Raw genomic sequence first — 144,179 nt, 5'->3', positions numbered from 1 at the left:
CCACGGACATAGGGGGCTCCATAGACACATAAGGAGAAACAAAATTTCTCTTTAATTTGACTTTCTTATGGTCAATCTTCTCTTGTATAACCTTTAGGGAAGCTCAATTTTATAGGACTATCTCTTGGCTTTGATTGTACATTTCCTCAATTTTACCTTTTATGATCTACTGATTTTCTTTTTAAATCCAAAACCATCCTATCCTTGATCTTCTGGAATACCTATTCTAAGATCTTTCCTTTCACCTTCTCCCAATTTTCTAGCTTCTTGGGCATATTTTTCACTACTTTTCATACATGTTCATCCTATAAGTTCATGACCCATTTGTTTTCTCTAGCCGGCCTATGCCACAACCTCGAGTCCATTAATTTTATTGATAACCACATCAAACTATGAAAGAGGCCATTTTTATAACCAATTCTTATCATTCCACATTCTTTTCCATCTTTAAGACAGTAGCCTCCAAATTAATAGGACTCTTTTCACGGTTAGGATTCTCCTTGTTAGGGAGAAGAGGAGTAGCCTCCTCAAAAGCCTTATGGGACCATCCATATTCCAAATCATTGGAAGAATCAAAATCCTAAACCTCATCATCATCATATGGCTCTAGTATCTCCACCATATTAGAAGGTGGAGTAGAAGGCTTCTTGTTCTCTTCTCTTAAGGGATTAAAATAAGTAGTTACGAACTTTTATTTAGAAGAGGAACTAATAATAGAGTTAATTTTAGCCATGTGGGCCCTACAAATATCAATCACCTAATTTGGGTTTGACAAAGGGTTAGGAATATTTGGTATGGACCCACTGTGAGGGGTTAAGGCAAGGTGAAAATTATACAGCCTAAGATTCAAACTATGGTGATGAGGTAGAGAGATTTTGGCCTTATCCCTAGCCACAAATAGAGTAAAAGAAGAGAAAACCCAGTATGAAAAGTTCTTCTAGATACCATACCTTAGGTGGTTTAGAATAGGAAAATATAGGTTGGAAATCTTTTGAAGCATCCTTCCAAAGAAAACTATTTTATTAATAGTAGGGTCACATCCTTCCACTTCTTAAGGGGGCTCCTCCTGATTGTATCCACTTTGCAATCTCAACATGCCTTCATTTTCCTTGAAGAATCATTTTAATTCCTCTTTATAAGATCCCTTCAACTTCATAGTGAAGTTAATATCATCCTGCAAAAGCCCAGTAATGGCAACAATGAAGTTTCGGGTGACTTTTAAGGCAACCTTCCCAATCTTCACCTCCCTTTTTTTGCCAAGCCTGAACAAATTTCTTTGAAAGCTCTAGGTCAAAACCCTGTATACCCTCAACATAGCTATCAAGATTACCTTTAACTACCTTCTACCAAAGCTTCAACTTTCTTTTAAATTCTATTTAGGTATCAAGTTCTATTTGAATTAGGTCCCTCCCCATATCAAACACAAAGAGATGTGGAGAATAAACTAGGTAGGAAATGAAAAGACCAACTACTTCAAAATTAAATCACTTTTGAGGAAGGATGATAGTGACATTGCTATTTGAGAAAGACATCTATAACCGTTGTAGAAAATTACTAGCCAAAAGGATGAGTAAAAAGGTGATAAAGGCAATTTTTGAATTATGTTGCATCATTAACCTTTTTTCCCTCAAATATTTCCACATGAACCAAACTTGGTAACTCACAGATATTCATCTAGATTTTTAAATCCTTGGAAAATGGTCCTATATATGCTAGCGTATTCATAACTTTTTTTCCTTCCCTTCTTGTTCAACAAAGGCTAATGTGACTTATTCTTTGAATGAGGGACCTACACTTTGCCACCATGTCTTCAAATTTCTAGTCCGATGTCACATCATTGTTAAGGAAGAGAATTGTATTCTTTGAATCACCTTCTATAATGATATAACTATACTTCATTTCTTTAATAATGATTAAAACATAGTAAATGGTTGCCACTTCCACAAAAATTGACGTCTGTATGCCCAAGTTGACCATGTAAGCTAGCACAAAATTACCACTACGGTAGTGAACCACAACACTCACACCCACCCATCCTTGGTTCCCTTTGGATGATTCATTGAAGTTTAACTTCAACCAACCAATTTTTTTTTAAGATAAACAGGATTTATAGGGATCCGAAACCCAAATCCAAAAAAATAGAAAAATTTACCAATAGCTAACCAAAGAGTAGCCAACAACCAAATGACAACAAAAAAATGGGAGACACCCCTCAGAGCTCGACATGAAAGATAGAGAAACAAGGGCAAAACTACAAAAAATTAGTCAAAAGACTAACCAAGCGCTTTCACAAGCTCAAAATTTTTCAGGATTTTTTTTTTCAAAATTTCTTTGAGCTCCTCCACAATGAAACTTGTAGCACTTTTCTCCTGTCTCCTTCTCCCAGTCCTACTCCATGGTAACTTCAAACAACTAATTGTTATAAATTCATATATTTCTTATTTTAAATGCCAAACAGGGAACTTTAAAGTAAAAACAAAAAAAGAGTTAAGCCCCCCTTGTAAGAAAATACCTACTAAAAACTATTGCTATAGTTGATGTTAATTCCTTTGATGTTTTTATTATCAAAGCCTTGTATTTTGAACATTCCCAATACCTTGCAACTTTAAACCCTTTCAATAAAAAAATTGATTTGATACATCTATGGATGAAATTGTAGGTCAAACCCATCACACATACACAAAGATAATTATCATCAAGGTAATTTATTCAAAACTTTGTGAAATGGTATTTATCTACAATTACCTTGCTTTCCTTCACTAAACCACACCATATGCCATGTGTAATAAAGTTATTTTTTCTTACAAAGTTATCAAAAATATATGTTGTATATAAAGAATTAGTTGTGCCTTGTAGCCTCAAAAATAATCTTCCAATAGATTTCAAAAGTCTATAGATCAATCCTCACATGCAAAATGTCAAAATCCATCCAAATATAGCTTGTGCTTTGCAAGAAAATTACTAACTATCAAATTACAGGTCTAAGATGTTCATGATCAATTGGCTCAAATGTCTATGATTCAATCTACTATAGTAGTCTTTATATGCTAATACCTTTTAATATTATTTTCATGCTTTGAGATTGAAATGAAAACCTTAATGGAAGAAAAAGAGTCTCATCGATACAACAATAATAAAAAAGATCAACCTACAACTAATAAAATTCAATGACCCCGATAGAGGTGTTTGCACACCATAAGGTGTAACCCTTATATACATGCATAAAAGTGCATAAGAATCCCTCATTGCCTCTACATGCAAGATCATTTCTCTTCTTCTTTTTGCAAAATATTTTTACACAAAATAAAAAATATATAATTCCACAAATAATGCAAATAAAAAATATATTTTTAATGTAAAATCTGCAAAAACAACTAATCTAAAAACAAAAAAATTAGGATGTAATACCATATCAAAACCAAGATCATACAAGCAACCTTACCTCTACAAATAGGACAAATTTAGGGATAAGACTGACAACTAAGATAAGAGTCCCTATTAACTTAAGAAACTATGTGAAATATTAAAATAAAACCCCCTTAAGTGTAACATGGTGAGGCTCCACAATCAATCTAAAGAGAAAGATGGGTCCTACAAATAAGGCCTAATTAGGTAACCATTTACAAAATGAACTCTCATTAACTAGGGAAAGGAAGAAAACCTAGTGAAAAAATCTTCCACGAAAAGAGATAGAAGGAAAATTAAGTGTGTTAAAAAAAAAAATCACTTAAAAAATAAAACTCTTAAAATACTTACAAGATCATCCCCATATGTGCCTCCACAAAGAAGATAAAGGATGTCAACATTGACTATCACATGATGAAAGTTGAAGTATTTTCCTCTTTAACAAATGATGTATCTCCCTTTTACAATATAGAGCCCTTGAGTTGTTAAACTAGATTGAATTCCAACACAAGTGGAATTAATGAACGAATTGGGATGAATGTCTCTAGAAAATTCATATATTCCTTAAATTTGATGTTGAATTATGAATATTCTATACAAGATTCAAGAAAAATAATCATGGAAGTATTAGGTTTGTATGGAAGCATTACGTTTTTTTGGATGTAATTGAAGATGTGTCAAGAAAGTATCTTGAAGTGACAGAGAGATAAAAATATGATCAAAACCAAGCAAATATGCAACTTGATGTGAGATTTTATTAGATGAAAGAAATATATCCTCAAGATTTCTAGCATAATCAAGAAGGGGAGATTCAGTAAATAAATATTGAATGTATGATAGTATGATATCTCATCAATCAGGAGGATATGAATGAACCTACTGAAGATAATTAAATGGATTATTTAGAGAAGCAAATAACTTGATCAAAATGGTAAGTGGATTTGGCTAAATAGCTTCCAAGATTGGAGGTGTAGAGGGAGATGATGAAAGAGGATATGTCCTTATGTCATCAAAACATAAAGAAATTTTCTCTTTAAAATATTCCTAATAGATGATCATCATCAAGGGATGCCAATATGTCTATAGTATGATCATCTAATAATGGAGGTTCACTGAGGTCTTCATATATTTTCAATAGAGTAGTTTAGAGAGTGTGACAGAGCTGAATGTTTGATGTGACTCATGATGTGTTGTAACCAACACTTAGACTTGTTAATTCTAAGACTTGATTGTTTCTACTTCCCCAAGAAGATTTTTTCCAACATGTACTTGGTTCAAGAATAAGCCCATACAAATATGGAAATCAATGAATCCATTGGTAGTTTTATAGTATTCCATTATGCAAGGAAATATTTCTTCCTTATATAAAATTGATTATAGAATAATAAATTGTTACCCTCATTAGTCCTAGATAATTACCCCCTTTTGTAACTTTATTTTAGTTTGCTTAGTATAGAATGCTAGTGCATTATCTTTTTCAAGAAAAATACATAAAACATTGCACTTTATAATTGAGTGTATGAATAAGAGTAAACCCCTAATTTTTTATTGCTAACAATTTTAATTCTTTTGACAATATTGTCTTTATTACACTTCAAATATTTTTAGGAAATGCCTACAAAAGAGAGAATATGTTGAAATGAAAAAAGACTCTAGTATGGAAATACCAATTAGGAATTGTCTACATATAGGAATCAATGTGGCCAACTTGAGAATAATGATAAGATTAACTTGAAAGTCTATAACCCATGCTACAGTGTCATAGACCTTGAAATCTAACCACCTGACCCCTTCAAAACACACGCCATGCAAAGATACATTGAACTAAGAAAAAAATAACCTTTATCATAAATGATCTCTCTCACGGTACCAAATAATCATATTTTCATCAATTAATAGTTCAAATGCATTATACATTGCAAGGTAAGAAATTTCTCAAGTCAAAAATATCTTTAGCACTAGCTTCCCTTTGCAAAAGTTACATAGCCTTCATACCTTTCAAGCCTCAAATAAAGGAATTAACATATATGGCAGATTAAAATCCCTCCTAATATGTATGACAGTAACAAAAAAAGAAAGAAAATTGTTGTTTTAAGCAATGTAGTCATAAAAATAGTGAATAAAAGGAAAGAGAAAGGGTTAACCAACAAACAATGAGTCGTGCCTCTTCTATCTTCCAAGATTTGTGACATTCCTACACAAAGAAACAAAAACTAATCATGAATCACACCATGATGTCATAGGCGTATTTTGATTTAAAAATAATAATCAATCTTCTTATGTTATGGCTAGAAAGAATAACAAATTTTTGAATATAGTAACAAATCAAAATTTAGCTTTTGTCATTTTTGGTTTTTAGTTGTGTGTAATACTTTTCATCATCAATGTTTTAGATCATACTGCATGATCCATCATCAATATGAAGTGAATAGTTAGAGAGAATAATAATCAATGGATTATTCTAATCTCTAACTATTCGCTTCACCATTATGATGGATCGTGCAATACTTATGATAAAAAATATTGATGATAAAAAGTGTCACACACAGCTCAAAACTAGAAATGAGAAAAACTTAAATTATGAATTGTGGAAACAACATGAGTTCAAGTCAACAATTAAGGCTAGAAGAAAATTGCCTAAACAAAAATGTTCCTCTCAAGATCACTAGAAGAAATCAACAACCTTTTAGAATTTAAAATTGCACTTGAAAGTTATTAATTTGTTAATTATTTGGTTTAAAACAAGCTAGACATGCATGTATAGCAACAAAACAATGTTTTGGCGTAGCATCTAAAGATAAAATACTAAAAAAATATTTAAAATGTCTTTAATCCTTTTTGTTTGTCCAAACATTTCTAATCATGTTCACAACATCATACAAGGAATGAATAAAGGTAAGTTTTAGTGCCTAGATCAAAGGATTTTGACATAGTTGTAGTGGCCTATCTTCATACAAGAAAAATAGTAACTTAATTACAAGTAATGTTATATGAATACTAGTCCAAATAAAAATTACAAAAAATACATAGAATTGAAGTCTTCTAAAATGAACTAGAGTAATTTATTAGCTAGAGGATGTAAAAATATATAGTAGAGTGCACTGCCACCTAGAATAGTACTATTTTGTACATAAGAAACCAATATCACATAAAGATAATAACAACTAGTAGAAATATATAGAAAGAACATTCTAGGTAGAATATTCTACACTAATATAAAGGTAAACAAAAAATATTATACAAATAAGTTCTTAGTGAAGGGCACATTAGAAAAAGGATTAGAAATAACAACCAAGGTAATTGACCAATTTTTTTCCCTTGTGAATATATGATAATCAATATTTAAAATAATTTTATAGGCACTAGGTAAGCTTGGTATTTGGTGAGTACTATAATTTTACTAATGGTACCCCAAGGGGTAGGGGAAGATAAATTAATTTTCTATATGCTTGGAGAGCTATCAATTTTTTATTCAATGGGTTATGAAAATCCTATTTGAAGGTGTCAAAAGTTTCAGCACCAATATAAGCCTCACACAAATAAAAATTGCTTCTTCTTTCTTGAGATATGGAGGTTCATAACTAATTTTTGGGTCATGGATGATTATGAAAATATTTTTGAGGCTAATGATATTTTTATAACATCCTCCAACTCTAACAAATTAACACATAACAACTTTGAACCTCAACCTTCTTGATGTCAATGAACATTGTTTTGTTTTCAATATATTTAGAGAAGCCAAAATTTCTAACCTCGTTGACCTTAAAATAGTTTTGAGAATCTTGTAAACTTTGACAATATTTTTCTCCCGACCAAACACTAGCTAGATAGAGTTAGATTTCAACATTTCTTTCAAGGGTAACCTAAGCCAACTAAGCAACTGTGGGGGTGGCATTATAAGAGACAAAAATGGTAATCTTATTCTTTCCTACATGGCCAATTAGGTGGTCTAGAATTCTAATTTCATTGAGGTGGTGGAAATTTTTTCTAGTACATTGCTTCATAAGTGTAGCATCCTAAAATTGCACCACTTGCAGTTATGACTGCATTTAGGCCCCTCACCTTAGCGGACCTCCTCCCAGTGCTTGATCAAGACCTGTTTATGCCTCCCCCATGCAACCAAGCTTCATCTTTTCACTTTTCACCTTCCATAGCCCCTTGTTCCTAGCTCAAATTGGGGTAGGACCAGGGCACCATGCCCTGGTCCTCCCTAATTGGGATTCATTTTGACCCCTACGCCTTATCACAAATTTGAGTAGGAAGTTAATTCCTCATATCAGCCTATGTCATAAAATTGATAAGTTTGAGAATAGTCAAGTATATAAGGAGGTTTTCCCCTCTCATTTTGATATACAAGAATAAGAAGACATTTACATAAAATCATAAGGCAAAAATAAGAGAAGGAAAGGAGACTACATTCAAGCACTCTTCATCAAGCATTCCTCAAGGCTGTATATTCTTCATTCATCAATTGTGAATCATTATTACATCATTTATTTATAAGAATGTGTGTGTATTAGGGTTTTGTCATGTTAATACCATTTCATATAACATATGTGATTACATCTAAGAAGCAAAGCATCATCATCATCTATTACAGATATGAAGGTATACCTTTCCATCATTTATTCCAAGAATCTGTAGTTTTTAATTAAAGGTTGGTTCCAAACCAAGGTTTCACCTAGGAAAACCCCTATCTAAACCCCTTTCTCCTTCTTTATGTGTGTAGGAAATAGGTGTGTAGTTGTACCTCTAGAATTAAGCTTTATTTACATAGATAGAAAAACCCTTTTTGATGTGCAGAAAGTTCAAAGGACCAAGAGGGTGGGCATCCTAGTCCGAACACACAGTCCCTGCTACTTTTGGCAAATTTCACAGAGTAGCTCCAAATCATTTTATACTTCTCAAATCTAGGTGCATGATGAAATCCCGAATTTGTAGTTCACTGTTTCTTTTTATTTTGTCTTCAATATCAACACTTTACTTATTCAACTTACAAAAGAGGGTCAAACACATTCCAAACACAATCAATCTACTTAGTATTAATTCCTTGTATCATTTAGGACTGGATCTAGTAGATTCGTCCCCTCTTTTGAATGTAAAGTCCTCCAAGTGAAAATCGTCTTACTGATTTCCCCCTTCCATGTGGTAAATTTGCAAAGCCTAAATTTTCCACTTTACATTTCGGTGAACCCAACTCTTTACACCCTTAATTCTGATTTGCATTCTCAGATTTGATTTTTTATGTGATTTAAAATTCAATTTTTCATTTATAAGTTTGATTCCCTTACAAATTTTGAAAATTTAGAGGTTAATCTCATTTAAACCCTAATTTTTAATTTCAAAATTGAACTTGTGAATTGTTTAATTTGGATCAATTGTTTCAGATCTGAGTAATTTTTTAAATTCATAATTCAAAATTTCATCTAAAAGACATATTCCACAATTAAATTTAAAAATTTAATGGTTAATTTCAAAAAACCTAATTTTAAAATTAAAAGGTTCTTTTTAAAAGGCCCTAATTTTAAATTTAATTTTCTTGTCGATAAATTTAAATTTAAATTTTAAAATTAAGAGTTTATTTAACAAAGCCCTAATTTTAAATTTAAATTGGGTAAATTCAAATATTCTAGTGGGTAAGTTTAAATTTAAACTAAGAGGTTATTTTCAAGGCCCTAATTATAAATTTAAATTTCCTAGGAAGTTCCATAATTTTAAAAAAAATGAATAATCATTTATCTAAAATTTTGAATTATTCAAATTCCAATTTCCAAATTTCAACTTTCAAATTCTCATTTTCAAATTTCTTCTTAAAAAAAAATCAAATTTGTGAAGCTCATCAATTTACATAAATTAAGTGGTTTTATTTATAAAATCCTAATTTATTTCAAATAATTTTCTTGGACTTGAATTTCAATATCCATCATGGTAATTAATGGATTTGATCTATTTTCTATTTCACATATGATTACATTTCTATTTACCTACATTCATTATAATCATGTGTTGGATAGTGGCTTCTTTCACTACATGTTAATTCTTTTCATTCATATCACTTGGACATATTGCATTCTTCAGATTTCAATGTTGATTCCTTTTCATAAATTAGATCTTAAAGATTTCATTTTTCATGTATGTTGTGCTATGGTGATATTTTTTAGGAAAATGCATCTCATACGTAGATCACTTAAAATCTTTTGTAGATCCTAATCCTAGAGAGGACAATGAGAAACCTAATACTTGTACCTCCACTAGGATATCTAATGTGAATGAAGAAATAGATAATACTCCTATCAATGATCTCTCTAATGGAGAGAAAGTATTGAGGAGAAACATGGCCCCATCTTCTTTTCATACACATAACCTTGCGCAAGGGGGGCAAGGTCAAAATAGTTGTGATTTTTATCTCTCTAGATCCTCGTTATTCTCCTAGAGCCTGTCTTAAACATCAAAAAAATTGTAGAGAAGATGATTTCATGCATTTCATTCATGATCTCTCTCCCCATATAACATTAACTAAAGATGATGCCATAGATGATAAGTATCTTCCTTCTTAATCAACCAAAAAGGATATGCATGATGAAAGAAAGGAAAACCCTCCTCTACAAGATATTCCATCTTCATCTAATAATCCTTTCATTCCTTCTAAACATCCTTACACTACAAACATCAAATAAATTTATTATAATGTTCCGTCGCCTTCTCAATTAAGGGATTCCTATAGAAGTGGCTTAAACATAATATCAAAACAAGGTTTTAGAGGATAAGGACTTGAAAAATTTGAACCCTCCTACACAAATCACCACAAATGGCCTAGGAAATGATAATAAATATCTTATGAATGACCTCCTTAGGATTCAAGAACTCAAAAAACATCTTGCAAGATAGCAAGCCTTTAGTGCTCACAAAAGAGCTTCTTCTTCAAAAACTCCTTTTTGTTCATTTCATCAAACTAATGATCACCATGCTGATGATTGTCCCAATTTTCAAAATTCAATAAAATAACCTTTTAATAGTGGTAATGTTAAAATCAATGATGGCAATCCTTCTTCTTCTAATAAGAACTCATGTCCTCAATCTCAAAATAATAAGCCTACAACTATTAATGATCAAGAAACATTGGCCACTAGAATGTTTTGTAGATTTAAGTATGATAATAATATTGCTTTTCCTTTTATTATACCTAATTACAATTATAAGCATGAGAAAGGTGATGCACGTTGTCTTTTTCATAATTGTTATTCTCATTCTTTTGGAAAGTGTAAAGAATTTAAGGAATTTGTTCAAAACCAATAGGAGCACATGTTTGTTCCTTGGTTATGATCAATTACATGTTTAAGATGGCACATTTCTTATGAATAACCTCTCTTTAGAAGATGTTTAATATTACTCCTTGTCATCTTGCTTGGGGGGCAAGGATGGATTTTTTTCCTTTGTCTCTTTCTATCTAATGTATCACTATCCCCTTTAGGGGCTGCATTTTTCATGTGTTGATATCCTTTTTGCAATGGTATGTCTCTTATAATTAATCCCTTAGAGGAATATGCGATCTTTCTTTATTTCTCTCTCTCTTTGAAGATTACCACTTCTTTTGAGATGCATTTTACATATACTAATGTCTTTTCTTGCATTAGATATTCATTCATGTGAGAATATTGTGCATTTCCCTATGCCTAATCTCTCCTTAGAATATTGTGTAATTTTTCTCATTGTCCTTACCCTTGGGGGAAATGATTTATTTCTCTCTCTCCTCTCTAAGGATCTACTTTTACTTTGTGGAGTGTTGTTTGTTCAGGATTTGTTGTCATTTCTTGTGTGAAGTTATTGTTTGCTCAAGGATTGTTTCTTATACAAGAGGTATGATTCCTTGGCTACAACCTCCTCTTCACTTGGCAATGTACATCTACCATAAACTTACCCCAAACTTTGGTTCTCTTCATCAAGAATCCCTTTCATCTAGCAATAGGAGGAAGGTATGAATTCTTGTTCTCCTCTTATTTTGGTAAAAGATGTTATGTTTGTTCAAGATATCTCCTTTTGGAGGTATATTTCTTTCAAGAAAATATCTCTTCTCCTCCAAGGATCCCTTTACACTTGTTGCGAAATATCTTTTTTTCAGCTATCTTATCCTTTCTTGAAGAGTATTCCCTCTCTAGCTTAGGATTTATGACATTGTCTCTTCAAGGATATCTCCTTGGTGTTGAAGGTAAGTTATCCTTATTTATTTCTTCTCTAAGATATCAAAATTGGGTTATGTTGACATCTTAAGGGGGGGCACCCATATCGCTCCTTTGTACCATATTGTACTATAACTCTTGCATATCATTTTTGCATGTCTTGAACGGGGTGTTCATTCTTGGAACCAAAGTTAAAACCCTTAGAGAGAGATGTTTCACACACAAAACCAAATACAACATTTGATGTATGTCCTAGACAGGGTTACACATCACCGAAACCAGATCTTAAATGGGATGGCCGCGAAACTAGGCATGTATCTGCCACTTGGCATTTACACATTTTTCACACACACAATTGCCCCTTGGAATTTTCCTTTACATTATATTTCTTAAACATTTTTAAGAACACTCAAAAATAGAGAAAAGACTCTTACACGGGGTGTTATACACTTGAAACTAGACATCACTTGCACACACGCATGAGGATGAGTGGAACTAGCTAAAAACAATTAGACTATTATTACTCTCCTCCCCACATGGATCACCTAGATAAAAAAATCTGGTGGTGAGTTGTCCATTTCCTTTTCTCAGCATTGACCATCTAGATAAAAACATATACGGGTGAGCAGTTCATTCCCTTTCTCATCATTCTTCTCATGGATCACCTGGATAAACACATCTAGAGTGTATTCATGTTCTCTCTTCTTCCTCTCATGAACTCATAGTTTTGTTATTGATAGTTCATGGATGATGCTTTCTTTTCTCTTTTATGTGATAATTTGTGTTCATGGGATGGCATTTTCTGAGAATGATATTAGTTGTTGAGACATTTTGATATTGAGGTCTCTTCGGCTAGTTGACTTGAGGTCTTTAGCTTTTGTTGTGTATCTTTTTGTGCCTTTTGCATTTGTTTGTCCTTTTGTCTTTGTTTTTCTTTTTTTGTGTTTGTCTTGTTTTATTTGTCCTTGCATATGTTTTAGTGAGTTATGATGCTAAGATTGGGGGCTTAGTACCTTGAAATTAGTGATATCATACTCTTTGTGGTTTTTCTCTACATTCCTCATCTTATTCTACTTTTCCATGAGTATTTTTGAAAGCTCATACTCCCACTAAAGTGGGGGTAAATGTAGCATCCTAAAATTGCACCCCTTGCAATTTTGACCACATTTGGGGCCCTCACCTTAGCGTGTCTCTGCCCCATGCTTGATAAAGACCTGCTTATGCCTCCCTAATGCAACCAAGCTTCATATTTGTACTTTTATCCTTGCATAGCCCCTTGTTATTGGCCCAAATTGGGCTAGGACAAGGGTGCTATACCCTAGTCCTCCCTAGTTGGGACTCATTTTTGGCCCCTAGGCCCTATCCCAAATTTGAGTGGGAAGCCAATTCCTCATATCAGCCTATGTCAAAAAATTGATAAGTTTGAGAATAGGTAAGTATATAATGAGGTCTTCCCCTCTCATTTTATATACAAGCATAAGAAGACGTTTACATACAATCATAAGGCAAAAATAGGAGAAGGTAACAAGACTATATTCAAGCATTCTTCATCAAGCATTCCTCAAGGATACATATTCTTCATTCATCAATTGTGGAGCATTATTACATCATTCATTTATGATCATGTGTGTGTGTGTTAGGATTTTGTCATGTTCATGTCATTTCATAAAACATATGTGATTACATCTAAGAAACAAAACATCGTCGCCATCCATTGCAGATCCGAAGGTATACCTTTCCATCATTTATTTCAAGCATTTCCACTATTTCATTCAAGGTTGATTCCAAACCAAGGTTTGACTTAGGTAAACCCCTATTCCCAACCCCTTTCTCCTTCTTTTTGTGTGCATAAAATGGATGTGCAGCTATACCTCTAGAATTAAGCTTAATTTGCAAAGACAAAAAAACCCTTTTCAACGCGTGGAAAGTTCAGAGGACCAAGAGGGTGGGCGTCCTGGTCCGAATACATGGTCCCTGCTACTTTTGGTAGATTTAGTAGAGAAGATCCAAATAATTTCATACTTCTCAAATCTAGGTGCATGACGAAATCTTGAATCTATAGCTCATTGTTTCCACTTATTTTGTCTTTAATATTAGCACTTTACTTATTCAACTTACAAAAGAGGGTAAAACACATTCAAAACACAATGAATCTACTTATTATTTAGTCCTTGTATCATTTAGGATCTGATCTAGTAGATTCATCCCCTCTTTTGAATGTAAAGTCCTCCAAGTGAAAATCAGCTTAGTGATTTTCCTAGTCCATGTGGTGAAATTGCTAAGCCCAAATTTTGCACTTTACACTAAGGACAATTTTTTTCAAAGAATCATAATTAAATGGGACTCTTGAAATGTAATAATGATGCTTCATGGTGAAGCATCCCCATGCTAGTCCATGAAAGATCTAATTTTTAAATCCCACTACATCCTTTCTACCATTGAACAAGTCAAATTAACTCATACCCCTAAGGAGTGGAACAAGTTGGATGATAGGTTGGCAACCTACTTCTTACACTAGCTCTTTGAAAATATAGACTTTTATGTACGATTTAATAGATGGTGTTCATGTCGTGATCTAGGATGATCCAAGGACATTTATGGTTTAAAGATTTGAGGGCTACCATTTTAACTATGGCCTTTTCTAGTGTTTATTGACATCATTATATGATTGGAAATATGCCTATTATTTTATGGAATAGGACTGTTATCTCCATTACTTGTCCTCTTTTTCTTTTAGGCTTGGTTTATCCTATTTTGGTCACTTTCGAGTTACCTAGTTTTTCCATCCCTTGGCCTACCATGTGGGAGATTTAATTCAGACTAATCCTAATAATTGCATCTCCCTGAAAAAGTATGGGGTCCTTTGGCCTATACTGGAGAGGACTAATTTTACCTCCTACATTTCTTTTTTGAAAGGACATTAGCCCTTTCTCTTCTATCACTATTCTCATTCCTCAAATGAGGGTAGGTTTTATATTATGGGGATCTCTTTAACTATTCCCAAAGAGCTCATTATTGCTTCCATTGGCTCTTAGTTTAAGGTGTGACATTCCCTATAAATCCCAAAGGGGTTACAAGGAGTACTTCAAGATATTTTTCGTGGGTAATGAGAGAATGTCTCTGCAGAAAGATGTTTTTAATAGAGAAGACCTCCAAAGTGAATAGAAGGATGTTGCTTTCATATTGATGAAGTATGTTACACTAGATGAAAGGTTAAAAAGGTTCTCTTATCAAATTTTTACTATGCCAACTCAATTTAGGCATGGTGAACTTTCTATTCTAGATATTCGTCTCTATCTCAATTGATTTCTATGAATACGTCAAAGAATATATGACAACTTTAGCAAGGGTTAATCCTTAGAATTATTATCATTTATTTTGTCTCCTGGTAGTGGCCCTCAATTAAATCCTACTATCCCTCATTTGAACCATACCCTATTTGTAGAGTTATCAAATTCTCTAGAGACTAAAGGTAGAGGTCCCTCTGCATCTATTATGGTTACTCCCCCCTCTAAACCACTAGCTACTCCTAGAAATCCCTAGTGTACTACCAAAATGAATAACATTGAGTCTCATATTCAATCACAAAAATACAAGAATATGGTTCATCTTTTGAACAAAGAGCTCAAATTTGATGATTCTTCTTCTTCAAAGACTACTAACCCTGAATGGCCCCCGAAAGACTCCCTCCCTAATGTGGCCAAGCATGCTCCTAAGGCTTCATCACCAACCTTGGGTTCCCCTCAATCCTTTATTATTTCTTCCTATAGTGAATTAATTTTTATAGAGGTGGTAGATAAATTCAATAAAATTTGCATCACCTACAACAATAAAAATGAGATCATTTTTACGGATTTTGCCCCACCTTCACACTACTAAGAGGAACAATAATAGATTGGAGGCTCTAATTGAGGTGAATGGAAGGGGCCAATATTTCTTATTAGAAGATAATGATACAAGACTTTGGGATACTTTAATTATCAAGCTGAGAGACTCATTAGATGGGATACTCTGGATGTGGAGGTTAAGGCCCTAAGCACTATGGTGTTCTTAGAGGAAGAAAAGAATAATATGGTGAAGGCTATATGTGCTATCTAGGGGAATCAAGATGCGTTGAAATAAAATTTGAAATAGAACATGATTTTAAAAAAGGATATGACAAACAAGATGTTAGCTTCCATGTATGTCCTCTAGGAAGATCTTTAACGTAAACATACAAAGAAGAAGAGGTCCTCAAAGGTTGCTAATGCTGGTGATATCTTGGAGTTGTTTGGTAAAATTGTTAGTGTTAATTTTAATTACCCCATTGTTACTCTTGTAAAGGATAATATTAAGAGACTCTAATTTTGTGAAAAGCTGAAGGAGCTTAGCTAGGAACAGTGGTCTAGTAAAGCCCCCAATTTGTAGATTGTTTGTTTGTCTCTTTCGGGTTGTTTTTTGGTTTTGGTAGATTTTGGTCTAGTTTCATTTTGTGTTTTTCTTTTGTCTAGTTCTATATTTTGTTGTGTTTTTTAGTCCTCAATATCGGTGAGCTTCTCAAATCTCAGGAGACCCCTTTTTTCTATCATTCATTTGTTATGTAAGGTTTCACACCCTCTCCCGTTATCTAAACAAATATTGACAAAATTATTAGATCCTTGTCAAAATTTGATCTAGGTTTCAAAAAGCCTAATGTTTATCGCTTCCTATAATTTTTGGCATTTTTAATGTCTTAGGAACCACTACAAGCCTCTTAAATGCCTTACTTAGGCAAAGAAATCTCTCCATTGTTTATCATTTTTGTGTTGGCATTTGGAATTGACTATTAAACTAGTTTTAGAAAGAATTTTTGGCTTTGACAAAGTTGTGGGAACCTTTTCAGGAGCTAACACAAGTTTCAAAACCTTGAGAAATTATAGACAACATAAAACTTAGTTGCCTTCCCTTCAATGGTTATTGACAGAAATAATCAACTATCAAATTATTTTCTTGAGCCTATGGATTTTCTAAAATCAAATGAAACTATCGATAATAAAATAGTTACACAATGAAGCAACATAGTAGTAAGAGGCTTTTGTTTTCCTATAAATTGATTAAAATCAATGGGAAATTAAGTGGGGCATGAAATGGCAATATTTGGTGATATCTTGGGGCTATTTTCTAAACATAGATCTAGGATCCCTATAAATATAGTTGGTATGGATTCATAATGGACTTACCAATAACAAGGCATAAATAGACTCACAATGAAATTAGAAAATGCTACAAGAATATAAGAAAATGAAAAAAAAATATGTGTAGAGTGCATGTGGAGGAAAATAAGACAACCAAAATCATACATTTTGATAATAAGAATTTAGGGGGTGCAATGATTTTTTTTTTTAAATAACAACTAAGATAATATGTACATGGATTAGTAACTAACCTCAAAAATAAGGTTTGAGTTGTATCTCATCCATTAGAATAAGATCTTTTTCATTTATCTATGAAAGCAAGAAATTATTATCTTGTTTATACTTGCTTATGATATATGGACTGCTCCACAGGAAATATAATATTGTATTCCTTTACCCTTGTCTTAGTCTTCATCCCATTTCAATATGAAAGCACATTCATTGAAAAATCTATCAGTTCTCATTCTATAATAATTCATTTTGAAGTTCGTTACTAATAATCTTAAGGCATTTCATATAATGTTCCATTCTTTGCTTGAATCCCATCAAGTCAACCGCTCTCACTACTATTCCATCACTCTCTAGCATCTCCAACCATCATGAAATTTCAAGAGTAGATAAACCTTTTTACATAGGGATTATTTTTTCTCTCTTAGGCAGACAACATAAAAGGGCATTTACTAGTGGTTCTCTTTGGCATGATCTTATCAACCTAGAATCATCCTTTAGGTTATTGTTCTAGTAGAATTGGCCAATCTATTTCCTTGGGGGTAATAATTTGACAAGGTTGTCAAATAAATACCATATTTCAATACCCATTCATTTATGTGGGTTCCTACATATGCCTATACATTATAAAACAAATTAATGTAAAATGACCACCAAATTTCATGATTATTCGGTCCAAGAAGTCACAAACAAAAGCTTCAATATCTTCCTTAAGTGTAACTACCCTTTTTCACCTTTTGACGTAATCCATGTATATGAACTCCCATATATCTCTTGCATGGAATCATACTTCAACCTCACACATAATCTATGTTTCATGATACTTTTCCCTCTTAGATTGGACACATTCCTCTGACGTATATGTTATATGTGTATTTGCATTCATTCATATTCAAATTTAATATATTTTAAAATCAGTTTGTTTACATTACAAATAGTTATCTCTCATAAATGCAATTTTATATATTTGTGATTTTGTATCATCCAATATATTATTCAAAGTATACTTTACTGTTGGGGTAACCATTGCACCTCTTTTTGATACAAGTGCTAATATATATAAATGTCTCTAAAATATATGTTGGTTATAAGATCATCTAAAGGAAGACTATTCATTGTAGGAACATGTAATACAGAATTGCTTAAGCCTTATATCATAAAGATGCTGCATCGGATGAAAGAAAAAGTTAGTGTTAAGTTTAAATCTTCAACAATACAAAAATAAATTTCTCACAATACTTTATTTATTTATTTAAGTTTAAAATATAAACACGACATGAAATAGTTCTGATATTTCCACTTTGAAAATACAGAACAATTTGTGCGGGTCACTAAATACGACGTCCTTTTAAAAAAATGCCTTTTTCAATTTGAAGTTGCAGTACAAATACAGATGATATGAGAAGCAGTCAACATCAATTGATTCTTCTACAGTTCGTTCGAATCTCTCCTTGCGTTCCAGTAAGAGGTTTGATGTTTCCCATCCTCACCATTGCAGCCGCAAAATCTGTGAAAAATGCTTCCTGATCAGTGTTGTATGTTGTCACCTGAGCATCTGGAAAACATCCATTAAATAATTCCTGATCCGAGTGGAAATGAACTTTTCCCAAATCTCAATTTTTTCTAATAATTGTTGTCAAAACCATCAGCTATGGAGGAGTCCAGGGGTGCAATGTTGTTGTCACCAGCACCACTGTTGACGGGACAAATGTTTTGCAAAGAAGCTGCAAATCCGTTGTCTCTGTTGGATTCATAGTAGATTCTTGACCGATGGTATGAGCTCCTACAGGTAGACATTAAGTTTAAATTAGATTCTTCAATTAACCAATCAGTAGCGCTCGCTTCTCAATGAAAATAGATTGTAGTAAATTTGCTTACCTGAAAGAGCAACCATATCCTGAGCAGAAAGTCTTTGAGCTTGGAATGCTGAGATTAGAGAGGTAAGGCTCGAAGTGGGCCCTGGAAGGTTGTTGTTTGCATCACTCAGACTAGCACTCCTCGAATCTCGCCTTCCAAGCATTATAGTCCAGCTTGGAACTCCCAACTAGTAATTACAAACACAAATTTAGAATGTCTATATGTAAGTAAATAGGGAACGACTTATAGGTAAAAGTCCCGAATAATAATTTGACTTATAGGTAAATGTCTCTCCTGTGAAAGTCGCGGTGTCGTCTAGAAGAACAGATCCATCGCAACCCTGAAAGCCACATTCAAATCCAAAACGAACACCATGTAAACATAATCTCTATGATCCAGCGCTTGCTTTATCGCGGCTTTGACTATAGGCAATGCCTGGGGACACGTCCCATTGTAAAAGTTTGGAGTAAGTTGAGCATAGACCCTGTTAGGTCGCGGAGACAACTGAGAGGAGGTGAATCAGTTGTCAAATAAATTCAAACCAAAAACAACTTATCCAAACTTAATGCTTAATACTGGTAAACCAAACTTTATGTTAGACAGTTTATTAGTTAATTACAGTACCGGTAAAGATTAATGTATGAAACATAAAGCCAATAATATCCACAACACATAACACCAATATTTGTACGTGGAAACCCTGTAAAGGGAAAAACCACGGTGGAAAACCTTACCCACAATCAGATAATACTACTGCAGATAGTATGTGTATACAATAGGGGGTCTGCACATGGAGAAAGACCAAGTTCCTAGAGCTCAATGCTCAATCACAAATAGGAGTCACACTGACTACAATTGGATGGTTAAATCCAATAATGATATACTGCTCAAAGTAGCATCTTCATATGCTGGATTCAGTACCGGTGTAGTTCTGATATGCCTTCACAAAAACCTTCCTTCAACCTTCAAATGATGTCTGCGTGTATAGCTCTACTTATTCTTGCATATACCGAATTACAATCCTTTTCACATTCACATTTTGATCTTATAAATAAGATCTTATATTTATACCGAAGCCTAGGACCAAAATGTATAGGTCGGTTTTACAAAAGATATTACAATAAAAATAATTTACAAGTAAAACAATAACCGATGCAATATCCGATTCAACATGTCAGCTTAATGCATTTACAACATTAATAAATCATCTCCATAGCGTGTCGTGCTGATCTGGAATAGATAAGTCTGTCGGTGCTTATCCTGAACCTATTTGCCAGTAACAACAAATATGCAAACTCGAATATACCAATGAACAAATCTCCAAGACAAAGTGTCCAAACGATGTCTTCGGCATAATCAAGTATTTTCCATGTCAATCCAAGTGTCTGTGAACAATATATCTTGTCGGTGAATAAGATATAAGTGACTGTGCATAAGTCACTTGCTTGCCGGTGAACATTGTCAATTCTCCAAGTATTAACCAGAGTTAATAAGTTTTGATATCAATGACAAAACCATATCAACATATCCAAAATACCAACAATCTCCCCCTTTGGCATTGATGGCAATACAAGATGGAAAAACCATCAAAGTGCCAAAACAAAAATGCCAAATATCAGAAACCAACAATCTCCCAAAAAGAGATCATCACCAAAAATCAAACTTCAGATATAGAGAGCAATCAATCTCTCCCAAAATAACAATTTCTCCCCCTAGGAGTAACATGTGTTTTCTTTGTGTTTTTCCATATCAATCTCTCCCCCTTTGATATCAAATGCCAAAGCAATACAAAAACCAGATTCAAATACAAAATACCAACTTATTCAGTATACCAACTACTCCCCCTGAGAAGTAGCTCTCCTCATCAAAGCCAGAATAAAATATTTCTCTGTTAATTCTATCGGTTGATGACAAACATCAACTATCTAAGTTTCTACCAGTGGGGGTATGACCCCAAGCTGATCTCTAAGATATTCAAAAGTCAAAGGCTTAGTGAAAATATCTGCAATCTGTTCTTTAATATTCACATAAACCAATTTTACTTCTTTTGCTTCAACATTCTCTTTCAGAAAATTCAGTTTGATAGAAACATGTTTAGCTTTAGAATGTAGTACCGGATTCTTAGATATATCAATTGCTAATGTATTATCACAATAGATAGTTATAGGTTCCTTTCATTTTACCTTTATGTCCTTCAACATTTTCTTAAGCCATAATATTTGTGTACAGTTAGTTGTTGCTGCAACATATTCTGATTCAGCTGTTGATAAAGATGTGCAACTTTGTTTCTTACTCAACCAAGAAATTAATCTACTTCCAAGAAAAAATGCTCCGCCGGTGGTGGTTTTTCTGTCATCCACATCTCTTGGCCAATTTGCATTTGTGTATACACATAATTCAAAGTTTTCATCTCTAGGATATTATAAGCCAAGATTTGTAGTTCCTTGTAAGTATCAGAAAATCCTTTTTACTGTTGATTCATGATTTTCTTTAGGATTACTCTGAAATCTTGAAACAATATATACTGCATTCATAATATCAGGTCTTGTTTGTGTCAAATATAGGAAACCTCCTATCATAGATTTGTACCTAGTCAGATTAACAGGTGTAGATTCATTCCTTAGTGATAATTTGTCATTTGTAGTCATAGGTGTGCTTACCGGTTTAGAGTTTTCCATCCCAAATTTCTTTAGTAACTCCTTCAAGTACTTAGATTGACTCAAGAATGTACCTTTATCAGTTTGTGAAATCTGCAATCCTAAAAAGAATTTTATCTCTCCAATCATAGACATTTCAAATTCTTGTTGCATTTTAATAGAAAAGTCTTTACATAATCCATCTTCTCCTCCAAAGATTATATTGTCAACAAAAACTTCTATAACCAAGATGTCATCATTAGTCACTTTATAGTATAAATTGTTGTCAACATTACCGTTAGAAAAACCAATCTTCAAAAGATATTTATCCAATCTTGCATATCAAGCTCTTGGAGCTTGCTTCAACCCATACAAAGTTTTCCTTAACCTGCAAACCATATCTTTGTTATCTATCAAATAAAATCCATCACGTTGCTCAATGTAAACTTCTTCTTTAAGATCTCCATTTAGAAATACACATTTAATATCTATATGATATACTTTGTAGTTCTTGTGTGCTGCAAAAGCCAAGAATAATCAGACTACCTTAATTCTAGCTACCGGTGCAAAGGTTTCATTGTAATCAATTCCTTCTTTCTATGAATATCCCTTACACACTAGTCTTTCTTTATTTATGATTACCTTACCATATTCATTGAGTTTGTTTCTAAATACCCATTGTGTTCCAATTACATTTTTGTCTTTAGGCCGGGGAACTAATGTCCATGTGTTATTCTTTTCAATTTGTTCTAGTTCTTCTTCCATAGCTTTAATCCAATGTTTATCTTCACATGCCTCATTAATTGATGATGGTTCAATTTGAGAAATAACACATACCTCTTCATTTTCCAGTCGTCCTCTTGTCATAACTCTTTGATACTTGTTCCCAATTATCTGATCTTCAGAGTGATTCAGTCTTACATACTGGGGTGTCTTCGTTTGCTATTGTTCTTAAATTACAGTGGAATTTTTAGATGATACCGATGTAACTGGATCTTCATTCTGTACTGGTGTGTGTTCATTTATCAGTATCTTTGTTGCCAGTTCAGAGTCTATATACCTTGAAGTTCCACTAAACTGTTCATCAATCTTCACATTTGTACTCTCAACAATTTTCTACAATCTCTTGTTAAAACATCTATATGCCTTGCTCTTAGATGAATAACCAAGAAATATTCCTTCATCACTTCTAGGATCAAATTTGTCAATATACTCATCTCTCCTAATATAGCATTTACTTCCAAATATTCTGAAATATTTAAGAGTAGGAGTAATACCAAACCATAGTTCATGAGCTGTCTTACTAGTTTCTCCTTTGATGTGAACTTTGTTGAATGTATAAACCGATGTACTCACTACCTCTCTCCAATATGCATGTGGTAGATTTTTTTCAGATAACATACTTCTAGCTACATCCAAGATAGTTCTATTTTTCTTTTCTACAACTCCATTTTGTTGTGGTGTCTGGGGTGCTGATAGCTATTTTCTGATTCCATTTACTTCATAGAATGTATTAAATTCCTTAGATGTAAATTCTCCTCCTTGATCTGAGCTCAAAAATTTGATTTTCTTACCAGTTTCATTTTCTACCATCACCTTGAATAGTTTGAATTTTTCAAGTGATTCTGATTTTTCTCTGAGAAAAGTAACCCAACACATTCTAGAATAGTCATCAATGATTAGCATGAAATATCTATCACCTTGTAAGCTTTTAGTTCTAGCTAGACCACATAAATCAATATGAATTAAGTCAAGAGCATTATTGGATTTTTCTAGAATACTTTAAAAAGATGCTCTAACTTGTTTTCCAAATTGACATTCCTTACATACCGGATTGTGAGGCTTAACAATCTTAGGTAAATCTCTAACTGCCTTAGTAGTACTGATTTTCACAGTGCAATCAAAATTTACATGACAGAGTCTCTTATGCCATAGCCAACTTTCATCAATATGTGCAATCAAGCATGTCTTTTCATTGTTATTTAAATGAAAGATGTTACCTCTAGTTTGATTATCGGTTGCAATTTCCAAACCAATTCTGTTCATGATTTTGCATTTCTCATTCTTGAATTGTAACTGAAATCCTTTCTCAACTATTTGACTAACACTCAATATATTATGCTTTAAACCTTCAACATAGTAAACATTGTCAGTATTATGCTTACCATCAAGAGATATAGTACCTTTATCTTTGATCAAACAAGCTTTATCATCTCCAAATCTTAGTAGACCTCCATTATATTCCTGAAAAGTCAAGAATTTACTTTTATCACCAGTCATATGATGTGAACATCATGAATCAATGATCTATTCATCCTTAACTTCAATTTTAGCTTCCAGGGCCTGCTCTAACAGTTGAAAAGTAGGTGCTGGTTGATCTTCTATTATAGAAACAAAAACCCATCCATTTTTTTGTCGGATCCTCATCAGAATCATCAGTGACTCCTTCATCAGCAAGATAACAAGACTTGTCTTTATTCTTCTTAAATCTCTATCTCTGATATTCAGGGTTAGGCTTGTATGTTCTTCTAGCTTTTTCTCTCAATCTTGCATGTTTATCAGGGCATCTTGAAGCCATATGACCAATCTTATTATAGTTAAAACATTTAAAGGGTGCTTTACCTTCATACTTATTTCCAACTGGACCTTTATGCATTTTCCTTGCAAATAGTGCTTCAAGTTCTTCAAGTTCTTCATTTTCTCTCCTGCTTTCTTCAAGTTCTATTGCATAAAAGGCTTTCCAATCATACTTGTCAAATGCTGGTGTAGATGATGTTGATTCCTTAAAAGCTAAATCTATCTTTATAGTAGCAACATGACCAAATTCCTCAATTTCAAAAGCTAAAAGTTTTCCAATCAATGTATCCCTAGTTACTAATGTATTAGACATTGTTCTTAACTCATTTATAACAGTAACTTTCATTTTGTATGCTGGTGGCAATCCTCTTAAAACTTTTGAAACAATTTCATCTTCACTTAAGGTTCCTCCACAACATTTAATACCCAAAACAATTTCATTTACTCTTTCCATAAAAGCAGAAATCCTTTCATCTTCTTCCATTTTCATATTTTCATACCTGACTCGGAAGCTTTCAAGTTTTGCAATTTTGACAGTGGAATATCCTTCATTCAATGTTTCCAAATGGTCCCAAATATCTTTATCAATAGAACTATATGATAATCCCATGATTTGTTGATCTGATAATGCGCTCAGAAGTGTTTCTCTTGCTTTACAATCATTTTCTTCATCTTTAGCTAAGGTAGGTGGATTAGACAGATTCTGAGTAGGAGCAGTATAGCCATTCTTTGTAACTTCCTAGATGTCCTTTCCAATGCAATTTAGATGTGTCTCCATCATGATCTTCCATATGCCATAGTTGGTTCCATCAAGTTTAGGATTGTCCTTCCTAAAATAATTTCAAGACATTGGATCTCTTCAAGCTGTTAAACTTTTGCAAAAAGAGAACTAGGCTTTGATACAAATTGTTAGGTCCCAGAGACAACTAAGAGGGGGGGTGAATCAGTACTCAAATAAATTCAAACCAAAAATAACTTATCCAAACTTAATTCTTAATACCAATAAACCAAACTTTATGCCTATAGACAGTTTATCAGTTAATTAGAGTACCAATAAAGATTAATGCATGAAACATAAAGACAATGACATCCACAACACATCACACCAATATTTGTACGTGGAGGTCCTATAAGGGGAAAACCCATGGTGGGAAACCTTACCCATAATTAGATGATACTACTGCAGATAGTATGTGTATACAATAGGGGGTTTGCACATGCAGAATTGCCATGCACCTAGAGCTCACTGTTCAATCACAAATAGGAGTCACACTGACTACAATTGGATGGTTAAATCCAATAATGATGTACTGCTCAAAATAGCATCTTCATATGTTGGATTCAATACCAGTGTAGTTCTGATATGCCTTTACAAAAACCTTCCTTCAACCTTCAAATGATGTCTGCATGTATAGCTCTGTTTATTCTTGCATATACTGAATTACAATTCTTTTCACATTCACATTTTGATCTTACAAATAAGATCTTATATTTATACTGAAGCCTAGGACCAAAATGTATAGGTCGGCTTTACAAAAGATATTAAAATAAAAAAAAATTATAATTAAAACAATAACTGATGCAATATCCAATTCAACATATCGGCTTAATGCATTTACAGCATTAATAAATCATCTCCATAGCATATCATGCTGATCTAGAATAGATAAGCCTGTCGGTGCTTATCCTAAACCTATTTGCCGGTAACAGCAAATATGCAAACTCGAATATACAAATGAACAAATCTCCAAGACAAAGTGTCCAAATGATGTCTTCGACATAACCAAGTATTTTCCATGTCATTCCAAGTGTCGGTGAACAATATATCCTACCGGTGACTATGCATAAGTCACTTGCTTGCCGGTGAACATTGTCAATTCTCCAAGTGTTTACCAGAGTTGATAAGTGTTGACATCAATGACAAAACCATATCAACATATTCAAAATACCAACAGAAACAACTCTTGTTTTCTAACAAGCTGTTTTTATTTTCAATATCAGGAAAAATGAAAGGATCTTTTAAAATATGCCACACGTGATTGCAATAATGATGTAGAGATTTGGATAAGGGAGCAAAGTGAATACGAGGTGTTTTATATACCGCAATATAAGTGCTACATCATGATAAAACAAACACATTGATGAGGCTTCGATGGATTTCTGCATGGTGCAGGCGGTGAATGTTGATTTTGTTTTGTAAATGATTTTGTGTATGTTAGATATTGTATGTTACTACTATTCATAGCTTTAAGCGAGTTTTTGCAAATTGTCATTAATAGGGAGAAACCCAAAAGGAGGACGGATTTAAAGCTACTTGTTAAAAGACTCCTTCAAATGAGGGAGGAAAGCTTTTGGTTTTCAATTATAGACCCACTTTCAATGTTCACAAGCTTTGGTCAAACCCAAAGCTTCCTCCTTGAGCTCTTCCCATCATTTGTTCATACACTTGCTCAACTCAACTACCATGCTAGGTCTAAACCCCCAAATGTTTAAACTGGAGTTTTGAAGGCTTCACAAGGTTTCCAAGGTTGTTTTGGACTGATTTCAAAAGGTTTTACAAGGTCACATTAACTTACTCCAATCAGATTCTTAATTTTCTTCAAAATAGGGCTACAAGGAATAAGCCCTTTTTAGCCTTCCTGAAACACTATTTTGTTCATTACTCACTCCCATCTTGGAATATCTGAAAAAGGTGAATATTTTTTAGTACCCTTTTGGCCAAAGTCATGAATTAGTGCCAAGAGAGGTCTTGAGGAGGTCAATCTATGACTATTCGATTTTGTAGCCTCAAAACAAGGGTTTTTATGGGGTTTTGGTAACTTAGAGTTTGGCAAATCACTTCACGGCCTTGTACCTTGTCTCCTTTCTCAACACACACCTCTGAAACAAAATTTCAATGTCTACCCTTCCACTAACAATCAAGCATTATGCCAAACAGTTGGCAAACAAATTGAAAATGAACAAGAACCTCTATCAAAACACTGTTTTTTTCTGATTTTCACTATTTTGGGCTGCATACCATAGGGTTAGAACTTTAAAAACCACCTGCACTTTAGTGTCATCAATCCTTAAACAATCTGAAATTAAAAAATGAGCCAAGATCCCAAGCATAACAAGCTTCAAAAGTAATTTGACACCGACATTACTTAATTCTTCAAAAACAGGGAACTCGCTGTCTTGACATACTTCCTCAAACTTTTAAAGTAAAATGGCCTCTCTTGGAGCTCCAACTTGTTTCAAAACCTTCATAGGGAAGGTGCAGACCATTATACCACATTGTAGAATCAAATAGACTTTGAGAACGTCATTTTGGCTTCTTATTTCAATCTACTAAACAAATTATTCACTTAACTTGTCTAGTATTCACTCAAAACCTTCATGTAAGCACAACTCTAGAATAAAATGGAATATTTATAAAATATATACAAGCATACAAGCTTGGAAGAATCCATTGGAGGGTTCCCAGACCTGGATCAACCAAGTTGATGCATTTTGGAACTCCAAACCCTTGATAGGGCAGCAAACAGTCAAAACTGAAACAATTTATTTAAACCACCTTACAAATGCAAATCCAATGAAAAAATTACATGGAAGGATGTTTAGAATATAAATTTCCACTTTACAAAAGGTACAGTATGGATTGCACTCAAAAAGAAGAAAAAACAAGGTAAAACCCAGAATTTTGATATTTTCTCATTAGCAAAACTTAGTCTTTACATTCTCCAACCTTGTCCAAGGCCAAGGAAGGTCTTTTTATAGTGAGACCAAGTAGTTATCAAGCCTTTTATGGACTTTAAGCTTTTGTAACTCCCTTTTCCAAGAAAAATGCAAAAATGACAACTTTTGTTGCTCACATGACAACTTTTTTTTTGCTCAAAAGTGCATTTTTGACAACCTTACTAATTCAATACTTCTAACCACCTAAGAAATGTTTAAAAACATATAAAAAACATGTTCCAATGCTCAAGAAAGCATTACAAGACCTTTTTGGCAATTTTGCACTATTTAGCCAAAAAATGTCAACTCACAGCCTGAAAGGCACAATTTGATCTCTTGAGCCCAAAATGAGATCAAAACCACTAAACCTGACCAAAAATAATATAAAACAACACAATTAACCTAACACAAGACTTTACAAACATTAAACCATTAAATACTCAAAAATGGGAGTTTTGCTCAACTAGGTGCTCCTGCACCATACTCCCCAAAATTGAAAAAATTCCAAGTCCTCTAGGAAATGATACCTGCAAAACAAATGATACCTGCATATCCTATAGGCTTCATCTTGACCTTTGGCATGTAAGCTTATGCTTCATCAAGGATGGCCAAATGAAAAGCTCCTTCCTTCATCTTCACTTGAGGCCTTGCTTCCAAAACCAACATCCACCACCACTGCTTCTGCTCTTAAGATGTAGACCACACCAGCCATGTCCATGTCAGCAAACTCTCATTCCAAAAACAACTCCATGGTGGCATGAGAGAAAAGCCAACAACTTTCATCTCCAAGGTAGGAGTACTGCTCAATCTTGTGTACCAATCCTCGTGCTTGGTGTCTGGCATCAATACCCCAGGAGAAAACATTTCTCCCGTAAAGGTCATGACACCCTAATAAAGACAAATAGCAATCTGATAGTTTTCATGCAAGTAGACCTCTATAGCAACATAATGATCAGCAACAACTAGCTCTGTATCATGCCTGTCAATAGGCTTCTCGAGTGCATGTGACCCTTGTACCATTGCTTCTTCTTGTCCAATATGCTCAACAACTCCATCATCAGGATAAAGACTATGTGCTTCAACCAATTTGGTCTCTACCCCTTGCTCATCCTCAAGAACCTTTGCTATATAAGGTTCCTCTGCAACTCTTCGCTGCTCATTCTTCACTTCAGCATGCATTTGCTGCTCCAAGTGACTGAATGGACTGTCTACCTCTTGAACTTCACGTTATATGGTACTGGGGGTCACTTCTACCGTTAAACCTCCATTGTGTACTGCTTCACCATCTTTTTCTTCAACATCTTCCTCCTGGTGATTCTTATGCTCAGGAAAATCTACTCTCTCAAGCAACCCTAGACCTCTTGTCATATGCCATGTAGGATCATCTTCTTCCCTCATAGAGTTCAAGGTAAAATTTATGCCACCTTGAGTAAATTAATAAACATTCCTATAAGCATCATACATAGTGCAATTGTCATATTGCCATGCTCTTCCAAAGATCAAATGGCAATCTCTCAAGGGCATAATATCACATTCCACCATCTCATAGTAAGAACCAATATTGAAATGAACAACAGACTTCTCTAAGACATCAACCCACTGATCATCACTCAAACCAAATGCTCTGTAAGGTGACTCATGAGGTATCCTTGGTAGATTCAACTTTTCCACCATTTCTAAGGAGACTACGTTGTCAAGAGAACCACTGTCAACTACAACCTTACATACTTTACCCTTGCATTTGCACTTGGTTCTGAAAATGACTTGTCTTGGATCATATCTACTCTCCATGCTGTTAGGAACTTCTTTCTTCAACTCTCACAACTCACAACTCACTGCAAGGACCTACTTCCTTGCTCTGATACCAATCTGATAGGGAGAAACCCAAAAGGAGGACCAATTTAAAGCTACTTGTTAAGAGACTCCTTCAAATGAGAAAGGAAAGGTTTTGGTTTTTAGTTATAGACCCACTTTCAATGTTCACAAGCTTTGCTCAAACCCAAAACTTCCTCCTTGAGCTCTTCCCATCATATGTTCATACACTTGCTCAACTCAACTACCATGCTAGGTCTAAACACCCAAATGTTTAAACTGGAGTTCTGAAGGCTTCACAAGGTTCCCAAGGTTGTTTTGGACTGATTTCAAAAGGTTTTACAAGGTCACCTAAACTTACTCCAATCAGGTTCTTAATTTTCTTCAAAACAGGGCTACAAGGAATAAGCCCTTTTTAGCCTTCCTGAAACACTATTTTGCTCATTACTCACTCCCATCTTAGAATATCTAAAAAAGGTGAATATTTTTTAGTACCCTTTTGGCCAAAGTCATGAATTAGTACCAAGAGAGGTCTTGAGGAGGTCAATCTATGACTATCCTATTTTGTAGCCTCAAAACAAGGGTTTTTATGGGGTTTTGGTAACTTAGAGTTTGGCAAATCACTCCTTGGCCTTGTACCTTGTCTCCTTTCTCAACACACACCTCTGAAACAACATTTCAATTTCTTCCCTGCCACTAACAATCAAGCATTATGCCAAACATTTGGCTAACAAATTAAAAATGAACAAGAACCTCTATCAAAACACTGTTTTTTTTCTAATTTTCACTGTTTTGGGCTGCATACCATAGGGTTAGATCTTCAAAAACCACCTGCAATTTAGTGTCATCAATCCTTAAACAATCTGAAATTAACAAATGAACCAAGATCCCAAGCATAACAAGCTTCAAAATTACTTTGACACCAACATTACTTAATTCTTCAAAAACAGGGAACTCGCTGTCCTGACATACTTCCTCAAACTTTTTAAAGTAAAACGACCTCTCTTGGAGCTCCAACTTGTTTCAAAACCTTCATAGGGAAGGTAGAGACCATTATACCATGTTGTACACTCAAATAGACTTTGAGAACAACATTTTGGCATCTTATTTCAATCTACTAGACAAATTATTCACTTAACTTGTCTAGTATTCACTCAAAACCTTTTTGTAAGCACAACTCTGGAATAAAATGGAATATTTATACACTATATACAAGCATACTATCTTGGAAGAATCCATTTTAGGGTTCCCAGACCTGGATCAACCAAGTTGATGCATTTTGGAACTCCAAACCCTTGACAGGGTAGCAAACAGTCAAAACTGAAATAGTTTATTTAAACCACCTTACAAATGCAAATCCAATGAAAAAATTACATGGAAGGATAGTTAAAATCTACTTTTCAACTTTAAAAAAGGTACAGTATGGATTTGTACAGGTACGATACAGATTGCACTCAAAAAGAAGAAAAAACAAGGTAAAACCCAGAATTTTGTTATTTTCTCATTAGCAAAACTTAGTCTTTACATTCTCCAACCTTGTCCAAGGCCAAGGAAGGTCTTTTTATAGTGATACCAAGTAGTTATCAAGTCTTTTATGGACTTTAAGCTTTTATAACTCCCTTTTCCAAGAAAAATGCAAAAATGACAACTTTTTTTTTGCTCAAAAGTGTGTTTTTGACAACCTTACTAATTCAATACTTCTAACCACCTAAGAAATTTTTAAAAACATATAAAAAACATGTTCCAATGCTCAAGAAAGCATTAGAAGACCTTTTTGGCATTTTTCCACTATTTAGCCAAAAATTGTCAACTCACAGCTTGAAAGGCACAATTTGATCTCTTGAGCCCAAAATGAGATCAAAACCACTAAACCTAACCAAAAACAACATAAAACAACACAATTAACCTAACACAAGACTTTACAAACATTAAAGCATTAAATACTCAAAAATGGGAGTTTTGCTCAACTAGGTGCTCCTGCACCATACTCCCCAATACTGAAACAGTTCCAAGTCCTCTGGGAAATGATACTTGCAAAACAAATGATACCTGCAAATCATATAGGCTTCATCTTGACCTTTGGCATGTAATTGTCTTCTGCTTCATCAGGCATGGCCAAATGAAAAGCTCCTTCCTTCATCTTCACCCGAGGCCTTGCTTCCAAAACCAACATCCACAACTGCTGCTGCTAATCATAAGATGTAGACCACACCAGCCATGCAAATGTCAGCAAAATCTCATTCCAAAAACAACTCCATGGTGCCATGAGAGAAAAGCCAACAACTTTCATCTCCAAGGTAGGAGTACTGCTCAATCTTGTGTACCAATCCTGGTGTTTGGTGTCTGGCATCAATACCCCAGGAGAAAACATTTCTCCCATAAAGGTCATGACACCCTCATAAAGACAAATACCAATCTGATAGTGTTCATGCATCTAGACCTCTGTAGCAACATAATGATCAACAACAACTATCTTTGTATCATGCCTGTCAATAGGCTTCTCAAGTGCATGTGACCCTTGTACCATTGCTTCTGCTTGTCCAATTTGTTCAACAACTCCATCATCAGGATAAAGACTATGTGCCTCAACCAATTTGGTCTCTACCCCTTTCTCATCCTCAAGAACGTTTGCTATATAAGGTTCCTCTGCAACTCTTCGCTGCTCATTCTTCACTTCAGCATGCATTTGCTGCTCCAAGTCACTGAATGGACTATCTACCTCTTCAACTTCACCTTATACGGTATTGGGGGTCACTTCTACTGCTAAACCTCCATTGTGTAATGCTTCACCATCTGATTCTTCAACATCTTCCTCCTGGTGATTCTTATGCTCAGGAAAATCTACTCTCTCAAGCAACCCTAGACCTCTTGTCATATGCCATGTACGATCATCTTCTTCCATCATAGAGTTCAAGGTAAAATTTATGCCACCCTGAGTAAATTGATAAACATTCTTATAAGCATCATACATAGTGCAATTGCCATATTGCCATGCTCTTCCCAATATCAAATGGCAATCTCTCAAGGGCATAATATCACATTCCACCATCTCATAGTAAGATTCAATATTGAAATGAACAACACACTTCTCTAAGACATCAACCCACTGATCATCACTCAAACCAAATGCTCTGTAAGGTGACTCATGAGGTATCCTTGGTAGATTCAACTTTTCCACCATTTCTAAGGAGACTACGTTGTCAAGAGAACCACTGTCAACTACAACCTTACATAGTTTACCCTTGCATTTGCACTTGGTTCTGAAAATGGCTTGTCTTGGATCATATCTACTCTCCATGTTGTTAGGAACTTCTTTCTTCAACTCTCACAACTCACAACTCACTGCAAGGATCTACTTCCTTGCTCTGATACCAATTTGATAGGGAGAAACCCAAAAGGAGGACCAATTTAAAGCTACTTGTTAAGAGACTCCTTCAAACGAGAGAGGAAAGGTTTTGGTTTTCAGTTATAGACCCACTTTCAATGTTCACAAGCTTTTCTCAAACCCAAAACTTCCTCCTTGAGCTCTTCCCATCATTTGTTCATACACTTGTTCAACTCAACTACCATGCTAGGTCTAAACCTCCAAATGTTTAAAATGGAGTTTTGAAGGCTTCACAAGGTTTCCAAGGTTGTTTTGGACTGATTTCAAAAGGTTTTACATGGTCACCTAAACTTACTCCAATTGGATTCTTAATTTTCTTCAAAACAGGGCTACAAGGAATAAGCCCTTTTTAGCCTTCCTGAAACACTATTTTGCTCATTACTCACTCCCATCTTAGAATATCTAAAAAGGGTGAATATTTTTTAGTACCCTTTTGGCCAAAGTCATTAATTAGTGCTAAGAGAGGTCTTGAGGAGGTCAATCTATGACTGTCCTATTTTGTAGCCTCAAAAGCAGGGTTTTTATGGGGTTTTGGTAACTTAGAGTTTGGAAAATCACTCCATGGCCTTGTACCTTGTCTCCTTTCTCAACACACACCTCTGAAACAACATTTCACTCTCTTCCCTACCACTAACAATCAAGAATTATGCCAAACAGTTGGCAAACAAATTGAAAATGAACAAGAACCTCTATCAAAACACTGTTTTTTTTTTGTTTTTTTTCTTCTGATTTTCACTATTTTGGGCTGCATACCATAGGGTTAGAACTTTAAAAACCACCTGCACTTTAGTGTCATCAATCCTTAAACAATCTAAAATTAACAAATGAGCCAAGATCCCAAGCATAACAAGCTTTAAAAGTACTTTGACACCAACATTACTTAATTCTTCAAAAACAGGGAACTCGCTGTCCTGACACACTTCCTTAAACTTTTTAAAGTAAAATGGCCTCTCTTGGAGCTCCAACTTGTTTCAAAACCTTCATAGGGAAGGTGCAGACCATTATACCACGTTTTAGACTCAAATAGACATTGAGAACAACATTTTGGCTTCTTATTTCAATCTACTAGACAAATTATTCACTTAACTTGTCTAGTATTCACTCAAAACCTTCTTGTAAGCACAACTCTGGAATAAAATGGAATATTTATACAATATATACAAGCATAACAGCTTGGAAGAATCCATTGGAGGGTTCCCATTCCTGGATCAACCAAGTTGATGCATTTTGTAACTCCAAACCCTTGATAGGGCAGCAAACAGTCAAAACTGAAACAATTTGTTTAAACCACCTTACAAATGCAAATCCAATGAAAAAATTACATGGAAGGATAGTTAACATCTACATTTCCACTTTAAAAAAGGTACAGTATGGATTTGTACAGGTACAATATGGATTGCACTCAAAAAAAAGAAAAAACAAGGTAAAACCCAGAATTTTGTTATTTTCTCATTAGCAAAACTTAGTCTTTACATCATCCAACCTTGTCCAAGGCCAAGGAAGGTCTTTTTATAGTGAGACCAAGTAGTTATCAAGCCTTTTATGGACTTTAAGCTTTTATAACTCCCTTTTCCAAGAAAAATGCAAAAATGACAACTTTTGTTGCTCACATGACAACTTTTTTTTTGCTCAAAAGTGCATTTTTGACAACCTTACTATTTCAATACTTCTAACCACCTATGAAATGTTTAAATACATACAAAAAACATGTTCCAATGCTCAAGAAATCATTAGAAGACCTTTTTGGCAATTTTGCACTATTTAGCCAAAAATTGTCAACTCACGGCCTGAAAGGCACAATTTGATCTCTTGAGCCCAAAATGAGATCAAAACCAGTAAACCTGACCCAAAACAAAATAAAACAACACAATTAACCTAACACAAGACTTTACAAACATTAAAGCATTAAATACTCAAAAATGGGAGTTTTGCTCAACTAGATGCTCTTGCACCAGTCATTTATACATATACTCAAGGGAACACAGGTGGAGACCCTTTTTCCCACTCTACATATACGTTGTTTTTTAAAGAATGGAAGGGAGATTTTAATCTTCTGTGTTCAGATATATTCTAACCGTATTCTCAATTTGTTAGTGTGAGAAAGTGAAAAAATTAATTCATTTTTTTAGTATTATTTTTTTTTGGTAAAAAGATTAAAAAATTTAAGGAATCATCAAATATTATATAGAGAATAATAATATTGAGTTAGAGTTCAAGAAGATTTTTTTTAAACCTACCAGTTCTAAGAATCAAAAGAATTTTTGAAATCGATAAAACACAAAATCTAAATGAGAAGCTAACTAGAAAAATCAAATAAAATTGTCATGCAGGAGCTAAGAAATTGTGAAGAATAAAGAGTAGGGACAGTCAATTTGCAACCTTCTAAAGACAATTAACAACAAAGGTCCATTAAACCAAATAGTCTATAATAGCATCTCATTCTATACAAATATAAACAAAGGACATTCATTCAACATTTTGTGAATCGTGAAGAATCTTGTCAATGTAAGATGTCAGCCTCCAAGAAGAGTCTTAAAATGTTCCTTTGTTCAAAAGATCAAAAGCATAGAATTCATCTCACAAATTATATTATTCTACGTAGTTCACCAAATTTTTCAAGAGCCACAAGAAAGATACAAGCCTCCATTTGATTATTAATGTCTCTTACTTCTTACAATTCTAATTTTTTCGCTAGCCTCTTAGGCTTTAGGTGAGTGTTTTTTTGAGTTTTTTTATTTTAAAAATATAATGGCAAAATGAGTTTCATTCAAATGAAAAGAATTATATTAGTAGATACCACTTTTCAAACATGAGTAGTTATCATTTGCAAGTGGTTAGTTTAGGTTTACTCCCAGCAGGTACAAAAATGGTATCTTTTGAAAAAGTTGTGAACATCCATCAAATCACAAATGACAAATGGATTTTATTGAATACTTTTCTTCCATTGCACTAGTGGATATGAATATAAATTTAGAATCATGCAAGTAGCATGGAAAATAATTGATTAATAGTTATACAAACCTATATAGAACCCAAGGAATTGACATTCTAAGTTTGTTTGTATACTCACAACTTGTGCCAAAATGATTAAATCATATATCTTAGTTGTCATTAAATTGATTGGCATGGTTTCAAAACATTTAGGCATGTAGAAGACATTGATGATAATCAATTATTAGTTTAAAAAAATGCACGTTTCATTTTCTTTCTTTTTATTGTTGTTCTTTGATTTGAGCATCATTTGGGGAAATTTGATTATAGATTTTTTGTTAAATTAGAGCTCTAATTATAACCAAGGTCTGTAACTAAATCCTTTTGTATTTAATAATGTCACTAATTATTACTTCATATTTTTTTCTTAAACTTTATATTTAGTAATGATGTAGAATTGAATGATTCAATCTTGAGCATACTTATTTATTAAACTAGATACCTTGATTTGTATAAGGTTTTTGATTTCATGGTAGATTCTTTTATGTCAATTCAATGCATCCCAAGATATTATCTACTTAATAATTAATGTTTGATAATTTTCTCAGTGTGTATGGTTTTATCCACCTATAACATCAAAAAGAAAGAGTTGTTAGAAATTAAACAAAATGATCTAAAAGATGTTGTTAGTTGCATGGAATGAATCTAAGGTAAATCTAGGGATTCAGGGAATCTAATATCTCTTCATTCAATACTAAGGTGTACTATTGTATATAGTTAGTTCCCTATATAAACATGGCCTTGATGTGAAAATATTATTATTGAAATGGCCACATACACTTCATATTGATTACCTCAACTATATTTATAGACTAGCCTTTTATACTCAACAATGACTACTTAACTTTGTTTCTAGAGTAAAATAGGTTTTACAAGGACCTAAAACCCAAACAAAAATAACCAGTCATGAGGATGAACCAAATGCTAAGCCACAGTGGGCCAAAAGCAAAAAAATTATACAAAATATGGTCCACTGACCCAATATGTACATTAGGCTGTTCAACATTTGGACAAACTTAATTTTTTTTATCTATAAAACTCCTATTTATCTTAGTTAAGTCCTCAATAATGTTGGCATTCACCAAATTACCTTTTTCCTTGCTACGACTATGTGTTGACGATCCTAGAATGGCACCAGTATCATTCTCTAGATTAAGCATCTTTTACTTCCTTCCTTTACCACAGACCAATATGGAGGGGGAGTCATGATTAGCCAAGGGGGAGACACTAAGGAAATGAGATTCCTCATTTGATCTCCCAAGTCCCTTTGTTTTGTTTATCATTGTCATCTTGCTGACTGCAATAACTGCTCTCAGGTTTTTATGAATATTTTCCATTGCCCTCTCTAGGTTCTTGATTTTCTCTTCATGGTCAATTTTCATGGCCTTTAGATTTATAGCTAGCTTCTTACTAAGGTCCAACAACTTATCCATGTTATCCAAGGAAGGGGTATTCATAGTGCTTTGTCCAGGTACCTAATCAATAATTCAACATTTCAGCCCCGAAATCTCCAACACCACCCATTTAAAAAATTTATTATGTCCATCCACCACTTCCTTCACAACTTTTTCTACATCTTATGCACTTGCCGCCGAGGATCCCATTACCCTATTCATCAGGGATCCCTTTTCAACATCAATTGTGGTTTCCATTCGGTTGTCCATGTCTTGATGATCACCATCAAGAATTGGAGGGCCACTATTATCTTATTTGCTCTCCTATTTCTTCTTTTTTACAGCCCTTTTGTGTTTTTTGAGTGTGGGAGGAGGGGCATTGAATTTATATGATGATCCAACATAATTTGGCATGTCTCATTTGAAGCAATATAGAATCTATTGCACAAAAAACACCTTCAAGAAAATAATAGAAATTTCTTTCATTCATATTTGTATTTGAGGTGTTTCCACGTGATCACTTTAGCCATCTTTTAAAGATATTACATAATATTGGATATCATATTATTAATTACGCTATTTGTACAAGGTGACAAACACAAAAATATATTTTTTATTATTCAATCTATGTACACAAAGATACATTTGTGATCATATTTAAGGTTTCTCCATAATTGCAATAAGAAAGAATTTTTAATTTAAAATTTATTATAGTTATAGCTATTGATTACGCTATACAGCATAAATTTATAGGAAATATTATAAATTTATTAATCTAGAAGTCATGTGAAGCTCAAAATAAATCATATTTTAAATATTATGCATTAATAATCAAACTTGTTTTCCACTTGTGTGTTTAATTTCTTGTCTTCTTTCAATTGATCTATTGTCTATCTAGTTTCTCATTTTCTTCCCATCTATAATTCATTATTATTCTCATTCGTCTATTATGTATTATCCCTCTATTAACCAATCTAATTGTCATTCAATTTTTCTTTAATTCCATCAATTTTTTAGCATTTGTATTATTTTATCTTTTCAACTTTTAGTAATTCTTTCCATCTACCATTATATCTTTCTAGATTTTAGACATTTGATTTATCTAATACTCTATTGTCATGTCATTTGACATAGCTCCATTGTTGGAATATATGTCTATTTTAAAAATTTAAATAAATTGGTGTTCAACCTATCACATAGGAAGTTTATTAAAAGGGACCTATATTCCACCTATTTTCATACTTGCACAGTTTATTACTTTTATACCTTAATTTTAAAACTAAATAAATTATAAAACTAATATAAAATTATAATAACCAATGGTTAAAATCAATGTAAGTAAAATAAATAGGAATGTTGAAAATGTTTAACATAATTGCTTACTTGAGGATGTTGATTAGTCGAAGTCCTTGTTAGGAAAGATTGTTCTACACATGAGTGAGAATCCTTGGACCTAGATGATCGATTACGAGGTCATTTATTTTTGTTGTAGATGAAAATTTACTACAAAAATGTATGTAATGGGATTTTAGCATAGTGATGAACACTAAGGACTAATTTTGGTAATTTCAATGGGGAACAACTAATAAGGTTGAACTTCACTCCTAACGGAAAGATGAATATGTTATCTAATTGTTCCCTTTTTTATTTATTTGTGGATTGGATCTGATTTGATATGAATATGCGAGATCTAAGTGATGTAAACTTAACAACATTTAGCATTAAAAAAAAAGAATTAAAATAGGACATCAACAGAAAAGTATAGATCTAGAATTAAAAGATTGAGAAGAACCTATGACAAAAATTCAAAGTAGAATATGTTAGACTAATAAGAAAGGTGACTTAGTTTGAGATTCTTTCCATAAGAAAAATGTCTTAGATTATGAATTAGGATGTTGTATATATGTCTCTCTAAACCTCAGCCTAAAAGTGCCAAACTAGGACCGTTTTTACCTAGTCAAAGTCTAAGATTGTCTACCACCATCTACTTTGTACAATTCTAACTTTTATTTTTTGTATCTATAGATACACACAATAAAAGATGGAAAAGTGTTATGATATATAGGGGATTTCCTATGGTGAACCTTATGTTGGTGCTTCCACCTCTACTACAACAATTTTGGATGAAAGAGAGCTTACTGCTAGTAGGATGGAGGTTGGAAACCTAAATCAAAATTATTATAATTGTAAATGATAAATTTGATATGAAACCCTTTCCTTAAAGTCTCACGCAAATCTTGATGTTTCTCAATAGATGTTAATACATGCCTTCATTTTGGAGGAACACATGAAACCTGACTGATTGCTAGAGCTTGATACAAAAGGACCTTATGAACCTTATCGGGATATCAAATTTTGCAACTAATAAATTAAAAATAAAACATATAATATTTTAATAAACAAAACAAATTTACTTTTAAAGGGAACTCTAGAGTATTCTCTATTTATTTTATTTTTCACAAACCAAAATAAAACCAAATCTAGGCTATGTCTTTTCCCTAAATCTACAACAATCTATTTAAATCTAGATTCATAAAAAAAATTAATGTGCAATTGCTTATCTAATTCTTCCACATGTTTTGAAATCCAGTCAAAGTTCTTCTTTTTTTAACATCCAAATTAATGTCAAAATAATATTAATAACTCTATTTTGGCATATGAAAAAAAAATGTTTTATTCCCCAATGCTATTCCAAAATCACATAAAATTCCTCATCTTTATCAACAAATTGTAAGAAAACATAATTTTAAATTCGTAAACCTATTCAAATCTGCAACATGGATCCTTATTTTTCTCTTTAAATCTCTATACTACACTCCCCCCTATCCACTATCTCTCTGTTTTGTTTTAGCACTATCATCCTCTCAACTTCTTTCTTTCATTTTATTTTTTCCACCCCTCTATGCACTCTCAAACTCACACAAATCTATATCAATATAAAAATATCTATTGGTTTTTCCATTCTATACTTTATAGATAAGACTCACATCTTCCAACCTACCATATTCCTTAGATCACCATCTCCCTTCTCTTTTATTTCACACTCTACACCAATATTCCATTTTATAGTTTACTTAATGCTGACTTTTTCTTAGCTCACAACAAACCCTTGTCTATTGTTTTTCTCTCTGTATCATTTTTTATGAGAGACTCTCTTCTTCTCTAAATAAAACTTCTATCATGCTAGCTTCTTTCATCTTCTTAAGTTGCATCCTATTCACTCTTATAAGAATTGTCTCTCCATTTCTAAATCTATTATTTTTTCTTTTCTATGTGTTTTTCCCTTCTTTTGAATTATACCCTTGCCTCTTCCTCTTGATACTCCAATTCTTTAAAACAAAATCATATTGCATTTGTCTTTTTCAATTTCACTAAAGTCCAACATTGGGAAGTCCAAATAGATATTTGCTTATATTTATTATATTAAATGCATAAATGCCAAACCTATTCATCTTCTTTCTACCAGACCATATCATGTATCTACTCAAGATTCTCTTGCATCAGACACACGAGGAAGAATTTTATAAGAATAGTTCACAAAAAATATATTTTAGTGATCAAACCACTCTTCTAGATTGAATGCAATCTATAATTAACTTCCTCACTAAATACATTGCCACAAATTTAATTTTTCTTCCTCCTTTTCTAGCACTAAGTTTGAACAATCATCCTTTTTCTCCAACAATCATGCTCTTCATTTCTCTCTCTCAATGTGGAATTAGTTCAATGATAACCTATCCTCCTATAAATAGTTTCCCCTTTCCTCTCCTCTTTTCTAGGATACATCCCACAATTCCCTATCCTCTTCCATCAAACAATATTTCCACTCTTCTCTTCTTTCATGGATTTCAATCAACCATAAACTGACCACCTCTACCAAGTTTCATCTACATCATCTTCTACAAATTCTGCATTCAAATATGTACTATCTAAGCACCAATCTACAATCGTATCCTCTACTCTCTTTTTTTAATTTAAAGTAAACTAAAATTAAAAAAAATTAGAATTAATAAGCATTCTCCTTCTACTGATCCAACATTTTTTCCTTCATTTTTTGCTACACCATTCAACTCCTTAGCTTCATCTATCCAATTTCTTTCTAACAATCTATTGATGTTCTTCATCTCTTATTTCCATTGAAATTTATTGTCCTCTTTTACCACTTGCTTGTCAAATCTAGGGACATTTAACTCAATTATCTTAGCTTCTCTATTTGTTGCAACCCTTCAACTACTACAATCATGTTCTTCTCTTCTCTGTTTTGTGGCACTATTACACTTATCTCCTTGTCTTTATTCTTTCCATTCATTCCATCCAATTGAAATGTCCTTTCTGCGAATTTTTCTTCTTCTAATTCTTTCTAATTGCCCACAATAACAACACCATTAGAAAAATAAGTCCTTTCCAAGGCATCCATTGTAATTTTAATATTTTAATATTCTTCATGGAGCTTCCATTTCTCTACTTCTTCCCAATACTCTTTCTAAAATGGGATTATCACGGGTTTCCTCATGACCCATATCCTCCTCCTCTTCCTTGATGACATCTCACTCACTAGGGTATTAACCCTCTAGAACCACAAGTACTATTTGTAAGAAACTCAATTTCACAATCTCATTCAAATTTTTTGTGCCTCCTTCACCCTCTACAATCATAGGACCTCCTCTCTCCTACAATAAAATCTTCTAGAACTTAAATCGTATGCAATTATAGAATCCTCCTCTACAACAAACTCTTTCTAGGGTTTTCTTGATACACCTTCAAGATCCCTCTACCCACAGTATTAGTGGATCTTCTCCAATCTTAGGATCTTGTGACTCTAATACCAAATGATGCAGAAGGACTCTGAGAAGCTTATCAATTTGTCAAAATTTGTATCCAACATATTCAAAATAAAACTTTTAATAATTTAATGAAAAATAAATGTATTTTCAAAAGAATCCCCACAATATATGTTGTATTTATTTCGGTCTCACAAAACACAATAAACCAAATCTAGGCTACACTTTCTCCCCAAATATGCAATAATCTATTTACATTTAGATTCATGACAATTTTAAAGTGACATTGCTTATCTAAATGTTTTATATGTTTTGAAATCTTCTCAAAGTTCTTTTTTTTTACATCGAAATTGAAGTTAAAATAATATATCTTTATTTTAAAATATAAAAAGGAACCTTGTTTCATTCCCCAATACTATTTTACAGCCACATAAATTTCTTTGTCTCTATATGAAAATTGTAGAAGAAAACATAATTTTAAATTTATAATCCTATTCAAATATTAAACTCATCTTCTCATTTTCCTCTTTTCTCTATAGTACACTCCTCCTTGTGCACCACCTCTCTCTCTATCTTCTATTTTAGTGTTATCCTCTTCTAAACTTCTTTCTTTCACTTTATTTTTCCACCCTTTTGTGCACTCTCACATGAATGTAAATATGTATCAATATAAAATTATCTATTGGTTTTTGCATTCTACACATTATAGAAAATACTACCATCTTCCAACCTAGTATTTTCCTTGGATCACTCTCTCCTTTCACAATCTACTTCAATCTGCTATTTTTTGATAGTCAATGTTGACTTTTCCTCTGCTATTAGCACAACCTTGTCGATTCTCTTTCTTTTTGTATTGTTTGATGTGAGAATATCTCTTCTTCTCGACATAAAACTCCTCTTATGGTAGCTTTTTCTATCTTCTTAAGTTGCACACTCTTCACTCCCTTAAGAACTATCCCTCCATTTTAAAATCTATTATTTTGCTTCGCTAAATGGTTCTTTTGTCTTTTCAATTCTTTCCTTGACTCTTCAACTTCACAGTCTACTTATTCATTTTTTTTTCTCTTTTTAAAATAAAATGGTTTTGCATTTTCCTTTTCCAAATCCACTAAAGTCTTAACATTGTGAAGTCCAAATAGACTTCAGCCGGTGGCTATTTTAGGATGCATAATTTCCAAAACTATGCATCTTCTCTCTATTGAACCATACCATGCATCTACTTAGGATTCTCCTACATAAAAGATTGAATCGTTAATTGTAGACTTGTCCTCGATTTCCTTGAAGACTATTTATTTAATTATGAAATAAAATTTAATTTACTATAGATTGGATGACCTCGAAAACTTGTAGATGGATAGATTTTCAAACGAGAGAGGGAGTTGTATTAATATCCAACTTAAACCATTTTGGGTTTAATATCTAGTTAAGGGTGATGTTTGGGAGAAGTTTATTGCTACTCACAAATTCAAACTTTATAATTTCTAGTTTGGGGCCAAAATGATTGGACAAGAGTCCTAGGAAGCCTAATCTATGAGGATAGGGGTGCTAGGTGCCCTAGCCCTAGCATTCTAATTTAGAAAAAGTTCATTAAGCAAGGGATTTAAATAGAGCTTCAAGAAATGGTCCATAAATTTAATACAATTAAACACAAATTATGAACATGAGGCACAACCACCAATGTGTGTCCAAAGTGACTGTGAATTTTAAAAGTTATACAATTTACTACAGTTAATTTAGCCCCCACTTTAGCAAAAATATGAACTTGCGCTCATACTATTGGTAAAGTATAGAGATTCAAATAGATACTTTCATCAAGAAATTAATGAGACAAGAAAACACCACACTTCAGAAGGTTGTAGCCCCCAAGACTTAGGATATTAGCAATCTAAAATATCAAGATAAAATAGAGAAACATGATCAATGTATGTAACACACACTTGGAGCATACTGAAAATGAAAGGCTATGGAATCTAGGGCTAGTATGATCTGTGGAACTTAAAGGAGTCATAAAACATAAGCCATGATCTCCAAGACTAGTAAGAATCATCAAATACATACTAAGATTTATGTTAGAAAGGGAGTCACATAGGTATAGAAAGTTGGGTTATGCTAGGCGATTTATGCAAAGGTGAAGGTCTCACAAAGTTCTAGCAAGTTGCATTGTGCTAGGTGTGCTTCACATTGATGAATATTATAAAGCAAAACCGTTTCATTTGTTTGATAATATAAATATGATATTGCAAGATGGGTGTTGCATTGACACAAGCAAATTTTTTGATATGGAACTACAAAATGGTTGTTGCAGTGGTACTAATAGAATCATAATGTGTGATAAAAGTGAACAAACCATTCTCATGGTGTGTTTGCAAGTGAAATGTATAGTGAATTGTATTCCCCCACATTAAGGTGATTGTATATACCAACTAGGAGTAGTTACTTTAAGGTATCATACTTCCAAATACAAGCACATCATAGTAGTGAAATATCCCCTAACATAGGAAACTAAAAAGGTGAAATTCATAAAATAAGATAAGACCACATAAGGGACCCATGATCTGGGGTTGGTTTATACATTAGATAAATCATGTATATCAATATGATGATTTGAAGTGGTCATCTAAAAAAAGCTTCAATACTTTGTGTCTTCCCCAAAAGATAACTTAAAATCATAGTTATAACAAAAGAACATTTATGACACACAAACACAACAAAACCATACACATAAACATACCTAGAAACTAGAACTATGTACCAGACACAACAAACAAAGTAAAAAAAGGAAAACACTCCCCTAGCCAAAACATGAGCCAATGGCTTACTAGGTGGGAGACAACTCCAACTTCCTTTCCAAATAAATATCTTTTCCTTTTTCTTGCACAGAGAGCTTTTTAGTGAATTCTTTCCCAGAAGAAATAGCTAGGGATTCCTGTGTGGAAGGTACAAGGTGAAAGGACATGATTTTTCTCATAATGTAATTTGATTTTAAGCTCTACATAGAAATAATTGGTTTAAGAAAATGATAGTAAATCTAACTCATGTGAGGGTTTTTGATGGCCTTGTGATAGGGCTACAATCAATTGTAATGTGAGGGAGGTAGCTAGAAACATTTATCCTTCTCCTAACCAAAACGAAGCATTTAGAGAAGTGAATGACTTGACCATGATGAGGTGGCAAGAGGTTAGGGTGTAGGTATTCCATTTTCTAAGTATAGGGTGACTTCTTGGTTATTAGAAAAGAGCTATGAAATTAAATTCTTTTTTAATTCGTTGCTAATGTCTTGGCTTATTATCTTGGCTTAGCACAATAACACTATAATTTCGATCAGTCATTGGAGTTTTCACATAAAATACATCGAACCAGAAATGTAAAGATGTCAATCTAGGATCTAACCCTAAACTACTCTTTATTCATAAATAAACTTAAAATTTCCATCTCTAAGCATATTTTATACAAGATATAAGAAACATCGAATATATCATAATAATGCACATGAATAATACAATATCCAAAACTAAGAAGTTCTTATTTCCTAATTAGGCTTCCAAATTGCCTTAAGAATATACAAGAAGATGCATCCGTCGATCTTTAGTCTGAGTCACTTCCTTCTGTCCTTTGAACGCAGATGAGAACAAGAATCAGGCGCTTTTTCCGCCCAACCTTGAAGCTTACGCTTCCTCGTAATTCTTGGTCAATCAAGAATACCCGACCCTACACGAATTGGTTTAACCAAAGAATTCGAAAGCAAGAGGGAATCTGGTGCATGCCTAGATAGTATATGCATTTTCATTTTTCCTACTTCATTCTAAGAAACAAGCATTCGCTATCATACTAGGATGTGGTAGAGAGCATAAATAAGGAATTTCCATCTTTTTCTACGGATAATTCAAACAATAACTCAGCCGAGCATATGCCATGCATAGCAAAATAATAGTTGGAAAAAGCAACTATTCTCCCTAAAACATCCACATTCGGCACCTGTCCCGAAAGGTAATTTTTTCCAACTCAAGCTTAACCCTAGCTTGATTCCCTCAAACACAAATTCTATTGAGAATACAATCTTTCTTTTAAAACAAAAATAAAGATATCATTTTTGTTGCTTACTAATCATTACTTGTCTAATATATGTATCGAAGACAATCTTTCATATTTTGGAAAACGATAAACTTTTATAAGCAATAATCTTAAAATCAATCTTTCATCTAAAATAAAGTACATACAAAAGAAGGTGTTAAACATGTATGAAATTAATCTCATATGTAACCAAAAGTACGCAAACACATTCTAAAAATAAAATTAAAACTATTTGTTTTTGTGCAAAAAACGATGTTAACAACATCTTTTCTCTAAATTCTTTTCTTTTATTCCACAATGGTTTATAAAGCATTTCAAATACGATATTAATAACTGATACCCATTTGGACGTACCTATCTATTATCTTAACTTCCATTTGTACACATTTGATTAAATTTAACAAATAAAATAAAACATAAACAAAGGATTCTAACCTCTTGGAAACTTAGAGTGGATTGTAAGCTTTTGACCTTGTCGTTCTTCGTCAAATGATTCCATGCCTTGATCGCAAGTCTCTCTTTCTCTCCAACTATTCTTATCTCTATCCAACTATCTCTCTATCGCTCAATCTCCACGATATTATCCAACTATTCTTCCTCTATCTCAAACTATTCTTCCTCTCTATCAAACTATTCTAACCATCCCTTCAAGAAATTATCGCTCTTCTAATCTCGTGTGAGAAAGAATGAAAAAAATGAGTTTGTGTATATGTCTATTTATTCTAATCTTTGGCTATGTTTGCTGCTATCCTCTGGGTCTTATTTACTGTTCCACTATTTCTATTGTCATGTGGTTGTAACTATAATCTCCACGCAGTCTTATGAATTAAATACCACCCTCGATTTGTGGCATGTTCGAGTCTTATTGTTAAAAACTTCCAACTATTTCAGTTGGAGCTTTATTGCTACATGGAATCTGTCGACTTCTTATCCACCATGGATCGGGTTTGCATGCCAAGTCTAAATCAATTTAAGTTCCTTTTATATATGTCAATCAAGGCAGATATCGTGGCTTACGTGTTTTACATGTTATTTATGTTTTGATAGTGGTAGTGGTAGTCGGTGGTATCTCCCTTAAGCTACGCCTACCTTAAACAACTTACCTTTAATTGCCTCCCACCGCATTTGACCTGCGTTAAAGGCTTTGACAACGGCTACTGTGGGTGAAGGAAGACTGTTAACAAACAGACCAAAGCGGCTCTTCCTTTGGCTTCAACGGTCGACTACCCTTTTTCAACCCGCCACCTTTATTAACATGTTTAATAAAGTGATATATTATATTATATTTGTAATATGGTTTGTTTTATAATTTATTTATAAATGACTTTTCATTAATATAAAACATTAGACTTTGTTTTTAATAAATTCTTTGATAAACCTTTTCTTTGATAAAATATATATATCAGATTTTCATTTCCTAATTTAAATTTCATAAATACATATTCAATATTTACAAATAGATGATCAAATTATTATTAGACAAATTTTGTATGAATAGACAAATCATTTGATGGAGTCAAATTTCACGATAATTGGTTATTGATATATGTATATGATTGAATAAATTTCTCATATATATATACTATACTATTATTCAATTTACAAAATTAAACTCGTAAGTACAATTTTCATACATTTATACATATCTAAAAAGAACATTAAACCTAGGGTCAATATTCATTTTTGAATCGTTTATACATTTTATCTCTTTTAACAATAAAGCATAATATTTTCACAATTACTCAGACAACTTAGATTTAATTCAGACACTACTCACATTATGCAATTAATGCACATGTATAAACATTTAAATCAATCTACTTCTTATTCCAAATTCATCATTTCAATTTGAACAAATACTCAAATAAGGTCATTTAAATCATCCATATTTTCAAGATGCAAATTATAAATCCTAATGTGGTGTGTGAGAGATTCCCTTTTCCATCGAAGTCGTTCAGTTAAAAGCAATTCTACCTGATTCATGTTCTCACCTTCGACCTCCTTCACCTCATCCTGCATTACTTGCACTCAAAAATTTATCAGTATTGACAAACCCAAAAGAATATTGAATTTCATATCATTTGCAGGAGTAAAAAGCATACTTTATTTCCTCATACTAGATTATGAATGATCTAGTCTATTTTAAATTTCAAAATCACATTACATCTTTAAATTGTACAATATTAAATAAAACGACTCGTGACAAGAAAGGAAGCGATTAATGACACTGGCATTTCAGTTAATTATTGGTAGCAATCTGTCAAGGATAGAAACGTTATTCAAGGCATGACTATATATATATATAAAAGAAAGATTTAAATGCCGGATTATTGAAAGGGCGCCGCATGTGATGAGGGAAAAAATCTTTGTCCATAATGAAAAATCTTTTTATTTGAGTTTTAAATATAAGCACGCATATGAGATAGGTCCGATATTTCCAATTCGAAAATACAACTTGGAGCAGAACAATTTGTCCGGTTCTCATATTAAAAAGTTTTTTTTCAATTCAAAGCCGCAGTACAAATGCAGATGACGTGGGAAGCATTAAACATTAATTTATTCTTCTGCAGTTCTTTTGAATCTCTCCCTGTGTTCCAGTAAGAGGCTTGATGTTTCCCATCCTCACCATTGCAGCGGCAAAATCTGTGAAAAAGGCTTGTTGATTGGTGCTGTATGTTGTCACCTGAGCATCAGCAGATCCTCCATTAAATAATTCCTGGTCGGAATGGAAAACGCCTTTCTGAGATCTCAAATTTTTGTAATAGTTATTGTCGAAACCATTAGCTGTCGTGGAGTCCAAGGGTGCGAGGTTACTGTCACCAGCACCGTTGAAGGGACAATTTTTCTGCAAAGAAGCTGCAAATGCCTTGTCTATGTTGGATTCATTGTAGATCCGACTTCTAAAGAATTGACAACGGGATTGACCAATGGTATGAGCTCCTACAGGTACACATTAAGCTTAAATTAGATTTTTCAATTAACCAATGAGTACGGTTTCCTTCTGAGCGAAAATAGACAGTAGTAAACTAGGTTACCTGAAAGAGCGATCATATCTTTCGCAGACAGTCCTTGGGCTCGGAATGCTGAGATGAGAGAAGGCTCGAAGTGGGGCCTGGAAGATTGCTGTTTGCTCCACTCAGACTAGCAGTCCTCGAATCTCGCCTTCCAAGCATTGCATTCCAGCTTGGACCTCCCAACTGGGAATTATAAACACAAATTTACTATGTCAGTATGAGTTATATAAGTAAATAGGGAACGATTTGTAGGCAAAAGTGGCGAATAGTTACTTGGACAACAGAGTCGCGAGTGGCCACTGCCAAAATATCAGCGCAGGATACAACTCCACTGCAAACCTTCTCAATTTGGGTCTTGATATTATCTATCACCTCGAATCCCCTGGCCGAATTGGCATTGGCTCCAGCACTCTTCTCTCCTTTGAAAGTCGCGGTGTCGTCCAAGAGAATAGATCCATCGCATCCCTGAAAATTTCAATTAAACCCAAAACCAACAAAATATTAATATAATCTCAGCGTACAAGAAAAGTGGTAAAAAGAAATAGGGGAATAAGAGCTGAAAGAAGGTATTACGTTAACAAAACAGTCGTGGAAGTGAAGGCGGAGAAGAGAAGCTCCCATTCTGGCTTCTTGGGCCAGCGCTTGCGTTATTGCTGCTTTGACTATAGGCAATGCCTGCGGACACGTCTTGTTGTAAAAGTTTGGAGTAAGCTGAGCATACACCCCGCTACAGCACAAGATTGAGGCTATAAAGGATAGAGATACCCAAGTTTTCATTACTGTCCAAGACGAGCAGGCCATGGCTACTTTCAATGTCGAATGAACACTCGATTACAGGCAATAGTGATGGATTTTGATGGGTGGTTTGGAGTATGATTGTCTGATTATATATGTGGTTAAATGGTTTGTTTGTGTGCACGTGAGCTTTTGAAATTCAACATAAGTTGGCGTACGCGTCTTCATGATGGCCGAGGCGACTTTGACTTTGACTTTGAAAAATATAATAGGAATATTTAGCTACTTGTATTAGCTGGTTTCCATCTACCCCTACGTGCTCATCTCATTAGAGTTATTTCTTGGAAGAGAAGCTCCGAATGCTCATCCGCAGATTACAGCTATTAGCCGGATTATTGTGGGGTTGATTTTGGATTTTGGTGTATAATTGCTTTTATTTATTCCACCGCTAATCCTTAAATGTGAATATTTTGCTTTATTTATGGTCCAATAATTGGATTGTCCCATGCTCCTCCATGTGTGACTGACATAAATAAAATGCAACCATTCTGGCTAGTTTTCCCATTCGTTTTAGGTTCGCTATGGTTATTTTGTTGGGGATTTAGATTCTATCATGATGCATTGTAGTTCCTCTAATGTATTGTTGTTCCAATTTTTTTAACATTTGGAACATATTTCAAACTTGTCTGCATAGTATTACATAAGGAAAATAAAACTATCAAAATAAAGGATATGAAATGCTACAAAAGTAAATAAAACTAAAAATAATCTATATTTTTAATATGTAAGAGTTGGTACGCGCTCTAATACCTTAGGATCAATTGCAACACCAAAAGTAGTCCTCTATAAGAGAGTAGAAAAAGATAATAGATTTCTCGATTATGAATGTAATATTGTACATGAATTAATAAATGATAGTTGATAGTGCATCCCATATATTCATTACATAGCGTATATGAGACCTTTCTTATATAGGCAAGGTTGCAAGATGGGATTACACAAGATGGTGATAAGTGTCTTGATCTTATGACATAGCATTATATGCATGAGTGGGAATACTAATCAAGGGAACTAGATCATCATCAGGAGAATAATATAAAAAGTTATTAATTCAGGGTGAATGATCAACCATCCAAATACCAATAATATTGCTACTTGCCAAGTCTTCAATAAAAATAGAATCAAGTGTGAAATTGACTATTTTTCTTGCTCCACTATGTGTAACATGGTAGAAAAAAGGGAGATTGGTTGACGAGGATGGGACCCAAAGTACATCATTTAATTTTCCATCTCCTATGTCAATATATATTATTTCCTACAAGCACACATATATGTGTTTTTACCCATCAAAATGTGTACAAAGTATAGGGCTCAAAATAAGAGAATATACCCTATAATGAAGCGATACAATGAGAGTCTCCAAAATTAAGAAGCCATTTTTTATTCAAGACTTGTAGATTCAAGAAATAATTTACCTAAATTATCTTTTCATCTGTATTAGCTAATCCTGTGAATGTTGAGTGTACGAATGATGGTTGCATAGATAAAGAGGAAGAACTAGAAGACTATCAAGGAAATGAAATATTATGCTTCTAAAGGAAGTGCTTCAACTCTTCCTACTCTTCTAAACTAATTGCTATAAAATTGGTTGCAAAGATCGTTGAGATTGTAGTGTTCATTGTGGAGATTGTTAATGTACCATCGTAAATTTTACTCAATGCATTTATGTCACTTTCACATTATGCCTAGTGCATTTATGATAGAGCTCATCATTGGAATTTTATCATTCTAACATTATGAAATCGAAAGTTGAACTAGCACCAGTAACCCCTAAACCCCATTTGAGAGTATTCTAGTTTAGATGATAGCACAACACGTGGACATCTGCGTGGTCCGCAAACGTCCTAAAATATTCTTGAATTCAAAAGAGTGATTCTACATCGGGTTTTTGTTGATGCATGTCCCTATGTTTGGTTGTATTTGAAATGGTCACTCTTGCTTGATCTAAGCATCAAAACCTCATCTTTTTCTCATTCATTCTCTCTAGCTCTTCATTTTCTTGGGCACTCTATCTCTATACTCTCTCAATCTCTTTGGCACTCAATTGCCACAATCAAGATCTACTAAAATTCATATTGAAAGCATTATCACACTATCAGAAGAGAGGGGTTTGGCTATAGCACTTTTTCTTTTCTCTTATCTTATTTATCTCTACTTTTGTAATATTGCATTATCATAGTTATCAAATCTTTTAACGTATCTATCATCTAATTGTATTTTGATCACTTTGTCTTAGTATCTCTTGTAATAGGGATTTTCCTCCATCGAGCAAGGTCTATTTCTATTACATTATCAATTTATCTTTTATCTAGTCTATCTATCTATCTATCTATCTATCTATCTATCTATCTATCTGGCTATCTATGGTAGTGGAAACATTGAAATGGGGGTTTGACTGAGACAAATCCCAATACAACCCAAACATTTTCCCCTTATCTAAGTGTGTGTAGGTGACGAATAGGTTCAAAGTGTGAAGTTGAGTTCGAGGGTAAGTTCTATTGGTTTTTTGTTCTCTAACTATATAGATGACAACATGACACACAGATGCATTGGCATCCTAAATCCAAGATTTTGCAGGGTTGACACTAAGACTTATTTCTCATATAATTTATATTTATGTAGTTAGTAAATTTTTAACATTATTGGAGAGCTCATTATTTATTTTTTTCTATTTCAAGTATGTAAGTAGTTTTCTATATCTTCCATGCTCGCTAAAGCACCAATTTAGTGAGGCAACAAAGCTAGGTTTGTTCCTCGGGATCAATCATCCTAAGGGTAGCAAATCCTCTCCTTTGCAATTACTAAAGTTTTGAAATATTTGATTGCAAATATCATTATTGAAATTCATATGAAATTTTGTAGATTTGATTGTGTATTTTTTTTCCATCAACGTTTCAAATCATACTCCATGATTCATTATTGAAATTTACCACAGAGATCATTATTGAAATTGATCATAGAGATTGTTGGTATCTGTGAAGGTTTTGATCACAAAAATATTTTTAAACACTTTACTTTATTTATTGATATCTATGAAGGGTTTTATAGAAAAGATCTTATGAAATGCTTTACATTCTTTTGTTGATATCTATGAAGGTTTTAATTGCACGGATCTTTGGAAACCATTCACTTTTTTTATTAATGTCTTTGAACGTTTTGATCGCAATGATCTTATGAAATGGTTCACCATCTTTTGTATATTCTGATGAAGGTTTTGATTATGAAGACCTTTAGAAGTATTTCTACTTCCTTATGGATATAATCATGAAGGACATCTTATTTTAAATATTAATGGAAAAAAGCAATCAAGTGAGTTCGAAAAAATGATAAAACTATATATATTTTGAAAGTTATAACATAAAATATTCTTCATGTGTACATGGGTTGCAAACAAACCTATTTATTATCGATGACAAGTTGTGAGATAAACTAAATTTATGAGATGGTGTTAAAAATAAAAACTATATTTTACCAATGGACATATCTGATGGAAGAGACACATTTTGCACATACATGCACTTATTTATGGATCTATAATTCCATCTATTTGAAATAAAAAATTAAATTAAAAACTTCAAATCTATTGCTTTGTAATTTTCAATATTTAAATCTTTTAAAAAATCTATTGCTCTTTTAATTTTCAATATTTTTATTTTTGTCACACGTGGAAAGCTTGTGATAATCCAAATTTTTGAATATTTTATTTATCTCACACGTGGAAAAGCATGTGATAATCCAAATGTTTGACCATGACGCGAGGAAGAAAGCGAAATGTTGACATTTAAGGATTAGCGGTGGATTAAATAAAATCAATGATACACCAAAACACAAAAACAAATCCGACTAACAGCTGTAACCTGCGGATGAGCTCTGAGAGCTTCTGTTTCGAAGAAATAACGCTAATGAGAACCGCATGTAGGGGGAGATGGAAGCCAGCTAATACAAGCAAACAAAATATTCCTATTATATGTCTCTTGTTTTGCAAACAAATATATGTCATAGTCGCCTCTGATCTGTGCCGATCATCGTTTTCACATGTCATGAAGACGCGCGCGTACGCCAACTTATGTTGACACCTAGTGTGAATGCCATACTGCATAACTATCCCCACTCACCTATATAACAAGGCAATCTTGCACCATACCACCCATCCAATATTGAAAGCAGCCATGGCCTGCTCGACTTGGACACTAAAAAAGACTTGGCTGCTATCGCTATCCTTAGTAGCTTCAATCTTGTGCTGGAGCGCGGTGTCTGCTCAGCTTACTCCAAACTTTTACAACAAGACGTGTCCGCAGGCATTGCCTATTGTGAAAGTAGCAATAACGCAAGCACTGTCCCAAGAGGCCAGGATGGGAGCTTCTCTTCTCCGCCTTCACTTTCACGACTGTTTTGTAAACGTAATACCTTCTTTCAATTCTTACTTCCCCGTTTATTTTTACCACTTCTCTTGTATGCCGCGATTATATTAACATGGTGTTGGTTTTTTGTTCAATTGGGGCTTTCAGGGTTGCGATGGATCTATTCTCTTGGACGACACTACGACTTTCACAGGAGAGAAGAGCGCTGGAGCCAATGCCAATTCGGCAAGGGGATTCGAGGTGATAGATAATATAAAGACCCAAATTGAGAAGGTTTGCAGTGGAGTTGTATCCTGTGCTGATATTTTGGCTGTGGCAACTCGCGACTCCGTTGTCCAAGTAAGTAATCGCCACTTTCGCCTACAAATCGTTCCTTGTTTACTTACATAACTCATATTGACATAGTAAAATCGTGTTTATAATTTCTAGTTGGGAGGTCCAAGCTGGAATGTAATGCTTGGAAGGCGAGATTCGAGAACTGCTAGTCTGAGTGGAGCAAACAGCAACCTTCCAGGCCCCAGTTCGAGCCTTACTTCTCTCATCTCAGCATTCCGAGCACAAGGACTGTCTGCGAAAGATATGATCGCCGTCTCAGGTAACCTACTTTACTACCGTCTATTTTCGTTCAGAAGGAAGCCGTAATATTTGGTTAATTGAAGAATCTTACTTTAGATCAATGTCTACCTGTAGGAGCTCATACCATTGGTCAATCCCGTTGCCAGTTCTTTAGAAGTCGGATCTACAATGAATCCAACATAGACAAGGCATTTGCAGCTTCTTTGCAGAAAACTTGTCCCTTCAACGGTGCTGGTGACAGTAACCTCGCACCCTTAGACTCCACGACAGCTAATGGTTTCGACAATAACTAGTACAAAAATTTGAGATCTCAGAAAGGTGTTTTCCACTCCGACCAGGAATTATTTAATGGAGGATCTGCTGATGCTCAGGTGACAACATACAGCACCAGTCAACAAGCCTTTTTCACAGATTTTGCCGCTGCAATGGTGAGGATGGGAAACATCAAACCTCTTACTGGAACGCAGGGAGAGATTCGAAAGAACTGCAGAAGAATCAATTAATGTTTAATGCTTCTCACGTCATCTGTATTTGTACTGTGGCTTTGAATGAAAGGGACATTTCATCATATTTGATCATATTTAGTGAATCCGACAAATTGTTATACTCCAGGTTGTATTTTCGAAGTGGAAATATGGGAGCTATTTCATATCCGTGTTTATATAAATTATTTTTCATTTTGTGAGAAAGACTTATGTGGTATCTTTGTGATCTAAATAATTCGGCATTTGCATGTTCATACATTAGGTTGTTTTGATTTTAAAATGATCTTATTACTAGCATATCTATTTAAAAGATCCATCAAAAGAATTATTGGTGATTGCGATCTTGTGATATGTCGTGTTCTTGTGATCTAAATAATTCCACATTTGCATTTTGTACATTGGATTGCCATGTTCTAACAATGATCTTATCACTAGCATATATATTTAAATATCTTTTGAAAGAACTATTGGTAATTGTGACCTTTTGTCATATGTCATGTCGTTGTGATCTAAATAATCCCACATTTGCAACATGTTCCTACATGGGATTGCCGTGGTCTAAAAATGATATTATCACTATCATATATATTTAAAAAATCTATTGAAAGAGCTATTAGTGATTGTGACCCCTTGTCAATGGTTATTTCGTAATGTATACTTCTTTCAAAAAGGGAAGGGCTTTTAAGATTCTAACCATTAATGAGAAAGATAATTGTTATTTGAACATTGAATAGTCTTCAATGACAATTTTATATTTTCTACATTATAAATATAATTCATTAAATATTATTTAATCTTCTACACTATTAAAAAACTATAAAATATAAAATTATTAATTTTAGTTGATCAAAAAAATTGTCAATATCTATTTAAACACTACTACAAAAGAAAGTAATTCTTTAATGAGGAAGCTTTGGCAAAAGTACCACTAGCTGAGGATTCACCATCATTTTAATTTAATAAATAGAGAAGTAGGTAGAGTACAAGCCAAAGCCAGAAATATATCAACAAAAGTGATAGGCTAAGAAACTACAAACCACATGGCCATTCTAGGCCCAACATATGTCTTCCACCAGTCAAAACAAAGGAATTTTTTGCATGCTAGAAGCTTTGTTACCAGAAACATAACAGGGCAATGATGTTTCATGTTTCAACAATCGAAACGGATTTTCCATTGTTGATGACCATTTTGAACCTATCCTAAAAATTTCCAAGCCATTGCCAAGCCATTGTGGAAGCATTCAAATAGACGCACTTAGACTTTCAGTATTATTTTTGAACTTTTAGACTTTTCTTACCTACCAATTGATTTGTTAGAAATAAAGGGAGTTAAAGTATTAGTTTTTTATTGATTAAATTCAAATTAAAGAGTTGTCTTGCTCACCATCCTTAGTTTAAAGAGATGTTCAATTAGTTTTATAGTTACTTTTGAATTATTAACTTTTGATGATTACATCTTTTTTTACTTGCAAATACTTTAAAAAATAGTTTTTCTCTTCTAGAAAAATTAAATTATTTAAATATATTTTCACCTTGCGAGATAAATATATGAGTTATATGCATTTTTATTTAATTAATGTGATGTGTGTGTGTTTCTTATGCTCAACTTTTCAATATCCCGTTTCTTATCACAATATCATTGTCACTGTGGTTTACATTTCTTGCTTCTAGTAACAAGGGCTAGAGGAGAAGAAAGAAACATAGAGGAATCAGCCACAATATTATACAATTTTCTCAACCAACTACTTATATCAAATTGTATCCTTTTCTTTTAGTTAAGATCATTGCTCAAGAAGAACCATATGCCAAGTAAAAAGGGTGAACCAGAATGATTTCAAAAAATCACAAATCCAAAGCCAAGCCTCTTGAGCTCAAAAAAATAACAAGAAAAGATCCTCGAATGATTCCATATGTCTCCAAAATGGACAAGGAGGAGTAGTAATAGACATATGAGAAATATGGCTACCTGAAAGGAGGCACTGATATAAAATTCACTAAGTAAGATAATTTATGCATCGCATATACATACAAAATGCATTAGAATTTATGCTCCATGTCACAACAAAGGACTAAAGTGGTTCTTAAAGATTAGGTTGATCCACCATAATATTATTGGGGGATACTCATTGATATCTATTAAAAGGTTTGAATTTATGAAAATGGATTTTTATGTGGTATTTTGAATCTATCAACCAAGGTTTAAGAGGCATAAACCCCACTTTGTAAAGCATCTACATGATATGTAGAAAATAAAAAAATTACTTATATTTATCAAGGTAACCAACCTAAATTTAAGTTAAAATTTAGGTTTGAAAATGAAGGTTATGATGGACTTGTGAATAAAATTAGGTAACACACATGCACCTCTCTTAGAGAAGATATTGCATGCATCTAATAAATATTTTAGTCTCTCGAACAAAGAATCAATGAGTACCAAAGAGATTGCCAGGTAAAAGCCCAAAACTATATCACGTTTTAGGCCAACTTAACAATACAAGTGAATTTAATTAATTGTACCTAAAAAATTAATTTTAGTAAAACATGTGGTCTATATAGATTCGTTGTAGCTAATTTATATATGTGTCACAACTTATTCAATTGGAAGTGTCTACTAAATGTATATTTTATCCCACTTTGGGTCAAATTACGAAATATTTTTTATTTTTTGAAAAACTCGATGTTTCAACAACTCCTACTCTTATAAATATATTTTTTTCTTTAAATGTAAAAAAACCCTTTTATAGATCTATAAATAAATTTTCCAAAATACATATCTTATCAACATATTAATTAGTTTTATATTTAATATTTTATTTTTATTGAAAGTAGGTCTCGGCACAAAAATATAATATTGATTATCTTGTCAAGGAAAAATACTAAACTTTACTTTAAAAAATTTGAAAAAAAATATGATGTTGTAGAGAAAAGAATTTCTATCAAGATGATGTAACTCCTTTCTAATTTGGATAAATAATTAATAATAAAGGTGGCACCAAAAGGAAAGAGTTATATTTCAATATATGCCACTTTTCAGATTTATTGAAAAATATATATTTATAAAAAATAGTAACAAATACATCCATGCACTAAAATTTAAATTTATCAATATAGAAAAAAAAGACAAAATTTACTATATATAGTGTGACAACTTGTATAATTTCAATTTCTACATTTTATCACAACTAAATTATAGTGTTTACTTAAAAAAACTATATTCAAATAATTTTTAAAATTTTCTTTTAAATAACAAACATAAAATATACAAAAAAATATACATTTATTAGTTTACATCATTTCAAAATACAAAATATATATTTCACTATCTATTGCTTCAATGTAAAAAGTTGAATCAACATTGACCATTTCCTTTATAAAAGTTTGACACAACTTTATACTTTTATCCTGCTACATTATAAAGATTCAATTGAAAAATTCATTATCTATCCACTAATTCTAGATTTTAATATATAACAGTTTTTGTAAGTAATATTGATATTAAAGGTTCCTATGTAATGATGATATACTTAATATTCAGAATACCAAAATTATCTTTAAGACTACCAAACTTATTGGGAATTTACAGCTAATTCAATACATAGCTATAACTTATTAATCTTCATTCCTTCCTAGGAATTTGATGATTCATTTGACCCAAAAGGCAATTTCTTGTTTTTGAATGGAAAATAGTTCTAAATTTCTCAAGAATATTAAGTAACAAAAATCATAGGGTTCCTTATGGAAACAATGACTTCATTATTAATCTAATGAAAATTCATAAGGATCATTCCAAGCCTATACTAAATGAATTAAACGGTATGCAATGGAAGAAGTAGTACATTCACATTTTTTTTATTATTATATGTTAGTTTTTGGTAGGGTTCAAACTTTGGAAAAAGTGAAACTACAAAGCTATGGATGAACTACATGGAGATAGCATTAATTTTTTTTTTAAATGATAGCAATCATTAAGACTAAACAAATCACAAGAATTTGAAAGTATGGATGAAAGGAAGAGAAAGATAAATAGAATAAAAAACATAGAGAAATCTCAATAATTTTACCAATCATTGAATATAAAGTGGTAAACATTAAAAATGATGGAATCCAAAAATTAAAATGAATTAAAAGGTCATAGTTGTAAAAAGAAACTATGTAGGTGGTAGGCATATTATAGGAATATACATATGTTCTCCTCAAAAAATTTATATATAAAATCTATCAAAGAGATATTATTGAATAATTTGTTGCGATGATTGATGTTTCTTGCATCAAGAGCTTTTATACCACTACGGACCCCATGCCTTATTATATCTTTTCTAGTGTTCTATGTATTTACACAAGTGTCCTTAGCAATTAGGTTACACTACCATTTTCATTTTGCTTATATTTCCAACCCATGTGTTTATATGCCTTTTTTTAATTTAATTATTGTTTCCATTAGTTTTCTTCCATTCATTCCCTTTATTGATTCTTTTCTTAGGGTATATCAATCTCTCATTGTGTAGTTATTTCAATCATTATCTATTTTATTTATAGAATTGACATTTTATATTTTACATCAAAGTTTGTATTATATTTTTTTATTTTGTTTGTTTTAAATTTTATATTCTTTTTTTCTTTAAAATAATTATCAATTATAAAAATTAATTTTTTGAATATAATACTATATTTTATATTTGACATTGAATATTAAATTATATATTTTTCATTAGATAATTTATTTTATACTTTTTACATTTTACATTAATATTATGTTTATTATTTTAAAATTTAACTCTACATTTTAAATTGAATTGAATATTTTATATTTTATATTAAATTATATATTTTAAGTTAAATCTATATTTTATGTTTCATATTTAATTAATGAATAGGAAAACATATAAAAATTAAATAATAGAAAATAAATGTTAAATTGTATTTAACATTTTTATCGATTTTGAAATATTTAGGAAAGATATAATTTAATATATTGTTAATTTTTAAAACAAAAATAATAAACATTAAAAATTTTGGATTCAATCTAAGGTCAGAATCATCCGCTGAATCTAACTTACATCTCTAAAAACTAGTCTCGCCGGAAGCTCGCTCCTTCTTGAACTCCAATTTAAAAATAAGTAAACCCAAAATAAGACAGGTTGGATACTAGTCCAGTATCAACCTGAATTAAAAAAATAAAAAACAAACATTAAAATTTCGTTTTCAGTATCCAACAAACATTAAAAATAATTTTGTGTAGTTCAATAATTCAACACTATTACATCAGTCCTGTCCCATTTTTGTTATTAGATAACTTATGCATTAGAGCATGGGCTTATTAAAGGATAATATAGATCTACGGATGAGACACAGGCATAACTAACATTCATGCACTGGTACAAATATTTATGACGGGAAATAGGTGGACGAAACCAAAATGAAAATTTGCACGCCAGCCCATACAAGACAACAACACACTAGTCAAAACTGGACATGTGCTCTTTAAGCCCAGCCATTAGTGGTGGAATAAATAAAAGTAATGATACATCAATATCCAAAACAATCCTACGGATATTTCTAATCTGCGGATGAGTACTCAGAGATTCTATTTGAAAGATAGACCTGTACTGAGAAGCGCACTCGTGGGAGTGGGAAGCCAGCTAATAATACAAGAAACTAAATATTCCAATAATATTTCTCGTCTTTTGCAAAGAAATATATGGTGTAGTCATCGTTAAAGTCCCCTTGCCCACTTAGTCTTGGTGCCACGCTCTATTGGTATCGCACGTCATAGAAACGCGTACGCCAACTTGACATTTCAAAAGATCACTTGAACACAAAAACCAATTTAATCAATATAATCAGGCAATCAAATGTTCATTCGACATTGAAAGCAGCCATGGCCTCCTCGACATGGACAGTAAAGAAGACTTGGATATCACTATCTTTTATAGCCTCAATGTTGTGCTGGAGCGCGGTGTATGCTCAGCTTACTCCAAACTTTTACAGCAATAAAGCAAACGCTGGAAAAAGAAGCCAGAATGGGAGCTTCTCCTCTCCGCCTTCACTTCCACGACTGTTTTGTTAACGTAATAGCTTCTTTCAGCTCTTATTTACTCCATTCTTCATTCCTCTTCTCGTGTAAATTACAATTATATTAACATGGTGTTCATTCTGGGTTTGGATGGAGCTTTCAGGGATGCGATGGATCTATTCTCTTGGACGACACCGCGACTTTCAAAGGAGAGAAGTGTGCTGGAGCCAATGCCAATTCGGCAAGGGGATTCGAGGTGATAGATAATATCAATACCCAAATTGAGAAGGTTTGCAGTGGAGTTGTATCCTGCGCTGATATTTTGGCAGTGGCCACTCGCGACTCTGTTGTCCAAGTAATTATTCGTCACTTTTGCCTACAAATCGTTCCCTATTTACTTATGTAACTCATACTGACATAGTAAATTTGTGTTTATAATTTCTAGTTGGGAGGTCCAAGCTGGAATGTAATGCTTGGAAGGCGAGATTCGACTACTGCTAGTCTGAGTGGTGCAAACAGCAACCTTCCGGGCACCAGTTCGAGCCTTACTTCTCTCATCTCAGCATTCCGAGCACAAGGACTGACTGCAAAGGATATGATCGCTCTTTCAGGTAAACTACTTACTACCGTCTTTTTTCGTTCAGAATGAAGCCGTATTGATTGGTTAATTGAAGAACCTTAACTTAGAATAATGTGTACCTGTAGGAGCTCATACCATCGGTCAATCGCGATGTCAGTTCTTTAGAAATCGGATCTATAATGAATCCAACATAGACAAGGAATTTGCAGCTTCTTTGCAAAAAAATTGTCCCTTCAATGGTGCTTTTTATTAAGAAAACATTTCATATTTGGTGAACAGGAGAAATTGTTCTACTCAGGTTGTATTTTTGAAGTGGATATATTGGAGCTATTTCATACGGGTGCTTAAAGTGGGTGTTTGAAGATATTTTCTTGGTAATATTTTAAAGTTGGTAGTCTCATGATTTAGTAGTGCAGTTTAGGCTAAAGGTTTAAGTTTCAAAATTTAGGGAAGGTGGTGATCTTATGAAGAATGTTGCAAATAAAAAATTAATTAATAAGCATCGTTTTTTTTTTGTTTTTTTTTTTCTGACTAGAATCTTAAATTATAGTTAATTGACAAGTGGTGAAAAAAATTCCTAAGCTCTTGGGGCAATTTATGGCTAATTGACAAGTGGCAAAAAAATTTCCTAACCCGGTGAGGCAATTTCTAGTCCCACCCTAATTGCACCCACTCAAATATGTAGTCCTAAAAAGTAGGGGCTACTATTTTTAAGAAAAGATTCTAAATAATCCTATAGCATAATTTATTTTGATTCATGGGACCTCTTGCTCTATGAAAATAGAGCCCAAAGCCTCTGCATGGGACCTTAACCTTATATTTTAAACTTAAATAGAAGATTTTTTATTTTGTGCCAAAAAAAAATTCCCTTATCACACATGGCACACTTTTAATAATTTGGCAATTACATCTTTCAAAAACGGATTCACACACACACGCACGCGCGCGCGCGCACACACACACACACACACAGAGGAAACCTCCCGTAAATTGCCATGCCTTGAATGGCATGGCTATCCTTGATAGATTGTTACCAATAATTAACTAAAATGTTAGTGTCATTTATCAGTTCCTTTTAGATTTGGTGTATTTTATGTGAAAATGCCCATGACCGGTTGAAATACTAGTGTTATTATGCTTACCCAAGTTATTACCAACGTAAAAAGAAACAACTTAATTTCAAACCTCTTTTAAAAGAGGATGAAAGTGAAGTGAATCAAGTAGAAGAAAATTAAATAACTTGTTGCCTATGAATATTATTGGCATTTGTTCTTTGACAAAATCATCTGAGTGGATAGGCAAAGAAGCCTATCATAAGGCATAAGAAAGCTTGGCACCCTTATCCTCAATGCCCAAGTTTTGTTTGACAATAAAAAACTTTAGCAATTAAAAAGGTTACTGTTCTCTCCTTTGGAATGGAGAAAATAAATCATAAACACACAAAATAATATCACATAAATGACTTGTGAACTTCGCGGATCTCCTCTAGAAGCTTCCTATGGATTACTTTTTATTATTAAAAACAATATTTTTCAACATGCAAATCATCATTGTTTAATCTACAATCTTCCTACGACTTCAAACATGGAAACAAAGTTTCTTTTTTAAAATGACAATCTTCTCATCTCATCGACCTTTTTTCTTACTAGTCAGATCTCCTTAGATCTTTCTACAACTTCAGTGATTTAACACACATATTTTGCCAAGCATGGCTCTGATACAAAATGAAGGATTTAAATAGCTTTGATACCAATCAAAGAAAGAATAAATAAACACATGAAATTTATTCAAAAAGAAAATAAAAATTTCTATTCATTCAAATTTTAGATTACAAACATCTTGATCATAAGATCAAGGTTCAACTGACCAAAGAGGTTAGAGACAAAGAAAACATTACAATTTTAACTCAATAAATAGAGGCCTGTGGCATGTGAATGCCAACTAAAAATAGAAAAATAAACATGCATATTCATGCACAAATATAGTAAGATTTTTTTATGCAAATTATATTTTTAGAAAAATATATCTTGAACTATATTTATTCCCATGCAAGTGGGAGAAATTAATATTCCAACTATATATTTAGAACACTTATTTTTATCTCCATATGAGGCTGCACAAGTAGTTCTCCTCGTGCAACAATTCTGGCAAAGTGGGAAAATTACGATGCCAACATGGAAAAACAAATCACAATGGTGAAGAGAATAAATATTAAATGCACCACCATCAACACCTTCAAGATCCTATCCCATCCAATCATTTATGTGAAAATCAAGACTTTTACATGTAAAACTTGAAAATAAGAAAACAAGAAGTCATTTTATACTTTGAAAATGGAATACATACACCCTGAGTTGTTGCCACCTCATCTTGTTCAAGTTAGTCACTTCTCTTAATGATTCATTTTGGTAGGGAGAAGGATCAGTGTTTGTGTCTTTCTCCCTCACATTATAGTTGATTGTAGTTTTGTCACAGGCCATGAAAAACCCTCACATCAGTTAGATTTACAACCTTTTCCTTAAACCAATTCATTCTATGTAGTTCTTAAAATCAAATTACATAACAAGAAATTTCATGTCATTTCACCCTAGAGCTTCCACTTCATTGTTGAATAAACCTAGGTAAATATACTTACATATTACGAAATATTAAGCTATACATTTTGATTAGGTAACCATAAACACTAGCATAAAATTAAAGTAAAAGACCTAATTCTATTAAAGATTTTATGCTCTAATATATAAAAACAATGCTAGAAAATAATTGCATTAAACAATATGTACAAATAGGAGTATGAGATTTGATTCTAGTGGACTTATTAAGAACCATTCAAATTCACCAACAAACCAAGAATCCATTGACACAAATTATTCTTTTGAAAGATGGCTCATTTGTATAATAATAGAAAACTACTCAAATAAAATATTTTTTTCAATCAACATTATAATATATAACAAATATCTTGATGGTTATGAGAACTTTAAGACATTTTTGGATGATGAGAGACAACTAGCTGCTTACTCTGTGCTTTGGAACAATATTTGTAAAACCAAATCTATCATTCAGAAAGGTCTCTTATGATCCTTTAGCAATGGGGTGAGGATTCTTGTTTGGGATGATTGGTGGTGGGCTGATGGCTCCCTTTCCAAACATAACTAGGCCTCTCACCTTAAGAACTTTTGCCTGAATTTGGTTGGCTGCTAGGTGGTAGATTATATTCAGAATAACAACTAGATTAATCTTGTGGAGTTGGATCCATCTCTTGCCCCCTTGTAAAACTGGCTTTCAATAATCCACATCCATGTCTTCCCCAAGGAGGATGCTTTGGTGTGGAATGGTTCATCGAATGGTGCCTTCTTTGTCTCCACTGCTTTCAATTTGCAAATTTAAGTGCTTTCTCCCAAAACGTTTTGGGCTCTTGTTTGGAACCCTCATCTGATCCTCAAAAATCAATATTTTCTTTTGGCTCTTTGTGTAGAACAAGATTCTTAACATTGAAATCTTTTGTAAGAGGGGAATGACCATTACCAATTGACACTTTCTTTGTAAAGAGAATGTTGAGTCTCGTCTCTTGACTAACTACAATTATGTGAGAGATATTTGGTCCCATTTCCTTAATCTCTGATCTCTAAATTGGGTCTCTCCTGCTACTTTGGTGGATTGTTGGTTTTAATGGATAGCTCCTTCTCCTAATCCCTCTCTCCAATTATTGTGGTTTCTTACTCTCCCCTATATTTCTCGAGGAGTCTGGAAAGTGAGAAATAACAATCTTTAGGAATTTGAAATCCGGATCATCTCCTAGCCATTAGAATCCAAAATGATATTAAGGAAAATTTATTAGTGGCTTGTTCAGATGAATATTCTAGTTCGAAACTCTCTCTCCCTTTTGGATATGCAAGTGGCCAAAAATTTGGGTCTTCATAAGGATATTTGTATCTATCTTCAAGGACTTAAACAAAGTAGGGAGGGGGTGGTGTGGTCCCCCCTTCCTCTAGATGGATCAAATTTAATATTCATGGGGAGGCTAAGGGAAACCTTGGGCTCACTGGTTGTGGGAGAGTGACTCGTCATCACAATAGAAAGTGGAGAAACTCCTTTTGAGAACCTAGACAAACTACTATGTTGAGGCTATGGTAGCCTACATTTGAGTAAAGCTTTATTTAAGGGGAAATAATAGGAAAATTTGGTTGGAAAGCAATTACCTCAATATTGTTAATTACTTGTGGGGTTTTCAAACCCCTAGTTGGACTATAAAAACTTTAATTGAAGATACCTTAGGAATGATAAGATCGATGGATAATTTCACCATCACTCATGTGTTCCAGGAAAGAAATAAAGTGGCTGATGGATAGGCCAATAGTGGAGTTAAGATAAATAATATTAAATGGTAGGAGCCCTAGGATATCATCCCCATGGATATTAAAAATATCATTTACAATGATCATAGATCCTATTGATTGGGGGGTTTTCCTCTTTATTATTATGATGTACTTCTCGCATATGTGGAGAGTTGGATTGGGATGTCCCTTTTATTGTATTCTTGGAAAAGCTAGGACTTGTTTTCTAGCTAAGTCTAGAATCTTTGTGTTCATTATATGTTGTTTCTTGGTGTCCAGTGGTGTACAACTGGGTATTTATAGATAAAATTTTAGGCCCATAATGGGTAGTGATAGAAACATATTGGACTCCACATAATATGAAAAATGGAGAAATAAGGCAGACATGTTGGATAAAGTGTCGGTGGAAGAAATCATGTCATATATCGAGAAACTTCATGGATATGACCCTAGGGATAATCAACTCTAGATCAAATATTGGAATAATAGTACCCTACAAATGTTCAAGGGTGAATTTGTGGTGGATGAGAGCCTCATTGTTGAGGTTACAAGGATGCCTATGCAAGGAAGAAAATTTAACAAAGACAAGAAATATTAGAAGGAAGTGCTTGATATCTCTATCTAGAAGAATGCAAAGGATAAATTCCATGACATTACTGATGGTGGTTACAATGATGGGGACCAAAAATCCCTGTGGGTGGATGTTGTTAAGTCATTATGAGGTACATTACTCTTGACAAATGCTATAAAATTATTTTCACCTATCATTTTACCATTTTGAACTATTTTATGCATGATAGGTGCATTTTGTTTCCATTTTATCTTCTTTTGTCTATGTGTAATTGTGTTAATGCTCGCCTCAAAAATTGGAGCTCCCCTATTCCAAATGAGGGTTTGATTCATCCTCTAGAAAAAAAACATTCACTATGCCCAAAATGTGCATTGGCACTATACTGATGAGTCATCAGAGTTTAAAACCTCTAATGAAGATGCCTTCCACATGGGAACCTATAAAAAGAAGTCCTCCTCTAAGGGTAAGAGTTTTGTTTCTGAAAAGGATGTTTTTGATAAGTATGTCCCTGATTATGCTCTCTCAGATGAGTTTGTTATTGACTCCTATAACCCGAGCTCTACTAAAAAGGGTAAAGCTCCTATACCCCTACCCTCAGATGGCAATAATAGGAATTTTGAGTTGAGCTCTACCTCTAGTGTGAAAAGAAACCCCCCCTAGAGAATTCTCAAGCAAGTAAAGTACCCAAGAAAAATGTATACATGTTTCATAAATCTGTTTTTATGTTGTCTTTTGGGGATGCCACAAAGAATTGTAGTGTTTTTGTCTCTTCCATGTTAATTTACAAAGGTTGTTTGTTCACTTTATGTGTTATTCTTCATTTGTACTTGTAGTTTGACTATAATTTAGAGATGAGGTCAAATTCAACATAATCATATTAATATACATCATTTATCTAATGTATAAAATAACCCCAAATTGTGCATTGCTTATGTGATCTTATCTTGTTTTATGACTTTCACCTTTTTATTTTCCTATGTTTGGTGATATTTCACAATTGCAATGTACTTGTATTTTGAAGTGTGATACCTTAAAGCATCTCCTCCTAGATGGCATATACAATCACTTTAATGTTCATAATATATTTGATTGTGCATTTCACTTTTTCACACACCAAGAGATTGGTTTTCTCACTTTGATTACACACCATGATTTTATTGGTACCACTACAACACCCATTTTTTAATTATCAAAATTTTGCATGTACCATTGCAATAACCATCTTGTCATCTCATTCAAATTATCCAACAAATAAAAGGGTTTCAATCTATAATATTCATTGATGTGAAGCTCACCTAGCTTAATGCAACTTGCTATACCTTCACCTTTCTATAAATCACCTAACATAACCCAACTTGATTAACCTATGTTACTCCCTTTCTAACAAGATTGCTAGAATATATTTTAAGATTCTTACTAGTCCCAGAGATCATGGCTTGTGTTTTCAATATCCAATAAGTTCCCACAGATTTGAGTAGCCATGGATTAAATAGCCTTTCTTTTTCATATGCTCCATGTGTGTGTTATCTATGTTTATTATGTTTCTCACTTTTATCTTGATATTTAAGATTGTTAAGATCCTAGGTCTTTGGGACTACCACCTTCCAAAATCTGGTGTTGTCTTGTCTCTTTAATTTATTGATGAGAGTGTCTATCTGGTTCTCTATACTTTATCAATAGTATGAGCATAAGTTCATATTCTTGCTAAAGTAGGGGTTAAGTTTGTTGTAGTAAATTGTATACCTTTACAAATTCACACTCACTTTAGACTCATATTGGTGGTTGTGCCTCATATTCCTAATTCATGTCTAATTATGTTAAATTTTCCCAAAAATCTAGTTCAAAACTCTAGTTCAAGTCCCCGCTCAATGACCTTTTCCTAACTTAGAATGCTTGGAGTACAGCTCCTAGTATCCATATCCTCCTAGAATAGGATTCTTAGGACTCTTGTCCAATTATTTTGGCCCCAAATCTGAAATTAAAAAGTTTAAATTTTTGAATAACAATAAAGTTCTCCTTGATGTGACTGTTAACAAAATATTAAATGCAAAAAGGTGTACTTTGGTTATAACCACAACTCCCTCTCTCATTTGAAAGTATATATATCTACAATTTATGTTGGTACTTCACTCTATAATAAATTAAATTTTAATTAAGTATTGAACAAAAATATTCAAGGAAATTGAGGACAAACCTACAATAAATGATTCAAATGTTCAAGATTTGATGGAGTATCCTAAGTAGATGCATTGTATGGTTTAGTAAAGAGAAGATGAATAGTTTTGAAAATTATGCCTAATAAAATAACCACCATGCCAAGTGTATTTGGACTTCATAATGTTCAGACTTCAATGGAATTGGAAAAGACAAATGTTATATGATTTTATTTTAAAAAGAGAAACACAAATAGAATAATAAATGAAGTACTAGACAGTGAAGAGGAAGAGTTAAGGGAAGAATTGAAAAGAAGGGGGAAACACTTTGGAAACAAAAAATAATAGATTTAAAAATGGAGGGCTATTTATTACTAGAGTGAATAGGGTGCAAGTTAAGAAGATAGAAAAATCTAGCATAAGAGGAGTTTTATGCAAAGAAGAAGAGAGATTCTTACATCAAACAATATAGAGAGAAAGAGGATAGACAAGGGTGTGCTAATAGTAGAGGAAAAAATAACATTGAGTGTAATAAAATAGAAAATTGGAGTAGAGTGTGAAAATAGAGAGAAGAGAGAGGATGATCATTTTTATGCTCCTATCTGTCTTCACACATTCAGCAGATACTCCTTCTGGTTCGCCAATCAATCACACTGACACACTTAACCAAAATTGCCAACACTATTACAAAATAACTCATCAACCTTATAAGCAAATGCAATAGGTCGGTAACACATCACAAAACCAAAGATCTCATAGAGATTACAAACAAATTGGTTGAAACGTAACTGTTAGATTACATAGAAATCATCTGCACATTATTCTACACAACCTCGACCACTCTTGGATCACCGCACATTAGATCCTATAACTCATTACCCGGTTTCCACTTCATGCTATGCACTTGCTCATTCCCAAGATAAAATAGTTATCTCTACACACCAAAACCACTTTGAAACTCATCATGTGCATCATGCATATGTGGCATAATCATCTCCGATCACCATTCGATCATAAATCAACATAATCAATTCACCAAGCTCCATCGGTTAGGGTTTGACATATCAACAGGTTAGAGTTACCAGTTGATCTCTTTGGTTCAATAGTAATACCAGTTTCCTTCACTTCTCAACTACTGGTTACATTACTACATCACTACCGGTTGCAATACAACTCCATTACTGGTTACAATTGACTTCAATGACAACACTATAGTTCATTAATTCAATCTTCATGCAATGCCAACATGCTACAATACCTCCAAATATAGTGTATAAGAAAAATCTATGAAATCATAGCTAGAAAGATGATTTTGTTGGCATTTTTGATGTTTATGTTGTGATTGTCATTGACGGACACACACTTGTATTGAGATCCGCTTTATATGTATGAGCTCATGCTCAACCGATATGTTGTATTCTAGTCTTTAGACTAGTAGTGATTTTGCAGAATGTGTTTCCTAGTCTGAAGTGGCATGACGACCCCAAGTGGTTCGCAGATCACAAGCGGTACGAGGGAGCAAAGTGGCACAACACATTCTTACTAGTCTTCATTTTTGTCAAACTGGCAACCGGTATTTTGTATGAACCGGTAATACTCTGTGATGAGTTACCAACCGACATTTTGTGATGAGTTACCAATCCACCAATTGTTTGACGGTGCCGACACATTAACGGTGATTCCTGTGTCATGTTACTAAGTATGTCTAGGTTCATTGAACCTAGGAAATTGTAAAGAAATCCTATTGGACCGACATGAAATCAGATTCCTTTAAAAGGACATCATGTCTAGGGTTTTAGGTTGTTGCGAAAAGGGTTAATGTTGAGCTAGGGTTTAAGGTGGATGTTGAGTTGTTGGAAGAGCGATCTTATCAGAGAAGATCGAGTTGTAACTGAGAGAGAGATAGAGAAGACTGAAGTAATGCTTGAATGCATTAGTTGTGAGCAATACTAGATCTAACCAAGCAGTTTGTGCTATTAGATAGATCAAACACTTGTTGATTACTCACATCTTTAACAAGTCAGTAGCCCCTAACCAGGTAGGCCTCAAAGCCTTTGTAAAATCCTCTAACAAGGTGGTTAACACATGTGAATCTAAAATCCTCTAACAAGGTAGTCTTTAATCGGACTTATCTCTTAATAGAGATTGAGATTCCTAACAGGATCTATTCTGGTGAAGAACATTGTAAGACCTTAACCAGTCTGGTTTCTATTCTGTAGATAGTGACTTGTGAGTTCCATCTCACCATGGTTTTTCCCAGTTGGGTTTCCACGTCAAATATCTTGTGTTATGGTTGTATTGCTTTTGTGGGTGAATGTTTTATTTGCATTTTGGTTTGTATGTGTGGTAACCGGTTTGACTATCAGACTGCTTTACCGGTTTATATTTAGACTGTGTAAGTGTTTGAGTTCAAAGATTTTTGGCATACTAATTCACCCCCCCTCTTAGTATTCATCAATTGGTATCAGAGCCAACCTTTCTATAAGTTTAACCACTTGGAAAGAGATATGGGGGAATACACCTTGAGGGAACTTACTCAATGGCTCACTAAGTCTGAGAAAGCCTATGATGATCTTATGGTCAAATACAAGGCATCTCAAGCAAAAAGAAGAGAACATGCAGAAAAGCTGATGGAACTATCTGAAAGTAGTTCTGAAGATGAAGCTAACATGGAAGCTATGATTGCTGAAGTGAATAAGCTGAATGATTCAAACTCCAATCTAAGAAAGGAGTTGGAAGGAATGACTATTCGGTTCAGTCAAGAGCTTGAGAACTGGAGAAAAGGTGAAGATCTGGTAAAAGACAGAGATCATGAGATCTCCAAGTTGAAACATGAGATTAGTGCACTAACTGCTCGCCTTCATGAGAGTAGAATGGAAAAAGAAGACATGCAAGGAGAACTGAACATTGCCATCTCTGAAAATGCAAGTCTTATGGAGACAAACACTGCTATTTCCAAAGAACTCTTTGAGTCAAAGGAAATACTTGCTAAGTTTGGCAAAAGTATAGTCAATCTAGAGCAAAAGCTTGAGTCATCTAGACCAGCAAAGAATACCAATGGTCTTGGTTTTTTTGGACATGAGGAAGGAGAATCCTCAGGAACAAATTCTAAAGCATCAAAGAAGCAATCGACACTCAAAGGAAAAGGTAAGCGAAAATTGAAACCTGTTTGCTTTAACTATCTTAAAGAAGGACACACTGCCAATGTATGTAGGAGCAAAGCCTACAGTAAGTTCAATGGTCATTGTTATGCATGCAACAAGTTTGGGCATAGAGCATTTGAATGCAGGTGTGTAGTGGATAACACTGGAAGATATCCTCAGAGGACCCAAGTAACTGGTCCTGAATCTTTTATGAATCGGAACCACAACCGGTTTAATGACTTCAATCATTAGTCAAGAAGCAGTGGTCATCAAGCGGCAACTGGATGGAGAGAAAGTTGTATGATCTGTCATGGTCATGGTCACACTGCTGCAACATGCAGAAGAAAGATTGGAAACATATACAATGGACCTTGGAGAGCACCTGGACTTGTTTGCTATCACTGCAACAAACCGGGTCACATTGCAAGATTTTGCAGAAGTAGAAAAAGTATATCTGATGATATACTGGTCACTCAGGAAGGAAAAATACATGTTGAAAAAGTTCAAGGAGACATGAAGAAAACATGGAAGAAGAAACCAACAATGTTGGAAGAGGAACCGGTTTCTGCACCTAGTGTGGAAATATCGGAACCGGCAGACTAAGCCTCAAAGGCTTAGGGGGAGCAAATGGCGAAATGCTTTTGAACCCCTGGTTAACATTGGTAAAAGACCTTAATCGGTATGCTATACCTGTCGCTTGACAGAAGACTAGAAACAGTAAAAAGGCAAATTAGGGTTTATGACCTAATAGAGGAGCATTAATGATGGTAGGTGAGAGACATGTATAAATGCATTTTTCAAATCATTTCTCACTATTTGTTTTCGAGCGAAGAAAAGTTTTCAAGTGCAGAGTGAAGAAAAGGCGATTTGTGCTTAGATTTCAACAAATTGGATAACCTTGAAAGAGATTCAAATCTAGTTTGCAAGCGGTAGTGGAGAACTCAAAGCGGTGATTTGGCATCCGACGGAGAGCGAAGTAAAGCAGAATCAGGAAGCCCTAAATTCGCATTTGAAAGGTATTTTTCATGTTCTTGAAATACTCTTCAATGGCTTCCGCATCTCATACCAGTTCAAGCACATCCATTGAGTTAGAAAATTTCATTCAGAGGAAGTCCAAGTATAATGCTTTGTCACAAGTTCCAGCTAGAGTCATAGTCGAAGAAGGAATTTCAGATTATATTGATTGCAAGATAGAAGACCTAGGGTCGTTAGCCATTCATACTCAATTAGGTCTATTTTGCGGAAAGGACAAAAGGATGAAACTGGAGTTTAGTATCTTAGAGAAGAAGAAACTCCATAATGCGGTATACTTTCTGGAAGACTTCACAAAGGATCACATCAAGATCATCCTGAGCAGAGTCCATGGTGACAAGATGTACCTGGAGAGAATGCATGATATCATGCCTGAGGCAATTCATACAGTCACCGGTTTCTGCAACATAAGGGAAGTGCCAGCCTTGAGAACGGTAAGAAAAATGAAAATGACCAAGCTCACCGGTTCGACAAGTGATTCACGAGGTATGACAGTTAATCCTATCAAGGATGAACTGGTAAAATATGCCTGCATGGTGATAGGCTACAGAACATTCTCAGCTAGCAGGATTAATTCTGTATTTGCTGCAGTGGTAAATGTCGCTTACCGGATGATTATAGAGGATAAATCATTTGACATATGCACCGGTATGCAGAGGCAACTCCTGTTAAATCTTAAGGTAATCAAAAAGGATAATTCACTGAGATTTAAGTTTGGACAACTACTAGTAGGGTTGTTTTTCTATTTCCAAGGCTACTTTCCGGGTGTAGGAGATGTCCAGTGGTCCCCTGACCAACCGGTAATCAAGTAGATAAAGGAAAGTGTGCAAGCCATTGGAACCAGCTACCCTGAGGTACTGAACAAATACTTTGATGAGTTCAGAAGAAAGATGAGTCAGAGGGTACGAATCTCAGGTGACATAGTGAAGAAGTATGAAGATGACATCTGTTTCACTATTCAGGTGGACAAATGTCTAATGGAGGCTGTTGAGCCTAGAATGGAGGAAGTGGAGCCTATGGGCTATGAGGTCATGTTTGACATGCTGGAATGGTATGCTTCAACCCATATTGCCTCACCTCTTGATCCAAAGGATAAGCAAACCGGAACCTACTTGGAGAGGATCGCACCGGTTGAAGAACCATCGGTGAAGAAGGGAAAAGAACTGGCAGCTAAGAAAGCTCAGGTAGTGCCTGCAGCATTAGCACCAGCTACCACTGCGACTCCAAGAGTGACCAAGCAGTCACCGGTAAAGAAGAAACCAGAGGTAACACTGGCAAAAGTCTTCGAAAGAAAGAGGAAGACTAAGGCAAATGAACCAGACTCTGAAGAAACCGAGTCTGATGAATAGCCAAAGAAGGCTAGATAGACCAAGAAGATGAAGAAGAATGAACCGACAACATCCGCACCGGTAAATATAGATATGTCCTCTTACAAACCTTTGACACATTGTCAAAGAACAATAAAGAATATTAGGAGAAAGTTACTTCATGATTTAATAGATTACTATGATGAATTTAATAGTGAAGAAAAAGATGAAGTATTGCAGGAAATCATTCTTTATTTATGTAAAAATGACCGGTCACCATCAGAGATTAAATCTCAGACACTGGATTCATTATTTAAAGAATTGGATAACAAATGGCACATTGCCATTGAAAAGGAACAAGAGATTAGGGAGAAATGTTTTGCACAGTACTTCCCCAAACTCTCAAATTCAGAATTATTTGATATATTGGATCAGAATAAAGGTCTCTTCTTCACAAGGAGAAGAAGACTCTGGTTTTTGGAGGGGAGAGTTGATGATGTAGAAAAGGATACACATCAACACATGGCCCATGCTATTAGCTTTCACAAAGCTCGAATGGCCAATCTCCAAGCGGAAAAGGAACCAGTTATTTCCAAACCGGATGAGGTTTTCGATGAGGAAGGAAACCTGGTGGAGGAACCAATCGACACCATAGATGTCGATGCCCTGGATATAGAAGATGTCACTAGGGACATACCTTATGAGGGAACTGAACAGGGGCAACAGGTCGATCAGGGTGGTGAACAAGCTGTGGACACATAGCAAGTGACAAAAGAACAGGAAGAGAAAAAGAAGAAGGATGAAGATGAGAAATAGAAAAAAGAGGAAGAGAAGAGAAAAGAGGAAGAGGAGAAAAGAAAAGATGAAGAGAAGAAGAAGCAAGAAGAAGAAAGGAAGAAGAAGGAAGAAGAGGACAAGGAAGAAAAGAAGAAGAAGCAAGAAGAAGAAAGGAAGAGGAAAGAAGAAGAGGACAAGGAAGAAAAGAAGAAGAAGGAAGAAGAAGAAAAGAGGAAGAACGAAGAGGAAGAAAAGAAGAAGAAAGAAGAAGAGAAGAAGAAAAAGGAAGAGGAAGAGAAGAAGAAGAGGGAAGAAGAAGAAAAGGAAGAGCAGAAGAGGAGAGCAGAGGAGAAGAAAAAGGCAAAGGAAGACAAGGAAGAAGAGAAGAGAAGAGAAGAGGAAAAGAAGAAAGCTGAAGAAGCCAAGGAACAAGAAGCGGCAAAAAGCTCTCAGGTAGAGACTCCGAAGGCAACCGGAAGTCAACCCTCACCGGTTGATCTCTCTAGTCCTATCAATCTCCAATTTGCAAGTGAGTCGGAGCTTATGCAGAGCATCAAGGTTGCTCAAGAGTGCCTTGAGATCATTTGCAGGAAAAAGGAATAGGACATTATTCAGGCAGCTGTAGACACACTTACTGGTTTAATCCCCGGTACTAGTCTTTCTGACACTGATTCATCACTAGCACAACTCAAACCTCTGTGTACTATAGTGGATGATCAGGTGTAGGGTCTAGAAGAAGCAGCAGAGGCCAATGTAAAGAAAGAGCACCAAAAGGCTCTTAATGTTGCTCTCGTGAAGAAATTAAATGAGCTTAGGACTGAATTGCTAAAGGATCAAAAGGACATAAGGAGTGCCTTGGATGAGGGAAACTTGCTACTTAGCAAAATCTGTCAACCTCATCTGTTCTGTGATGATGTGCTAGCCAAGAAGCAATAGCTTCAAACAGACTTATAGTCCTACTTGAGCACATTCAAGACTCCTTACGACTCCTTTGCAGCATATGGGCAAACCGTTCACCGGTTCCAGATCCAGTCAGCCAAGATAGAGCAAGAGATCAACACAAGGTCTAGGGATTTGCAGGAGCTTCAACTGGTATTACTTCCACGACTGCAAATTCTCCATAAATGCTATCTGAACCTGGATGCCCTGACAGTCACACAAGAATTGAGCACAATAGATTCCATGGAGGAATAGGTATCACAAATGCAGATAGAGAAGGAAGTGGTGAACTCCCTACTTGAGTCCTGGTCTCTTTCCATGAAACAATTTTTGCAGGACTATAAAGCAGTTTTTGACAAGTATTATTCATTATTATCATAAACTTATATATATATATATGGAAATAGGTTTTCCAACGGTACTTTGTCATTTTTGGCAAAGGGGGAGAAGTATATGGTTTTAAAATTTTGAAATTTTGATATATCAGGGGAGAAGTATATCAGAGGGAGAAGTATTTGAAATTTTGATATATGCTGTGATATATGCTATATGCTCTGATGATTATGCTCTGAATGCAAAATTACTATACACTCTATTGATTAAGGGATAGTGTATATGCTTAGGGGGAGCAATTTTGTTAATGGCAAGTTTTTGTTGTAAAACACTTAGATGTCAAAATTTTATTTTCCTAAGTGTTGCCATCAATGCCAAAGGGGGAGATTGTTGGCATTTTTGATGTTTATGTTGTGATTGTCATTGATGGACACACACTTGTATTGAGATCCCCTTTATATGTATGAGCTCATGCTCAATTGGTATTTTTTCCAACTGGTATGTTGTATTCTAGTCTTGAGACTAGTAGTGATTTTGCAGAATGTGTTTCCCGGTCTGAAGCGGCATGACGACCCCAAGCGGTTCCCAGATCACAAGCGGTACGAGGGAGCAAAGCGGCACAACACATTCTTACCAATCTTCATTTTTGTCAAACCGACAACTGGTATTTTGTATGAACCGGTAATACTCTGTGATGAGTTACCAATCGGTATTTTGTGATGAGTTACCAATCCACTAATTGTTTGATGATGCCGACACATTAACGGTGATTCCTGTGTCATGTTACTAAGTATGTCTAGGTTCATTGAACCTAGGAAATTGTAAAGAAATCCTATTGGACCGACATGAAATTAGATTCCTTTAAAAGGACAACATGTCTAGGGTTTTAGGTTGTTGCGAAAAGGGTTAATGTTGAGCTAGGGTTTAAGGTGGATGTTGAGTTGTTGGAAGAGCGATCTTATCAGAGAAGATCAAGTTGTAACTGAGAGAGAGATAGAGAAGACTGAAGTAATGCTGGAATGCATTAGCTGTGAGCAATACTGGATCTAACCAAGCAGTTTGTGCTATTAGATAGATCAAACACTTGTTGATTAATCACATCTTTAACAAGTCAGTAGCCCCTAACCGGGTAGGCCTCAAAGCCTTTGTAAAATCTTCTAACAAGGTGGTTCACACATGTGAATCTAAAATCCTCTAACAAGGTAGTCTTTAATCGGACTTATCTCCTAACAGAGATTGAGATTCCTAACAGGATCTGTTCTGGTGAAGAACATTGTAAGACCTTAACCAGTCTGGATTCTATTCTGTAGATAGTGACTTGTGAGTTCCATCTCACCGTGGTTTTTCCCAGTTGGGTTTCCACATCAAATATCTTGTGTTATGGTTGTATTGCTTTTGTGGGTGAATGTTTTATTCGCATTTTGGTTTGTATGTGTGGTAACCGGTTTGATTGCCAGACTGCTTTACCAGTTTATCTTTAGACTGTGTAAGTGTTTTAGTGCAAAGATTTTTGGCATACTAATTCACCCCCCCCCTCTTAGTATTCATCAGATTTACTACAAAAAATAAATTTACTAATAAACCATAGAATTGAGGCATTAATTTAACAAAAAATCTATTATCAAATTCCCCTAAATGTTACTCCAAACCAAGCACAAAAATAAAAAGGAGTGGATAAGACATGAAGGAATGTAAAGGGATTTCTAAAAACTAATAATTGATATTCATCCATGCCTTGTAAATGCCTCAATATTTTAAATTCATGTGAATCAATCTAGTGACAACTAAAATAGATGATGATATGACTATATTATGATTTAATGTAATCTTTTGGGCACAAGTTGGGAGTATACAATTTAAATATTTCCAATGTCATTTCTTAAGGTTCTATAGTTATGCCTCTTGCATGCTTCTATATTTTGTATTCATCTAGACTAGTACAATGGAAAAGAAAACATCATATGAAATTTATCTGCCCTTTATATTTTGATGCATATTCACAACCTTTTCAAAAGCTCCCATTTTTGTACCCCCTGGGAGTAATTGCAAACTAACCATTTGCAAATGCTAAGTACTCAAGTTTGATAAGTAGTATTCACTATTATACCACTTTTCATTTGAGTAGACCTCAAATTTCTCATATTTTTCTAACCAAAAATTTAAAACAATCCACCTAAATTCTAATAAGCCTATGAAATAGTATAATCTTAAGAAATAAAAGACAATAATAATCAAATGGAAGCTTGGATACTTCTTGCACTTGTGAGCTATATAAGAATAATATAATTTGAGAGATGAAATATATGGTTTCGACCTCACCTCTAAATAATGGAAGGTTTCAAGTGTCTTTTTGGAGGTTGACATCTTAGGTTGACCAAATTGTTCACCATTCACAATATTTTGAATGTATTTCTTTTGTTGATATCTCTAGAGAATATGATGTTGTTACAGACTATTTGGCCAAATGGTCCTTTGTACTTGAAAGGTCCCGAATTGGGTTTCACTATGTTCTTTTTAATCTTCATAGTTTATATAACTACATTATAATGATTTGGTTTAAATGTTTTTTTAGTTAGTTTTCCACTAAGATTTTGTATTTTATTGGTTTCATGGATTATAGTTATAGGTGGTCCACTTATGAAATATATCCTTGAACTTTTACCCTTTAGACTTCAATAACAAGTTAATAACAAGTTTTCCTATTCCATAAATATTTTTTTATGAATCCCTAATTAAGATTTTTATTGTTTTACCAAAAATATAATATTAAAAAAAAATAAAATATTTTACTTCTCAAACCACCTAATTGATAAAATGGTTCAAAAATATCTCAAAATGTTGAGATTAAAATATCCCTTACTAAGCAAGGACTTCAAATATAAATAGTCAGTGTTCAAATATATATGTAGGGTTGGAACAACTATCTCCAGTGCTCCCTCGATTATACGTTGTTAAAGCTATGAATATTAGTAACATAAAGCGCCTAACATACATAGCATAAGTTGTGGAATTGAATGAACATTCACCACCTACAAAACACAAGACATCCATTGAAGCCTGATCAATGCATTTGTTTCACCATGATATAGCAGTCATATTGTTAAATACAAAATCTGACAACTTGATAAGGTTCTCAAGTTCCTTCTGCATCAACCTTGAGTAATCATTATCAAGTTTCTATGTGCTCCTCCAAATATAAGGTACACAAAATAACTATGAAGTCATATCAACATGACTAAATACAAAAACTAAATTTACTACTTAACTATAGAATTGAGTCTTTGATTGAAAATTTAATTCTGTGATCAAATTCACCTAAAGGTTACTTCAATCCAAGCACAAAAATAAAAAGAAGTAGATAAAACATTAAGGAAAGTAAAGGGATTTCTAGAAATTGATAATTGATACTTGTCCATGCCTTTTAAACACCTCAATGCTAAATGACCTTAGTGAAAAGTTGTCTCTAAGGCATTTGAGCAAGGCAGCGCTAGAGCTGAAGGAAAGCCAAGAGTTTCTGAGGCATAAATTTGAGAAAATTTCTACACTGAGCTAGGAGATGGCCTTGAAGAATTCAGCCTCCTTGCAGGCTATACAAGAGGAAATTGGTCGCAAGAAAGAAAAGTGAAAGAGACATGCAATGTCTCCCTCTGCTATGGTGGAGTCCCCTACTTCAATGGTCAAAGCTACTCCAAATTCTGGTACTCTGACCTCTATTAAGGATTCTAACAAAAAAAATGACTGTGTAAAGATTGGCAAGATGATAACACCTTGACCTAGTAGACCATCCCTTATTGTCTCTGGCGGGTGCATGGTTTTTTTGTTCCCCAGTTTTTGTCTAGTTGTTGAGTGGTTCCTTGGTAGTTTTGGCGTTTTTGCATTTTTCGACTGGGTGTACATTCCTCATGCATCTTATGTTTTGCTATTTAACAATTATGTAAAGGTTTGGGCCTATCCCGCTTTTTATTAATTAGAACATATATATCATATATAATAACATATTTCTTAAAAATAAATCCATGAAATAGTTTTTATCCTTTCTCTCTTCTTATTTCAAAATTCTTCCCTCTACAAATCTCTCTATTATTCGAGGCTTCCAATTCTTTTGTAATGTGCATTGCTCAACTAAAAAATATAATTAGAATCTGTTGCACATTTCACATTTACAATATTATATTATTAGTGTCGCTAAATAAGAACAATATTTCTTTGGCTCAAAACTATTCCCCCACTTACAAGCCGTATTTCATTTATTGAATGGCCATCGAACTAAGACTAGAATTGGGAACATGAGATGTATGGACCTATATTGCTGGACGTTGTCTGCCTTGACATCACGTGATGGAGGAACCTTAATGTGCGTCGTCCTAGGCTGGCAGAATTAAGAAATGGAACGGTTCCAGTCTAAATCTCGAGGACGTATTGGTGGGAATTGAAACCAATTTAATTAATAATATCCAGGACCTATTGGTGGGAATTGAAACCAATTTAATTAATGATCTCCAGGACCTATTGGTGGGAATTGAAACCAAAAAAGTAAAAACTGTCCATTCAGATGCATTATATATCTGGATAGACATGTCCCGACAATCCCGCGCTGACACAAGACTAAATAATGCCCCTCCAGCTCAATATGATTTAAAATCTAGTACCTATATACAGTCTTATGTCAGAACCCATTAGGAATTCCGTTCCACGTTCTTTCTTGTTTGCCTCCTTCAATATCCCGTTTGAACCATTCTCCCTCTCTATTTGTATACATCTTCCATTAAAGTTCATCACATAATCTGCAGTTTTCTCTGGGGTGCCACATATGTGCTTTAATGGCTCTGTTATATTCTCATGTCTTTAGAATCCAGAGTTCAAAATATTTGTCAGGCCATGGAACAATTGGCATTGGCTACTTTAGTGTACAGACAAACTTATGCGCCACACCTAGAATCCCTAGGTTAAAATTGACTGCGAGTATGGTGTCTTTTGCCAACCAAAAAGCAATACATAGCACAAGCGCCGGCAAATGTCATGTAGCGTGGCAAACTTTGAAAGAGGACCGTTGGGAGGGTGATCTCCAAGTTAATGGCCACATTCCAAACTGGTTGGTTAGTATGTTTTCATTTTCTAAAACATGTTTGCCTTACGAAATACCAATCATGGATAAAATGACTTACTTACCATATGATATGTATACTCTTGTACAAAACTTATTCAATTTTGCTTGCTTCATCCATACTGTACCCTGTCAGTTGAACCGTCTGGAAAACATTACATAAAAGACAGTTTTGAACTCTCCTTGTCATTCAAATATTCCATGTCGCAAAATTCAAGGAGTGAGTTAAAGTTTAGAGTTTGATTGAAACATTGAGTTATCAATGTAGAAATTCAGACAAATAGCGTTGATAGGACATGGCGGTTTCTGTGAATTTATTTTTTATTTCTGTAATCGTTCCAAAATATATTTAGCCTGTTGCCCTCTGAAAAATATACTCAATCTGTTGCCGAGGAGAGTAAAATTAAAAGTCAGATTGTTCAAATATAACTGACCGACTCATCTGTGCATGGATTGTATGTAGAGTGGTACCTACCTGCGAAACGGACCGGGAGTATTTAATATAGGAGATTACAATGTCAAGCACTTTTTCGATGGGTATATTTCTTTTCAAGAATTACTCCCTTCGCTAATTTTATTCTAGATGATATTGTTACCAAAATTTTATCACTTAAAAATCTTGGTGATCTACAGCAGGTCTAGTTATGTATTGCAGAGAAAAGGTAAACAATTTTTTTTCAAGTTTACTATCTTTATTAAATAAACATGTATGCCATACAAGTATCTTATTTCTAATATGAAATATATGAATCAAGAAAGAAAACATTTGTATGTAATATATCTTTATTTATAAAGAGCAAACTATTCACAAGATCCCACACAAGCCGTGGGAATAGCTGAGAAAAGATCACATTGATCATAGAAATGCAAACACAAAAGGAACAGAAGAATGTAGGAAGAAGGGAAAGAAAGAACCCATCATTGCCTGAATAGGTTGATGAGTTCTGCAGAAAGGTATTTTAGTCAGCTTCATAGATCCAAGCATCCTGCTGTCCGCTCCATGAGATGACCTGAAATAGAGAGAAAAATAATTTGGTTAGAGCACCGGGTTATTCATTTCACTCCTACATACATAAAGCTACTCCTACTATGCCTACACTGCTATATCAGATTCAAAATAGAGCATATCAATGCACATGTGCAGATACAGGTTTTCATTTCATAAATATCATGTATGTGGGTTAAAATGGGCTCCCAAAGAGGTTAAGCTTAGCATACATTTCACTACTCACATAGTGAAACTGATCAGATACTAAACAGAAACACAACCGTATCCAAAGTCCCATGTATCATCACTCAATGACAAAAAAAGTTGTTATTCAATGATAACACATGCAACAGTGAATACAATTGCATCTCATGCTCAATAGATGACCAGAATCCTCGTGTGAGTAAAAAATAGTATGAAAGGTCTCAAAAGATAAAATTTTATGAGCTCATGTTCAATAAGAAAAAAAGTAGATCATTCATCAGGGGTCAAAAAATTAGTCAAATACAGTCACACTATCATAAAAGTCTCCATGACTTTATTGCTACAAAGGGACAAAAGATGCATAGTGACAATTCATGAGCAACTCAATAATGCAGCTATAGCAAGCAATATTTGCACATTAATGGACACCAACAGGGCAATAGGTGACAAACTCAGCTCAGTATAGCAAAAGATGAGGTAAATGAATATAAAACTCAAAGGAATAGAAAGTTCTAATCTCAGGCAAGGAGGAAATTTTTGTAGCCTCTAAATCACATAAATCTTGATAGTCATGATCATAGAAGCATAGAACAGGAGAAGACGTTCAGTGTTAAGGTATACAGTCTCAGAAAGTAGTACGTAGCAACTTTAAATCATTTAATAGCCACTGCTAACTATCACAAAATTTTAGGGATATAGGATGCAATCATGAAAGGTGTCATATAGTAGCAGCAATACAGGTCTAATGATTGTTATGGAGGTATTCACTATTTCAAAAGAAGCCTGATATAGTCTAAGACCAAAAGGAGATACTAGAGATCATTCACATCACAAGAGCAGGGCATTTATGAGAGACATCAATGGTCACAGCTACAAGAATACAATCATGTTAAGAGTTGGATCACACACACACACACACACATATATATATGTTTTTATTTTCGTTTTGATCTATTTTTAATTTGTTGACTTTATTTCTCTTTCTTTTTTGTTTTTTAATGGTTTGTTTATGTTGCTTGGCTTTCCATTTTCTTTTCCTTGAGTGGTTATTCCTTGGAGTTTTTTGGTCTCCCATCCCTCAAGTGGTCCTTTTTCTTTCTCTTTTTTTTTCCTTTCTCCTCGTTCCTCGTGCCCTCCCACAACCCACTCCTCTTTATATTCTGTCTCAAATCTGCAACTCAACATCTTTCATATCTTTAGAATTCTTCTCATCCTGATGATGAATCACGGAGTGTGATTCGAAACGTTGATGGAAAAATAACACACACAATCGAATCCAGAAAAACAAACTATTATACAATATGGATTGTGGAAATCTCATAGCTTTAATATAATGTAATCATCAATGTTCATTATAACAATGTGCAAGCTACCATTTAAGTGATAGAGAAATCATGAGTAATAGCAGTGATAGCCCTTTGAGTGGTTAAATTCGGTCCATAACCCATTGGCAACCAAAGAACAGTGACTGAGTGTTGATATTACCCATAGTATCTAGTAAAGAGTTTGAGACCAGTCAATAAATCACTGTTATAGGGATAGCACTATCCAATCATAGAGACCTGTTATATGAAAATATTCCTTAAGGTAACATAGGTCACCAATGGATGGATGACGGAGTATTGACAGGAAAGAAGCAGTCCTAAAACAGTCCTATGATTGTTTAGAGAGGATGCACAATTGTCTATGACAATAAAGAATAAGCATGACTACTATGCAATAAAAGTCAATAAGGTACTACCAGTATTAAAGAGCCATTTTCAGATTTAGAAATGTGAAAAAATGCATTTCCAGATTACAGTTTACCTTCGATAATGAAACCATGATAACCACCTCTGAAAAAGAATAATGGTGAGAATACACAGTCCTATAGGGAATAAGAGAGGGGGTGATCATATCTTATAGTGCCTGGTTAAAAAGATATAGCACTCATTATATCATGTATCTGCACAAAATAGCCAAAGATAGCTACAACCTAGGAGAACATTGAAGGACAACTTTAATCATAGTACGTTGAACTTCAAAAAAATAGTCAAATACAGTCACACTGATTCTATAATTTCTACAAAACCCAGATGCCATTTTGGCTAATATTTGTATAAAATTTCAAAAGAGAAATCACGAAGAAACCCATTAAATTTGGTTAATACCCAGTTCGTATGTTTTCCAAACTCTTCACCATTCTTAAAGGGGGAAAATTAAACAGTTAAATCAAAAGACAAACCAAATGCCAAAATGTTGAGAATGTAGTGAATGGCACGATGATCATGAGCAGAAGGTAAATCATTCCTCAGAAGAATAGAGGATGATTTTCAGGTTCAACTATAGAGCATTTCCAGGCTTCATTCACAGTGCAATCATTTGGTCAGCATGCAAAGTATTCACAGTACAACAGAAAGGAGAAGACTGATTTTGTATCCAATAGAGACATCATCAAAATAAACTCAAATTCCATTTATAGTCTCCTAGGATGGTAATAATGCCAATGATTATGTGCACTAGTTTCAGACAATAAAGGTCAAAAGTGTTCACCCACTTTTATGAGCTATAGTCAATACTAGATTCAAGGGTCATGGTAAAATGGATCAACTCATTAAAAGATCAGAGCAATAGTCACGTCATGATATCATCATGGAAGACCATCATGCAGTCCCCTATAAGACAACAATCACAGTAATCTATCAAGTCAACACAATCCTCTAATATTGATAAAGTAGCTTGCAAGGAAACAGCCATGATAGTAAGATTGATCAATCTGACGAAGAATATAGTCATATAAAAAAAAAAATGTTGCCTAGATTTCCAAAATACAATCATAGACTTTCTCAGTCAAGGAAAAGTCACGAGAGGATGCAGTCCTAAGAAAATGCAAAGATTTTATAGTAAAACCTCCAAATTCATGCAGGTTAAAAGGGAAAAAATCTTCTACGATTGGCTATCTTTCACCAAAATCATGGCATAATAGCAGAGAAGAGAGAAATAAGAACATATCCGAATGATTATTCATGCAAAAGTTCCTATTCAAAGCCTGAATGTGAAGTCTTCAGTCTCAGTTAAAACCCTAGTATGAGCAGAGAGGAGAGCCCATGTAGCCGCCACAACAATTGTCCATAAAAAGTTGAAAGGAGAAAATGAGATATTTTTAGGGTTCAGACTTCTATTTGTTGCATGTGCTAATCAAATTGGCTTAGTAATTCTTTTATTTGTTTTAAAAGAAACAAATTATTCATGTCCTAAAAATCACATCGAGGGCTTCTTTTTAATTATTGTTATTTAAAATCTATGCATGTAATGTAATAGTAGTGGGTGGCTTAAAAATCCTAAAGTCTTTAAAAGACTTTATGCCATGCTATTTTCTATTATTATAATTAGTATATTAATAATGGTATTTAAATAAATAAAAGCATACATACCATCATTAATATATTAACTATAACAATAATTTGTTATTATTTTATTTAAAAATAAAAATAAAAGGAAAGAAGGGCAATATAAAGATTATTTCAATCTTTATTTAAAATACTTCTATTTTTATAAATAAAATAATTGAGGTGGTAGTTATCATGTACTTTCAGCAGAGAGACTGATTTTTTTTAGTCCATCACTTATTTTTAGCAACATACTTAACATGCAGATTTCCAGTAAGAAGGAGTTTCTTTTAAGTTTAGAGCTATTTTTTGGCACACAGATATGCAATTTTTTGGACAGTTGGTTTTGTTTTTTTTCAGTTCAAAGCTATTTTGGGTGAGATTGGCAGTTCTATATTCAGTAGTGAGAGTTATTTTTCATGCAGATTCAGTGGTAGACCTTTTTTCAACATTGGAGGCTATTTTGCCAGGGTTATGCATGAGTTTTTTTATGCCTTTTGGGCGATTTCGCCCAAGGCTTTTTCTCATGCAGTTTTTATTTTTAGGGTTTTTGAGGAGATTTTCTACACGATGGGTGCTATATATTCTATCTCTCCTTCTTTTTTCCCTCTGGTTCTTTCTTTTTTGCATACACATTTTTGCAAAAAAACATTGTATCTCAACACTTCAGTATTTTAAGTTTTATAGCAGATTTCCTTTGATATTTCAAAGTTTCATATATTTGCCTTGGTAATTGTGCATGTTCATTTGCAGATTTGATAGAATTTACTATGTTTTAATTTAAAACCTTTGAATTCCAGTCTCTTTTATGTGCATGTATCTTCTTCTTTTCGTATAATCACAAGTTTTAGGTTGTGCAAAAGGGGTATTTTGTCAATTTGGTTGTGAAAACCGATTTTTCCTTCCAAATTTACATTCTCCTTGGCCTTCCTAGGAAATATTTATGTGATTGGAGAATAAAAATTACTTTGTGTGGGTGAAGTTCTGTCATATTTCTGTGAATTTTAGGCTATTACCATTACAATTTCAGTGTATCACCTCCTAGTTTAATTGCAGTTTTTTAGTATTTTTAGATTATTCTCTCACTCTTTTCCACATTCAATGATTAGTTTTAGGAGAGATTCAAGGCAAGCCGACCCATAACCCAGAGATTCACCTTCAACTTGAGCAACCCACAGGCTCGAAGGTGTTTCCATGTTTCACAGGATTGCTTGGTTTCACACTTAGCATCATGGGTGCAATCATCCATGACAATAGATATTTTACAGTATTTTACAGTCTTTCGTCGTATTTGATCATTTGTGTAAATGAAATACACTCCCTTTTATAAAAATATAAAACCTAAGTAGTTGAGTGTGTCATACTTTATCATTTGTGTACATGAAACGCACATAGATTTATACAATCAAAGTAGTTGAATGCTTGCTTTCTATTATACCTCTAATGGTGTTTTATCTTATAGATATTCAACCCTAGTCTGTGTTTAGTTTGATAATGGCAAAGTGAATGGTGGGCATGCACAGTTACAATTCAAGGCTTACAAGGTGGCCAAGAGAGAGAAACAACAGAATTTGTCATCGTGGATTTTTCAGAATCTCCAAAGCCGTCAAATTTCTTATCTTGTATTGGGTACTTGGTGGGGATAATTTTTTGTACCTCAGTCACCGACAATGCTAGTGTGGCAGTCGTAAGGTTGTCTACCTTTTCTCTCCAACATTATGACACTATAAATAATAATTTTACTTTTTGTTTTTAAACAAATATCTATATATACATATATATCCTAATTCTTTGACAGCCTAGGTGACGGACGAGTTATTTGCGTAACAAAAATTACGAGGGGATCTATCCAAATCAACCCCAACACACTTGAAACCATCGGTAGATTCAACTACACCGACAATCTGGGAGTATGTCATTTCAAAGTGCAATTATGATAGTCAATACTGTTATCAAAAAATTTGAAAGGAAACACTATATTTCTAATACAACAACTTGTTATATGTTTGGCAAGGGATGAATCCTATCCCGTCTGCACACCCTATGTTATTTGACAACGAACTCATCACAATCCTTCTAGATCTCATCAATCCAGGATACAATGTTGTCTGCATGCTTGCTGGAACTAACGAAAGAACTTTAATTTGAAGGGTAAAATCAAATTTAGTAAAACTTTTGTTTTATAATTTTTGCAAACTATCTGGAGTGGCATCTATTAATTTAAAATTAGCAGAGAAAAATACATAAACAATACAACACAACAGAAAGAATAACACAACAAGAATATGAGATAAACATTTATAGTGGTTCACCATAAAGGTTTAGGTTTGTATATCGTGTCGAAATGAGGCCCCGTTGCCCCATCATTCATTCATGAAAGACTGATTCAAAGACCCATACTTTAGATTGATTAAAAGACCCATATTTTCCCTTCCTTTCTAATTAATGAACCCTACTATTTTTATTCCCCTATCAATTCTATGGGGTGATTGTAGAACTATTTGAGCCCCAGTCAAGCCCCCTACCATTCTAGCTCTCAAAGAGAGATAATTTCTATTAATCATTATCAATTTACTACATCGATTTCTTGAGCATGGTCTACCACTTCAATTTCTTAAACTTCTCTATCAAAACAATTTTCCTAATTCTTCTCATCTTCCACGTTTTGGCCATCAAATTTTCCAGCAAGGTAGTTTGTTTCCTCATTTCCTTTGATAGAAACATTTTCATTATCATCACTAAGCTTACCAAGGCCATAAATCTTCCCCTCCTCGGCGGTATTCTAGATCGCATCCTCATCTGCAGCACTCTAAACTGCATCCTCCTCCTCTTGCGAGGCAAACTCGATAGCTGATTCAATAGAAAATTCTTGAGGATACCCAAACACCTCCAGAAACATGCTAACCATGAGACTCTAACTTTCTAGCTTCTCATGGCAATTAAAAGAAAAACAATTTTCCTTTGTCTATATATACTTAGCCAGGACATTCTCCTTATTTATTAATTGTTCCTCAATATCTTTTAGCTTGGTCTAAAACTCAATTTCTCTCAAATGAGCATTTTGCAGATCTTCCTGAAGAGCCAATAATTTGGCCTTTGATCTACTATGATTATTTTCTAGAGTTGTTACAAGGTTCTCAAGCTCAAGATGTCTATAAATCGGTATATCTTCAAAAATTCTAATATTTACTCTTGCTCCATTTAAGCTTTCCATCAATTCTTTTTCCTTTAAATTAGATGAAGTCTCAACCTCAAAAATTCTTGCCAAGGAATCTTCCATAAAATACAATAGATTTGTAAGAAATTCTGCTCCTTTAGACTCATATTTTTTTCCTCTTTGTAGCATCATATGTCTCATCTTCTTCAAGCTCCTCTTCACTCGCCTCAACGTCCTCTTCTTCAACCGAATCCTCCTCATTTTTATAGCCATCCCACCAATGTACATGGTACTTCATTTCAGCTTTCGCAGGCATAATACCACTCTCCGTGAATTCTAAACTACCAAGAAATTCTTTCATGATGGAATCAGCTTCATCATCTTCTTCCATCTCTTCTCAATCCAACCATGGCTCTGATACCAAATATTAATTTAATTTTTGTTATTTAATTTTGTTTAATTCTTATTTTCTCTGCTTGTTTTAAATTAACAGCTTCTCCACTCGTAGGTAGCTCGCAAGTCATTTGCCGAGGCAGCATGTATGGATGTGGCATGCTATCTGTGACATGATTGAGACATAAATGTATTGATTTGGGAAATGTGTTGATTGGGCTTGGCCAGATTGCTTGAGATTAGGTATTTTTTAATCGAGCATGTAAAGAAATGAAAATTGTAACATACCCATTTTTGGAAAATAATTCAGGTAAATTGCAGAGGAGGTCATCCTCAAGGTTGAGTGCATTCTTTTGTAGTGACAAACAACTACATCATTGTTCTCAAAATGCCTATGAGATATTTATTAGGTTGTATCTTCATAGGGGAGATCTTCAAATGGCAGCCAAAGACTAAGGCATTCATGCATGTAGTTTCTAGAGTTATTGGAGAGATGGTAAATAGCAGCACAAGTTTGCCTCAATTATAAATAGAAAATATTCATTTGCTAAACTAATGAATTATTATGATAGGTTGCATCTATTGAAGTGCCATTGTTTATAACAGTCCACTTCATCAATGCTTATGAAGAAAGACAAAAGCTTGGCAAGAAGATGCCAATAATAGTTGATTGTTGTGAATATAACGTTAATCCCTCCATCATAGATATATTAAAGCTAAAAGAGTTGAGATCCTTCTCTGGTGAAGACATTCCTATAAATTCAAGGTAATTGATGTTTAATGTATGTTATTTAATATATAGACCATGTCAATAGAAGTCAACTCATTTAAAAACAGGATTCCCTAATTAACATAATAATAAGAAGTTAGCGTAATTACATAGTGTAAAAATTTATGAAATTGTTGACAATGTGATTTCAAATGGCATTGATTTTATTTGTTTATTTAGTGGGATAATATTGGCGCTTCATAGATATTGGTTTTTTGTGATCAGAATAGGACGTTTCACTATACCCCTTGATGGCACTGCAATAGGTCAACTAGATGTTGCGATGCCTCCAAAGAAACACGGTAGAGGAATAGAACTATGCACCATATATCCAAAATATATTGGGAAGATGTATCGTTATATATATGGCTGTACGATACGACGCCCTTGCAATATTAACAATACTCTTACAAAGGTCAACTTATTTTATATATTATTTTCTGTATCATTACTGAGATTCTCCTCTAATTTGTCTGACTTGTTTCTTTGTTTGTTTATCTTTATAATTTTTTTCTTTAAAAATTAATGCCATGAATTTTTAGAAATTGATATTTTTGTTCTTTAATGGTAAAGATCGATTTGAAAAAGAAAGCAACCAAAAGTTGGTATATTGAAGGAGCCATTCCATCCGAACCCTTCTTTGTAGCTCGACCTAGAGCAAAAACAGAAGATGATGATGAGAAGATTAGCACCAAATTTATAGATCTAATAATTATAGATAATTATTATGTGAATTAGTAAGAATTATAATTCATGTGAAGTTATATTATCTTTTGTTGTAGGAGTGGTGATATCATTGATGAGTGATAAGCATGGTGGAGGGTTTGCAATAATTTTGGATGGATCTACATTTACAGAAGTTGCTTGTGTAAAGTTTCCTTATGGACTACCATTTGGCACACATGGTTGCTGGCTTCCCAAATGTACTATATAAAATAGATGTAAGCATTTTTTAGTCATCTAATTTAAATATGTAGAGGTAATGGTCTTCATATTGCTATAGCATATAAAAAGGTGAGATTTGTTGGTTCTCAAACCTACTATTAGCTTTTTTTTCTAAGTGATTGTGATTTCCTATCCTCAAACAAACTAAATTGTTGGTTCAATGAATGAGAATAATATCTCTTGTGCACTTTAAGCCCTGATAACTTTAAATATTCATAAAAAAATTGGTTTCTAATGGTGAAAAATGTAGATAAATGATTCATGCAAATATAAGAAAGAGTTGAATAATAATTATAAAACTTCATAGGTTCCTTGCACCTTAAATGCTTGGACATGATTTAACCCAAAAGCTTCTAATAAAAATAGTAAAGCATAATTTTTCATTTTTCCTTGAGAGTATAGAGTCAAATAATGATTCAAATATGTTATTTAACAACATTCAACTTCTATAATTTAATAACCATTTATCACTACCTTGTAGTAATAGAAATTCTTAGAATCAACTTAAATAAAGGCTTCTATTTATGCATTCTCTATATATAATACACACACTAGCCAGTCTATGAAAAGACTACCGTCCTCCTTCAAGAAAACTTAAAAATGGGAAACTCTTATATAAAATGTGTAAATAGAATTTTCTTGTTTTCTTTAAAAATATACTTCTTTCCAAGAACACATAATTTTGTATTGGAGACAATCAAATTCTTAATATTATTCCTATCTTTAGTACAAAGATATTCTTTTATAATAGAGAACATTGGAAGAAAATATAAAACTTCTATTATACTTTGGAAAATAAATTATAAAAATATCATAGAGATTTTTCATAAGCCTTTTTCTCCAAAATTCGTTCTAACAGAAAATGATTTTACATTTTATATATTTGTTTGAATTTGGTTTCCAAAATACAAAAGTACAATAATAAATTTTCTTATTGTTTTTTTTCTAATTGTAGTACATATGTTCAATGCTCCCCTTTTAAAAATTGCTTTCTAAATCTTAAACAATAGTCAACATTTTAAATTTTAGGCTCTAACATCTATTTCTGTCTTCCTCAGTACTTCAACAGAAATATGCAGAGCTTTTAGAAGTCATAATTTTTTATATGCATTTTATTGAGCTCCTAATATTTTTTAAATTGATGATCTCAAAATTCTCTATACTCTTCGATATGCTACAGCTCAAATTCTTCTAGAAAAGTAGAACCATTAGTTGGGCCATGAGAGATGGACAATAGTATGTCCTACAAGTTATTAAAATTGTAAGTATGTAAAATAGAGAAATAAAATAACTCTCAATGATCTAGAATGATAAAAACATGAGATAATGTATATATATAGTACAAATGAGAATAAATACAACCTTTACAAGTGACATGGATCTCCATGTGAGAGAAAGGAAAATAAGTACACCTAAGCAAGATTATCTACTAAAAAAGAAAAATTCATGAGCATGTCATGGAATGTTCTGCATCGATGCCCCCTTATACATAGCATAGGTGAGTATAAAGAAATTGGGTCTATACCACTATGCTTAATGAGGTAAAAAAGTACAATGCAATATCTCATAAAGTGGAGAAGGGAAAAAGAGTACAACTAAGCAAACTTATCTCTAAAACTGGAAATATTGATGAGAGAATATGTCATGAAATATTGTACACTAAAAATACACTTTAATTTAGTATTATTTACCCCTTGAATGGAATTACATAATTTAGTTCATGCATTTGTCCAATTAGAATGAAAAATAACACTATATAAGACTAGTATGGAAACTTATATAATGGATTAGATTAGGTCGAATAAGAAATTTTTAAAAATGTCTCTTAATATACAATAAAATATGTTTTGATTGCTAAAAAGTGCCACCTAGGGTGCATAAGAAATGCTTACCTAGCAAAAAAAGACCAAAATTAGAAAACAATAAAAGACCACTAAGCACAAAAAGGATCAGAGACAAAACCAATAACAAAACTACCCAAAAATACACTAAAATTAACCATCTGGCATAAACACAAAGAGATGGCCTACTAATCAGTGGCATTACTTTATTGCTAGTCCTTACATAAACTAAGGACTTTATCAAAGAGAATTGTTTTTTGGAATCACTAGCAGAGATTGGGGTAATTGAATCAGGAGTATCTTTAACCACAGACACAGGGGGGTCCATAGAAACGTAAGGAGAAAGAGAATTTCTCTTTAATTTGGCTTTCTTGTGGTCAATCTTCTCTTCTATAGCCTTCAGGGAAGATTAATTGTATATAACTATCTCTTGGCTTTGATTGTATAGTTCCTCAATTTTACCTTTTATGATCTCCTGATTTTCATTTTAAATCCAAAACCATCCCATCCTTGTTCTTCTGCAACACCTATTCTAAGATCTTCCCTTTCACCTTCTCCCAATGTTCTAGCTTCTTGGCCATATTTTTCGATTCTTTTCATACATGTTCATCCTATAAGTTCATGACCCATTTATTTTATCTAGCCTCTGCCTGTGCTATAGCCTTGAGTCCAATAATTTTTTTGATAACCACATCAAAGTATGAAAGAGGCCTTTTTTATAACCAATTCCTATCATTCCACATTCTTTTCTAGCTTTGAGACAATAGCCTCGAAATTCATAGGACTCTTTTCATGGTCAGGATTCTCCTTGTTAGGGAGAAGAGGGGTATTCTCCTCAAAATCCTTTGGGGACCATTCATATTCCAAATCATTGGAAGAATCAAAATCCTTAACCTCCTCCTCATCACCTAGCTCTAGTATCTCCACCTTATTAGAAGGTAGAGTAGAAGGATTCTTCTTCACTTCTCTCAAGGGTTTAAAATAAGTGGGTACAAACTTTTATTAAGAAGAGGAACTAATAATAGAGTTAATTTTAGCTATGCGGGCCCTACAAATATCAATCACCAAATTTGGGTTTTACAAAGGGTTAGGAAGATTTGGTAGGGACCCACTGCGAGGGGTTAAGGCAAGGTGAAAATTATATAGCCTAAGAGTCAAACCATGGTGATGAGGTAGAGAGTTTTTGGCCTTATCCCTAGCCACAGATTGAGAAAAAGAAGAGAAAACCTGGTATGCAAAGTTCTTCTAGATACCATACCTGAGGTTGTTTAGCATAGGAAAATCTAGGTTTGAAATATTTTGAAGCATCCATCCAAAGAAAACTCTTTTATTAATAGTAGGGTCACATCCTTCCACTTGCCAAGGGGGCTCCTCCTGATTGTATCCACTTTGTAGTCTCAACATGCCTTCATTTGCCTTGAAGAATCATTTTAATTCCTCTTTATAAGATCCCTTCAACTTTATAGTGAAGTTAATATCATCCTACAAAAACTTTGTAATGGCAACAATGAAGTTTGGGGTGAGTTTGAAGGCAACCTTTCCAATCTTTACCTCCCCTTTTTTCCCAAGGCTGAACAATGTTATTTGAAAGCTCTAGGTCGAAACCCTACATACCCTAAACATAGCTATCAAGATTACCTTTAACTACCTTCTTCCAAAGCTTCAACTTGCTTTTAAATTATTTGTAGGTATCAAGTTCTATTTGAATTAGGTCCCTCCCCATATCAAACACAAAGAGATTTGCAGAATAAACTAGGTAGGAAATGGAAAGACCAGCTACTTCAAAATAAAATCACTTTTGAGGAAGGATGATAGTGACATTGCTTTGTGAGAAAGATATCTACAACCTTAGTAGAAAATTACTGGCCAAAAGGATGAGTAAAAAGGTGATAAAGGCAATTTTTGAATTATGTTACATCATTAACCTTTTTGTCCTCAAAGATTGCCACATGAACCAAATTTGGTAACTCATAGCTATTCATCCAAATTTTTAAATCCTTGGAAAATGGTCCTATATATGCTAGCCTGTTCACAACTTTGTTTCCTTTTCTTCTTGTGCAACACAGGCTAATGTGACTTATTATTTGAATGAGGGACCTACACTTGGCCACCACGTCTTCACGTTTCTACTCTGATGTCACATCATTCTTAAGGAAGAGAATTGTATTCTTTGAATCACCTTCCATAATGATACAATTATACTTCCTTTCTTTAATAATGATTAACCCATAGTAAATGGTTGTCACTTCCACAAAACTTGACGTCTGAAAGACCAAGTTGACCATGTAAGATAGCACAAAATTACCACTACGGTCGTGGACCACAATATTCCCACCCACCCACCCTTGGTTCCCTTTGGATCAGTCATTGAAGTTTAACTTCAAGCAACCAATTTTTTTATTAAGATAAACGGGTTTTACAGGGACCCGAAACCCAAATACAAAAAAGTAGAAAAATTAACCAATAGCTAACCAAAGAGTAACCAACAACCAAATGACAAAAAAAACATGGGAGACACCCCTCAAATCTCGACATGAAAGATAGAGAAACCAGCGCCAAACTACAAAAAAAATGGTCAAAAGACTAACCAAGATTTCATAAGCTCAAAATTTTTCTAGATTATGTTTTTTTAATTTCTTTGAGCTCCTCCACGATGAAAATTGTAGCACTTTTCTCCTGTCTCCTTCTCCCGGTCCTACTCCATGGTAATTTCAAATAACCAGTTATTACAAATTCATATATTGCTTATTTTAAATGCCAAACATGGAACTTTAAAGTAAAAACAAAAAAAGAGTTAAGCCCCCCTTGTAAGAAAATACCTACTAAAACCCATTTCTATAATTGATGTTAATTCCTTTGATGTTTTTATTATAAAAGCCTTGTATTTTTCACATTCCCAACACCTTGCAACTTTAAACCCTTGCAATAGAAAAATTGATTTGATACATCTATGGATGAAATTGTAGGTCAAACCCATCACACATACAAAAAGATAATTATGATCAAAGTATTTTATTTAAAATTTTGTGAAATGGTATTTATCTACAATTACCTTGCTTTCCTTCACTGAACCACACCATATGCCACTTGTAATCTTTCAATATCTTTCAAAAGTCTATAGATCTATCCTCACATGCAAAATGTCAAAATCCATCCAAATATAGGTTGTGCTTTGCGAGAAAATTGCTAACTATAAAATTGTAGGTCTAAGATGTTCGTGATCAATTGGCTCAAATGTCTATAAGTCAATCTACTATAGTAGCCTTTATATGCTAATACCTTTTAATATTCTTTTCATTCTTTGAGATTGAAACGAAAACCTTAATGGAAGAAAAAGAGTCTCAGCGATACAACAATGATAAAAAGATCAACCTACAACTCATAAAATTCAATGGCCCCGATAGAGGTGTTTACACACCATAAGGTGTAACCCTTATATACATTTATAAAATTACATAAGAAGCCCTCATTACCTCTACATGCAGGATTGTTTATATTCTTCTTTTTGTAAACTATATTTACACAAAATAAAAAATATATAATTCCACAATAATACAAATAAAATATATATTTTTAATCTAAACTTTGTAAAAAAAAATAAGATACAAACAAAACATTTAGTATGTAACACCAAATCAAAACCAAGATCATACTAGTAGCCTTACCTCTACAAATAGGACAAATTTAGGGATAAGACTGACAATTGAGATAAGAGTCCCTATTAACTTAAGAAACTATGTGAAATATTAAAATATTAAAAAAAAATCCCCTTAAGTGTAACATAGTGAGGCTCCACAATCAAGCTAAAGAGAAAGATGGGTCCTAGAAATAAGGCCTAATTAGGTACCCATTTACAAAATAAACTCTCATTAACTAGGGAAAGGAAGAAACCCTAGTAAAAAAATATTCCACAAAAAGAGATAGAAGGAAAATTAAGTTTATACAACAAAAAAATGTCTTAAAAATAAAACTCTTAAAATACTTACAAGATCATCCCCATATGTTCCTCCACAAAGAAGATACAGAATGTCAACATTGACTGTCACATGGTGAAAGTTGAAGTAGTTTCCTCTTTAACAAATGATGTATCTTCCTTTTACAATATAAAAACCTTGAGTTGTTAAACTAGATTGAATTCCAACACAAGTGGAATTAATGAAGGAATCGGGATGAATGTCTCTAGAAAATTCATATTTTCCTTAAATTTGATGTTGAATTATGAATGTTTTATACAAGATTCAAGAAAAAGAATCATGGAAGCATTAGGTTTTCATGGGAGTATTAGGTTTGTTTAGATGTCATTTAAGATGTGTCAAGAAAGTAGGTTGAAGTGACAAAGAGATAAAAATATGATCAAAACCAAGCAAATATGCAACTTGATGTAAGATGTTATTAGATGGAAGAAATATATCCTCAAGATTTATATCATAGTCAAGAAGGGGAAACTCAATAAATAAATGTTGAATGTATGATAGTATGATATCACATCAATCAAGAGGATATGAATGAACCTATTGAAGATAATTAAATGGATTATTTAGAGAAGCAAAGAACGTGATCAAAATGGTAAGTGGATGTGGCCAAATAGCTTCCAAGGTCTGAGGTGTAGAATGAGATGATGAAAGAGGATATGTCTTTATGTCATCAGGACATAAAGAAATTTTCTCTTTAAAATATTCATAATAGATGATCATCATCAAGGGATGCCAATATGTCTATAGTATGATCATCTAATAATGGAGGTTCACTGAGGTCTTCATATATTTTCAATAGAGTAGTTTAGAGAGCATGAGGCCACTCAATGTTTGATGTGGCTCATGATGTGTTCTAACCAGCACTTAGATTTGTTAATCCTAAGACGATTGTTTCTACTTTCCCAAGAGGATTTTTAACAACATGTACTTGGTTCAAGAATAAGCCCATACAAATATGAAAATCGATGAATCCATTGGTATTTTTTTAGTATTCCATTATGCAAGGAAATATACCTTCCTTATTTAATATTGATTATAGAATAATAATGTGTTACGCTCATTAGTCTTAGATAATTACCCCCTTTTGTAACTTTATTTTATTTTTCTTAGTACAGAATGCCAGTGCATTATCTTTTGCAAGAAAAATACATAAAAAAGTTGCACTTTATAATTGAGTGTATGAATAAGAGTAAGACCCTAATTTTTTAGGGCCAACAATTTTAATTCTTTTGACAATATTGTCTTTATTACATTTCAAATACTTTTAGTAAATTCCTACAAAAGAGAGAGTATGTTGAAATGAAAAAAGACTTTCGAATATGGAAATGCCAATTAGGAATTGTCTACATATAGGAATCAATGTGGCCAACTTAAATCTAACCACCTGACCCCTTCAAAACACATGCCATAGAAAGATACATTGAACTAAGAAAAAAATAACCTTTATCCAAAATGATGTTTCTCACAGTACCAAATAATCATATATTGATCAATTGATAGTTCAAATGCCTTATACATTGCAAGGTACGAAATTTAACAAGTCAAAAATCTCTTTAGCACTAGCTTCCCTTTGCTGAAGTAACATAGCCTTCATACCTTTCTTGCCTCAAATAAAGGAACTAACATATATGGCAGATAAAAATCCCTCGTAAGATGTATGAAAATAACAAAAAATCCAAGAAAAATGTTGTTTTAAGAAGTGTAGTCATAAAAATAGTGAATAAAAGGGAAGAGAAAGGGCTAACCAACAAACAATGAGTCATGCCTCTTTTATATTCCAAGATTTGTGACATTCCTACACATGGAAACATCAACTAATCATGAATCACACCATGATGCCATGGGCCTATATTGATTTGAAAATAATAATCAATCTTCTTGTGGTATGGCTATAAAGAATAACAAATTTTTGAATATAGTAACAAATCAAAATTTAGCTTTTGTTATTTTTGGTTTTTAGTTGTATGTAATACTTTTCATCGTCAATGTTTTAGATCATACTGCATATGATCCATCATCGAGATGAAGTGAATAGTTAGAGAGAAGAATGATCAATGGATCATTCTACTCTCTAACTATTCTCTTCATCATTATGATGGATTGTACAGTACTTATGATATGAAATATTGATGATAAAAAGTGTCACATATAGCTCAAAACCAGAAATGAGAAAATCTAAAATTATGGACTATGGAAACAACATGAGTTCAAGTCAAAAGTTAGGGCTAGAAGAAAATTCCCTAAAAACAAACATTCCTCTCAAGGTCACTAGAAAAAATCAACAATCAACAACCTTTTAGACTTTACAATTCCACTTGAAATTATTAATTTGTTAAATATTTGGTTAAAAACAAGCTAGTCATGCATGTATAGAAACAAGACAATGTTTTGGCATAGCATCAAAAGATAAAATACTAAAAAAATCTCAAAAATTTATTTAATCATTTTTGTTTGTTCAAACATTTCTAATCATATTCACAACATCATAAAAGGAATGAATAAAGGTAAGTTTTAGTGCCTAGATCAAAGGATCTTGACATTGTTGTAGTGGCCTATCTTCATACAACAAAAATACTAACTTAATTATAAGTAATGTTATATGAATACTATTCGAAAAAAAAATTACAAAAAAATACATAGAATTTAAATCTTGTAAAATAAACTAGAATAATTTATTATCTAGAGGATGTAAAAATATATAGTAGAGTGCACTGCCACCTAGAATAGTACTATTTTGTACATAAGCAACCAATATCATATAAATGTATTAACAACTAGTAGACATATATAGAAAGAACATTCTAGGTAGAATGTTCTACATTAATATAAAGGTAAGCAAAAAATATTATAGCAATAAGTTCATAGGGAAGGGCATGTTAGAAAAAGGAATAGAAAAAACAACCAAGGTAATTGACAAAAACGTTTCCCTTTTGAATATATGCTAATCAATATTTAGAATAATTTTAGAGGCACTAGATAAGCTTGGTTAATAGTATACTTTTGTTAATGGTAGCCCAAGGGGTAGGGGAAGATAAATTATTTTTCTATATGCTTGGAGAGCTATCAATTTTTTATTCAATAGGTTGCAAACATATTGTTTGAAGGTGTCAAAAGTTTCACCACCAATATAAGCCTCACACAAATAAAAATTTCTTCTTCTTTCTTGAGATAGGGAGGTTCATAAATAATTTTTAGGTCATGGACGATTTGAAAATATTTTTGAAGCTAATGATATTTTTATAACATCCTCCAACTCTAACAAATTAACACATAATAGCTTTGAACTTCAACCTTCTTGATGTCAATGAACATTGTTTTATTTTCAATATATTTAGAGAATGAGTTAACTCCAAAAATAGGATACAAAACCTTTAAAAATTTCTAACACAAATTTTGACCTTGACTTTTACTTTCTCTTCCAATGTTAGAAGAAAAAAACTATTTCTTGAAACCAAAATTTCTAAAATCATTGACCTTAAAATAGTTTTGAAAACCCTGTAAACTTTGACAATATTTTTCTCCCCACTAAACACTGGCTAGATAGAGTTAAATTTTAACATTTATTCTAAGGGTAACCTAAGTCAACTAAGTAACTGTGGGAGTGGCATTATAAGAGACAAAAATGACAATCTTATTTTTACCTACATGGCCAATTAGGTCATCTAGACTTCTAATTTCATTGAGGTTGTGATAATTTTTTCTAGTGCACTGCTTGCTAAGTGTATCATCCTAAAATTGCACCCCTTCCAATTATGACCACATTTAGGCCCCTCACCTTAGCGGGCCTCCTCCCCGTGCTTGATCAGGACCTTCTTATGCCTCCCCCGTGCAAGCAAGATTCATCTTTTCACTTTGCACCATTCATAGCCCCTTGTTCCTAGCTCAAATTGGGGTAGGACCAAGGTGTCATGCCCCAGTCCTCCTTAATTGGGATTCATTTTGACCCCTAAGCCCTATCCCAAATTTGAGTGAGAAGTCACTTCCTCATATCAGCCTATGTCAAAAAATTGATAAGTTTGAGAATAGTCAAGTATATAAGGAGGTCTTCCCCTCTCATTTATATATACAATCATAAGAAGACATTTACATAAAATCATAAGGTGAAAATAAGAGAAAGAAAGAAAACTACATTCAAGCACTCTTCATCAAGCATTCCTCAAGCCTACATATTCTTCATTCATCAATTGTGGAGCATTATTACATCATTTAATTGTAAGCATGTGTGTGTATTAGGGTTTTATCATGTTAATGACATTTCATATAGCATATGTGATTACATCTAAGAAGAAAAGCATCATCAACATCTATTGCAGATATGAAGGTATACCTTTCCATCATTTATTGCAAGAATCTACAATATTTAATTCAAGGTTGGTTCCAAACCAGGGTTTGACTTAGGAAAACCCCTATCCCAACCCCTTTCTCCTTCTTTATGCATGTAGCAAATAGGAGTGTAGTTGTACCTCTAAAATTAAGCATTATTTACACAGATGGAAAAACCCTTTTTGATGCACAAAAAGTTTAGCAGACCAAGAGGGTGGGCGTCCTAGTCTTAACACACAATCCCTGCTACTTTTGGCAAATTTTACAGAGTAGCTTTGAATCATTTCATACTTCTCAGATCCAGGTGCACGATGAAATCCCAAATTTGTAGCTCACTGTTTCTGCTTATTTTGTCTTCAATATCAGCACTTTACTTATTCAACTTACAAAAGAGGGTCAAATACATTCCAAACACAACCAATCTACTTAGTATTAAGTCCTTGTATCATTTAGGACTGGATCTAGTAAATTCATCCCCTCTTTTGAATGTAAAGTCCTCCAAGTGAAAATCATCTTACTGATTTCCCCCTTCCATGTGGTAAATTTGCTAAGCTTGAATTTTCCACTTTACATTTCAGTGAACCTGACTCCTTACACCCTTAATTATAATTTGTGTTCTTAGCTTTGATTGTTTAAGAAATTTAAAATTCCATTTTTCATTTACAAGTTTGATTCCCTTGCAAATTTTGAAAATTTAGAGGTTAATTTCATTTAAACCCTAATTTTTAATTTCAAAATTGAACTTGTGAATTGTTTAATTTGGGTCAATTGTTTCTGATCTGAGTAATTTTTTAATTTCATAATTAAAAATTTCATCTACAATATATATTCCATAATTAAATTTTAAAATTTAATGGTTAATCTCAAAAAACCTAATTTTAAAAGTAAGAGGTTATTTTTACATGGCCCTAATTTTAAATTTAATTTTGTTGTGGATAACTTTCAATTTAAATCTTAAAATTAAGAGGTTATTTAACAAAGCCCTAATTTTAAATTTAAATTGGATTCAAATCTTCTAGTGGGTAAGTTTAAATTTAAACTAAGAGGTTATTTTCAAAGACCTAATTATAAATTTAAATTTCCTAGGAGGTTGCATAATTTTTTTAAAAAATGAATAATCATTTATCTAAAATTTTGAATTATTGAAATTCCAATTTATAAATCTCAACTTTCAAATTCTCATTTTCAAATTTGTAAATCTCATCAACTTACATTAATTAACTTGTTTTATTTATAAAATCCTAATTTATTTCAAATAATTTGCTTGGACTTGAATTTCAATATTCATCTTGGCAATTAATGGATTTGATCTATTTTCTATTTCACATATGATTACATTTATATTTACATACATTCATTATAATCATGTGTTGGATAATGAATTATTTCACTTTATGTTAATTCTTTTCATTCATAGCTCTTGGACATATTGCATTCTTCGTATTTCAAAGTTGATTCCTTTTCATAATTTAGATCTCAAATATTTCATTTTTCATGTGTTTTGTGTTATGGTGGTGTTTTTGGGGAAAATGCATATCATACGTAGATCACTTAAAAGCTTTTGTAGATCCTAATCCTTGAGAGGACATTGAGAAACCTACTAATTGTACCTCCACTAGGGTATCTAATGTGAATGAAGAAAGAGATAATACTCCTATCAATGATCTCTCTAATGGAGAGAAAGAATTGAAGAGCAACATGGTCCCATCTTCTTCTCATACACATAGCCTTCTTCTCCTAGAGCCTATCTTAAACATCAAAAAAATTGTAGAGAAGATGATGTCATGTATTTAATTCATGATCTCTCTCCCCATATAACATTAAATAAAGATGAGGCATTATATAATAAGGATCTTCCTTCTCAATCAACCAAAAAGGATATGCATGATGAAAGAAAGGAAAACTCTCCTCTACAAGATATTCCTTCTTCATCTACTAATCCTTTCATTCCTTCTAAACATCCTTACACTCTAAACTTGAAATAAATTTATTATAATGTTTTATCACCTTCTCAATTAAGGGTTTCCTATAGAAGTGGCTAACACAATATCAAAACAAGGTTTAAGAGGAAAAGGACTTGGAAAATTTGAACAAGGAATTTGAGTCCCTATAAACCCTCCTACACAAATCACCACAAAAGGCCTAGGAAATGATAATAAATCTCCTATGGATGACCTCCTTAGGATTCAAGAATTCAAAAATCATCTTGGAAGGCAACAAGCCTTTAGTGCCACAAAAGAGCTTCTTCTTCAAAAACTCCTTTTTGTTCATTTCATAAAACCTATGATCACCATGTTGATGATTGTGCCAGTTTTCAAAATTTAATAAAATAACTTTTTAATAGTGGTAACATTAAAATCAGTGATGGCAATCCTTTTTCTTCTAATAACAACTTGTGTCCTCAATCTCAAAAGAATAAGCCTACAACTATTGATGATCAATAGAAATTGGCCATTAGAATCTTTTGGAGATTTAAGTATGATAAGAATATTGCTTTTCCTTTTATTAGAGTGCACATTGTCTTTTTCATAATTGTTATTCTCATTCTCTTGGAAAGTTTAAAGCATTTAAGGAATTTGTTCAAAAACAAGAGGAGAACATGTTTGTTCCTTGGTTAGGATCAATTCCTTGTTTAAGATGGCATATTTCTTATGAATAACCTCTCTTTAGAAGATGTTTAATATTCCTCCTTGTCATCTTGCTTTGGGGGCAAGGATGGATTTTTTCCCTCTTTCTCTTTCTATCTAATGTATCACTATTCCATTTAGGGGCTGAATTTTTCATGTGTTGATATCCTTTTTGCATTGGTATGTATATTATAATTAATCTCTTGGAGGAATATGTGATCTTTCTTTATTTCTCTCTCTCTCTTTGAAGATTACCACTTTTTTTGAGTTGCATTTTTCATAAACTAATGTCTTTTCTTGCATTAGATATTCATTCATGTAATAATAATGTGCATTTCCCTATGCCTAATCTCTCCTTATAATATTGTGTAATTATTCTCATTGTCCTTACACTTGGGGAAAATTATTTATTTATCTCTCTCCTCTCTAAGGATCTACTTTTACTTTGTGGAGTGATGTTTGTTCACGATTTGGTGTCATTTCTTGTGTGAAGTTATTGTTTTCTCAAGGATTCTCTCTTATACAAGAGGTGTGAGTCCTTGGCTACAACCTCCTCTTCACTTGGCAATGTACAACTACCATAAACTTACCCCACACTTTGGGTCCAAAGTGTGTCATCCTTCATCAAGAATCCCTTTCACCTAGCAATAGGAGGAAGGTATGGATTCTTGTTCTCCTTCCCTTATTTTGGTAGAATATGTTATTTTGGTTCAAGATAGCTCCTTTTGGAGGTACATGTATTTTGAGAAAATATCTCTTCTCCTCCAAGGATCCCCTTTACCCTTGTTTCCAAATATCTCTTTTTCAACTATCTTATCCTTTCTTGAAGAGTACTCGCTCTCTAGCTTAGGATTTATGACATTGTCTCTTAAAGGATATCTCCTTGGTGTTGAAGGTAAGTTATCCTTGTTTATTACTTCCATAAGACATCAAAATAGGGTTATGTTGACATCTCAAGGTGGTCACCCATGTCGCTCCTTTGTACCATATTGTACTATAATTCTTGCATATCTTAAACGGGGTGTTCATTCTTGGAACCAGAGTAAAAAACTCTTAGAGAGAGATTCTTCACACTTGAAACCAGACACAACATTTGATATACATCTTAGACAAGGTTACACATCACCAAAACCAGAGAAAAGACTCTTAAATGGGACGCCCTCGAAACTAGGCATGTATCTGCCACTTGACATTTACACATTTTCACACACATAATTTCTCTGGTATTTGCATTTACATTACTTGTCTTAAATATGTTTAAGAACACTCAAAAATAGAGAAAATACTCTTACACGGGGTGCTATACACTGGAAACCAGATATTACTTGCACGCACGTAAGAGGATGAGTGGAACTAGCTAAAAACAACTAGACTATTCTTACTCTCCACCCCACATTAATCACCTAGATAAAAACATCTAGGGGTGAGTTGTCATGTCCTTTTCTAACCATGCACCATCTAGATAAAAACATCGACGGACAAGTCTTCCATGCCCTTTCTCATCATTCTTTTCATGGATCACCTAGATAAACACATCTAGAGTCTATTCATGTTCTCTCTTCTTCCTGTCATGAACTCATAATTTTTCTATTGATAGTTGATGGATGATGCTTTCTTTTTTATTTTATATGATCATTTTTGTTCATGAGATGGCATTTTTCAAGAATGATATTAGTTGTTGAGAGATTTTGATATCGAGGTCTCTTTGGCTAGCTGACTTGAGGTCTTGTTTATTTTTTGTTTTTAGCTTTTGTTGTGTATCTTTTTGTGCCTTTTGCATTTGTTTGTTCGTTTGTCTTTGTTTTCCTTTTTTGTTTGTTTGTTTTGTTTTATTTTCCCTTACATATGTTTGAGTGAGTTATGATGCTAAGATTGGGGGCTTAGTTCCTTGAAATTATTGATATCTTATACTCTTTGTGGTTTTTCTCTGCATTCCTCATCTTCTTCTACTTTTCCATGAGTATTTGTGTAAGCTCATACTCCCACTAAAGTAGGGGCTAAATGTAGCATCCTAAAATTGCACCCCTTGCGATTTTGACCGCATTTGGGGCCCTCACCTTAGCGCGCCTCCTCCCCATGCTTGATCAAGATCTGCTTATGCCTCCCCAATGCAACCAAGCTTCATATTTTCACTTTTCACCTTGCATAGCCCCTTGTTCTTGGCCCAAAATGGGCTAGGACTAGGGTGCAATGCCTTGGTCCTCCCTAATTGGGATTGATTTTTGGCCCCTAGGCCCTATCCCAATTTTGAGTGCGAAACTAATTCCTCATATCAGCCTATGTTAACAAAATTGATAAGTTTGAGAATAGGTAAATATATAAGGAGGTCTTACCCTCTCATTTTTATATACAATCATAAGAAGACATTTACATACAATCATAAGGTGAAAATAGGAGAAGGTATGGAGACTATATTCAAGCATTCTTCATCAAGTGTTACTCAATGCTGCATATTCTTCATTCATCAATTGTGGAGCATTATTACATCATTCATTTGAGAGCATGTGTGTGTGTTAATATTTTTTCATGCTCATGCCATTTCATAAAACAAATGTGATTACATCTGAGAAGCAAAGGATCATCATCATCCATTGCAGATGTGAAGGTATGCATTTCCATCATTTATTTCAAGCATTTGCAGTATTTCTTTCAAGGTTGATTCTAAACTAAGGTTTGACCTAGGCAAACCCCTATTCCCAACCCCTTTCTCCTTCATTCTATGTGTATAAAATGGGTGTGCAGCTATACCTTTAGAATTAAGCTTTATTTGTAGAGACAAAAAAAACCCTTTTCAACACACAGAAAGTTTGGAGGACCAAGAGGGTGGGCGTCCTAGTCCAAAAACATGGTCCCTACTACTTTTGGCAGATTTTGTAGAGTAGCTCCAAATAATTTCATACTTCTCAAATCTAGGTGCATGATGAAATCCTGAATCTGTAGCTGACTGTTTCCACTTATTTTGCCTTCAGTATTATCACTTTACTTATTCAACTTATAAAAGAGGGTCAAACACATTCAAAACACAATCAATCTACTTAGTATTTAGTCCTTGTATCATTTAGGATTGGAACTATTAGATTCATCCCCTCTTTTGAATGTAAAGTCCTCCAAGTAAAAATCGAGTTAGTGATTTCCCCAATCCATGTGGTGAATTTGCTAAGCCCAAATTTTCCACTTTACACTAAGGAAAAAGGTTTTCAAAGAATAATTATTAAAGGGGACTCTTGAAATGTAATAATGATGCTTCATAGTGAAGCATCCCTATGCTAGTCCATGAAAGATCTAATTTTTAAATCCCTATACAAGTCAAATTAACTCATACCCTTAAGTAGGGGAACCAATTGGATGGTAGGTTGGAAACCTACATCTTACACTAGCTCTTTGAAAAATATGGACTTTTATGCATGATTTACTAGATGGTGTTCATGTCGTGATCTAGGATGATCTAAAGACATATATGGTTTAAAGATTTGTGGGCTACCATTTTAACTATGGCCTTTTGTAGTGTTTATTGACATCATTATATGATTGGAAATATGCCTATTATTTTATGGAATAGGACTGTTATCTCAATTACTTGTCCTCTTTTTCTTTAAGGCTTGGTTTATCCTATTTTGGTCGCTTTTGAGTTACCTAGTTTTTCTAGCTCTTGGTCTACCAATGGGAGATTTAATTCAGACTAAGCCTAATAATTGCATCTCCTTGAAATAATATGGGGTCCTTTGGCCTATACTAGAGAGGAGTAATTTTACCTCCTATATTTCATTTATGAAAGGACATTACCCCTCTCTCTTTGATCAATTTTCTCATTCCTGAAATGAGGGTAGGTTTTATATTAAGGGGATCTCTTTTACTATTTCCAAAGAGCTCATTATTGCTACCATTTTCTCTTAGTTGAAGTTGTGACATTCCCTAAAAAACCCAAAGGGATTACAAGGAGTACTTCAAGATATTTTTGGTGGGTAATGAGAGAATGTCCCAATAGAAAGATGTTTTTAATAGAGAAGATCTGCAAAGTGAATAGAAGGATGTTGCTTTCACCTTGATGAAGTATGTTACCTTGGAAGAAAGGTTAAAAAGGTTCCCTTATCAAATTTTTCCTATGCTAACTCAATTTAGGCATGGTGTTAAAATGAACTTTCCATTCTAGATATTGTCATCTCCATCTCAATTGATTTGTATGATTACGTCAAAGAATGTATGACAACTTCAACAAGAGTTAATCTTTGTAATTTTTATCATTTATTTTTGTCTCCTGATAGTGGCGCTCAATTAAATCCTACTAGCCCTCATTTGAACCATATCCTATTTGTAGAGTTATCAAATTACCTAAAGACTAAAGGTAGAGGTCCCTCTACATCTACTATGGTTACTCCCCCCTCTAAACCACTAACTAGTCATGGGAATCCCTACTGTACTACCAAAATGAGTGAAATTGAGTCTCATGTTCAATCGCAAAAAGACAAGAATGTGGTTGGTCTTTTGAATAAAGAGCTCAAATTTGATGATTCTTCTTCTTCAAAGACTACTAACCCTGAATGGCCCCTGACAGACTCCCTCCCTAATGTGGCCAAGCATGCTCCTAAGGCTTCATCACCAACCTTGGGTTCCCCTCTATCCTCTATTGTTTCTTCCCCTAGTGAATTAATTTTTATAAAGGTGGTAGATAAATTCAATAAAATTTGCATCACTTACAACAATAAAAATGAGATCATTAGATGGATTTTTCCCCACCTTTACACTAATAAGAGGAACATTAATAGATTGGGGGCTCTAATTGAGGTGAATGGAAGGGGTCAAGATTTGTTATTAGAGGATAAGGATACAAGACTTTGGGATACTTTTAATTATCATGATGAGAGACTCATTAGATGGGATACTTTGGATGTGGAGGTTAAGGCCATAAGGACTAAGGTGTTCTTAGAGGAAGAAAAGAATAATATGGTGAGGGCTATGTATGCTATCTAGGGGAATCAAGATACATTGAAATAAATTTGAAATAGATCATGAATTTAAAAAAGGATATGAAAAACAAGATGTTAGCTTCCATGTATGTCCTCTAGGAAGATCTTTAACGTAAACACACAAAGAGGAAGAGGTCCTCAAATATTGTTAATGCTGGTGATATCTTGGAGTTGTTTGGTAAAATTGTTAGTGTTAATTTTGATTACCCTTCTATTACTCTTGTAAAGGATAATATTAAGAGACTCTACTTTTGAGAAAATTTGAAGGAGCTTAGCTAGGAATAGTGGTCTCGTAAAGCCCCTAATTTGTAGATTGTTGCTTTTTCTCTTTGGGGTTGTTTTTTGGTTTTGGTGGATTTTGCTTTAGTGTCATTTTGTGTTTTTCTTTTGTATAGTTGTATATTTATTTGTGGTTTTTGTTCCTTAATATTGGTGAGCTTCTCAAACTTCATGAGACCCCTTTCTTCTATCATTCATTTTTTATATAAGGTTTCACACCCTCTCCCATTATTTAAATAAATATTGACAAAATTATTAAATCCTTGTCAAAATTTGATGTAGGTTTCAAAAAACCTAATTTTTATCCCTTCCTCTAAGTTTCAACATTTTTAATGTCTTAGGAACCACTACAAGCCTCTTAAATGCCTTACTTAGGCAAATAATTCTCTCCATTGTTTATCATTTTTGTGTTGGCATTTGGAATTGACTATTAAACCAGTTTTAGAAAGAATTTTAGGCTTTGAAAAAGTTGTGGGAACCTTTCCAGGAGCTAACACAAGTTTCAAAACATTGAGAAATGATATACAACATAAAACTTAGTTGCCTTCCCTTCATTGGTTATTGACAAAAATAATCAACTATCAAATTATTTTCTTGAGCCTATGGATTTTCTAAAATTAAATGAAACTATCGATAATAAAATAGTTACACAATGAAGCAACATAGTAGTAGGAGGCTTTTTTTTTCCTGTAAATTGATTGAAATCAATAGGAAATTAAGGTTTCACACCCTCTCCCATTATTTAAATAAATATTGACAAAATTATTAAATCCTTGTCAAAATTTGATGTAGGTTTCAAAAAACCTAATTTTTATCCCTTCCTCTAAGTTTCAACATTTTTAATGTCTTAGGAACCACTAAAAGCCTCTTAAATTCCTTACTTAGGCAAATAATTCTCTCCATTGTTTATCATTTTTGTGTTGGCATTTGGAATTGACTATTAAACCAGTTTTAGAAAGAATTTTAGGCTTTGAAAAAGTTGTGGGAACCTTTCCAGGAGCTAACACAAGTTTCAAAACATTGAGAAATGATATACAACATAAAACTTAGTTGCCTTCCCTTCATTGGTTATTGACAAAAATAATCAACTATCAAATTATTTTCTTGAGCCTATGGATTTTCTAAAATTAAATGAAACTATCGATAATAAAATAGTTGCACAATGAAGCAACATAGTAGTAGGAGGCTTTTTTTTTCCTGTAAATTGATTGAAATCAATAGGAAATTAAGTGGAGCGTGAAATGGCAATATTTTGTGATATCTTAGGGCTATTTTTTAAACATAGATCTAGGATCCCTATAAATATAGTTGTTATGGATTCATAATGGACTTACCAACAACAAGGCATAAATAAACTCACAATGAAATTATAAAACGCTATAAGAATATAAGAAAATGAAAAATAATGTGTAGAGTGCATGTGGGGGAAAATAAGATTTAAATGTACATTGAATAGTAATTAACCTCAAAAATAAGGTTTGAGTTGTGTCTCATCCATTAGGATAAGATATTTTTCATTTATCCATGAAAGCAAGAAATCACTATCTTGTTTATACTTGCTTATGATATATGGACTGCTTCATAGGAAATATAATATTGAATTCCTTTCTCCTTGTCTTAGTCTTCATCCCATTTCAATTTGAAAGCGCATTCATTGAAAAATCTATCAGTTCTCATTCTATAATAATTCATTTTGAAGTTCGTGACTAATAATCTTAAGGCAAATTACATATTTTCTTCCCTTCTTTGCTTGAATCCCATAAACTCAACCACTCTCACTATTATTCCATCACTCTCTAGAATCTCCAACCATCATGAAAGTTCAAGAGTAGATAACCCTTTTGACATAGGGATTATTTTTTCTCTTTTAGATAGACAACATAAAAGGGCATTTACTAGTGGTTCTCTTTGGCATGATCTTATCAACCTAGAATCATCCTTTAGGTTATTGTTCCAGTTGAATTGGCCAATCTATTTCCTTGGGGGTAATAATTTGACGAGGTTGTCAAATAGATACCATATTTCAATACCCATTCATTTATGTGGGTTCCTACATATGCCTTAGCATTATAAAAAAATTAAAGTAAAATGACCACCAAATTTTGTAATTATTCAGTCCAAGAAGTAATGCATAAAAGCTTCAATATCTTCCTTAAGTGTAACTACCCTTTTCCACCTTTTGACGTAATCCATGTATATGCACTCCCATATATCTCTTGCATGGCATCATACTTCAACCTCACACATAATCTATGTTTCATGATACTTTTCCCTCTTAGATTGGACACATTCCTCTGACGTATATGTTCTATGTGTATTTGCATTCATTCATATTCAAATTTGGTATATTTTAAAATCAATTTGTTTACATTACAAATAGTTATCTCTCATAAATGCAATTTTTACATTTATGATTTTATATCATCCAATATATTATTCAAAGTATACTTTACTATTGGGATAACCATTGCACCTCTTATTGGTGCAAGTGCTAGTATATATAGATGTTTCTAAAATAGTGATTGCAAGAGCCACAAGAAGTGTACAAGCCTCCATTTGATTATTAGTGTCTCTTACTTCTTAAAATTCTATTTTTTCACTAGCCTCTTAGGCTTTAGGTGGGTGTTTTTTTAATTTTTTTATTTGTTAAAAATAGTGTGAAAATGAGTTCCATTCAAATGACAAGAATTATATTAGTAGATGACACTTGTCAAACATGAGTAGTTATCTTTTGCATGTGGTCAGTTTGTGTTTACTCCCAATAGGTACAAAAATGGTATGTTTTGAAAAAGTTGTGAACATCCATCAAATCATAAATGACAAATAGAATTTATTGAATATTTTTCTTCCATTGCACTAGTGGATATGAATATAAATATAGAATCATGCAAGTAGTATGGAAAATAATTTATTAACAATTATAAAAAACCTTTATAGAACCCAAGGAATTAGCATTCTAAGTTTATTTGTATTCTCAAAACTTGTGCCAAAATGATTACATCAAATTTTTAAGGATGGGGGGATTTAATCATATATCATAGTTGTCATTAAATTGATTGACATGGTTTCAAAAAAATTAGGTATGTAGAATACATTGATGAGAATCAATTACTAGTTTAAAAAAATGCACATTTTATTTTCCTTCTTTTTATTGTTGTTCTTGGATTCAAGAGAATCATTTGAGGGCATTTGATTATAAATTTTTTGTTAAATTAGAGCTCTAATTATAACTAAGGTCTATAAGTAAATCTTTTTGTATTAAATAATATCACTAATTATTACTTCATATTTTTTCTTAAACTGTATATTAGTAATGATGTAGAATTGAATGATTCAATCTTGAGCATAGTTGTTTATTAAACTAGATACCTTGATTTGTATAGGGTTTTTGATTTCATGGTAGATACTTTTCTACCAATTCAATGCATCCCAAAATATTATCTACTTAATAATTAATGTTTGATCATTTTCTCAGTGTGTATGGTTTTATTCACCTATAACATCAAAAAGAAAGAGTTTTAAGATATTAAACAGAATGATCTAAAAGATGTTGTTATTGCATGGAATGAATATAAGGTAAATCTAGGGATTCGGGGAATCTACTATCTTTTCATTCAATACTAAGGTGTACTATTGTATATAGTTAGTTCCCTATATAAACATGGCATTGATGTGAAAATATTATTATTGAAATGGCCACATACACTTCATATTGATTACCTCAACTATATTTATAGACTAGCCTTTTACAATCAATAATGACTACTTAAGTTTTTTTCTAGAGTAAAATAGGTTTTACAAGGACCTAAAACCCAAACAAAAATAACCAGTCATGAGGATGAACCAAACACTAAGCCATAGCAGGCCAAAAGCAAAAAAATAGTACAAAACCGGGTCCATCGACCCAGTATCTACATTAGGTTGTTCAATTTTTGGACAAACTTAAAATTTTTATCTATAAAACTCCTATTTATCTTAGTTAAGTCCTCAATAATGTTGGCATTCACCAGCTTAGCTTTGTCCCTACTATGACTGTGTGTTGACGGTCCTAGAATGGCGTCAATATCATTCTCTAGATTAAGCATCTTTTCCTTCCTTCCTTTACCACATACCGATATGGAGGGGGAGTCATGATTTGCCAAGGGGGAGACATTGAGGAAATGAGCTTCTTCATTTGATCTTCCAAGTCCCTTTGTGTTGTTTATTATGGTCATCTTGTTGACTATAATAACCACTCTCGGGTTTTCATGAATATTTTTCATCGCCCTCTCTAGGATCTTGATTTTCTCCTCATGGTCAATTTTCATGGCCTTCACATTTATAGCTAGCTTCTTACTGAGGTCCAACAACTTATCCACGTTGTTCGAGGAAGGGGTATTCATAGTGCTCTGTCCGAGTACCTAATCACTGATTCTACATTTCAGCCCTGAAATCTCTAACACCAGCCATTTTTAAAATCTATTATGTCCATCACAACTTTTTCCACACCCTATGCACTTGCTACCAATGATCCCATTGCCCTATTCATTGGGGATCCCTTTTCAACATCAATTGGGATTTTAATTCAGATGTCCATGTCTTGATGATCACCATCAACATTGGTGGGCCACTATTATCTTCTTTTCCCTCCTATTTCTTCTTTTTTACAGTCTTTTTGTCTTATTTGAGTGTGGGAGGAGGGGCATTGAATCTATATGATGATCCAACATAATTTGGCATGTCTCATTTGAAGCAATTTATAATCTATTGCAAAAATAAATACATTCAAGAAAAATAATAGAAATTGCTTTCATTCATATTTGTATTTGAGGTATTTCCATGTGATCACTTTAGCCATCTTTTAAAGATATTCCATAATATTGGATATCATATTATTAATTAAGTTATTTGTACAAGGTAACAAACACAAAAATACATTTTTTATTATTCAATCTATGTACACAAAGATACATTTGTAATCATATTTAAGGTTTCTCCATAATTGCAATAAGAAAGTAATTTTAATTTAAAATTGTTATAGTTATAGCTATTGATTAGGCTATATAGTAAAAAGTTCTAGGAAATATTATAAATTTATTAATCTAGAAGTAATGTGAAGCTTAAAATAAATGATATTTTTAATATTATGCATTAATAATCAAACTTGTTTTCTACTTGTGTGTTTAATTTCTTGTATTCTTTCAATTATTTTTTTGTCTATCTAGTTTCTCATTTTCTTCCCTTCTATAATTCAATATTATTCTCATTCGTCTATTATGTAATATCCCTATATTGACCAATCTAACTGTCATTCAATTTTTCTTTAATTTCATCAATTTTTTAGCATTTGTATTATTTTTATCTTTTCAACTTTTGTTAATTCTCTCCATCTACCATTATATCTTTCTAGAATTAAGTCATTTAATTTATATAATATTCTATTGTCATGTCATTTGACATAGCTCCATTGTTGGAATATATGTATGTTTTAAAAATTTAAATGAACTAGTGTTCAACCTATCACATAGGAAGTTTATTAAAAGGGACCTATATTCCACCCATTTTCATACTTGCATGGTTTATTACTTTTATGCCTTAATTTTAAAACTAAATAAATTATAAAACTAATCTAAAATTATAATAACCAATGGTTAAAATCATTGTAAGTAAAATGAATAGAAATGTTGCAGATGTTTAACATAATTGCTTACTTGAGGAAATTGATTAGTCAAACTCCTTGTTAGGAAAGATTGTTCTACACATGAATGAGAACCCTTGGACCCACATGATTGATTATGAGGGAGTTTCTTTTTGTTGTAGATAAAATTTTACTACAAAAATGTATTTAAATGGGGTTTTAGCCTAGTGATGAACACTAAGGACTAATTTTGGTCATTTCAATGGGGAACAACCAACAAGGTTCAACTTCACTCCTAAAGGAAAGATAAATACGTTAGCTAATTGTTCCCTTTTTTTTAATTTGTGGATTGGATATGATTTGATATGAATATGCAAGATCTAAGTAATGTAAAATTAACAACATTTAGCATTAAAAATAATAATTAAAATAGGACATCAACACAAAAGTATAGATCTAGAATTATAAGATCGAGAAGAACCTATGACAAAAATTCAAAGTAGAATATGTCAGATTAATAAGAAAGGTGCCTTAATTTGAGATTTTTTTCATGAGAAAAATTTCTTAGATTATGAATTAGGATGTTGTATATATGTCTCTCTAAACCTCAGCCTAAAAGTGTCAAACTAGGACCATTTTTACCTAGTCAAAGTCTAAGATTGTCTACCACCATCTACTTTGTACAATTATAACTTTGATTTTTTGTATCTATAGCTACACACAATAAAAGATGGAAAAGTGTTATGATATATAGGGGTTTTCCTATGGTGAACCTTGTGTTGGTGCTTCCTCCTCTACTAAATAATTTTGGATGAAAGAGAGCTTACTGCTAGTAGGACAGAGGCTAGAAACCTAAATTGAAATTATTAAAATTATAAATGATAAATTTGATATGAAACCCTTTCCTTGAAGTATCACGCAAATATTGATGTTGCTCAATAGATTTTAATGCATGCTTTCATTTTGGAGGAACACATGAAACTTGACAATGATTACTAGAGCTTGATGTAGAAGGACCCTATGAACCTTATCGAGCTATCAAATTTTGCAGCTAATAAATTAAAAATAAAACATTTAATGTTTTAATAAACAAAACAAATTTACTTTCAAAGGGAACTCTGGAGTATTCTCTATTTATTCTGGGGATGGAATTTGATTTCTGACTTGAACATTTGCTATCACATTTGGTTCAAGTCTAGGAAATGCATGTTTGTATCTATAATCTCCTTCCATCTGGATGAAATTTTGGGCTCTGGATAGAATCCAGTTGCCAGTATCTTCAACAATTCTTTCCTTTCCTTAAATCCGGACTTCGACATCACACTTGTACAAAGCTTGAAGTTAGAACTTAGGAAAATAAATAAAGTTCTTGATAGAATTCCTGACTTCCCAAAGATTTTAGTTAATTAGAGCATGAAGTCAGGAAAATAGTCCACACTCTTGGTAGATCTTAACAATTAGATTCAAAATGTGACAACGTTAGGGTATGAAAACCCTCATAAAATTTATCAATACCTCCTTATACTTAGAAATTGTGTAAACTAAAGTGCAAAGGTGATACATTGGATCAGCAGTGACTAAGGAAAGCTGTGAAACGTGGTGTTTTCACATGAAGTATATCTGAGGACACCTTCTGCAGTCAACAATCGAGGTCAACAAAATCTGAAGACAACCTGAAAATTAAACCTTTTAAAACATGTTGCAGTCATCTAAATATGCACAAATTGATGAGAATCAATCTTCCAAGGTCAACATAAGAAAATTTGAGCATGTGTATGGCTGGAAATGAAAACTTAGTCTGAAGACAAATCTGGAAATGAAGTTTTCAGACTTACCAGCACCATTAGGAATTGTAAAGCGGAAAATCGCGATCGAACCCTAGTTGCCCTCCCCTCTTCCAACTCCGAGGAGAGAGAAGGGAGGTTCACTAGGGTCGATGGTTTTCACTTAGGGGAGAGACTTTACATTCAAAAGAGGGGTTGAAACCCACAAGATCCAATCCCACGCAATGCAAGATTGGATGCTAAATGAGTTTCAAGGGTTAAGACAGCAAGGCTACCCTCTTTTGTAAAGAATGTTGATAGAAGAATTAAGCTAAGCATGCATAGAAAGTGACAAAGATTCACTTATAAACTGAGATAGGAATACGGTATGAAGCTGCGGACCTGGAATTAGCAGTGAAATGTCGATACGGTGCTGTCCTGCAAATTTGAGCAAAAGTCGCCGGGACAATGGCGCCCGACCGCCACAGTCCTCCGAAAAATCCGCGAAACGAAGGGGGATCTGTTCGTCTTTGCACAAGGATTCCAGATCTTCAATTTCAGCCGCGTACCTGCAACCTACACATAGAAAAGCGAAGACAATTGGGGGGTTAGGGATTAGGGGTTTGCCTTTAGGTCAAACCCCGGTTTTGGAATTAACCAAGAAATGAGCAAGTGCTGTAAATGTAAATGTATGTAAAACAAGTACTAATACCTTGTTCTAAGGATGTTTGTATCCTTATGTGCGAAGGTATAGATGTTGTATGTTGTATGTTGTAGCATGTAGTATGTGATCTCCTCTTCAATGGTTGAATCCTTGTCTTGAATGCAACACTTAGCCTTGAATGGAGACTTGAAATGATCAATTGCTTGAAGGAATGCTTGAATGCTTGAATGCTTGAGTATAGTTTCCACGCTTTGTACACATATCCTCTTCATGCCCAAATGAGAGAGAAAAATGTAGTTTATATACTTGTCATTTAGGGCTGATAGACTGATTTTCCCGACCTTAGGCCGACCAGGAAAGTTAATTTCCAATTTGCAAACAAAAAGACCCGAAGTCCAAAGGAGACCGGGCCCAAAATAGGACCCAGGGACCAGGGCGCTGGGCGCTCTAGTCCCACCTCCCGGGACAGCAGGGTGCAAGGAGGTTCAGGCCAGGGTGCTTGAAAAATGCAGTTTTTAGTGTCGTAATCAGGTTTCGGGATCTCCATTCAGGTTGCGTGTTGCGTCGCCATCGTGAAGACCGAAATGCAGTCGAAATTGCAAGTGTCGCAATTTTAGGATGCTACATTTAGCCCCCACTTTAGCGGGAGTATGTATGCTCATACTTCCGGTAAAGTACAAGGAAACAACATTGAAAGACTTTCACCACGTCAAGGAGGCAAGATACACCAAGCCCCCAGTGGACTAAGGATCTTACGACTTCGATTGACAAAGTAAAAGGGAAGATCATGAGGGAGAACCATGACTGTCAGTAGTAAGGTTCCCTCACTATGAGTCATGCAAGAAAGATATCAAAAATTTTCAAGGCAAAGCTAAATTTGTCAAGAAATTTTCAAGTATCTTGAAAAGATATGAACGGGATGTATGCCCCCCTACGTTAAAGCGATCGCACACGCCTCACCGGGGGTGATTGCTTTAAGGTAGTGATACATATAAGAAATGAGAAAGGAAAGGAGCACGTTATCACAAGGATTTAGCCCCCAAGTGTGAGATAAACCCAAGGATAATAGACACAAAACACAAAGCACGAGGTGACTTCACTTTCCTCGGGGTCAATATGCTGTAGGATAATTCATGTATATCATATGTATGTATGCATAATTGTTCTTCATTCCCCAATCAAGGAAGGGAACACATGTGTCTTTTGAGTCAACATGAGAGAGATCGAGAGATCTCAATGATTTGCATCATCCTCAAGTAGACAACACCAAGGACAACAAATAGAAGAATGAGAATAACATATAGAAGAATTAACACAAGAGAGGGGGAGAGAATCTGCTATGCTAATGTAACTAGTCTAGCACGTCATCTACCCCCCAATCTTGCTGATCAATGTTTTGGGAAGGCAGGGAACACGCTAGAGGAGGAACATCCAACACAGTAGATGGAGCTATCACAAGATCCAAACAAGGGCTATGTTCATGTTCCAAGCCACGTTGTTCTTGTCTAGGAGCTAGGATAAGTGCTTTAGAAAATTCATTAGATAAATGGTTATCAATATCAACAAGTTCATATTCACTATCAGAAGCAAGAGAAGTAATATTTTCATCATGAATAACATTTTCATCCATATCATCATCAAGATTTATAAAAATAGGATCTTTAACTCGCACAGGATCAAGACCATCATGCATCTTATGTTTAGGAGATTTAGGCTCAATGTCCGGCTGAGGAGAAAATGGAATAATGCTTGTTGAAGGTGTCTTTGGGGATTGCAAAGTTTGAGAAGCAGCTGCATGAGCTCTAAGATGACGCTTTCGTCGGTGTTCACGTGCAGAACGATTTCGTCTAGTCTTAGTAGGAAGTTGAGAAGATTGAGGAGGAGGAATATTCTCATCCTTATCACTTGGGTGTTTCGGTTGTGGTCTCTTAGGTTGGATAATAGGAGAAGAAGAAGGTCTCTTCTCTCTATAAAAAGAAGGAGGAGGAACTGCTCCATACAAAGGAGGAATACCAAGTCCATCATGACGAGGAGGTATAGGTCTACTTTTAGAAGGTTTATTAGGCATAGACATAGTCACATCCATAGGGATGGGTTGGGAATCTTCTTGAGGAAAGACATTAGTTTTATCTTTCAAAGGAAGAACTTCCTTCTCAAGAATGATAGGAATATCAAGTTTAGGTGTTCTAGGTTCACTTAGAGATAGGATCATATCTGTTTTCCACTTTTGATAAGATTTGAAAAGATGATCACTTCGCGGAGGAAGAGATTGAAATTGTTTAGGCCAAAAGTAATCAATAGGAACACTAGTTCTTTCAGCTGGTTTAAAGAGACTATGATTGACAGTAACAACTTCACCATTATGGGGAAATTTCAAACACTTGTGAATAGGAGAAGCAATAGCTTTCATGGAAGATAGCCAAGGATAGCCAAGCTTCACACGAAATTGTTCGGAAGATGGAATAATAGCAAAGTTCACATCAAGGGATTTGTTATGGACCTCAATAGGCAATGTAATAGAACCAATTGCAGGAGAAGAAAATGCATCAAATAGTTTCACAATCACATCTGTTTTGTCATATATCACTTGATTCAATTGCAAAGTAAAAAGAAATTCTTCAGTAATAACATTAATCATGCACGAAGGATCAATAAGCACTCCACAGCAAGGTGTATTTTTGACTTTTGCAACTATGTATAAAGGACCATCAGGTGCCCTGATGGTTTCACTGGAATCAAATGTGATGGAAGGTTCTTTAGGGTTTTCTTGCTGCTCTACAAAGTTAATCACATTCGGAGTCATAGACACAAGACCATCAGATGAGAGAGAAGAATCATTAGCCTCAATTGCATTAGAGGTATGAGAAGGTAATGGATCAGTGAAAATCTGAAGATTTTGGTTAGGAGGAGCTACAGATGTGTTGCCTTTATCATTCACTCCGGAAACAGAGATAGTATTATTATCAATCAAATCTTGGATTTTACCCTTTAAAGAAAAACATTTTTCAGTATCATGCCCAGGCTGACGATGAAAGTGACAAAAAGCTTTGTTATCAAAATAAGGTGAAGTAATCTTTGCAGGATCAATTTGCCTTATAGGAGGAAGAGTAAGCACATTTTGTTCCAATAACTTATTCATAATACTATGCAATGATTCATTCAAAGGAGTATACTTTCTTTCTTTCTTGAAAAATTTAGAAATAGGAGGCACACCTGATGCTGCATTCACATTGTGGTTGATGATGTTTTCATTGAATTTGATGGAATCTCTGTTCCGTTTAAAATTCCCAAATGGTTGTTGATTGCTATCACCCTTATCACTCGGAGCCATAGGATGTGATTGTTCCATTTGACTCACAGTCAGTTGATAATTGTGAAGAGTTGCACACAACTGTTGGAAAGAAGTAAACTCAGAAAATAGAAGTTTGTCTCGAATATCTTTTTGTAAATTAGAAATAAAGATTCTTTGAATATCATTGTCAGGCACTGGAAAAGAAATTTGAGCATACAAATGCTTATATCTACCAATGAAATCAGTCACTTTTTCTTTAACACCTTGTTTACAATGCATTAAATCAATCAAAGTAACTTTAGGACTTATATTGTTTTGAAATTGTTGAATGAAAGCATTTGCAAGTTGTTCGAAAGAAGTAATAGAATAAGAAGGCAACGAGCAATACCATTGTAGGGCTTTGTCTCTTAATGTTCTAGTAAACAATTTTGCAAGCAACCTTTGGTCATAGGCAAAATCAGTACAGATTGTTTGAAAAGTCTTAACATGTGTTAGAGGATCACCTTTACCATTATAAAGCTCCAAATGCGGAATTTCAACATGTTTAGGGGGAATAGCTCGAACAATGTCAAGAGAAAGTGGGCTCGCAACATCAAATGTGGGCACGCTAAACTTAGATTGATTCATAGAGGCAATTTGTTGCTGTAAAGAGGAGACAGTTTGTGCAAGATTGTTAATGGTCGCTTCAGTCGAAGAATTCATATTAGGTGTGTTAGATTGAGATGGAGGTGTGATGTTATTGAAAGAAGGTAGAGAGTAAGGTGGTGGGACTCTGTGATAATTAGTCATAGGAGATGATTGGACAGGAGGAACACTACAAGGAGGAATGGAATGATTGAATGAATTGCCCCCTTGCGTCATGTTCATTTGTGGAGATATAATAGGGACACTCATTGAAGGAATGAATGAAGAAGTCGGATTGAATGAAGGAAGAGGGTTAATTGAAGAAGAAGGATCGCCCCCATGACTGGTGATCACAGGAGGAATGTCTTGTGTAGAAGTAGCCATTATGTTTGATGTAAAGGTAGGTATGCTAGCAATAGAAGTCATCAAAGGAATAGAATGATTGACTTGAGTAGGAGGTTGTGTATAACCTAAGGTTTCGGCACAACTTTTCATAGGCATCACATTTGAATCCACAATGTGTGCAATACCACGCAAAATATCAATTCCATTCTTATCACTTTGAAGCATACGTTTTAGACCCTCAATTAAAGGAAGAGCTTGACTATCGGGATACTCATGAGACATCCATTGGTGAAAATCGTCAAATTGGTTATCTAGTTTCAAAAGTTGTTCTTCAGAAACCTCATGGAGAGCTTCTTCATCATTAGGAGGATTAGAGGAATTACCCATGTCCTCGTTAAAAAGGCTATTCAAATTAGGTTCCATCTCCTTGGTAATTAAACCTCGGAAAGACTTAATTCTACGGCTTCGTCTAATGGGAATAGTGTAAGTAGGGCTTATTGTTGTAAAACTCATGCACTAGAAAGAGAGAGAAGATTTTGAATTTAGAGGTAGCAATTTTCAGTAAAATCAGCCAATCTTCTGGATTTAAGCTATTAAATGCAATCACGACAGTCTCCCGAAATTTTGGAAAAAATGTCCGGGACCGTTGCGCTCGGAGTGCAACATGGTCCTTGCAACTTTTTTTGAAATTTGCAGGGATGAAAGGTATGATGATTTTAGAGCTAATCTGAAAAAATTGAGTGATTTTACGTTCTGTAGATAGGCCAAATTAAAGTTGCAATCTCGAAATTGAACCCTACCAAGATTGTCGAAAAATGCAAAATTTGAATTTTGAAAAAGAGAGGGAAACTGAAATTTTGAATGTTATGATTTTAGAGGGAATGTCAAAAGCAATGCAAATTTTGAAATTTAAAAATTGACTCAATTTCACGCAAAATTCAATTTTGAAAGCGGAAATTAAAGTTGTTGTAATTAAGCACTTAATTTCAAAAGTCACAAATTGCAAGAATTTGAATAAAGCACTGAAATTTTTAATGAATGCAAACACACTTTTCAGATTTAGGACAGTAAGAACACAATTTTGACACAAAATTTCAATTTCAATGATTTTTGAATGTTTAGAAGCCTTAATCCAAGCAATCACAAGACCAACTTTGACTGTAATTTTGAAAGTGTTAGATTTGATAAAATCAGCCAAAATTCTGGATTTTAGCAGGAAAATACAGTAAGATCTAGCTCCCGAAATTTTGGAAAAAATGTCGGGGACGATGGCGCTCGGAGTGCACACGGTCCTCGCAACTTTTTTCCAAATTTTCAGGGATGAAAGATATTGTGATTTTATTGCGGAATCCAAAGTTACAGCTGATTTGGAGATGTTTTGATCAGTGAAATTGTCGGACAAAGGTTGAATCAAGAGGGTTTCAAAAATTAGGGTTTTGACACTTAACCACTTAATTTTCAAATTTAAAGCATAGATATGAATTGATAATTTGTAATAGAAGGGCAGATCTGAAACAAGCATTAACATTTAGACATTTCGCAAGTTCAATTACTAAAAAGAAAATTTAGGGTTTTTATGCAATTAACCTCTAAAATTTTGCCAAAGATCAAACATGGAAATGTAATCAAGGAATCCAATTTTTCAGATCTAACCATGAATAATCAGAAAGGATGTTCACGTCTGGTTCACCAAAATGTAAAGCGGAAAATCGCGATCGAACCCTAGTTGCCCTCCCCTCTTCCAACTCCGAGGAGAGAGAAGGGAGGTTCACTAGGGTTGATGGTTTTCACTTAGGGGAGAGACTTTACATTCAAAAGAGGGGTTGAAACCCACAAGATCCAATCCCACGCAATGCAAGATTGGATGCTAAATGAGTTTCAAGGGTTAAGACAGCAAGGCTACCCTCTTTTGTAAAGAATGTTGATAGAAGAATTAAGCTAAGCATGCATAGAAAGTGACAAAGATTCGCTTATAAACTGAGATAGGAATACGGTATGAAGCTGCGGACCTGGAATTAGCAGTGAAATGTCAATACGGTGCTGTCCTGCAAATTTGAGCAAAAGTCGCTAGGACGATGGCGCCCGACCGCCACGGTCCTCCGAAAAATCCGCGAAACGAAGGGGGATCTGTTCGTCTTTGCACAAGGATTCCAGATCTTCAATTTCAGCCGCGTACCTGCAACCTACACACAGAAAAGCGAAGACGATTGGGGGGTTAGGGATTAGGGGTTTGCCTTTAGGTCAAACCCCGGTTTTGGAATTAACCAAGAAATGAGCAAGTGCTGTAAATGTAAATGTATGTAAAACAAGTACTAATACCTTGTTCTAAGGATGTTTGTATCCTTATGTGCGAAGGTATAGATGTTGTATGTTGTATGTTGTAGCATGTAGTATGTGATCTCCTCTTCAATGGTTGAATCCTTGTCTTGAATGCAACACTTAGCCTTGAATGGAGACTTGAAATGATCAATTGCTTGAAGGAATGCTTGAATGCTTGAATGCTTGAGTATAGTTTCCACGCTTTGTACACATATCCTCTTCATGCCCAAATGAGAGAGAAAAATGTAGTTTATATACTTGTCATTTAGGGCTGATAGATTGATTTTCCCGATCTTAGGCTGACCAGGAAAGTTAATTTCCAATTTGCAAACAAAAAGACCCGAAGTCCAAAGGAGACCGGGCCCAAAATAGGACCCAGGGACCAGGGCGCTAGGCGCCATGGTCCTGGGGGACCAGGGAGCTGGGCGCCCTGGTCCTGAAGGACCAGGGCGCTGGGCGCCCTGGTCCTGAAGGACCAGGGCGCTGGGCGCTCTGGTCCCACCTCCCAGGACAGCAGGGTGCAAGGAGGTTCAGGCCAGGGTGCTTGAAAAATGCAGTTTTCAGTGTCGTAATCAGGTTTCGGGGTCTCCATTCAGGTTGCGTGTTGCGTCGCCATTGTGAAGACCGAAATGCAGTCGAAATTGCAAGTGTCGCAATTTTAGGATGCTACATTTAGCCCCCACTTTAGCGGGAGTATGTATGCTCATACTTCTGGTAAAGTACAAGGAAACAACATTGAAAGACTTTCACCACGTCAAGGAGGCAAGATACACCAAGCCCCCAGTGGACTAAGGATCTTACGACTTCGATTGACAAAGTAAAAGGGAAGATCACGAGGGAGAACCATGACTGTCAGTAGTAAGGTTCCCTCACTATGAGTCATGCAAGAAAGATATCAAAAATTTTCAAGGCAAAGCTAAATTTGTCAAGAAATTTTCAAGTATCTTGAAAAGATATGAACGGGATGTATGCCCCCCTACGTTAAAGCGATCGCACACACCTCACCGGGGGTGATTGCTTTAAGGTAGTGATACATATAAGAAATGAGAAAGGAAAGGAGCACGTTATCACAAGGATTTAGCCCCCAAGTGTGAGATAAACCCAAGGATAATAGACACAAAACACAAAGCACGAGGTGATTTCGCTTTCCTCGGGGTCAGTATGCTGTAGGATAATTCATGTATATCATATGTATGTATGCATAATTGTTCTTCATTCCCCAATCAAGGAAGGTCACCTAGAAGAAGGGAACACATGTGTCTTTTGAGTCAACATGAGAGAGATCGAGAGATCTCAATGCTTTGCATCATCCTCAAGTAGACAACACCAAGGACAACAAATAGAAGAATGAGAATAACATATAGAAGAAGTAACACAAGAGAGGGGGAGAGAATCTGCTATGCTATGTCTTTTCCCTAAAACTACAACAAACTATTTACATCTAGAATCATGTAAAATTCTAATGTGCAATTGCTTATCTAATTCTTCCACATGTTTTGAAATCTAGTCAAAGTTCTTATTTTTTTAACATCCAAATTAATGTCAAAACAATATTAGTAACTCTATTTTGGCATATGAAAAAAGATTGTTCTATTCCCCAATGCCATTATAAAATCACATAAAATTCCTCATCTCTATTAATAAATTGTAAGAAAACATAATTTGAAATTCGTAAACCTATTCAAATCTGCAACATGGATCCTTATTTTTCTCTTTAAATATCTATACTACACTCCCCCCTATTCACTATCTCTCTGTTTTGTTTTAGCACTATCATCCTCTCAACTTCTTTCTTTCATTTTATTTTTTCCACTCCTCTATGCACTCTCAAACCCACACAAATCTATATCAATATAAAAATATCTACTGGTTTTTCCATTAAGACTCACATCTTCCAACCTAGCATATTCCTTAGATCACCATCTCCCTTCTCTTTTATTTCACACTCTACACCAATATGCCATTTTATAGTTTACTTAATGTTGGCTTTTCTCATCTCACAATAAACCCTTGTCTATTGTTTTTCTCTCTATATTGTTTTCTATGAGAGACTCTAGTCTTCTCTAAATAAAACTTCTCTTACGCTAGCTTCTTCCTTCTTCTTTAGTTGCATCCTATTCACTCTTATAAGAATTGTCTCTCCATTTATAAATCTATTATTTTTTATTTTCTATGAACCTTTCTTTTGAATCATAACCTTGCCTCTTCCTCTTGATACTTCATTGCTTTATTTCATATTCTATTTCATTTTCTATTTAAAACAAAATCATATTGCATTTGTCTTTTTCAATTTCACTAAAGTCCAAACATTGGGAAGTCCAAATAGACATTTCCTTATAGTTATTATATAAAATGCATAAATGCCAAACCTATTCATCTTCTTTCTACCAGACCATATCATGTATCTGCTCGAGATTCTCTTGCATCAGACACAATTTATAAGAATAGCTCACTAAAAACATATTTTAGTGATTGAACCACTCTTCTAGATTGAATGCAATCTATAATGAACGTCCTCACTGAATCCATTGCCACAAATTAAATTTTTCTTCCTCCTTTTCTAGCACTAAGTTTAAACAATCATCATTCATCTCCAACAATCATGCTCTTCATTTCTCTCTCTCAATGTGGAATTAGTTCGATGATAACCTATCCTCCTATAAATAGTTTCCCCTTTCCTCTCCTCTCTTCTAGGATACCTCCCACAATTTTCTATCCTCCTCCATCAGACAATATTTCCACTCTTCTCCTCTTTCATGGATTTAGATCAACCATAAACTGACCACCTCTACCAAGTTTTGTCTACATCATCTTCTACAAAGTCTTCATTTAGATATGTACTATCAAAACACCAATCTGCAAACGTATCCTCTACTTTAATTTTTTTAATTTAAAGTAAACTAAAATTAAAAAATTCTAGAATTACTAAGCATTCTCCTTCTACTAATCCAACATCTTTTCCTTCAATTTTTGCTGCATCATTCAGCTCCTTAGGTTCATCTATCCAATTTCCTTCGAACAATCTATTGATGTTCTTCATCTCTTATTTTCATTGAAATTTATTGTCCTCTTTTCCCACTTGCTTGTCAAATTTAGGGACTTTTAACTCAATTATCTTGGCTTTTCTATTTGTTGTAACCCTTCAACTACTACAATCATGTTTTTCTCTTCTTTGTTTTGGGGCACTATTACATTTATCTCCCTGTCTTTATTCTTTCCATTCATTCCTTCAAATTGAAATGTCCTTTTTGTGAATTCGTTTTCTTCTACTTCTTTCTAATTGCCTACAATAACAACACTATTAGAAAAATAAGTCCTTTCCAAGGAATCCATTCTAATTTCAATATTTTTTATATTCTTCATGGAGCCTCCATTTCTCTACTTCTTCCCAATACTCTTCCTAAAATGGTATTATCACAGGTTTCTTCATGACCCCTCTCATCCTCCTCTTCCTTGATGACATCTCACTCACTAGGGTATTAACCCTCTATAACCACAAGTACTCTTTGTAAGAAACTCAATTTCACAATCTCATTCAAATTTTTTGTACCTCCTTCACCCTCTACAATCATAGGACCTCCTCTCTCCTACAACAAAATGTTCTAGAACTGAAATCCTATGCAATTATAGAATCCTCTTCTACAACAAACTCTTTCTAGGGTTTTCTTGATACACCTTCAAGGTCCCTCTACCCACAGTATTGGTGGATCTTCTCCACTCTTAGGATCCTGTGACTCTAATACAAAATGATGCAAAAGGACTTAGAGAAGCTTATCAAATTTTCAACATTTGTATCCACCATATTCAAAATAAAACTTTTAATAATTTAATGAAAAATAAATTTATGTTCAAAAGAAACCCCACAGTATATGTTGTATTTATTTTGTTCTCACAAAACAAAAGAAACTAGATCTGGGCTACACTTTCTCCCCAAATATGCAATAATCTATTTACATTTAGATTCATGACAATTTTAAAGTGGCATTTCTTATCTAAATTTTTTATATGTTTTGAAATTTTCTCAAAGTTCTTTTTTTTTAACATCGAAATTGAAGTTAAAAAAATATATCTTTATTTTAAAATATAAAAAAGGAACCTTGTTTCATTCCCTACTACTATTTTACAGCCACACAAATTTCTTTGTCTCTATATGAAATTTGTAGAATGAAACATAATTTAAAATTTATAATCCTATTCAAATCTTAAACTCGTCTTCTTATTTCTCTCATTTCTCTATAGTACACTCCCCCTTGTGCAGCACCTCTCTCTCTATCTTCTATTTTAGTGTTATCCTCTTTTAAAATGTTCTTGAATTTTATTTTCCCACCCTTTTGTGCACTCTCACATGCATGTAAATATGTATTGATATAAAATTATCTATTGGTTTTTGCATTCTACATGTTAGAGAAAATACTACCATCTTCCAACCTAGTATTTTTCTTGGATCACTCTCTCCTTTCACAATCTACTTCAATCTGCTATTTTTTTATACTCAATGTTGACGTTTCCTCTACTATTAGCACAACCTTGTTAATTCTCTTTCTTTTTGTATTGTTTGATGTGAGAATCTCTCTTCTTCTCGATATAAAACTCCTCTTATGGTAGATTTTTCTATCTTCTTAAGTTGCACATTCTTCACTCTCTTAAGAACTATCCCTCCATTTTAAAATCTATTATTTTCCTTTGCTAAGTGGTTCCCTTATCTTTTCAATTCTTCCCTTGACTCTTCAACTTCACAGTCTAATTTTTTCATTTCTTTTTCTATTTCCTTTTCTCTTTTTAAAATAAAATGGTTTTTCATTTGCCTTTTCCAAATCCACTGAAGTCTTAACATTGTGAAGTCCAAATAGACTTCACTTGGTGGCTATTGTAGGATGCATAATTTCCAAAACTATCCTTCTTCTCTCTATTGAACCATACCATGCATCTAATTAGGCTGCTCCTACATAAAAGATTGAGTCGTTAATTGTAGACTTGTCCTCGATTTCCTTGAAGATTGTTTATTTAATTCTGAAATAAAATTTAATTTACTACAGGTTGAATGACCTCAAAAAATTGTAGATGGATAGATTTTCAAATGAGAGAGGGAGTTGTATTAATATCCAACTTAAACCATTTTAGGTTTAATTTTTGGTTAAGGGTGATGTTTGAGAGAATTTTATTCCTACTCACAAATTTAAACTTTATAATTTTGAGTTTGGGGCCAAAAATGATTGGACAAGAGTCCTGGGAAGCCTAATCTATGAGGATAGGGGTGCTAGGTGCCCTATCCCTAGCATTCTAGGTTAGAAAAAGTTCATTGAGCAGGGGATTTAACTAGAGCTTCGAGAAATGGTTCGTAAATTAAATATAATTAAACATGAATTATGAACATGAGGCACAATTACTAATGTGAGTCCAAAGTGACTATGAATTTTTAAAGTTACACAATTTAATACGATTAATTTAGCCCCCACTTTATCAAAAATATGAACTTACGCTCATACTATTGGTAAAGTATAGAGATTCAAATAGATACTTTCATCAAGAAATTAAAGAGACAAGACAACACCACACATCATAAGGTTGTAGCCCCCAAGACTTAGGATATTAGCAATCTAAAATATCAAGATAAAATAGAGAAGCATGATCAACATAGGTAACACACACTTGGAGCATACAAAAAATGAAAGGCTATAGAATCTAGGGCTAGTATGAACTGTGGGAACTTATAGGAGTCATAAAACACAAGCCATGATCTCCAAGGCTAGTAAGAATCCTTAAATACATACTAGGATTCATGTTAGAAAGGGAGTCACATAGGTATAGAAAGTTGGGTTATGCTAGGTGATTTATGCAAAGGTGAAGGTCTCACAAAGTTCTAGCAAGTTGCATTGTGCTAGGTGAGCTTCACATTGATGAATATTATAAAGCAAAACTGTTTCATTTGTTTGGTAATATAAATATGATATTGCAAGATGGGTGTTGCCTTGACACAAGCAATTTTTTTATATGGATCTACAAAATGGTTGTTGTTGTGGTGCTAATAAAATCATAATGTGTGAGCAAAGTGAACAGACCACTTGCATAGTGTGTTTGAAAGTGAAATGCATAGTGTATTGTATACCCCCACATTAAAGTGATTGTATATACCGACTAGGAGTAGTTATTTTAAGGTATCATACTTCTAGATACAAGCACATCACAATAGTGAAATATCCCCTAACATAGGAAACCAAAAAGGTGACATTCATAAAATAAGATAAGACCACATAAGGGATCCACGATCTAGGATTAGTTTATACATTAGATAAATCATGTATATCAATATGATGATTTGAAGTGATCTCATCTCAAAAAAGCTTCTATACTTTGTGTCGTCCCCAAAAGATAACTTAAAATCATAGTTATGACATAAAAACATTTATGGCACACAACAAAACCATACACATAAACATACCTAGAAACTAGAAGCAGGCACCAGACACAACAAACAAAGAAAGAAATGGAAAACACTGCCCTACCCAAAACATGAGCCAATCGCTTACTAAGTGGGAGACAACTCCAACTTCCTTTCCAAATAAATATCTTTTCCTTTTTCTTGTAAGTAGCTAGAAACATTGATACTCCTCCTTACCAAAATGAATCATTTAAAGAAGTGAATAACTTGACCAAGATGAGGTGGTAGGAGGTTAGGGTGTAGGTATTTCATTTTCTAAGTATAGGGTGATTTCTTGGTTCTTTTAAAAGAGCTATGAAATTTTATTTTTTTTAATTCGTTGCCGATATCTTGGCTTAGCATAATAACACTATTATTTCCATCAGTCATGGGCATTTTCACATAAAATGCATCGAACAAGAAAGGAAGCGATTAATGACACTGACATTTTAGTTAATTATTAGTAGCAATCTGTCGAGGATAGACACGTCATTCATGGCATGGCAATTTGCAGGAGGATATATATATATATATATAAATATATATATGAAAGATGTAAATGCTGGATTATTAGTTCCTGCCTTTTGGGGAACTATTGTCGAGGGCATTCATTATCTTTCCAATAGTTCCTATTATCTCCTGCCAATCACATTACAGATATAACTGCAGTTTCCCATTTTTGCAATGTTTAAGTTGTTTGATTTAAACAATTTTTAACAGAAATGCATAAATGAATGAATTCTACGGTTTCTCATTGGATTAAATTTTTGGAGCGATAAACTTGCCTTCACATGGAACAAGGCGGGCTTCGAGGGCTGGAGTGTTTGGCATTTTGTAGATGGCCGAGATAGAGACAGTGCAGAGCCCAATGCAAGAGAACTGTAAAGTAGGGCCGTCGAAAAGACTAAAATTTAGAAAACATAATTTCTGCTGATCTGATTGGATTGAATTCGGTGCTAACAGATTGTCAGAAAAAAGATTAGCGGTCTTTTTTACCAAAATCTTTTTTGGCTGCATTTTATTGGCACGACAGATGGTTTTTCGATGTGTTTATGGATACCAAGAACAAAGAATGCACGACTCCACATGTGTTTCGCAGTGTGTTGCAGAAGCACATCCTGCAAGGTCTCTGGTAGCGAGTTGCTGCGGATGACAGAAAAAAAGAAATTAATGATTTCTAAAGTTAGCGATTAGGGTTTTAAAAAGTTTGTTAACTGGCTTCTTCTCCGGAAGTCGCCAATTTGAAATCCGCCTTCCTGCTGTATGCAGGCTTCAACGAGGATTTTGGCTGTTTTGTCTGTGCAGATAAAATTTTCGGCGGGATTTCAACAATGGTGCGACATTGGAATCCTGGAGATGTTATTCCGGTGTTCCATCAGATTGAGACCATTGCAAATCCTAAGGGTTTGTGTGTCATTTCTCATGCGCCTAACTCTGTCAATGTTTTCACATTTTACCAGCGCACAGAGGGTGGAATTTGGCCTTACCCTTACCCGGTGCATATTCTTGTAAGTTTCTTTAGCCAATTATCTTTTTTTCAAATCTACGTAGACCAAAGATTAGAGGTAGTCTGGCTTCTTTGTTGAGGCTACTACATTTGAGTTGGGTGATTTTGAATCGACAGTGAGCTCTCCAATACAAAGATGTCATACGCTGGGCCATAGATCATCTTCTCTAGGGTACTGCTCACCATATATGTTCAGGTACAAAATGTCAATGCTTATCTGTCATGACGACGTATCTCTATCTCTTGGGTTTATATGTTATTGAGGCTTGAATAAAATTCTGCAGGTTGTCCTAACAATGACCACAAATGCTGGGAGCGGCCAGAGGATATTTACAGTACCAGAACTGCTTGTAAAATTGATAGCCAAAACCCTAGCTCAGATGTTGTTGCCGAAATAGCTACAGCACTTGCAGTTGCATCCCTAGTGTTTCACAAAACAAACTTTTCCTACTCCAAGAGACTCATTTATGCTTCCATGACGGTAAATTTTTTACAACAACTTGAATGCTCTAATAAATTATGTTTCTTGTTCAATAGCTCATAAAAATCTCTTTTAGGTATTTGATTTTGATGATAAACATACCTTACATCAACTCTCTTAAGTCCGTAGTATGTTCATTCTATTGCTCTTATCCTGGGTACCAGGTAAAGAAACTAAATGTGGTTTGCTTTCAAACTATATTGCAGTAAAATGTCAGAATTGAATTGATTTTGTTGGGTGATGTTTTAGGATGAACTACTATTAAAAAAAGTACCCAGACTTCTGGATATGTGCAGAGGATTTTAGAGGGTATTTATGATTCTCGTTGCAGTAGGATCTATGCAATGACAACTCTCACTGTGAGTTGTAGATCTAGGAGTAATGACCTTCCATGGCTGCTCATCTGTAGCTTGAAATCACCATGGCTTTCTTTGGTTTCAAGTGTTTTTATGGTGTTTGGCTATTGGATTATTGGGTCTTATAAGAGTTCAGTGTACCTCCAGCATGTCTTCTAATAATGGAAGAAGAAGCATGGCAGAAAATTTCATTGAAAATGATGAAAAGTATGTCAATTCTAGTGTCATTGAAGCAGGTTGGTTTCTCTTTTATTGAATCCAATTTTCGAATTGTTTGATTATTTTTTATGCTGAATATTATTTGAAATTGTAGATTATTTTTTGTTCACTTCTTTTGTTTTTGAAAACAAAATTTTGGAAAAAGTTATTTTTTGTTCACTTTCGCCTACAAATCGTTCCTTATTTACTTACATAACTCATATTCACATAGTAAATTCGTGTTTATAATTTCTGGTTGGGAGGTCCAAGCTGGAATGTAATGCTTGGAAGGCGAGATTCGAGGACTGCTAGTCTGAGTGGAGCAAACAGCAACCTTCCAGGCCCCAGTTCGAGCCTTACTTCTCTCATCTCAGCATTCCGAGCACAAGGACTGTCTGCGAAAGATATGATCGCCCTCTCAGGTAACCAACTTTACTACCGTCTAATTTCATTCAGAAGGAAGCCGTAATATTTGGTTAATTGAAGAATCTTACTTTAGATCAATGTCTACCTGTAGGAGCTCATACCATCGGTCAATCCCGTTGCCAGTTCTTTAGAAGTCGGATCTACAATGAATCCAACATAGACAAGGCATTTGCAGCTTCTTTGCAGAAAACTTGTCCCTTCAACGGTGCTGGTGACAGTAACCTCGCACCCTTAGACTCCACGACAGCTAATGGTTTCGACAATAACTATTACAAAAATTTGAGATCTCAGAAAGGCGTTTTCCACTCCGACCAGGAATTATTTAATGGAGGATCTGCTGATGCTCAGGCGACAACATACAGCACCAGTCAACAAGCCTTTTTCACAGATTTTGCCGCTGCAATGGTGAGGATGGGAAACATCAAACCTCTTACTGGAACGCAGGGAGAGATTCGAAAGAACTGCAGAAGAATCAATTAATGTTTAATGCTTCTCACGTCATCTGTATTTGTACTGCGGCTTTGAATGAAAGGGACATTTCATCATATTTGATCATATTTAGTGAATCCGACAAATTGTTATACTCCAGGTTGTATTTTCGAAGTGGAAATATGGGAGCTATTTCATATCCGTGTTTATATAAATTATTTTTCATTTTGTGAGAAAGACTCTTTCCATAATCATATGCGGTATCTTTGTGATCTAAATAATTCGGCTGTTTTGATTTTAAAATGATCTTATTACTAGCATATATATTTAAAAGATCCATTGAAAGAATTATTGGTGATTGTGATCTTGTGATATGTCGTGCTCTTGTGATCTAAATAATTCCGCATTTGCATTTTGTACATTGGATTGCCCTGTTTCAACAATGATCTTATCACTAGCATATATATTTAAAAGATCTTTTGAAAGAACTATTGGTAATTGTGACCCTTTGTCATATGTCGCGCCCTTGTGATCTAAATAATCCCACATTTGCAGCATGTTCATACATGGGATTGCCCTGGTCTAAAAATGATATTATCACTACCATATATATTTAATAGATCTATAGAAAGAGCTATTGGTGATTGTGACCCCTTGTCAATGATTATTTCGTAATGTATACTTCTTTCAAAAGGGAAGAGCTTTTAAGATTCTAACCATTAATGAGAAAGATAACTGTTATTTGAACATTGAATAGTCTTCAATGACAATTTTATATTTTCTGCATTATAAATATAATTCATTAAATATTATTTGATCTTCTACACTATTAAAAAAATAAAAAATAAATAATTATTAATTTTAGTTGATCAAAAAAATTGTTAATATCTATTTAAACACTACTACAAAAGAAAGTAATTCTTTTATGAGGAAGCTTTGGCAAAAGTACCACTAGCTGAGGATTCACCATCATTTTAATTTAATAAATAGAGAAGTAGGTAGAGTACAAGCCAAAGCTAGAAATATATCAACAAAAGTGATAGGCTAAGAAACTACAAACCACATGGCCATTCTAGGCCCAACATATGTCTTCCACCAGTCAAAACAAAGGAATTTTTTGCATGCTAGAAGCTTTGTTACCAGAAACATAACAAGGCAATGATGTTTCATGTTTCAACAATGAAAACGGATTTTCCATTGTTGATGACCATTTTGAACCTATCCTAAACCTTTCCAAGCCATTGCCAAGCCATTGTAGAAGCATTCAAATAGACGCACTTACACTTTCAGTATTATTTTTGAACTTTTAGACTTTTCTTACCTACCAATTGATTTGTTAGAAATAAAGGGAGTTAAAGTATTAGTTTGTTATTGATTAAATTCAAATTAAATAGTCATCTTGCTCACCATCCTTAGTTTAAAGAGATGTTCAATTAGTTTTACAGTTACTTTTTAACTATTAACTTTTAATGATTACATATTTATTTACTTGCAAATACTTTAAAAAATAGTTTTTCTCTTTTAGAAAAATTAAATTATTTAAATATATTTTCACCTTGCCAGATAAATATATGAGTTATATGCACTTTTATTTAATTGATGTGATGTGTGTGTGTTTCTTATGCTCAACCTTTAACTATCCCGTTTCTTATCACAATATCATTGTCGTTGTGGTTTCCATTTCTTGCTTCTAGTAACAAGGACTAGAGGAGAAGAAAGAAACATAGAGGAATCAGCCACAATATTATACAATTTTCTCAAACAACTACTTATATCAAATTGTATCCTTTTCTTTTAGTTAAGACCATTGCTCAAGAAGAACCATATGCCAAGTAAAAAGGGTGAACCAGAATGATTTCAAAAAATCATGAATCCAAAGGCAAGCCTCTTGAGCTCAAAAAAATAACAAAAAAAGATCCTCGAATGATTCCATATGTCTCCAAAATGGACAAGGAGGAGTAGCAATAGACATATGAGAAAGATGACTACCTGAAAGGAGGTATTGATATAAAATTCACTAAGTAAGATAATTTATGCATCGCATATACATACAAATGGCATTAGAATTTATGCTCCATGTCACAACAAAGGACTAAAGTGGTTCTTAAAGATTAAGTTGATCCACTATAATATTATTGGGGGATACTCATTGATATCCATTAAAAGATTTGAATTAATGAAAATGGATTTTTATGTGGTATTTCGAATCCATCAACCAAGGTTTAAGAGGCTTAAACCCCACATTGTGAAGCATCTACATGATATGCAGAAAATAAAAAATATACTTATATTTATCAAGGTAACCAACTTGAATGTAAGTTAAAATTTAGGTTTGGAAATGAAGGTTATGATGGATTTGTGAATAAAATTAGGTAACACCCATGCACCTCTCTTATAGAAGATATTGCATGCATCTAATAAATTTTTTAGTCTCTGGACCAAAGAATCAATGATTACCAAATAGATTGCCAGGTAAAAACACAAAGCAGTATCACGTTTTAGGGCAACTTATCAATACAAGTGAATTTAATTAATTGTACCTATAAAAATAATTTTAGTCAAACTTATGGTCTATATAGATTCGTCGTAGCTAATTTATATATGTGCCACAACTTCTTCAATTGGAAGTGTCTACTAAATGTATATTTTACACCACTTTGGGTCAAATTACAAACTATTTTTTATTTTTGAAAAACTTGATGTTTCAACAACTCCTTCTCTTCTAAATATATATATATATATTTAAATGTAAAAAAACCCTTTTATAGATCTATAAATAAATTTTTCAAAATACATATCTTATCAATATATTAATTAGTTTTTATATTTTATATTTTATTTTTATTGAAAGTAGGTCTTGATGCAAAATATAAGTTTGATTATCTTGTCAAGGAAAAATACTAAACTTCAAAAAAAAAATGATGTTGTAGAGAAAAGAATTTCTATCAAGATGATGTAACTCCTTTCTAATTTGGATAAATAATTAATAGTAAATGTGGCACCAAAAGGAAAGAGTTATATTTCAATATATGCCACTTTTCAGATTTATTGAAAAATATATATTTATAAAAAATAGTAAAAAATACATCCATGCACTAAAATTTAAATTTATCAATATAGAAAAAAAAGACAAAATTTACTATATATAGTGTGACAACTTGTATAATTTCAATTTCAATATTTTATCAGCAACTAAATTATAGTGTTTACTTAAAAAAACTATATTCAAATAATTTAATTTTTTTTTTTAATAACAAAAATAAAATATATATCTATTAGTTTAGATCATTTCAAAATACAAAATATATATTTCACTTTCTATTGATTCAATGTAAAAAGTTGAATCAACATTGACCATTTCCTTTATAAAAGTGTGACACGATTTTGTAGTTTTATCCTGCTACATTATAAAGATTCAATTGAAAAATTCATTATCTATCCACTAATTCTAGGTCTTAATATATAACAATTTTTGTAAGTAATATTGATATTAAAGAATACCAAAATTAAGTATCTTTAAGACCACCAAACTTATTGGGAATTTAGAGCTAAGTCAATACATAGCTATAATTTATTAATCTTCATTCCTTCCTAGGGATTTGATGATTCATTTGACCCAAAAGGTAATGATTCATTTAACCCAAAAGGTAATTTTTTGTTTTTGAATGGAAAATAGTTCTAAATTTCTCAAGAATATTAAGTAACAAAAATCATAGGGTTCGTTATGGGAACAATGACTTCATTATTAACCTAATGAAAAATTCATAAGGATCATTCCAAGCCTATACTAAATGAATTAAACGGTATGCAAAGGAAGAAGTAGTACATTCACATTTTTTATTATTATTATATGTTAGTTTTCAGTAGGGCTCCAACCTTGGAAAAAGTGAAACTACAAAGCTATGGATGAACTACATGGAGATAACATAAAATTTTATCTATTTTTAAATAAAAATGATAGCAATCACTAAGACTAAACAAATCACAAGAATTTGAAAGTATGGATGAAAGGAAGAGAAAGATAAATAGAATTCAAAACATAGAGAAATCTCAATAATTTTACCAATCATTGAATATAAAGTGGTAAACATTAAAAATGATGGAACTCAAAAATTAAAATTAATTAAAAAGTCATAGTTGTAAAAGAAACTATGTAGGTGGTAGGCATATTATAGGAATATACAAATGTTCTCCTCAAAAAAATTATATATAAAATCTATCAAAGAGATATTATTGAATAGTTTGTTGCAATGATTGATGTTTCTTGCATCAAGAGCTTTTATACCACTATGAACCCCATGCCTTATTATATCTTTTCTAGTGTTCTATGTATTTACACAAGTGTCCTTAGCAATTAGGTTACACTACCATTTTCATTTTGCTTATATTTCCAACCCATGTGTTTATATGCCTTTTTTATATTTAATTGTTGTTTCCATTAGTTTTCTTCCATTCATTCATTCTTTTCTTAGGGTATATCAATCTCTCATTGTGTAGTTATTTTGATCATTATATATTTTATTTATAGAATTGACATTTTATATTTTACATCAAAGTTTGTATTATATTTTTTTATTTTGTTTGTTTTAAATTTTATATTCTTTTTTTTTAAAAATAATTATCAATTATAAAAATTAATTTTTTGAATATGATACTATATTTTATATTTGACATTGAATATTAAATTATATATTTTTCATTAGATAATTTATTTATACTTTTTACATTTTACATTAATATTATGTTTATTATTTTAAAATTTAACTCTACATTTTAAATTGAATTGAATATTTTATATTTTATATTAAATTATATATTTTAAGTTAAATCTATATTTTATGTTTCATATTTTATTAATGAATAGGAAAACATATAGAAATCAAATAATAGAAAATAAATGTTATTTAACATTTTTATCGATTTTGAAATATTTAGGAAAGATATATTTTAATATATTATTAATTTTTTAAATAAAAATAATAAACACTAAAAAATTTCAAATTCAATTTGAGGTTGGAATCATCCGATGGATCTGGCTTACAGACAATTTGGTACATCTATAGAAACTAATCTCGCGGGAAACTCGCCCCTTGAATCCCAATTGAGAAATAAGTAAACCCAAAATAAAACAGACTGGATACTAGTCACGGGCTTACTAAAGGATAATATAGATCTACGGATGAAACACAGGCATAACCAACATTCATGCACTGGTACAAATATTTATGAAGGGAAATTGGTGGACGAAACCAAAATGAAAATTTGCACGCTAGCCCATACAAGGCAACACACTAGTCAAAACTGGACATGTGCTCTTTAAGCCCAGCCACTGGTGGTGGAATAAATAAAAGCAATGATACACCAATATCCAAAAAAATCCTACGGATAGCTCTAATCCGCGGATGAGCACTCAGAGATTCTATTTGAAAGATAGACCTGTACTGAGAAACGCACTAGTGGGAGTTGGAAGCCAGCTAATAATACAAGAAACTAAATATTCCAATTATATTTCTCCTATTTTGCAAAGAAATATACGGTGTAGTCATCGTTAAAGTCGCCTTGCTATGTGCTATTTCATATTTTTCGCATGTCATGAAGACGCGTACGCCCACTTAGTCTCGGTGCCACGCTCTATTGCTATCGCACGTCATAGAAACGCGTACGCCAACTTGACATTTCCAAAAATCACTTGAACACAAAAACCAATTTAATCACGATGCAACACTATATAATCAGGCAATCAAGTGTTCATTCGACACTGAAAGCAGCCATGGCCTCCTCGACATGGACAGTAAAGAAGACGTGGATATCACTATCCTTTATAGCCTCAATGTTGTGCTGGAGCGCGGTGTATGCTCAGCTTACTCCAAACTTTTACAGCAAGACTTGTCCGCAGGCATTGCCTATAGTCAAAGCAGCAATAAAGCAAGCGCTGGAAAAAGAAGTCAGAATGGGAGCTTCTCTTCTCCGCCTTCACTTCCACGACTGTTTTGTTAATGTAGTACCTTCTTTCAGCTCTTGTTTACCCCATTCTTCATTCCTCTTCTCTTGTACATTACAATTATATTAACATGGTGTTCATTCTGGGTTTGGATGGGGCTTTCAGGGATGCGATGGATCTATTCTCTTGGACGACACCGCGACTTTCAAAGGAGAGAAGAATGCTGGAGCCAATGCCAATTCGGCCAGGGGATTCGAGGTGATAGATAATATCAAGACCCAAATTGAGAAGGTTTGCAGTGGAGTTGTATCCTGCGCTGATATTTTGGCAGTGGCCATTCGCGACTCTGTTGTCCGCGTAATTATTCGCCACTTTTGCCTACAAATCGTTCCCTATTTACTTATATAACTCATACTGACATAGTAAATTTGTGTTTATAATTTCTAGTTGGGAGGTCCAAGCTGGACTGTAATGCTTGGAAGGCGAGATTCGAGGGCTGCTAGTCTGACTGGTGCAAACAGCAACCTCCCGGGCCCCAGTTCGAGCCTTACTTCTCTCATTTCAGCATTCCGAGCACAAGGACTGTCTGCAAAGGATATGATCGCTCTTTCAGGTAACCTACTTACTACCGTCTATTTTCGTTCAGAATGAAGCCGTACTGATTGGTTAATTTGGTTAATTGAAGAATCTTAACTTAGATTAATGTGTACCTGTAGGAGCTCATACCATCGGTCAATCGCGATGTCAGTTCTTTAGAAATCGGATCTATAATGAATCCAACATAGACAAGGAATTTGCAGCTTCTTTGCAAAAAAATTGTCCCTTCAACGGTGCTGGTGACAGTAACCTCGTACCCTTAGACTCCACGACGGATAATGGTTTCGACAATAACAACTACAAAAATTTGAGATCTCAGAAAGGCGTTTTCCACTCCGACCAGGAATTATTTAATGGTGGATCTGGTGATGCTCAGGTGACAACATACAGCATCAATCAACAAGCCTTTTTAACAGATTTTTCCGCTGCGATGGTGAGGATGGGAAACATCAAGCCTCTTACTGGAACACAAGGAGAGATTCGAAAGAACTGCAGAAGAATCAATTGATGTTTAATGCTTCTCACGTCATTTGTATTTGTACTAAATCTTTGAATGAAAAAAGCATTTTATTAAGAGCAAATTTCATATTTGGTGAATCGGAGAAATTGTTCTACTCCAGGTTGTATTTTCGAAGTGGATATATTGGAGCTATTTCATATGCGTGCTTAGAGTAAGGTTTCAGGTAGGGGTAAAATTGAAGTGGGTGTTTGAAGATACTATTTTTTAATATTTTAAAGTTGACAATCTCATGATTTAGTAGTGCAGTTTAGCTTAAAGTTTTAAGTCTCAGAATTTAGGGAAGGTGGCGATCTTATGAAGAACGTTGCAAATAAAAAATTAATAAATAAACATCATTTTCTTTTTATTTTATTTTTTCTGATTAAAATCTTAAATTATAGTTAATTGACAAGTGAAAAAGATTCTTACACTATTGGAGCAATTTATGGCTAATTGACGAGTGGCAAAAAAAATTCTGACCCGGTGGGGCAATTTGTAGCCCCACACTAACATCATGTTCCCATGCGGCTGCTTAACTCTATTTTCTCTATTTTCTACTTAAATTTAAGTAGTTAAGTGTTCTCATGCAACTTAAAAATTGTCAAAAAAGGGATAATTGAGAATCTTTCCCTATTTTGGTGGAGTAGCTATTGTTTAGGAATTAGAAATAAGCTATGGAACAAAAGGGGGGGCTGGAAATAAGCAGTAGCTGCTTATTAACAAAAATGCCACATGGCTCCACAATTTTCTTTCCCTCTTTCTTTAAAGATTTTATTTCTTTTTTTTTTTTGAAATTTTAAGTGCACAAATTAGTATTAATGCTATTAATATAAATTTAAGATGTTTTGCTTAAAAATAAGCAGCAAAGATAAATCTTCATGGGGTCAGCTGCTTCACAAATAATCCCTAGCCCAAATAAGCTAAGCAGACACATGGGAACATGCCCTAATTGCACCCTCTGAAATATAGTCCTAAAAAGTAGGGGCTACTATTTTTAAGAAAAGATTCTAAATGATCCTATAGCATAATTTCTTTTGATTCATGGGACCTCTTGTTCTGTGAAAATAGATCCCAAAGCCTCTACATAGGACCTTAACCTTATATTTAAAACTTAAATAGAAGTTTTTAAATTTTGTTACAAAAAAAATACCCTCATCACATGCGTCACACTTTTTATAATTCGGCAATTACATCTTTCGAAAACATATATATATATATATATATATAAAACTTCCCGTAAATTGCCATGCCTTGAATGGCATGTCTATCCTTGATAGATTGTTACCAATAATTACCTAAAATGTTAGTGTCATTTACCACTTCCTTTTTGATTCGGTGTATTTTATGTGAAAATGCCCATGACCGGTTGAAATACTAGTGTTATTATGTTTACCCAAGTTATTACCAACGCAAAAAGAAACAACTTAATTTCAAACCTCTTTTCAAAGAGGATGAAAGTGAAGTGAATCAAGTAGAAGTAAAATAAATAATTTTTGGCTATGAATATTATTGGCATTTGTGCTTTAACAAAATAGTTTGGGTGGATAGGAAAAGAAGCCTATCATAAGGCGTAAGCAATATTGGCTCCCTTATCCTCAATGCCTAAGTTTTGATTGACAATAACAAACTTTAGCAATTAAAAAGGTTACTATTCTCTCCTTTGGAATGGAGAAAATAAAAAATAAACACACAAAATTGCTTCATAAAGTAGATAAAACTCTATATTTATTCAAATTTGAGATAAAAAAACATATGGATCATGAGATCAAGGATCAACTAACCTTAGAGATCAGAGACAAAGAAAACATTACAATTCTACCTCAAAAAATAAAGGTCTTTGGTGCATGAATTCTAGTAAATAGTATTAAGACAAACATTCAAATTCATGCAGAAGTACAATTAGCTTACCTATGCAAATTATATTTTTAGAAAAGCATATCCTTGACTAAAATTCTACCCATGCAAGTGGGAGAAATTAATATTCCAGCTTTATATTTGGAACAGTTATTTTTATCTCCATATGTGACTACGCAAGTAGTTCTCCTCGTGCAACTACTCATACAAAGCATTGGAAAAATTACGATGCCAACATTCTACCCCTTAATTTTAAACACTTTTATCACAAAAAATATTATATCTTCATCTCATTTTAATAGGTTTAACTCCTACCATGGGGTAGCATGAAGTGATCTCCTTTTGGATTGGAAACAAGTGCCTTTCAACTCCTAAAAGCTTTTTTTGAGACTATTTGACTTCCAAGGCTTCACCTTTTTCATTGTCGGCTTCAAACTTGGCATATTATGTTAGATCTCTTTGACCTAATCTATTTTTTCAAGGGTTGGGTTCACCTTGTTTAGGAGGTGGCTTCTGCATTGATAATATGATAAACTTTGTTGACTGAAAAAACATTACCTATGCAGCTTGGACAAGTTCTCATACCAAAAACAATATCACATAAATGACTTGTGATCTTCGTGGATCTCCTCTAGTAGCTTCCTATGGATTGCTTTTTATTATAAAAAACAATAATTTTCAAGATGCAAATCATCATTGTTTAATCTACAATCTTCCTACGACTTCAAACATGGCAACAAAGTTTCTTTTTCAAAATGATAATCTTCTCATCTCATCGAACTTCTTTCTTACTAGTCCTGATCTCCTTGGATCTTTCTACAACTTCGGTGATTTAACACACATATTTTGCCAAGCATGGCTCTGATACCAAATGAAGGATTTAAATAGATTTGATACCAATCAAAGGAAGAATAAATAAACACATGAAATTTATTCAAAAAGAAAAAAAAATTCTATTCATTCAAATTTAAGATTACAAACATCTTGATCTCAAGATCAAGGTTCAACTAACCAGAGAGTTTAGAGACAAAGAAAAAATTACAATTTCAAATCAATAAATAGAGGCCTTTGGCACGTGAATTCCAACTAAAAATAGAAAAATAAATATGCATATTCATGCACAACTATATGGTGCAGGAGCACCTATGGAGGAAAGGTGCACTAGGGTCACTAATAGGCCCTCATGGAGATTCAAGTGGAAATGAAGTCTAAAATGCCTTTAAGGTCTTACAAAAGTGTAATCATGGCTAATCGAGCCAATAAATGCAATGAAATGTAATAGAAAGATCAAAAAGTGAAAAATTGTCAAAATT

The 144,179-nt window shown here is 33.6% G+C and overlaps 4 protein-coding genes and 1 pseudogene across 4 annotated transcripts; 3 read left to right on the top strand and 2 right to left on the bottom strand.

Annotated features, from left to right (window-relative positions):
* Positions 1 to 18,378: 18,378 nt before the first annotated feature.
* Positions 18,379 to 28,929, bottom strand: LOC131045652 (peroxidase 2-like). Its single transcript, XM_057979261.2, has 5 exons — positions 28,684 to 28,929; positions 19,160 to 19,324; positions 18,842 to 19,007; positions 18,649 to 18,746; positions 18,379 to 18,510 (listed from the first exon to the last, which is right to left on the bottom strand). Exons 1-5 carry the CDS (start codon positions 28,927 to 28,929, stop codon positions 18,379 to 18,381), a joined length of 807 nt encoding a protein of 268 aa, XP_057835244.1.
* A 19,684-nt stretch (positions 28,930 to 48,613) lies between these two features.
* On the bottom strand, positions 48,614 to 50,049 carry LOC131045697 (peroxidase P7). Its single transcript, XM_057979292.2, is given in 5 exon segments — positions 48,614 to 49,124; positions 49,220 to 49,279; positions 49,282 to 49,381; positions 49,472 to 49,663; positions 49,772 to 50,049. Coding segments are annotated over 5 exon segments (969 nt in total). The 5' UTR covers positions 50,000 to 50,049; the 3' UTR covers positions 48,614 to 48,735.
* Positions 50,050 to 54,162: 4,113 nt separating this feature from the next.
* Positions 54,163 to 55,581, top strand: LOC131045653 (peroxidase P7-like; annotated as a pseudogene).
* A 5,794-nt stretch (positions 55,582 to 61,375) lies between these two features.
* Positions 61,376 to 134,230, top strand: LOC131045654 (peroxidase 52-like). Its single transcript, XM_059217305.1, has 4 exons — positions 61,376 to 61,483; positions 61,592 to 61,783; positions 61,874 to 62,039; positions 133,638 to 134,230. The coding sequence occupies exons 1-4, from the start codon at positions 61,376 to 61,378 to the stop codon at positions 134,024 to 134,026; spliced, it is 855 nt and encodes a 284-aa protein (XP_059073288.1). The 3' UTR covers positions 134,027 to 134,230.
* Positions 134,231 to 139,782: 5,552 nt separating this feature from the next.
* LOC131045655 (peroxidase 52-like) lies at positions 139,783 to 141,021 on the top strand. Its single transcript, XM_057979262.2, has 4 exons — positions 139,783 to 139,973; positions 140,082 to 140,273; positions 140,364 to 140,529; positions 140,633 to 141,021. Exons 1-4 carry the CDS (start codon positions 139,806 to 139,808, stop codon positions 141,019 to 141,021), a joined length of 915 nt encoding a protein of 304 aa, XP_057835245.2. The 5' UTR covers positions 139,783 to 139,805.
* The last annotated feature ends 3,158 nt before the right edge of the window (positions 141,022 to 144,179 follow it).

This window comes from Cryptomeria japonica, chromosome 3 (genome assembly GCF_030272615.1).
Source record: "Cryptomeria japonica chromosome 3, Sugi_1.0, whole genome shotgun sequence".
Taxonomy (NCBI): Eukaryota; Viridiplantae; Streptophyta; class Pinopsida; order Cupressales; family Cupressaceae; genus Cryptomeria; species Cryptomeria japonica.
The sequence above is the reverse complement of the archived record's forward strand: the minus strand, read 5'-3'. Positions and strand labels throughout refer to the sequence as shown.

Coding starts and splice junctions, on each gene's coding strand:
- LOC131045652 (XM_057979261.2), bottom strand. CDS start 28,929: ATGCATGCTGAAGTGAAGAATGAGCAGCGAAGAGTTGCAGAGGAACCT. Junction 19,325..28,683: donor ATCATTATGTTGCTATAGAG/GTCTACTTGCAT, acceptor ACCTCCTCTCAG/TTGTCTCCGCGACCTAACAG. Junction 18,747..18,841: donor GGATATGGTTGCTCTTTCAG/GTAAGCAAATTT, acceptor GTCTACCTGTAG/GAGCTCATACCATCGGTCAA.
- LOC131045654 (XM_059217305.1), top strand. CDS start 61,376: ATGCTCAGCTTACTCCAAACTTTTACAGCAATAAAGCAAACGCTGGAA. Junction 61,484..61,591: donor TCCACGACTGTTTTGTTAAC/GTAATAGCTTCT, acceptor TGGAGCTTTCAG/GGATGCGATGGATCTATTCT. Junction 62,040..133,637: donor GGATATGATCGCTCTTTCAG/GTAAACTACTTA, acceptor GTCTACCTGTAG/GAGCTCATACCATCGGTCAA.
- LOC131045655 (XM_057979262.2), top strand. CDS start 139,806: ATGTTGTGCTGGAGCGCGGTGTATGCTCAGCTTACTCCAAACTTTTAC. Junction 140,274..140,363: donor TTCGCGACTCTGTTGTCCGC/GTAATTATTCGC, acceptor TATAATTTCTAG/TTGGGAGGTCCAAGCTGGAC. Junction 140,530..140,632: donor GGATATGATCGCTCTTTCAG/GTAACCTACTTA, acceptor GTGTACCTGTAG/GAGCTCATACCATCGGTCAA.